We start from the raw sequence: 144,179 nt of genomic DNA on the forward strand, positions 1-144,179 counted from the left end.
GTTGGAAGGGACCTCCAGGGTCACCTAGTCCAACCCTCTGCACAATGCAGGAAACTCACAAATACCTCCCCCTAAATTCACAGGATCTTCATTGCTGTCAAATTGTAATCTGGCCTCTGTTTAAAAACCTCCAAGGAAGGAGAACCCACCACTTCATGAGGAAGCCTGTTCCACAGAGGAACTGCTCTAACAGTCAGGAAGTTCTTCCTAATGTTGAGCCGGAAACTCTTCTGATTTAATTTCAACCAATTGGTTCTGGTTTTACCTTCTGGGACTATAGAAAACAATTCCACTCCATCCTCTATATGACAGCCCTTCAAGTACTTAAAGATAGTGATCATATCACCTCTTAGCTGCCTCCTCTCCAGGCTAAACAGGTCCAGCTCCTTCAACCTTTCTTCATAGGACTTGGTCTTCAGACCCCTCACCATCTTCGTTGCCCTCCTCTGGACCCATTCCAGCTTGTCTATATCCTTCTTAAAATGTCATGTCCAAAACTGAACACAATACTCCAGGTGAGGTCTTACCAGAGCAAAGAGATACCATCACTTCACATGATCTGGACACTATAGTTCTGTTGATACAGCCCAAGATCGCATTTGCCTTTTTAGCCACATCACACTGTTGACTCATGTTTAGCGTATGGTCCACTAAGACCCCTAGATCCTTTTTGCACATACTACTGCTAAGAGAAGTCTCCCCCATCCTATAGCCATGCATTGTATTTTTCCTACCTAAATGCAGAACTTTACATTTATCCCTGTTAAAATTTATATATATATATATGAGATTGAGGCAGCATGGTCTGAGGACATAGGTATGCTGCGAAGTGAATCCCACTATAAAAATACTTGGTCCTTGCTACTTCGGGCTTGAAACATCTAGCTCCATGGGGGCTTCTTGGATGGGTCCAGGGGGTAGTTAATGCTTTCTTGGGGGATAAGGATAGTTTCAGTGCCTTGAAAGCAATTATGAGGCCCCCCCACCTAAAGAAGCCCTTAGTGTGGTAAACAACTGTCAGTGAATGGCTAGTGTTTGCTTCTTGGGCACACAATCTATAGAATACCCTCCCAAAGTTGTTCACACAGCATTTGATTTTGTCTTCATCTTCAAGCTTTTCTTTGGGTCCAAGTCTTTGATTAATTTTCTTACAGTGTTGCAAGCTGGCTTTTATTGTTAATACATATCTTATATAGCTTTATTGCATTGTGATTTTATGCATTTTATCTGGAAACTGCCTCAGAAATTGATGACTAAGAAATGGAATATGAACCTTTTAGACAGATGGACAGACAGACAGCATTAGATGTTAGGGTGTAGACAACTGAAAGTTTGTTGAAATTGGAAAAAGAGAATCTTCCAACAAAATACCAGAGCATCATATTTATGGGCACAATGGGAGGGCTTCTAGTATCCTGACCCCCCTAATAGACCTCCTGATGGTGCCTGGTTTTTTTGGCCACTGTGTAACACAGAGTGTTGGACTGGATGGACCGTTGGTTTGTCTTATGTTCTTATGCTTCACTAGGTAACTATTTCTATTGCTTCAGTGTTTATATAACCCATGCTATGAACATCAGCTAGATGCATGTGACAAATAGGACAAATCAGTTGCTCAGATGGTAACATGATGATCCAGTTATGCTAAATTGCTAGGCACCAAGCTGCTTTATTTCTTGTTTTTGACTTTTATAAAGCAAAGAGTTCAAAATTAGGCCTCTTGTAATCTCTCTTTTCAAGTACTTTCATGACTGTGCACCAAAAATTGATGGAACCAAATTGGCTAATATACTTTTGGATAATGCCTGCTCGAGCCTTTCTACATGCAGATCCCATTATTCCCTTTCTTTACTATCCAGAAATTTCTACAGCTGTGGTCATTTATTGGTAATGTGTCTGTTCCTGACATTGCCCAACTCTGTAGCACTGTAGAATTGCAGTCTGCAGAATTTTATAGGATGTGTTGTACTGGTTCAGCTATTACAGAAGCCCCTTGTACATAAGCAGCAGATTATAATATAAGATTGTGTTTCCTTTGTAAGAAAAAGTATAATATTTGTGCGCATACACATACACACACTGCAGATAGAAGAACCACACACCGTTTGGAGTACCTTCCTTACTACTTCTTTGGAACATTTAAAACAAAGCTGAAGTAAAAGGAATATATTACATCTGTAACATATGATAATCTGGTTCTCTGAGGTTGCTTGGGTTAATGAGCCACAGAGTCCCATTGTTACAAGAGCATAAAAAAATAGATCTTTCTTTTCCAGCAAGTGGAAGGTATGGATACTTACACTGAATTTGAAGATCAAGACATGGCTTACAAAATATATAAATAAGACAGACTCTATAAATAAGATTGGGGATAATGTGTATTTATTATATCAGTTCCAATATTAACATGTATTTTTTCACTGATTTTTTTTAAAAAACAAACTTTCCAGAGATCAGTGGGAAAAGCTCATAATTTAAAATCTTTCCTTGTACACAATAACATAAAACGTTTATACATATATTTTGTGTTGATTATATAATATATTATATGAGTTATGACAATATTTATACATAACATTTATATCTACATATATATTTATACATGTACACAGTGGTATCTTATAAAGACAAAAGGTTAATCATAACAATAAACTAATAATAGACATTATTCCTACAGTTCATCTAAAAAAACCCTCATCAGTCTTGACAAATCTAGAGCTCAAGACAGATAACCAGAAGTTCATAAAAATATGAACGTTGTTTATATGGCAGTTGTACTGACACAAGTCTATGTGGAAGGACACAGGATGTATCTGAATAATCAAGGATCGTAATATACTAGCAGATCTCCTATCTCCACATTCAAGCAATAAAATGAAGACATTTTTGAAAATTGGAACAAATTTTACTTTTTCCTTGGCACCTGGCTCAGACAGCTCTACTTGAATCCTGGGAAAGTATGGATGTGGTGGGGAAGAAGGACTGGATCCTGCCTCCCCAGCCCTGCACATTCATCCAAAGGTTGGATTAAGCTGCTACATGTGGTTCTGTATGTACAGCTTGAGGCAGGGGATGACAGCCCATTCCATGATGACTTTGCCATCTGTACATTTTAACTATGTCTAGAATGATGGAGGACTTGTGGCTTTTTACAGACCACCCTAATTTGGTGATAAATCCGTCAATCTCAAGGTTCAAAAATTGTGTCGTATTCTGACACTTGAACTGGATTTGCAAATGGATTTGTTTGAAACTACTCCCATATACAAACACCATAGGCCCCCCCCCCCATAATACCATCATGCATGATATTAAAATGTTTTCTGGCAATATATTATTATGAATCAGCTTTACCATTATTAAACTGTTAAGAGAAAAGGGAGATAATGTGACCAGACTTAGAGTAGAAATCTGCACACATTTACAAACAGTACACAACATTACACAAGCTACCCTTCGTTTCTGTGGAAGATGCATATGTTGTATCTGCAGACAGCCAACACAAAGGAAAAGAGCAACTGACAGTGCATTGAAGCTAGCTTCTAGAATGAACTAAAATATTTCACAATAGTAGACAGATGGATTAGTATAGTAAGTGGAAATCAGAATGCCAGATCACTCTCATAAAAATATCAAGGCTCTGAGCTCAGGAGTCTTTCTTCTACTTGGAATTTCTTTTTGTCTACAAACCATTTTGAGTCACACTACCATAAAGATTGTGATAATAAGTCACTAGAAAGGGCAATGGGAAGCAGATGGCAGTATATACTATATTAACGTGGTTAGCTGGAATCACATTTGAGTTCATGTTGGACAATATGGCAAGAAAGACCAAAGGAAACATAGTCACAGCAGAGATATTACAATATCAAAAGCTGAATAAATAACAACAAAAAAACAGCCAGTAAAAAAAAAGAATTAGTGTTGGGAACAGAGATACACTTTATAGCATGAGCAACAGCATCTAATTACTACCAGGGTGAGTTAGTGACAAGAAACAGTGTTCCACCCAGTTTGTTGTCCTCTTGTGCTTCTCTTGGCTTAGTTAGCATCATGCGTCACTTCCTTGAAGGCATGCAAGAAAAGTTTTGAGAAGTGAGGGATGGGGTTTGTGGAAATAATGGACACCAAGTTAAGTATATTCTTACATTGCTGTATTACAAACAATTGGAGCGGTGCTCAAAGTTCACTGCCTAAACCTAGTTAGTCCCCATTTCTCGCCAATCCAGGATAGTGTACACTTTTCATGAAAGTGAGAGTCCAGGTAGAAGGATTTATGAGGATCATGTCATATCACTTTTAAGCTGGAGAGGAGGCAGAGCTCCTAACAGCATGAAATATCTGACATGGGTGAGAGGTAAAAATAGGATATGGGGAGATTAAATGTACTCCAACACTACACCCTTCAGGTTTGGGGCTAGATGAGCAGCTTTCTCTTCCCCTAGTCCCAAACCTCAGCAATGAGCTAGAGACATAAATGAGATCTTGTTTGGCCAGGCCAGATGTGTCATAAAACATAATGCTAGGTAGCAGAGATATAAACTTAATAAAGGACACAATTAAAGATTTTTTTAAAAAAAAAATTAAAATAAAATATGCTTTAAAATTAGCACTCTTGCAGTATTTTGTTTATTTAACAGTTTCTGATAACTGACACCTCGTGCTCTGAATTATTGCATCAAAATCTGGAGACAATGTGCTGTAGCAATCTTGAGAATGCTGTTCACGTCTTGTTCAGATGTGTGTCTGTAAGTTGCAAACCTACTTTTGATTCACTGACATTCATTACATAAATCTCATGGTCAATGCTTTGAGCCTAAGACCCAGGGAAAACATGAAATGGCTGGGCATTGTGAGTTTCTGTACATAAGTTGCTTCATGTGCTGGTCAGCCAATGGAGAAAATAAAGCAAGCCTGGCAAAGCAAGCTGTGATGTAGAAGGAAGCAAGAGAGAGAGAGAGAAGGAAGCAGATGATAGTGAGTTGCTCGTGGGCCTAACAGGAGCCCTCTGGAGGCCTGATCCGGCCCTTGAGACCCACGTTTGATACCCCTGGCCTACAGGGTCTACCCTAACTGAAACCTGCCCCAGCATGAACTTGCTGCAAACATTTGTCTCATTCTCATTTATCACAGGCAATTATAAAATATATGCTAATATTTTGGGACCTGATATATATGCTGATATAGTGGGACCTGGTTCTGCATACTGTCTCTATGGTCACCTGCTGAAATTTGTTAAAATTCATCCATTGTGTATTGAATGACTAGGCTTGGCAAATTCTGCTGAAATTTATAATAATTCATCCATTGTGTATTGAATGATTATTCTTGGCAAATTCTACCCCATTTGCAACAATCTATTTATTTACTCCCCACAAGGATTATTTTGCAATCCTTTTATCAATAAGGTATAACTTAGAGTTGAAAATAAGTTTTCAAGGTTTACTTTCTCATCTAACCCAGACAGTATGTGCTTAGGATGAGCAAAGTACATGTCTTTTTTTGACCCAGAGCTCCCTTGCTGCCACATATCCAAGTGAAGACATCATTTGCACCTCTGGTAGAATTATAAATCTGCATGTTGACCCAAAAGGAAAATATATTTCCTTATAATAAATTTTGTTAATTAAGAGACCACAATCATTATGACCTTTAGCACTGTAAAGTCAGCTATGTGGGCTAAAGAGTTTTCGGCATTAGCACTAGGCAAATGGTGAATTGGAATATTAAATCTAAGTGTCAATATTTTGGGGAAAAAAATGAAGGGGCTTCCAGGGTTGGAACATGGTGAGCTGACCTGTCTCTCACAGAGGGGCAGTACGAGTTCTTTGTTTTGGACATAAAAGGCATTTTAATGTCTGCTGCCTACCTGTTTCCAGTAAAGGAACTTGTCTAGGACATGCTTGTTATCTCGAGGGGAGAGACTTTGGCTGATGAGAGACCCCAAGGGGGGGGGGGGGGTTCGGCTTTGAAGAACCCCCGATGAGAGATTGCATCCCATCGTCTACAAAGAATCTCTGGAGTCATTGAATTGACTTAAACTCATCAAGGTTCCAGCCTACTATAGACTATAATAACTTCTGAAGGAAAACTGGACGGTATGAGCAAGATTAGACGGCGCTAAGGTAAAAGATTCTTATCTATCACTCCGGGAGCAAATTAAGACTGTTTAAAGAAAAGTGCTAAGATCCAGAACTATTTGTCAAAGTAAGAAATTAAGAAGAAGTGAAAGGGGGTAAAGGTGGAATTTTTGGAGCTAAGAGAAAGCAGTAAAGTGCAGAAAAATACTTGCTGTTTGGAATTTTTGTGGCTTTGAAAAAAAAACCCAGCCATAACAAAGCTGCAGACTCTCGTGATGACTCCTTCAAGTATCGTGAGATTTACAATCATAGAGAACGGGACTTAATTGCCAGAGAGTCAGGAAGCAAGTGGTGAAAGAAGAGGAACCTCCAAACATCCGGGTATATTCCAGAACCAGGAACCATAGAGAATCATCAGAGGCCGTTATAGAAAGGTCAAAGTTTTATTAAAAATAAACTGGATTTGAACTATAAAAACGTTTAAAACCAACACAAATCATCCTCAAATTGCGAAACAGTTTGGACTATATATTTGGAAATAAAGACTAAGCCCTAGGGGGGAAAGAAAACTTTTTAAAACAGAGGCTTGAAAACATCGTGGCCACCATTTTGGGGAATTTAAGAACTTTAAAAATTAATATCTGGAGCTAGGAGGCTCCTAGGACAGCGATTTTGGCCTTGATGGAAAGGGCAGGCTCCAATCTATTGAATGCAACCATTGGATTGTGGATTGGTGAGACCAACTAAGATCCCATTATAAGCAATGGCCAGACAGTAATGTCTGATCAGAAGCTGGGATCTAGATTTACACGTTTAAGAGCAGCCTCAGTGGGAGAAGGGAAAATGTCTAAACAAGTCCAAGAACAATTGGACACTATGGAAACAAGATTATTAAAGGCAATGAAGGAATTAATAATGGGCAGTGAAAAGAAATTAACTAAAGAAATAACCAAAGAAATCAACTCTAGTGCTGAAGAAGTAAAGAAAGAATTTAAGAAGGAGATTGAGGAACTTAGAAAAGAGTCTCAAGCAACAGCAAAAAAACCTGAAGAGATTGAAGTTAAAATAAAAGACCAAGATGCTACTATCAAGAAATTGCAAGATAAAGCAATATTGCAAGACTGTAAGTTGATGGAGAATATGATTCGTCTAAGGGGAGTGCCAGAGGCTGACCAAGAGGATTTGAAGAAGTATATGACTACAATTTTGGCTGAATTTCTGGAAGAAGACCCAGTTGAGGTGGAACGTATGTGTGACTATATATATAGGGTCAACTCAGAATTTGCCAGAAAGCGCAAGGGACGTGGTAGTGAAATTTACTACAAGGGATGTGGTGGAAAGAATCTTAACCAAGCAGTTTAGTAGCCCAATGGTTGTGGAGGAAAGCAGAGTGAAAATCATGAAGAAATTGCCGAGAAAGGTCATCAGTGACAGAAAGCAATTCAAGAAACTGACTTGACAAGCTAAGAGAGAAGGGCATAAGATATAGATGGATTTTACCTGAAGGTCTCAGCTTTGAGTATAATAGACTGAGAAAAACAACAGTGGACACCCAAGGCATGAATGAATTTTTGGTGGACAATAAAGATTTCGAGGGTACAGAATAATTGTAAAAACCATTATGGATTACAAATTAATCTCTTGGAATGTAAATGGACTTAACTCACCTCAAAAAAGAAAGGCAATTTTTCATTGGATTAAAAAGCAGAAATGTAATATAATTTGTCTACAAGAAGTACATATTAAGCAGTTGGATTACAAATTTTTATGGAACAAAGCTTTGGGAGAAGAATAAAGCTGAATAATAAAGATAAAAGAGCTAAAGAAAAACAAATGAAGGACTTACAAATAGAAATAGGCAGAAAAGAAAATGACCTGAAGAAAAGACCGGGGAAGAAAAAAATATTGCGAGAGATTACAATTCTACAGAACCAACTGAGACACCTATTGAATAAGGAAGTGGAGTGGAACTTAAAAAGGTTGCAGCAGAAGTCTTTTGAAGGCGCTAACTAACCAGGGAAGTATCTGGCCCAGCAATTAAAGAAGAAAAGAGAGAAGAAATTTATAAATAAAATTATTTCAGATGGTAAAGAAATTTTAGATCAAGCCAGAATTAAAAGGAAATTCTACAAAATTTATGCCAACTTATTTAAAGGTCAACAAGTGAATAAAGAGAAAATTGAGGCCTATTTGCAAAGAATAAAAGTGAAACCTTTAAGTGAAAGCATGGAAAAAATTTTGAATGATTCAATTGAGAAAATGGAAATTGAAGCAGCAATTTGTTCAACGAAAGTAGGTAAAGCTCCGGGTCCTGACGGTTTCTCAGCAAAATTTTATAAAGTTCTGACAGAAGTATTAGTACCCAAACTTCAAAAATTGATTAACTGTATCAGGCAAGAGGGGAGGGTACCAAATACATGGAAAGAAGCTGTAATTTCACTTATACCGAAAGAGGAAAGATGTTCCACGAATGTTAAAAACTATAGACCGATTTCACTACTGAATAATGATTATAAAATATTTGCTAGAATTCTAGCAGAACGACTCAAACAGCATTTGAACATTTCTATTCAACAGGAACAAGCAGGATTTCTCCCCAGAAGGCAAATGAAAGATAATATTAGAACAGTAATAGACATTGTAGAGTACTATGAAAAACACCCAGAAAAAGAGGTGGCTTTATTTTTTGCAGATGCAGAAAAAGCCTTTGATAATCTTAATTGGGATTTTATGTTTGCAGCGATGGAAAAATGGAATTCGGAGCCCTTATAAGGATGATTAAAGCAATTTCTACAGAACAACAAGCCAAACTTTGTGTGAATGATGATTTGACTGAACAAATGATAATCAGCAAAGGTACAAGACAAGGCTGCCCTCTATCTCTGCTGTTGTTTATAATGACCCTAGAGGTCTTACTGACTCAAATTGATGACGATAATGAGATAGAGGGTCTGAAGTTGAAAGGTTTTTCCTACAAATATAGAGCATTTGCGGATGACATGATGTTTATCAATGAAAATCCATTACAAATAACATCTTTGTTGTTGAAAACAATTAAAGAGTTTAGTGAGCTAGCAGGCTTCTATATTAATAATGAAAAATCTAAAATCCTTAGTAAAAATTTGTCATCATGTAAACAGGAGGAATTACAAAATGCTACTGGTTGTGAAGTTGTGTCAAAAGTAAAGTATTTGGGTGTGGAGATTACGATGAGGAACATTGATCTATACAAGAACAATTATGAAAAGCTCTGGCATAAAATTGAAGGGGATATGCTAAAGTGGAATAAATTGAACTTATCCATGTTGGGGAGGATATCTGTAATTAAAATGAATGTTCTACCAAGAATTTTGTTTTTCTTTCAGGCTATTCCAATAGTGAAAGATAAGAAACAATTCCACCTCTGGCAAAGAAAGATTTCAGAATTTATTTGGGTGGGTAAAAAACCAAGAATTAAGATGGAAACTTCTGACAGATGCGAAAGAAAGAGGAGGCTTTCAGGTACCTGATTTATTGTTATACCATGATACAGTTTGTTTGGTTTGCATTAAGGACTGGATGACTTTGATGAACAAAAAGCTATTGGTATTAGAAGGCCATGTAAATGTTTTTGGTTGGCATGCGTATATGTACTATAGGAAGGAAAAGTTGGATGGTTTTTTTTCACACCATTATATAAGGAGGACTTTGTTGAATACCTGGAAAAATATAGTAAATATGGTGATGAGAGGAAACCACTTTGGATAGTGCCAACTGAAGTCATAAAGCTGTCTCAAAGTTCACAGGAAGAGAAATGGGTTACCTATGAGCAACTGCTAAAATTTCATGGAGGCAAAATAGAAATGAAGTCGGTGGAAGAGCTAAAAGATAAATTTGATTGGTTTCAATTTTTACAAATTAAAAGCTTGGTAGAGAAAGATATCAGGAGTACAGGTATAAGACATGAAAAAACAGAAATGGAGAAAGTGCTGTTGGGTGAAAATGAAAAATTGATTTCAAGGATCTATAAGCTATTACTGAAATGGTCTACAGAAGAGGAGGTGGTAAAACCTCAAATGATTAAGTGGGCAATAAATTTTAACAAAGAAATACAAATGGAGACATGGGAACACCTATGAAAGAACTCTATGAAAATATCAATGTGCTATAACATAAAAGAGAACTGTTTTAAAATGCTGTATAGATGGTACATGACACCTAAAAAACTAGCAAAAATGAACAATAACGTTTCAGATAGGTGTTGGAAGTGTAAAAAACAGAAAGGTTCTTTTTACCACATGTGGACTTGTGAGAAGGCAAAACAATTTTGGTCCATGATTCAACAAGAGATATCAAAAATCTTGGGTTATAATGTCAAGAGAGCACCGGATGTTTTTCTGGTGGGATTACAAATAAAAGAGAAAAAGGACTGTGATTACTGAGTAGTGTTTTAGTAGCGAAATATAAGTAGCTGAGTTTATATAGTAAGTTTATGTGAGTTAAGATAAGATTAAGATTTGAATAATTTTTAGTGATGATTTAAGGACTATGAAATATATGTTTAATGTTTATCAAGTAATAATTGAATTTTTAAAAGTGCAAAGAAGAATAGATGATGGTTATCTGATTAAATCTGTAATAGAGGATTAAGAAGTAAGTAATGAGTAAAAGAATAAGAATAGTAGTTATACTGGAGTTAAGATAAAGTTGTGAATAATAACTTTTAGTTAAGATTCTATATATGTGAATTTTTACTTTTAAAAGGTTTTTAATTTGTTTTGTATACTGGCGGAGGTCACAATTTGGAGGGTGGGAGGGGTAAGAAATTGTGTAATGTATTGCTGAACTATATTTAGATTTTGATAGTAGAATACTTTTCAATATATTGCAAAATAAAAAATTTTGTTCATAAAAAAAAATATTTTGGAAAAATGTTTTGAATAGAAACTGTACTAATGGAAGCCCCTGAATGGTGGCTTGTGTTTGAAAGGCTGTTATCAGTGAACAGAAGGCAATAAGACTAACCTATTCTATGCTACAGCTAAGGACAGACAATGTAAAATACCAGTTCTAATCGAGGAGGGCAGAAAAGTGTGGTAAATATTTAAACACCTGGCACTCTCTCAAGGACATCTGAAACACAAAAATCAGTTTCTAACAAATGCCATGAATACTAGGGACAAATAACAGACATTAATCTGCTGTCAAGTTAGGAAATATATTAATGTAGCAATGATGCTTTCTTAAAAATGGGTAATTTCTTCATGGGAACATTTCATTTTGCAAGTAAAGCGACCCTGATGGTTTGGGTCATTTGTTCGTATTATACCTTACATTTTTAAATAGATCCTTTAATTAGTCATACCTCTGTCTCTGTGCACTTTCTGGACAAAAACCAAACTTGCATTGGTTCTTTTTTACCCTTCATTGAAACAGGTCCTCTGTGTTCCAAGTGGAATTGTGGATCTGAATTTTCAGGAGTCATAAGACATCTGCAATTAAAGATAATTGTTCAGGGGCAGATATTATTAAACCATTAACCATTCTGCAAGTCACTATACTTTCAAGAGCAGCACCCTGTTCCTGAGGAAACTGCTGAATAATGACGACACCTCAAAATAAATAGCCTATCACAATTCACCAGAACATCTGAAAATGACTATCTTCTATTCCCGCAACAGAGATGAGCCTGAAAAGGGTAGAAGGATAACTCACAGACCCTTGATGAAATAAAACAATTCCATCTTTTTATTAACTGTGGTTTCTCTGGATTTGACACAGACTATTGTAGACCTCCACAAGCCTGATTATAACATCTATCCCATGTCCTACAGTTGTAGAAACAGAAACATTAATTTTACGCATTTATTATCTTCAGTTTCTAGCCCTTCCTCCCCATAAGTGGGCTCAAATCAAAACAAAACTGGGAAATTGCTAGGAAAAAAACCAAAATCCCTCAAGTCCATATGATTCCTGGATAAAAATTTCTTCCTGGTTTTGTTAACTGGTTGATTATGAGCCTATTCCCAAATCAAAGAACATTGGTGGGGGGAGCACAATATGGCACTGAGCAAAAGGCTCCAGATTAAGTCTTGTTTCATAGGAGAGGTATAATAAGAAAAGGAGTCTCCCCAACCAATGGCAAGCCGGCCAGGCAGCAGGGCAATGCTGCAAATGGCAATAGGGGTGCTGCAAGCAAGAGTCAGCCACCCAGCTTTCTCTCTGCCCTCCTACCCACATCAAATACAAAGGTTAATGATGTGTTTGGTAGAATAATTACTCATAATAATGTAGCTGGCTGATCACCTTGCAGCAAAACTCCCAAAATGAACTGCCTGCCAACTGAAGAAGCCCCTTGCTCTCACATATAATTTAGAAGCTGTTGCACAGAAATAGGTCATGTCAATTAGCACATCTCAGTCTGTCTTACCTGTAGGTATATTCAGAAACATTGATCTTCCCCTTTTCTCCAGTGGTTTCTGTCCGGCTTGTTAGGTTAACAGTGTTTCCAAAAAGGCAATAACGAGGCATCCTTTGGCCGATGACACCAGTAACTACTTCTCCTGTATGAATGCCTATTGTTATCTTTTTTTTTAACAATGGAAAAGAAAATAATACCAAGAGGCTTTAAGAGTAGGGAATATAGTACAAAAGTTCATAGTGTAGGATGTTATACCCATGTTAATAAATCCCAAATGTCTTCCAGACAGTTATCAGAACTCCTAACAAGTATCCCTAATCACTATTCAGGTTGTCAAAGTAAATTGGGTCACAAAAGTATAGATCTAGAATAAATGTAAAATGTTCTGCTTCAACTTTGAATTGAGTGACTGCTAAGATTATGATGGCAAATACTCTACCACAAACACTCATTTGAAAAAAAGACACTTTCTGATGATGCTAAGCAAGGGAAAGAAAGAAAGAAAGAAAGAAAGAAAGAAAGAAAGAAAGAAAGAAAGAAAGAAAGAAAGAAAGAAAGAAAGAAAGAAAGAAAGAAAGAAAGAAAGAAAGAAAGAAAGAAAGAAAGAAAGAAAGAAAGAAAGAAAGAAAGAAAGAAAGAAAGAAAGAAAGAAAGAAAGAAAGAAAGAAAGAAGTGCTGGAGCTCATTAGCATAACTCATTTGCATAACCCTAATCTGAGTGAAGAGCAGGGTATAAATCCAACTCTTCTTCTGAAACCTGTGGCCCTAATCCAACACTCTGACTGCGGTGACATTGGGTATTACACAACTGAAGAATTTTAGACTTACCTATCTGTCTAGGATGTATCTGGGAATCCTGGACTGTAAATATATTTATACAAAAACCTCAAGAGATAAAATATTGCTGATTACTAACCTGAACAGACTCTCCATCAACCTGAACCTGCCCAGCAATTTCCATCATATCCAGTGCTAAATGGCAGATTGAACGGGCATGATGAATGCATGGTTCTGGTAAACCACTTACTGTCATATACTTGTCTCCAACTGTTTCAACCTAACAAAAAAAAAAAGATAGTTATTCTACTTTGTTGGTTACAGAGACCTACAGGTATGGAGAATGATACACATTAGCATTATCACTTCTAACTCAGAAAACAAACTATCAACACTAGAAAATTATGTCTCCAGCAGTACTTAATCAAAACCATGTATCTTCAGGCTGGTACCCAAGGTGCAGGGTTAGGATAGCTAATGCAGAAAAAATAAAAGGAATGACAGCCCCAAATTCTGAAAGGGAAAAGCAAAACCACAACTACTTGGAAATAAAAATGTAATATGGCCAACACATTTCTAAGAAATCTTCTTTGAGATTATATGAATCTTGATCTATCTTCTGAAATAACAAGCTAAAACAGTTCACAGAGTGGTTGTAACACACTGTTACACAAACAGTGCACAACGAGGCTGGAAGTGGGAAAAAAGATGGGCATATGCTGTCCAGGATGTTACTGGCTTTACCTGGTTCCACAACAATGGGGATGCTTAATTCAACATTAGATCAGTTATGTATGGCATTATTCCTTATGGATGGGCCTGCCAGTCAAGTGTGGTTTACATGACTGAACAATGGATTCTGGAGAAATTAAAAAGTGAAAATTTGTACTTACCTTATAAACAAAGGGATTCTTTCGTGAATCAGTCAGAATATCAAATCTGGTGTAAATATCATTTAAAAGGTTGACAATTTTCATGGCTCCTTCTCCAGAGGCATGTTTGCTGCAAAAGGCATTGAATCCCACAATGCCACTAAAAAGTATGGTTACATTATCATAACGCTTTGCTGGCACAGGGCGCTTGTGTCTCAGTTCATTGGCCACAGATGGAGGAAGTACAGAATACAACAGCCTACATAATGTGAAAAAGTAACAGCAATGAATGGGGGGTGGAGAGGGAAGAGTGAAGAAAAAGGTGAATTTCTGTGTCAGTGCAATTGAATATGCAATGTGACTTTAAGAACTATTTGTTTATTTAATTCAGTTATACCCTGGCTTCTTCCCCAAGGGGGACTGAAAGCAGCTTACATCATTTTATTCTCATAGCAACCCTGTGGGGTAGATTAGGCTGAGGGAGTGTGACTGGCTTACGATCACACAGTGAGCTCCCATGGCATAAGTTGGGTTTCAAACTTCCAGATACTAATCCGACAATCTTAACCACCGCACCAGACTAGCTCTCAATATTGGGTTACAGCATTCGCTTATTCAGGATGTTAATGATGAACTTCATCACCCTTAAATAGCAGGCACTTGTTTGCATCAGAATGTTTCCTAGAGTAAATGAAGGTTTAAAGAAGTGTACCTACATTATCAAACACCTACGGCAAGATATTGAACGCTGAAATTTGCTTGATTACATTATGGCATTGCATGTGTGTTTAAATTTCCATTATGGAAGTGGATGGGACAAAATAACCCAATGTAGTTTGTACCACATCCTTTATCTTTCTCATCAAAAGCATTTCTTAAAGCACACATTCGTGGTTGATTTGAATTAGATATCCAACAGCTTGAGACAGACAACTGCTTTTAACGGAACTGAGGATGGCATCTTAAAGGGATTGTTACCTATGATATACATCATTTATTTTGAGTGTCTCACTGTGTCAAGTCTGTCTGTAACTCTGGCTCAAGCAAAGAGCATGCTGGGTAGAACCAAAGTATAACCAAATGCTGCTAGCTCATCCTCTCCTATTCCCCCCTCCCATCAGAGAACTGTTCCTGCTTTGAAATGGTAATGTGTGAAAACTCTTATCTGTGCCTTCTTAACTCAGGCTTGGGGGAGAGGAAGGAGCCTGGGAGTATCAAGACCAAATGGGCCTCTAATCAACATGAGAATGTATTTGTAACATCTATGTGTGAATGTCCCCTGCACAATCCTCCCTCCCCGTAGGAATCCCTTTGAATCCCTTATATGCAATGTATCTACTGTATGTACTTTAGTCTTTTCAAGACCTGGCTTAGGCCACAAGTATCAGTATCAATAAAATAGAGTCTTTGTATCTACACCGACTCATCATTGAATCTGCAGACTTGACACACTGATGCCAATTGAAGAGAAGCAACATTGGGAGGACCATACACTTCACAAAAATATATATACTTTAAAAAAGCCCTTCAGCACTCTAGAATGACAATTCTATTTTTTTAGCTCAGAATATACAGTATTTCAGTAAGATCTAGCTTTTAAAATTTATTACCCCCACCAATAGAGTGTACAGACAAAAGCCCTTTTCATATTACCACTCTAAACTAGATGTTAAACCACTGTTGGCCTGATTTCAAGTAAAACAATACAGGGACAGGGGTTTCATACAGCGAATTTCCATCCGTTAATGAGCCATCTCTGAAGCTCTATGGTAATTTCAAACAGTTCTGGGCAGATTTTTTCCTGTCCTTTTTTGCTGTGCAATCTTCCTCAGACTTTTTTTTTTTAATGTTCTGAGCACTATAGTGCTAAACTGATATAGCACTTCAGTCACTATACAGCACTGAGTCAATGCATCTCAGTGGTGCTACTACTGAAGTGCTAAATCGGTTAAGTGTACAGAGCTCAACTTAGAATGTTAAAAAAAATGTCTGTAAAAAAGGTTTGGGGGGAAATGACATTGTAGGAAGCACTATGGACATTTTAAGCAGCACACCACAGCAATTCAAGAGCACAACAAGGGATTGAAAATGGAAAAAAGTACGTAGTTTTGCTCAAAAGTGGCTCAGCTACACTTTGCTAACCAGATGCAAGCAGGTTTGTATGAACAGGTAAATAAATTCCACTAGCAGCCGTTTACTAAAATGGGTCTGTCTGAAATGATGGGAAAAATCCATTAGCAACCAGTTACTAAAATGGAATACAAAGGCAGTCTGAAAAAGGGCAGAATGTTGCATTCTAAAGATGAAACCTAAGATACTCCTAGATTCAAAGTTATAGATAGTCAGATTTTATTACAGATGTTCTGAACCAGCAACTTTCCTATATTTTTAATTATGGCCAAAAAGTATTTGCTAATTTTGATAATTAAGACAGAAAATTTTGCTACTTTAAAAGGCGAAATAATAACATAATAAATTGGGAAAGATCAATTATGTGCCATTAAATCAACATTAGCATCCAAGACCAAGCCATAAAAGTTAGATTGGGGGGGGGGGGGACAGAGAGATCAGAAATAGAGATAGTAATAAAAGTAGGAGGGAAATTCTTCAAAGAATAGTACATAAAGTCTTCCAGAATCCCTTGAGTGCATCAAAACACTTTACACAAACACTCAATGACATAATATATTTTGTAGATAATCAGATTATTTCCATTAACTCATTGTTCCCTCATTTTATAGGTCAAATCTGTAATCATATTCAAATCATACAAGACATTTAACCATTGTTCCTACAGGGATGCTACTGGAAATAGTGATCCCTGGCCTGCCTATAAAGTTTAGAACAGATCGCCTTTAGAACACAAAGGGTTGTATCTAATCAATTTCTCCATAGCTGAAAAAGAAGGAGGGTATCTCCATGGTACCCACATGGACAAAAGCCACCTGGAATTGAACCTGTAGTACAAATAGGGCTTGAGGAATTTCCACTACCACAATGAAACTTTATGCAACTGCTAGAATTTCTTGATGCTTCCTACTTATTTTCAGCAGCATTCCTGTGGCAAATGTAATCTAGGAGGATTTCACTTTTTATGCTGTACAAGAGGGGGATACATGACAATTCACGGGGTAAGAAAATCCCATTTTCCTTTTTTGGCACCCAGCTCTTTCCCTCTTGTAATGTTCATTGCCTGACCTTCCCTTGTCCCAGTCTCAGTGGGGCCAAATTCACAATCTCTCTCTTGAAAGGCCCAGTACTCAATGCCAAAATTTTCAGCAGAGAATTATTACACAATATGTTTCATAAATGTAGCTTTTCCAGTTACCAGAGAATGTGAAAAGATCTACAAACATGGATAACAGGTGTCCCCAGTCAGAATCAGTTCTTATTATAACATTTAAATAATCATATGCTATGTTTAGTTGAACACTATCCTATGAGTAGTTAGCTCTCTAGAACTCCTCAATGCTACCTACAGTCTAAGAGAGATAGGAGACCAACAGCTCACACATGCGTCCCTGCAACCCCTGCAATTCTCAGTTATAATGTCTGATCTGCTGAGGGTTCTTGTTAATGATGGTGGGTTTTACAGTGATTGATTGATTGGATTTCTATCCTACCCTCCCCACAAAGTGGGCTTGGGGAGAGTAACAACAAATCAAGAACATTAAAAACCAGTTAATATATAACCCTAAAAATAATTACACAGTTTAAAACAATTAAAAGATGGTGATTAGCAATCATGAGAGATATAGCCCCATAGCTGGAGTAGATGAAATGGAGTCAGATAAGATTGATATAACATTGGTACTCCACATGGGCTTTTTTAAAGTATATATATTTTTGTGAAGTGTATGGTCCTCCCAATGTTGCTTCTCTTCAATTGGCATCAGTGTGTCAAGTCTGCAGATTCAATGATGAGTCGGTGTAGATACAAAGACTCTATTTTATTGATACTGATACTTGTGGCCTAAGCCAGGTCTTGAAAAGACTAAAGTACATACAGTAGATACATTGCATATAAGGTATACTTCAAAGGGAGGCCAAGTGATTAAGTGACCACTGCTTCAACCGAAAGTCTGATGGAACAGCTGTTTTACAGATCCTGCAGAACTGCAGCAAGCTCTGACTGGCTGATTGGTTTATACTGATTGGCTTTCCAGTATAAAAATGAAGTGAATAAAAAAGACAGTGAAGACCTGTTAATGGCAGAATTGAAATACTAGCATTCAAAGCAAAATATCTGTATTATGCTATGTTCCCATAATTTTCAAATTAAAGTAATCATAACTCTGTCCTACTTGTATTCAGGGACCTTCCCAGGGTTTTTGAAGGAGATAGTGGTAGGACCATTCTTGAGAAAAACAACTTTAGATCCTATGGATCCAGCCAACTTGTGTCAAACCTTCTGTTCCTAGATAAAGTAGCTGAGAGAGAGGTAGTGGAGCAACTCCAGGCTTTCCTGCATTACTCCTATGTTTTGGGCACATTTCTGTGTAGCTTCCATCTGGGTTCTGCGGTGAAGACCGAGCTGGTCACCCTCACAGATGACTTCCAGAGACACCTGGATCGGGGTGGGTCACCGCTGCTGTCATTAGTTGACTTGACAGCAGTGTTTGACATGGTCGATTATGACCTTATGACCCAACACCCTGCCAACAGGATAAGAGGGACTGCCTTGCAATGGCTTGTCTCCTTTCTCCATAGTCAAGGACAGAGGGTGGCACTTGGGGAGAGGGTGTCACCACGTCCTCTTAGCCTTGGCCAGGGACTTTTCCGCCTTGGCTTGGGTCTGGTGGAACTCTCTACCAAGTGAGATCAGGGCCCTGTGGGACTTCCAGATAAGAGTCCACTGCTACACCAAACTAGGCAGAATCAGAGTTGTCCCACCAGACGTTTGGCTGAAGCAACAGGTGCCCAGTTACATCAGCCTCCCCAGCTCCATCTGCGCCCCCGCAGGAGGCTGGCTCCATGGTATACCTTGGAGCTACGTCAACTGAAACAAGGGCTCAGATGACTAGAGAGGCAGTGGCAGCATACTCGGGACGAATCAACGAGAACATCCTACAGAACGTTTATGAAGTCTTATGAAATGGCAGTCAAGGCCGCAAAGAAAGACTACTTTGCGGCCAGGATTGCATCTGCAAATTCGCGCCCAGCACAATTATTTAGTATAATTAGAGACCTTACCACATTGCCTCAAGGCAAACCAAACGTTAGAGAATTAGAGATAGGCTATGAGGCTTTTGCTAAACATTTTGCAGATAAAATCACATTGCTTCACCAAGACCTGCCTACCACATTTGAAACAGTACAGGAACTTGAGGCTCCGTGCCTGTCTTCATGTTTAGTGTTGGATCGGTTCGACCCACTTAGCCCGGACGAAGTCGACGGAATTCTCTCTGTTGCACGACCAACAACGTGTGATTTGGACCCTTGCCCCTCTTGGCTGATTAAATCTTGCCAGAGGGAGCTTAGATGTCCTTTAAGGGACATAATAAATAGATCCCTCTCAGAGGGGCGTTTTCCATCACCTCTGAAAGAGGCTTTGGTCCATCCCCTCCTGAAAAAATGTACAGCAGACCCGGCCGAATTGGCAAATTACCGACCGGTCTCTAATTTACCGTTTTTAGGTAAAATTATTGAGAGGGCAGTGGCGTTGCAACTGCAGAGGTTTCTGGATGACGCTTCTATCCTAGACCCTTGCCAGTTCGGCTTTCGCCCGGCCCATGGGACGGAGACAGTGCTGGTCGCCTTGGCAGATGACCTCCAACGGCAGCTGGATCGAGGCGGCGTGGCGGTGCTGATGTTGCTAGACCTGAAGGCTGCGTTCGACATGGTCGACCATCAGCTACTGACCCACCGACTCGCCGACATAGGGGTTAGGGGGCTGGCCCTACAATGGCTTTCCTCCTTCCTCAAAGGACGGGGACAAAGGGTGGCAATCGGGGGTGAGCTCTCTCGGAGGCGCACACTAGATTGTGGGGTGCCTCAGGGAGCGGTTCTCTCTCCGATGCTATTTAACCTCTATATGCGCCCCCTTGCCCAGATTGTCCGGAGGTTTGGGCTGGGTTGTCATCAGTATGCAGATGACACCCAGCTCTATCTGCTAATGGATGGCCGGCCTGACTGCGTCCCAGGGAATCTGGACCGGGCATTGAAGGCCGTGGCAACCTGGCTTAGGCTGAGTGGGCTGAAGCTGAATCCGATGAAGACAGAGGTCCTTCGTGTGGGCCGCGGTGCTCTGGGAGGGGAAATACCTCTCCCAGTTTTTGATGGTGCGCCGTTGAAAGTGGCGCGCCAGGTCAAGAGCCTGGGAGTCCTACTGGAGCCTTCACTATCAATGGAGGCCCAGGTAGCTGCCACTGCCAAGTCGGCATTTTTTCATCTGAAGCGGGCAAGGCAGTTGGCCCCTTTCCTGGAGCGCCGGGACCTAGCAACAGTGATCCACGCGACGGTCACCTCAAGATTGGATTACTGCAATGCCCTCTACATGGGGCTGCCTTTGTATCGAACCCGGAAGCTGCAGCTAGTGCAGAACGCAGCGGCCAGGCTGTTATTAGGACTCCCGAAATGGGAGCATATACAGCCAAGGCTGCGCGAACTGCACTGGCTGCCAGTTATATACCGGATTCGCTACAAAGTGCTGGTCATTACCTTTAAAGCCCTATATGGCCGAGGACCTGCCTACCTGAAGGACCGTCTCTCCCCATACGAGCCCCAAAGAGCACTGAGGTCAGCAGGGAAGAACAAGCTGACTGTCCCTGGGCCAAGGGAGGCAAAATTACAGAGCACACGGGCACGGGCTTTTTCCGTGGCAGCCCCGTGCCTGTGGAATCAACTCCCAGAGGAGGTGCAGGCCCTGCGGAGCTTAGACCAATTCCGCAGGGCCTGCAAGACCATCCTCTTTAGGCAGGCCTTTCCGGACTGCTGACAGAGGATGGCCGAATGGAGGATTCAACAAAGTGACTCCACAATGATTCTTGCCATCGTTTAAATATGTAAATGGATAAACAGCGCCCGGAACATCTCTGCTGCTGTTAAGTTATAGATTATATATGTTGGATTAGTTTTAAGATATGTATTAACTGTGTATAATTTTAATGTCGTTTTATAATTTTAATGCTGTTTTAACCATTGTATTCTGTATAATGTCTTATTGAATGTTGTTACCCGCCCTCAGCCTGCCTAGGCGGGGAGGGCGGGATACAAATAAAATTTAATAATAATAATTTCATCTTACTAATGTGTTGCCCCCTATTCCCAGATACCTGTTCCATTTGGGCATACACACAGTAACTCTGTAAAACCATTTTTGCCATCTTGTGTTGAATTATGGAGTTTTAACTGGATTATTGTGTAACTGCTTTTAAATGCTTTTATTTGATTAAATTTGTTGTGAACTGCACTGAACCTGCTTGTGGGGGAGGGTAAGATAAAAATATCATTAAATTAATTAATTAATTAATTTAAAAGAGACTTCCTGAATTAATGTAGCATCTCTCTCATTGAAATTTCTTACAATATCTTAGTAACTACGGGTGTGTGTTTGGCATAAACTGAACCAAATTCAGGTATTAATTCAGATCAAAGGATCTGATTTGCCTACTGATATAGCTGAGCCCAAATAAAAGACAATTATTTGAGTTAGCTATACCAAGGAGAGAATCAGCTGGGGTGGCAGGAGCTGAAGGCTTTGTGCCACTTCAGCCGGCGGGCTCCTCAAGCCAGGTCTGTGTGTGGCAGGGAGAGACCTCCCCACTGCATGCAGATCCTGGGGCCAGCTTCTCCAGGCAGGAAAGTCCCAGCCAGATCTGCTTGCCAAAACAAATTCAGCAATCCCAATTATTTCCCAAATCCCGATATCATACTGATACTGGGATTTGGGAATATCAGAAAATACCGATATTTTTCAGGTTCAGTATACCTGAACCCAAAAAATACTGGGGGAGGGGGGTTATGCACACCCCTATTATGAAATATCCTGTTGGTATTAATACACCAAATTCTGGGTAAATGTCTATATTGTTCATACTCTGTAAATGATTCTGCCTAGTTTGGTGTAGCAGTGGACTCTTATCTGGGAGAACCAGGTTTGATTCTCCACTTCTCCACATGCACCTGCTGATGTGACCTTGAGTCAGTCACGACTTCTCACAGAACTGTTCTGGGAGAGCAATTCTGGGAGAGCTCTCTCAGCTCTACCTATCTCACAGGGTGTCTGTTGTGGGGAGGGGAAGGAAAAGAAGATTGCAAACCGCTCTGAGACTCCTTCAGGTAATAAAGGGTGGGGTATAAATCAAATCTCTTCTTCTTCTAATGTAGATATCCTGGTATTATCCTCTTGAAACTTCAAATTTCAGAATGCAGACTATTCGTTTTTGGCTATACTTTTAGGTCTGCCAAGCTCAGAAGACCTAAAATAGTATGAAAACCATTCTAAATCTACTACATTCAGGTATGTTTCCCAAAGATACAAATCCCTTATAAAGGAGAGGGGAAAGAAATTGATACAGAGGTACACTGTACACTGATAACACTGGTATAGTTATTTGCCTGAATCCCACCTCTCTGCTCAGCAATGTCTGAAACCTTCCTCCAGTTTGTTTTTCCACTGGTGGAAGACCTGCTTAAGTATTCCTGGGCTACAGAAATACTTCAAAAGTTGCTGAACTGAGTGGTAGGCTATATGTCATTATGTATAAAGAAGAAAGTCACAGTGAAAGATCCTAAAATACATCACATTGAATGATCACTTTGGCTCCAACAATGAAATCTGAAATGGTGCCTCTTGTTATATTTTTATACGGGTGAGGAAACTGTTAGTTGACTGCAACTTACGTGTGCTTCAACAAGGAAAACAAGTCAAGACACTTCCTCCTAACCATTCTACACTAACTTTAAGAAGGCCACTCAAAATCCGAGAATGTTGGGAAGTTTCCCAGTAGAGGACAGCAAAACATTTCCATTGCTTTAAAATCCCAATTCCCAATTACAACTATTTTGTGAAATTGTTTGTTATTAGGAGGCTTACGTGTCTGTCTTTTTTTTCTCATCTTCCAGCGCTCTTAATGTATGCTGAAGCCTATCCGTTAGTATTTCTAACTCTTGGGTCAACTTGTATTCCTCTCTGAACTGCTCCCCCAGAAGTACTAAGTCACGAGTGGCATCATGCAATGGAATATCACTCAGGTATAGTCCTCTTCTGGTTAAGTCATCCAAATTCATCACACTGCAATACAGAGAAGTGCATCAAAGGCAAGATGAGAAAACAGTGGAATAAACTAGGTAGAGTTATCTTCAGCACACAAAAAAAATCCTGATTAACTGTAAGTATTTTTAAATTGGCAAATAATGTTTTTGGAACATGTACAGTACACAGTTGTCTGCTCTGCAGCCATAGGATATTATTATGTTGAATCCATACAGCTTCATCCAAAATAACAAAGGGTACTATAACACAATATGCTATCACTATGTTTTCCACTAACCAATGAAGGGAAAAGTGGAAGGAAGGAGGTGGAGTGAAATGATTTTGTGCAACATACTGTGCAGTATCCTACCACTTCATATGCAGATGGTGTAGTTCTCCTGCATTCCTCTTCATTGCTGCAGTTCTTTCTGACTCCTAGAGTGGCCAGTTTGGTAGTCACAGGACTCACAGCTGTGCAGGTTTAGAACTGGGAGCAAGGAGAGATAAAGAATTGAAATTGCTCCTCCTTCCTGCTCAGTATGCACAGCTCCACTGAGGGAAGGGGGCAATTTCATTCTCTCACTGCTGCCTGTTTACTCTCATCTCTGTGCCCCTGTGCAGATCTGGCAACCACAAGAGGAATTTTTCTGGGGATTGGAGGTTGCTGCAGCAAGGAAGGGGAACACAGGAAAACACTGTGCACCTTCTGTACATGACTAGGAGTATTATGTTGTAGGGGTGTGCATTTAACTCTATCCAAGCTGAAAAAATAGCTGGAAAATACCTTATCGGTCAAGTCATCCAAACTAAACATCCTTATCAGTATTTTCCAGCTATTCTTTCAATCAGATATAGATCTCAGTATTTTTTTTTTCAGCTATCTGAAACAGCTGAGTTCCAGATATCCCAAAAATAATCAGGATTTTCGGACTGCCAGATGGCTGAAGTTAAAAGGTGTTTAAAGGGATTGCAGCCCCTATAAACACCTCCTGGATGATCTTGTGGTTTAGACAGTGTGTTTCAAGAGATTAAAACCCTTTAAATTGCATTCCCTTTAAATGCCTTTCCTTCCTTCCACTGAAACCACAGGAGTGGGGGCATCTTCTTTGCGGGCCCATAGAAAAGTTTGCCTCTGCCTGAATAAACAGACCCCCTAGACCTCCAGATACCTCAGAATGATTCTCCATTATATCCTATGGGAACCACTGACCATAATGGTCCCCAAAAGGTATAATGGAGCCAAAAGATATTGAGATTTCCAAAAAATCTCAAATCTAAATACCATGCCAGTACTGGGATTTTTAACATTAAAACCATAGCGGTATTGGCAAAAAAGAGCTCTCCCATTGGTTGAAATCTGAGCTCCAACAACCTTTGGCCTATCACCTCTCACTCTGCACACTTATTGGCTCACTCCCCTGCCCCCCACCCACATCAGCCCTGGAACGTCGGAAACTGCCAAAACTCTCACACACGCTCTTATCTCTGACAGGCACACATCTCAGACACTTTGGTGGCTACTCTGCTTCAGAAGCCCTCACAAATGGCTCCTGCTGTCCTGCAACCACCCAAATTGCTTCCAAGCTCTCAACGCCTATGTGACTTTGCTGGCCAACTACAGTGCGCAGCCCTGCCCCCCTCACCAATAGCCTTGAGCTCTCAGAGTAGCTGCTGTCCTGTGCCCTCACAAACAGCCTGCAATCCAGCTTGTGCTTCCGTTGCCCCTAAACAGCCCACGCAGGCAGCCAACAACAGCGCTCAGCCCCTCTCTCACACACAAATGCCCTTAACAGACTTTGCACAGGGCCCTGCTGCTCTGTCGCACTCTCCACAATGTCATTGGGGCCTCCGCCACCAATACCACTCTGACTTCCCTGCAAGGTCCACAAAACAGCCCTCCAGGCTGTCTCTCTTCCTGGGCTGCCTCCCAAGTTCAAGCAGAACCAATCACCCTCTTCTGCCCTTCCAAGGCTGCACTCACAGCCTGGCTCCTGTGTGTCCATCTTCAACATGGCCTCAGAGCTGTCACTACAAAAGCCCTCTCCCAACCCCTTGATGGTACACAACACCTCCAAAAGGACTCTCCCAATGCATCCTGACAACTCCTCACTGGCCCAGCCTCTAATAAGGTACACAGCAACTTCTGGAGCCACTAATGCCTGTGTCAGCCAGGCTGGGGGAAGGAGGATCCCTACCATGCTGGATTGCCCAGTGAAGATTTTGTGCTGAGGAGGGAGAAAATTGGCCTTTGTTGAGAAATGCTTTACCTTGCATGACACAGGCAGGGGCTGTGTCTTGGGGATGGAGTCAGGCCATTGTGGGGTGGGGCTGCTTTTGACAATGCATTGCACAGCCAGACAGGCGGAAACACACAACATCACCAGTCCATTAATACCTCTAATTACCTTCGTCCTTTACAATTTCTCTCTTGCTATAGAAAGAAAATACCTTCACATTCTCTGCAACTGACACTGGCAGGTCATTACAAGTCCAAAGGGATGACAACAGCAGGGGCTGCGGCTTAGTGATATAGCATCTGCTTGCCATGCAGAACCTCATAAAATCAATCCCTGCCATGACCTTAAAAAAACCCTCTGTTTGACACTGACAGCCTGCTGCCCCTCTGGGCAAAACTTACCTTGCAGGAGCAGGGGTCTGCTCCTGACAAGGCAGAGGGGAGGAGACCTTTTCAAGGTCTACTTTGCCTTTTGAGGCAGAACTCCTTGGGCCCACTTCTGACTACAGCTACCAGCTCCAGGTTGGTGGGAAATTCCTGGAGATTTTGTTGTGAAGTCTAAGGAAGGCAGAGTTTGGGGAGGGGAGAGGTCTTGACTGAATATAATGCCATAGAGTCCACCCTCCAAAGCAGTTCTTTTCTCTAGGATGGGGACAGAGATCTGTTGACTGGAATTCAGTTGTGATCCCAGATCTTCAGATTCCACCTGAAGGATGGCTACCCTAGCCCTGGCAGCACCCTCTGGGTGACTTGATGCCACTTGACTGGCATGACTTAACTAGACCTGGCTGCTTGCTCCTGTTCAGCAGCAGCCACCCCCCCCCCCAATGACAGCCAGTGTGACTTCGCAGTTGCCAGCTCCAGGTTGGCAAATTCCTGGAGATTTGAGGAGTGGAGCCTGAAGGGGATGAGTCTGAGGAGGGGTGGGACCTCCGACAGGTACAATGCCATAGACTTCACCCCCAAATTAGCCATTTCCTCCTGGGAACTACTGTTGCCAATCTTCAAGTAAGGGCTGGAGATCACTCAGAATTGTAACTGCTGCAATTCTGGCAGAGATAAGCTCCTGCTGAGGTGGGAGGAAATGAATGCTTTCACTTGGGTGGGTGGGAAGACAGCAAAGGTGGGAGGGGCACTCGTATTTTTCTCCACAACAGGCCTTATTCCTAGTTCAGGAATATTGGAAAACACTGATGGGGAGGGTTCAATATACCCAAACACCCCAAATACTGATTTGTTTTTTTTACACCGCTATTATGTTGTAATATAAGGAAGAAGCAAAGAAACACAGGATGGTAATTCCATCTTTCTTGCAACTAGAAGTTCCTCCCTCACTGGACTTAAACTATTATGGCAACAAAATGTCTTTCAGGAAATGTTTTAGTCCAAGATCACAATATCCATTTTGGTAATGATGCAACTGTCACTTATTACTTACCTTGGAGAACAAAGAAAGAGAATGCTATCTGCTTCAGGTAAGTAGATCATTTGACCCTTAAGACGTAAGCAGCTAATTTCAGTACCAGTTAATTCATCTTCGCACTCCAGCTTTTCCACATCCAGCAGCCCTTCCTTGTAAAGAAAAAGGTCATAACTGCAACTTAATATGACATGTCTTCCTGTGCCCACAATCCACTTTATTATGATTCTATTATTATCTACAGTAAAATGTGTGTTTTATCTCTGTTTTTTCCTTCCTGGACCCAAACAGAAATACCTCAAGAATGTACTAAAGAAATAATTTCAGTGTCTTGTAACTCTATTGTTCATCCAAGAAAAGCATGAATACTAACTGAGAAAAAAATGCACGGACCATATTTAGATTATTACCTTGCTCCTCAATACAAAGACAGTATTGATGTGTGAGAGGATTCCATGGAAACTTATATCAATGTGAGGCCGAACCAAAGAAAATACTGACAGGAGATTGCAGTATCCCGGTTGGAGCTGAAACATAACGAACAGAGAAATTTCGCTTTAAAGAACTAAAATTATTTATCGTCAGTAATAGATGTTTTGATTATATTCTGCTTTTCTTATATTGCATGCAATAATACAATATTTAGGGGGCTCTTCCCCCTTTGCTATTGGATTCCATCTTTTTACAGCTGTGCACCATATTTTAAAAAGGGAAATTGGAACTCAAATTTAGTACTTTCATATTTATATTTTTAAAGAGTTTCCTGTTTTAAAATTGGCAGATTCTACAAGTCCCTCCTCAATGGTAATTGCTCCAGAGTACCATCTTGACATCCATCATTCACAGCATGGATTCCACTTACTGAACTGTATACCAGGGCAAACTATACATTATGGTGTCCATGGATTTGACCTAGGATTTTCAACCTCCAGTGGGCACCTGTTATTACAATTAATCCCCAGCTAACCAAGATCAGTTGCCTAGGAGAAACCTGCTGCTTTGGAGGGTGAACTCTATGATGTTATACCTTGCCCTCCCCAAATGCCACCCTTTCCAGGCTCCACTCCCTAAATCTCCCGGTATTTCCAGACCTAGCAACCCTAATCCAAACTTTGGATGCTATCACCATTTTACACCTGAAGTTGGGCAATTAAAAAAATGCTGCAAGGACTTAATCCTGATTGGGCCAGAAGCATGGCAAGATCAAGCACTCTTGTCCGCTCCCCCACCTTTTAAAATGCCAAAATAGGGGCTGTTTTGGCACTTGAAAAGGCATGTGAAGATGATACAAGATCCCCGGGTCCTGCCATGCTGCAGGCCCAATCACAGCATTTTAGATCAGTCATAAAGAAAAACCTAGTTTCTTCTGTCTTTACTCAGAGCGTGGGGGGAAAGGCTAGTAGAAGGGAAACTTTAAAATATTTACCAGAAACATATGTGAAATTATAGAAAAGGCATTCTCGTGAATTTTTGCAGACGATATACTACAACCAAAGTAAAAAAGTCACATTTGTGTAGAAGGAGGACAGGCAAATAAAAACTGCAACTCACCTGTGGAAGGACCCTATAAATTGCATTGCCACACTGGGTGACAACAAGATCTCTATCAAAAATAATATGAAAAGGGAAAGCCTTGCAAAAAGTATAGGGGCTGATACGAGACTCTTGGGTACCATTCTCTTCAAATCTGTCCAGGTCTTCATAAAAATCCTCTTCTTTAGATTCCTTCTCTTCAATTAAAAACTGAATGTGATCACATTCTTCATTTCTTTGTTGAACAACCTACACACAATAAAGAAAAGATGGTTAATGATTTTTAGCCTCCTTCATTTACATTACAGTAGCTATTTTATTTTAAGAAATAATGGTAGTCACAGTTACTTACACTTTTTGGTACTGGATTTGAAATGTAGGATCAAATTGAACTGAATATGAATTTCTTGTTCCCTATACACTGCAAGCCCAGCCCAAAAACCCCAGTGCTATGATGTCATTTTCTGTCTATTCCTTGCTTTCTTCTAAATAAGGTTCTAGTTCTCCTCTACTCCATGTTATCTTTATAATCATCCTACTAAGTAGGTTAGATTGAAAGAGTAAGGGTGAATGGGTATTGTTGTCTAGTAAGCTTCGTGGCTGAGTGGAAATTTGAATCCCATGTCAATCTGGTTCTCTAATTACTGCACTCCATGGGCTCTTTTATCCATCACTAGTCCTAATAATGCAATTCTTACCTCTTTGGGTCCTCTATGGTCATTTATTTTAGTGACCCCTTTTCAACATGTTGCCTTTCAACAAAGCTTCCACGGAGTTTTATGCAGCAGAACAAAGGTACGAGATTAAATGGTAACTCACCAATGGTGCCACTTTATCATGTACATAATAAAAAACAAGGGGAACAGTAAAGAAATACCACCAATATTCTCAATAAAATGCAATCTATGGGTTTAAATGAGATGGCGAAAAATGAATGTATTAGGAAATAAAAACAACTCTACAACGCACTGTTTTATTCAATCATCCACTTGTGTAAGAGGAAATACGTTGGCTTGCATTGATTTCCATCCTGGCTACAACTTACTATGCAACATCATCGTTGCATAGTCTCTCTGAAACAACTATTTTGTGGATTGCAAAGAACTGTAAACTGGGGCAGAAAAATGGTAGTTGCCACCATGCACAAGAAGTTTCTTCTCTTGTGCAAACAGATTATTTTGATCCCTATCGTTCTTATTGCTATGATAATGCAATGATACTGTTGCTGTAAATGCAAACAGTAGACTACGGCTCTTAGAAAGTAGCTAACAAAACTGTTCCAAAACTCACCAATGAAACAGTATTACCTATGATTCACTACTGTTTAATTGCGAGAATGATTTAAGTAATGTATGTTCATGGCATTCAGTACAACCATAAACACATCATTGGAAAGATACTTCTTATCTAGCAAGGATAATGAAAAGCATGCAAATGTTTCTAAAGTCCTTTTAATGCCTAAGATTTCCTTATAAGACTGTTTTATAATACTGATATTCATAAGGTACCTGACCTGATACTAAGTCAGAGAAAACTCCCCATGACAAGACTGCATCCCCGTCTTAATAGTCCATGAAAATCAAAAAAGTTGAAAATTTAACATGATTGGAAATGTTTTTGAACAGGTAACACATGTTGTGAGTGATTCAGAATCTCTTTCCATCCAAAGTCCTTCACTCAGGTAGCTATGACAAAATAATTCTGAAGCTGTAAAAAAATAGAAAAAACCTTGACTCCTCTAGAAACCTCTACATAAAAAACACAGCATCCCTCTGTCACTCAGCTCATGAAAAATCCAAAACATGACTTACTATTACAGCAAAGTCTTCCCCACTCGATAAACCTTGGCGCTATTCTGTTCAGAACTATGCTAGCCCCTAACCGCTACAGAATGAATACAAGTCAATAATGGCACAAAATTACAATTGCAACCTTACTTGACAGCCCTGACTTGTTATTAGCGTGAATATCAGACCCTGTACAGGAAGGAGAGTGTGATAAACCAGAAGAGCAAAAAAAAAAAAAAGTCAAAAACTGGGAAAGAAAGAGGCCCTTGAGCCAAAGCTCAGATAAAAACATTTCTACTCTGTTCAGTCTACTTTGAATCAGTACCAAAAAAAAAAATCTATATAGATGTAAAAAACCCTATTGCTGGCACAAAGAGGGCAACAGCATAAGTATCCTTGTTAGGATTGGATGGTACCAGAGAAACTAAAAAGTAAACTAAGTTCCTTCAAATTTCAGTCCCACTGCTGATGGCTGTGTAATGTCACGCTGTCAAGAGAGGCAAAGTAAGTTAAAGAATTCTCACTGAACTCAACTGCTCCCATCTCATAATTCACCTCTATGGAGCCAACTGAGCATAGGAGTCCACTTTACTCTGCAGCCAATTACAGCATGGAATCAATGAGCAGTATATAAGCCCCAGCAGGCCACTCCTATCTCAGATAGTACAGTATGCAAGTATTTGGCGGTATAATTCTGGCCTCATGTTGTGCATTCTTACAGCACCCACATGGGGACTTGGGTTGTGTGATGGGAATTCTGGAGAAAAGGCATTTTGTGAGAATAATTAAGGCTGGCAAAGAACACAGGAAGACCATATGGTCTGCTCAGAATGCTACAGAGATGCCATCTCAGGTACAATCACTAGAAAGAAACCTCTACTGTAGCTGGGGTTGCAAGGACAAAGTGATCTGTGAGCAGGGCTCTTTTTCCAGCAGGAACTCTTCTGCATATTAGGCCATGCCCCCCTGATGTAGCCAATCCTCCAAGAGCTTAGAGGGTCCTTAGTACAGGGCTTACTGTAAGCTGCAGGAGGATTAGCTACATTAGGGGGTGTGGCTTAATATGCAAAGGAGCTCCTGCTAGAAAAAGAGCCCTGTCTGTGAGGTAAGTGACATAAACACCTGCCTGGGGAGGCCATGTGTTTTCCCTGGAACCTTCCAACAGAGCTTTGGAAGCTGTGCCTTCAATGTACTCTGAATCAGTAAAAAAAAAGACTAGGTACATGTAAAATGCTGTAAGAAAGTAGTGATGCCTGGACTGTGTGTCTGTCCTTCCCCATGTGCCCTTCTGCCAAAGGACTTGCTATCAGCACTCTTGTGAGGCATAAGGTGGACTTGGGCTCCTGTCCACAAGGCCCTTCCTGGCTTCACCATAGTGTTTCACACAATGAAAAGCGCCTAGTTTGTGTCTCCCTTGCTACTGTTTGTTTGTGTGCTGGGGGCAAGGTGACATAGAGATAAGTCACGAATGAAGAGTATAGACTTGCTCCTTTGATGCATTGTTGGCCTGCCACTGCATGATTGATGGATGACTGCAATAACGCCATGGACTCCAGTGGTGTTGCTATGTTCTCTGTTCCTTAGAAAGCCTATTGCTTTTTTCCTCTGGGAGAGTCTAGGCTCTAAGCTATGCAAGCTTCATGGCTGCCGGCATGCAGCAGGACCACAGGATTAGTTTAGTAAATGAAAGAGCATCAGCAGAAGCAACACAGCTGGGAATAAAGTTGGATTATTATCCACCCCACCCCCGCTGTGGGCCTAGTGAGCAAGTGACGTCAACCTATCAAGTCAACGAACTCCTTCACCATGGTAACAGCAGTTAAAATCAAGACAAATCACCCTTCAGGTTTGAAACAGACTCCTAACTGATTCTCCCTCCTGTAATTTGAAGCAAGATGGGTTTTTTGCATTTGCTTCTGCCTGGCTAAAGGAAAGGTCACATCAATAAGAAAGGAAAGCCAATTTGGAAAATGGCTTTATGCTACATAGCAAGAAATCCAATTAAGGATTGTTTTTTTAAGCAAGGGTCCTTTTAACTTCCTTTCCTGCCAAATTCAAGCTATGAGGTCTATATGCCCCTGATTCCATCTTTTGCAAGGGTAACATGTAATCATTTGCCTTCAATGAACAGCAAACACGAAAAGTAGGTAAAAGTCTTTCATCCCACAGAATTCTGCAGCACAGAGTATGTGTGTGCCAGCTTTGAGGGGGAAAGGTCATCATACGTGAAATAGTGGCCCTAGTTAAGGCAGGCACAGGGATTTTATCAACTAAGAGTAAAGGAATACCAATTAAATCTGCAAAGGACTTTATGCCTCTGGCTGGTACAACTGGAACAAAGCTCTTAAGCTAAATTTAGCTCAGTATGCAATTACAGCAGTTTTGATCAATGGCAGTTTTTTTAAGACAGAAAACTAATGAAATGCTTCATAACAATGGATGTCCTTTGATGAAACAATACTACGCAGCACAGTAAAACTACTATGCCAATTTTGGTAACTCTAACATTTATGAGAAAGTTGAATTAGGATAACTAGGCACATCTTTTTTTTATTCATAAGAACATATTACCAACCCTGTTGGATCAGACCAGCAGTTCAAGTAGTCCAGCAACCAGTTTCACAAAGCCAACCAACCAGTTACCTTTGAGGGTCAGAATACAGAGCACAGAGCATTTTGGAATGGGTGAGATATAAATTGAAAGTAATCAATCTTTCTAAATAAGCTAGTTATTTGTGGCATGTGATAATTCAATGCAATCCTAGATTGTCTGCTGTGATACATGATCCTTCTATTATGAAAGGTTTGGATGTGGCAGATCCATCTAATTCCTCTGCTTTGGCATATCATGCCCTCCACTTGCCTTCTCTCATGTATGATACATTATGATTTAGCATGACCACAGACAGAGTTATCTTACTATTACTAATCTGTTAGGAATCACTTAACTGTTAGATATATGCTCCTTCTCTCAATACTTTCTGCACTAGCACATCATTTTATGAAGAAAAACATCAATAACAAATCTGTCATGGATACAAAAAAAGCCCAGCAGGAACTCATTTGCATATTAGGCCACACCCCCTGATATCACCATTGTTTCACACAGGGCTTTTTGTCGAAAAAGCCCAGCATTTGCATATTAGGCCACACCTCATGACACCAAGCCAGCTGGAACTGCTTTCCTATGAGTTCCTGCTCAAAAAAAGCCCTGGCATGAGGCAATAGGAGTCCCTATAAAGGAATGTGAGCTAAAAGTGTTGCAAATTCCTTTAAGTGAGTAGATAATAATAAAATGGCTGGTGAGAAGGAAAGGTTTAAAAGCATTTTATTTCAACTCTCTTTCTTCTTTTCAATAAATGTAACATATCTTATATTAACACGATCAGCACTTCTAGAGCAGAGAGGGGAGAGCAGATAGTAGGCATGGGCACTGATCAGGAAAGCCTGGTTTGGACTGGGGCCTACAACCTGCCTGAACTACAACATGCCCATCTGGCTCTGCCTGCAGCACACCCACATTATACAGAACTGATGGAAATATGTCAGCCCCCTGACATGCCTGCATCACTTCCAGGTGGCATTGGGCTCCACCCCTGGTGTGCCCATGTTACCTGAAAGTAACACAGGCATGCCAGGGTGTTTTCTGAGGTAGAGGCACCAGATATGCAGCATATCTGGTGTCTTTCTTCAAACCCCGACCTCCCCAAGTTTCAAAAAGATTGGACCAGGAAGTCCAAATCTACAAACACCATTGTTTACAATGGAGGAGGAAAAGGCATTTACAATGGAGGAGGAAAAGGCACTGTCCCTTTAAATGTCTTCTCCAAGCCATGAGTGAACTCCAAAGTAGTGAAACAAAGTTTGAATCCAGTGGCACCTTTGAGACCAACAAAGTTTTATTCAAGGTATAAGCTTTCATGTGCATGCAAGCTCTTGGGCTCACAAAATTGGACTCCATGGTCTAATCTTTTTAAAAATTGGTGGGTTTGGTGCATCTTCCAAAAAAAAAAAAAAAACAGCTCCCCCCAAGACCCAGATACTCCTGACTCGATTATCCATTATAGCTCATGGAAACCATTGACTATAACAGTCCCCCCATAAGGTGTAATGAAGCTGAAAAATTCTACAATCCCAAATATTTCCTGAGGAGGGTGGAAGACAGGAGGGCCTGGCGTGACTTTGTCCATGGGGTCACAAAGAGTCGGACTCGACTGTGGGACTGAACAACAAAAAACACCATACTGATATTAGGATTTGGGAATATCAGGAAATACCAATATTTTTTCGGTTCAATACCCAAAACCTGAAAAACACCACTTTTTTTGTGTGAGCACACCCCTAGTATTGATGGAGATACATCATAGTGCTCTTTTGTGACTAAGGAAAAACAACACCTTAAGGATGTCATGTTAAGACCACCTCCTGTTCAAGTCTCTTGTAGGGAAAATGGTATTAAAGTATTGTTACACATTTGATACATGTCACTTAGGTGAGGATACACTAAAACTTACCTTCATGTCAATTTCTGTGCCATGGATTTGTTGAGCAACTGTTTTGATGATTCCAATAACTATGTCTTGGAGGCCTTCTCGCTCTGAATAGTAATGCAGAATGAGTCCCTTCCCTTTTTCTGCATCAGTGCACCTAAAGGAAGGGGCACGCATACCTGGGTATATTGTAGCAAGATGATCATGCAGAGCATCAAGGTTCTGCAAGGAGATTATTAAGTCAAATGTTAGAATCTAACTTTCCAGTATTTCCATTACAGAATCTATATCTGTTTGAAGACATGCAAGGCATCTACTAATGTATGTTTAGTTTCCTTCAGTATGGATAGGTGCAGCCCAGCTACCTAATATTATTAAATCTGGATTTAGAAAACAGGAAACAAATTTTGACTGCCAATTCATTTTTTCACACACATCCACTCTACTTTTACTTGAGGAGGATAATGGCAATGTAATAGCCTGGGGAGAAAAAAAAATCATAGCAAATTCAACTTTTCATCAATTACTATATTTCTCCCCCCCCCCCTGTTTATCCTGCATTCTCTAATGCCACACTGTTATTTTTTCAGTCATTGTTTAGGTGTCACTTTAAAAACATACCAAGGAATGAAGATGTTTGGAATGTGCAAGCTATATCATGCCCCTTCACTTTGTATCTGCAGATCCTTAAAGTTTTGGAAACAATTTGAACTTTTGTCTCCTGTTAGTGATGAAAAACTTCAACAGCTGCCTCTTCTCTTGGGAGGTCTCCAAAAGAAATGAGTGCCTTGTAAATTAATTCCCTAGTATGTAGTCAGCCCACAGTGTTATCCATTGCTTGGTTGCTATTTATGTCTTCAACGCTTGATATCTATATTTTGATTGAGCTCACAATTATCAAAAGCCAACATGCTAACCCCTTGTACAACCCAGGGTATGTTTGGAAGACACATGATTCAGCAATCCAGTCTTGGTCTGGATGAGATCTACTGGGATCTTTTTTAAGCTGCTTGAATTCCCATAATGGGGAAAGATAGGATATAAATAATATTTTAAAAAGAGATTCTGACAAGTAAGGAGAACAGAGATTAGAGCCACAAAACGCTGAACTAGCAACAGAGATGTTAATATGGCTATAAGGCAAAATGCTTTGTGTATGACTCAGAAGATATGAATGTCATTAGCTATTTCAATGGTAGGGTGGACAGTAGAAAGAGATCACCACCACTGAGGGTTATTTATGGCAGCTGTTGCGGGAGTAACAACAGCAGAGGCAGATACATGGCAGATAAATGGCCCCTTTCCTTCAGATAGCTTTTTATAATTTATTTTTTTACAAAATTTATACCCCACTTTTTTGCCTTCATTAAGGCTACCAAGGCAGATAACAGATTAACTGTGAGGGTTCTGGGATGCATAAGATATACAGATGAACATCTGTTATCTAACAGGGCCCTTCAGTAGGTAAGTACAGCCAAAGGGAGTCTTGTTTCTTTGGGTGGTCTCCTGTTGCCTCCCAAGGAGGCCCTTTTACAGCCTCCTCTTGTCCAAAGCCCAAGTGGAACTCCTTCTCCTATGTTTTATCCTTTTATCCTTTTAGCTTTCCTCAAGCTTTCCTCTGGGCGTTTTCGCACTCACCTTCAAGTGGTGCGACCACCCTCCTCACGCCGGCGGATCTGCAGGGATTTCGCACCAGAAGCGCCGGCGCACCCAAAAGAGCCGGCGACTTCCGTCGCGAAACCAGCTCAAACGTTTTCCTGCTTCTTGGCGGTTTCCGTTTGAGCTGGTTTCGCGACGGAAGTCGCCGGCTCTTTTGGGTGCGCCGGCGCTTCTGGTGCGAAATCCCTGCAGATCCGCCGGCGTGAGGAGGGTGGTCGCACCACTTGAAGGTCAGTGCGAAAACGCCCTCTGTTTTTGCTGTTCTCTCACTCCTCTCTATCTCTTGAGCCCATCCTTTTGCCTCAGCCTCTGCTCCTTCTATACCCTCCTCAGCTTCCACTTCAGTTGTTATCCTAAATCAATTCCAAAACTGCCTCCATGCACTAGTTCAGGGTTTCTACAGCCTATCTAGGATTGGCCAGAGGAGCAAAATAGAACTGAATGTCATCCACATATTGGTGACAACCCAACCCAGAACTTCATAGGACCTCATGTAGATGATGAAAAGCATATGAGACAAGATAGAGGCTTGCAAGTCCCCACAGGCCAAGGGGCTCAGCAGCAGGACCCCAGCACCACCTTCTAAAACCTAGACTTCAGACAGGACAGGAACCATTGCAAAATGATGCTTCCTAATCCCACCCCAGAAAGGCAATCCAGAGAGTCATTATGATCATTGGTACTAAAAGCTGCTGAGAAGTCCAGGAGAATCATTAGAGTCACATTTCCTCTGTCTATCTCCTGTCACAGATCATCCATCAGGGAGACCAAGGCTGTTTCAGTTCCATAACCAGGCCTGAAACCAGACAGGAAAGGATCTAAACAACAATTTACTACCCCTCACCTCATATCCCACTTCACCACTTGCCATTGAGGTGGGGTAAAGCCCTTCAGGGCAGTTTCAGATATGCCCTCAAATAGCCAGATTAGTCAATCCTAAATCTTAACCATTGTCTTGCTTCCTAGATCTCCCACAACTATTTGAAGCTTAGCATCTACCTGAATGGAGAATCTGGTTGGAGAATAACAACCAATGCGTATTCCCCTTGGGAAGTAGGACAATATTCATTGCACGAACAAGGTTCACAGTAGCTTATAAAGCCAATGGAAGTAATACAAATGTTTTATTAGCTATTTTTTTAAAAAAGCTGGAAAAATACGTCCCTTCCCATACAAAAGAACAAAATTGGTTGTTGTAGATTTTCTGGGCTGTGTGGTCATGGTCTTGGCATTGTGAGACCTGACATTTCGCCAACAACTGTCACTGGCATCCTCAGAGGTGTAACCCAAAAAAACTGGAGTTCTCTCTGGGTAAATTTGACCCAGAGAGAACGCCAGTTTTCTGGTTTGCAGCTCTGAGGATGCCAGTCACAGTTGCTGGTGAAACGTCAGGTCTCACAATGCCAAGACCATGACCACAGAGTACGGAAATCTACAACAACCAAAACCAAAATCTCTCCAGTGAAAAAAATGCATCCAGGTAGAAACAGTTTTTCTGACGCTTTTACAGAACTACGGAGTTGCTCCCAAATCTGCAGGGAAAGATATTCTGAAGCTGTAAACTCTTTAAGATGTTCCAATTTATTTCCTTACTTGCTGAGTTTAAGCTGAGTATAGCTTTAATTCTTAAGGCTATGCTGCTTGGCATGTATATGGCCCTGTTCCATAGGAAACTATTTTAAGCACTATGAAATGCAAAAGAACATATACTGTGCTATTTTTAAAATATGAGTAAAGAATTAAATGACTCCCTAAAGTATCTTAGATTAACCACCACTTTGTGTTTGATTGATTTTCTTGTGGTAGTTTTCACATAAAAACGCCCTTGGGATTTCTACAATTGCATTTAGCTTCAAGCTGCCTTTCTTTCACATGCTCCTCTGTAGTGATACTCACAGTACTTTTATAGCTCCACATTATGTAGGAAAGGAGGATAACATCTTTTAATCTGATTAAACAAATTGGAACTTTTAAATCTTTTATATTTTCATATTGCCCAAGAACAGAGGAGTCCAGCCAGCTCAGAGCCCTGGAATGATTTCACATCATCATAAATAAATAAATTAGTAGCATGTATAAGGTATAAAATAATAAATTTGGGGATAAGTAGAGCACCAGTTTGGTTTTGTCTTTTGTTCAGTAATAATAAAAACAATAAAATGAACACAAAAAGCTAGCCTCAAAGTAAATCAGAAAACCTAGGCCAAAACTGTCTTCTTTGATTGGTAGCTGCTCTCCAGGTCCTATATGTGCCATATTTCAGACATCTGGGATCAAAACTGGAAACTTTTACACATGTATTGAGCTACTGAGTTACAATCTTATGGAGCTGCTTTATACTGAATCAGATCTAGGGTCCATCAAGGTCAGTATTGTCTACTGAAACTGGCAGTGGCTCTCCACGGTCTCAAGCAGAGGTCTTTGACATCATCTACTGCCTGGTCCTTTTATTTGGAGATGTCAGGGATTGAACCCAGGACCCTCTCAACTCAATCATAGATACAATATGAGCCTGCTTCGGTGGGGTAGGGCAGCATATAAATCAAATAAATAATAATAAATAATAAATAAATAATAATAATAAATAAAATGGAAAATGAAACTTGTTTAAATGGAATTCAACATGGAATACACCAATTATGTGTCCTTACTCCTGTGAAAGTCATAGGTTTAACACATGCTATTGCTCTCTAACAAGACATTTGTAATCCAGACATTTCTGCTTCTGGGTACAAGACCCAGAGGTTTCTTAAGAAACAACTCTTTGCATATTTAGGTGAGTGCAAGTCCCACTGGAATAAGCATGAACACATGAAGCTTCCTTATGTTGAGTCAGACCACTGGTCTATCAGGATCAGACCGGCAGCAGGACTCCTGGATATCAAGCAGTGGTCTTTCGCTTCCTCTGTTACCTGATCCTTTTTATCCTGGAGATACCAGTGACTGAATCTGGGACTTTCTGCATGCAAAGCAGATGCTCTACCACTGAGCCATGGCTCCTCCCAGTGCACTGGGCTGGTTTATTAGTCTTCCATATTAAAATTACAGTGCTTATTAAGATTTGCTGTAGATTACTCACCTGCAAGAATTCTCTGACATTTGAGCCCAAGACACGCAATATTGTGTCATAACCAGATTCTTGACAAAATACAAAAAACATCTTTCCAAACATCTGAAGGATTTCTCCAGCATTAAGGTCTATATAAAATGCAAAAACACAAAAAGTTATCCAAAAACATCCAGGCCTTTCTTCCCTACTGAGCCAGCAATCGACACTTGATACTTTCTAATAAGGCCAAGTCAGCACTGGAAATTTCGGGGGGGGGGGGATGACAAACAAGGCCTCAGGTTCACATACCCCATTATTTTGCTCAAGTTACCTCATGGAAGGGTGATTACAAGGAACACAGAAGGAATTTATTTCTTTAAAATGTTTCTAAGCTGTCTTTCAAACAAATGTGGACTCAAAATGGTTTATAATACACATAAAATAACAACAACAACCCAGAAAAAATCTCAAAATGACTACAAACAGTTTTAAGCGCCATATATGCCATGAGTTTTAGCAATACACAAACAGTTCCACAAATAGTTGAAAGCTTTTCAAAATAACACTGGCTTACATGCTCTTCTGAAAATGGATAAGAAGGAGATGGGTCAGACTTTCACTAATAGCCTATCAGAACAATCACTTAAAAAGCCCTGGAATTGGCCCTTATCATCCAGACTCTTTAAAATCTTTTAATTTTACAAAACAATTTAAACATTTAATACAATCAATATGTCAAAGAAAAATGCCTCATACATAGTATGTTCTCCTCCCACAATCTTCCAATTTAAAAGATCCTGCGCCAGATACCCAAATATTGCCCCCCCCCTTTGCCTGTAGGCATGCAATGTAACTGTTTTGGGTGTGCATTCTTTCATTGCTGGACCCTTCCATTGCTGGGCCCTTCCACCCACGCTTTCTCTGGAGCTGGCAGGAGAGAATTGAGGGCTGGGAAGGAAATTGCACTACATACCGACATCACATATGATTTTAAAAATATCTATAATATCAGAGAGTTTCGATAGTAGTGGATGATATGCTGGCATCATGTCTGGCTATTCAGATGGATTACAGGAGTTGCCAGCCTCCAGGTTGGTGGTTGGAGTTCTCCCTGTACAACAACTGATCTCCAGGTGACAGAGATAAGTTTAGAAGGCAGACTCTATGGCATTAGACTCTATGGCATTATACCCCATTATACCCTATCTGGATGTGATATCAACATATGGCACAGTATCATTTCCACCCCTTGCCCTGTCCCCAAAGCTGTCAAACTAGATATGAATATGTAAAATATTTAACCCCTATTATTAATTCTGAATAAACTATTCATGTCCATCCACCCAGTCCCATGCCTTTGTGCAAGAAAAATCACATATCCTCACTCTACAGAACAGGGGAATCAACTCATTTGTTATGAGAGGTAGATTTGACATAAATGAGATTTTGTCGGGCCAGGTCATGTGTGTCATAAAATGTAATACCAAAGATATAAACACAAAGATTTTTTTAAAACTTAAAATAAAACATGCTTAAAACATTAGCACACATTGGTCTTAAAGGTGCAATTCATGGAACTGAGCAAAAAAAGCTCTGGTTCTTTCCTTCTTTCTCCAGGGGACCAGGATGGGGAGGAGCCTCAGCCAATAGAATGCAGAGAGGCTTGGCTCTGTAGCTCTGCTATAGGATAAAGAGAACCTAGCAAAATAAGCTATCCCTCCCCCCTTCCTCCCCAAGGGAGGAGCCTCAGCCAATGAAGAAAACAACGACTTTGCTGTGTAGCTCCTGTGTGATTGAGCAAGCCTGGCAAAACAAGCTGTGACTCAGAAGGAAGCAAGAGAGGGAGAAGGAAGCTCATGACAGCCAGCTGCTCAGGGGCCTGATAGGAGCCCTCCAGGGGCCTGATTTGGCCCCTATGTCACATGTTTGACACCCCTGCTATAGAAGGTTATGCAATACTTTTTTATTGCCATGCAGTTCCCCTTTCCCTCCAGAGGTTCACATACAGCATCAGAGCCGACTGTCCAACTTCCAAGCTCCTGAAGCTTTATTTTTCATGTTACTGATGTATGTTTTACAACATTTGTGTGTGTGATCAAAGTTCTTGTATGTTGTTGCTCATAACATTGTTTTTTTTTAATTTAAACAGAAGCTTCTAGACATTTAGCACTTCAAAAACAAAGACCAACTCTGTAGCAGCTCTCCTCCCATCACTTGGTTCTCTAATAACCAAATTTTATAACAAGCTGTATAATAAACACTCCAGTCTTGTGCAGACATGCCTGAGAATAAACTACACTGAACAAAGTGGAACTTACTTCTAAGTATGCATGACTGCACTGCATAATAAACTTCATACTTGCTTTTTCTGCTTTCATAAGAATGAGAAAGCAGCTATATCCGTGACTAAGGCTAAACAATTCAAGTATGGGAAGTCCTCCAAAGCCCATCCCCATGCCATGCCTTCCAAGATTTTCTCATGTTTCTTTGCTTAATATGTGAAAAGGCTCCTATACATACAGCAGCAGCATTATTCACACATTTTAAAACCTATCTTTATTGCCTAAAGCCAATCCTTCCAAAAATGTGATTCTACATCCCAGTGATCTCAGCAGGAAAAAATCATGCTTAACTTTGGCTGGCCTTTCCAAAAGTGAAAATCAAGATTCCCAGGATTCTACCACAGAATGATAGCCACACCAGGAAACACTTAAATACCTGCCTTTTCCACATAAATGTGTTTCTTTCTACATCTGAATCCTCTAACCACAGTAAATCAAGAAAAGTAATGGTCTTTACTGACTGATCTTCAGTTTCTCAACAAGTGACTTTTACTGCTGAAGGAAAGAAACATTTACTTACTAAGGACTTTGCTTGCGGCAGCAACCAAATCATATGTTTTAGAATCATCATAAATTATTCTGACTAAGAACTGCCCTTCTTCATCCAGTTGTGCCTCCTTCCTGAAAAGAAAATACAAAACATAATAAACTGATACATAGAAATATAATATATAAATTTATAATATATATTTCATAATATATACTAATGTTTATTTAATGCATTCATATAATGCATTCCACTTTATATCCCCAATGCGTTTTGCAAGTGGATTTTTACCGTGTAAGAATAGCAAAAATCCTGCTGCAAAATGCATTTAGTGCAGTGTGAATGCACCCTATAAGTGCCAGGATTGCCACTGCTATTTTAAAGCCTAATGCTAGCCATTTAAAAACACTATAAGGGCCTGGTCTTGTAGAAATAAGGCACTTGTGTGTCCTCCCCCACCCCTCCACACACACACCTTTTCAAGCCCCAAAGAAACACAGGCAGCTTTTTGGGATTTGAAAAGTTGCAGGGGGGTTAAATGACTGCATTTCCAGGTTGGACCTGGGGAGGCCATCTCATCTTAGTTTGTCCCTCAGTGACAAAAGGTTGAGAATAACTACCATTGCAGCTGTCCTAACTGCTCCTCTTAACCAGGTTGTCCTCCATTATTAATCCAGTTGCTGAAAGAAACAGTTGCTGAAGAAAGCCACATGATCTGATAGATTTGGGATTTCTACTGATCTGTTAAAGTTGTCATTTCTTTATTAGCGCTCCTTCTTTTCTGAAGTCTAGCCAATATTGTCTTCAATCTTTGATCTGCATAATGACTTTCTCACTCTCTCTGTTTCCCATTTGCTGCCTCCTTCCGATACTGCTGCTGCTTCAACAAGAAAGAAGTCAACCCTCTTGCCCCACCATTTTAATCTCTCTAGCTATTTGCTTTCATTCAAACAAGTCTCCCTCCTCCCCAATACTGCCTTCCCTAGAGGTGTCTCCTCCTACACTCTTCATATTGACCTTTTCTCATCCAAATTCTGCCAGTTTCAGCCCTCATAAATTCCCCCTCAAATCCCCCTTACTCCTCTGCAGCGCTGCTCCCTATGGCATCTCCATGCTGCTGTCCTAGTACCTAATTATGTTTCTTTTTATGACTTCCTATCAATTTTCCAGTGAAAGAATTAAAATTCATTCCACTCGAGTGCAAAATAGATGAAATTTAAAAAGAGCACTTAAAAGGACATGGGAGAAAACTGAAATGGTTTTGACAATAATGAAAACTAGATTACAAGAAAGAAGTAGTTAAGGTGGTTAAGGTGACTGCTGGGGTTGTTGCAGTTAGAGTTTCTAGGTCCAAGCTGTATAATATTAGAAATAAACCTGTTGAGTTCCTTCACAAGTAGCTAGAATAAATACTTCAGGGAGAGTCCTCCTATAATGCCCCCTTTCTGCACTCTAAACTGGTACTATCTTCAAACAGTTTTTCTGCGATCTGACTTTGGTGCAGACTGGCTCTCATGTCTCAACCCTTAGCCTAGTGATTAAATGTTTCTCAGTTCAAGGAGTGTTTAACAATCTATTCATATGGATTGGGAAGCAAGAGTGTCACACATGACATGCTTCACAGAAACCCAAACAAAATGATACGAGGAACACTGTGTTCCAGGTACAGGACAACGTTGCCCTCAGAATCTTGCGAAAACAAAGCCCAAAGCTTTAGGCAGGTCTTAACTGGCTGGTACACCTGACATTAATTGTGCTTCTTTGCCATAAATTGGAAGGCATAGTCCTAAATGTTTCTTCATGTGTTTACATTTCTCTTACAAGAACGTCATCCTGAGGGTTTGTATTCTGAACTCTAATGCAACATCCAGATGTACAGTGGAGAAAATAAGGCCAAACAGCTTCTGTAACTATGGAGTTAAAAATAAACCTAGTTACTCGAAAAACTCATCCTGTTGAACACGTGCTTGGTGCTTTCCTCCCTTTAGAGAAAGTGCATCAAGAGGCTACTGCATATTTCCTTTGTTTGTTAGCAATTCTCAGACACTGGATGAGACAAAGACACATTTAAAAAACAACAACCCTGAAATGTTGGTTTTATGCCTTTCTGTAAAAGAATGTCTCTGGAGTATAATACAAGTTCATATGCCATATTAATGCAGGATATGTAGTAACTGTAGATTCTGAATCTCTATCCTTGTTTGATTTTTACCCCCCAATGGCCTAGATTTAACATTTTTGCATTTGGAAATAACAGTGTAATGCTAATATTGGGCACAATCTAGCTAGTCAAGATTGTGCTACCAATCTATTTACTTTGGTGGAAGATTTACATGCATGCTAGGGTGTCAGGCCTGCTCCTGGCATAGGGGGAGATTTGGGGGGTGGGGCAAGCAGAGGGAAAGAATTGTACAATGCAATGGTATCACTTCTGGATGAAGACTATAGGCAAATCCCATAGAGATTGGGGAATTTCTAGAGTTGCTCAAGGTGGCAGCTCCTCTTCCATTTCCCACCACCACTCCATTGAGTGAGCACGGTGAGAGAGCAGCATGGGTGGTCATCTGCCTGCTATCAGGTAACATTGGTAAGCCTAGTTTATGCCTAATTACATTCCATTAGCATCCAAAGGACTTTAGCAGTCCTATCCTGAGAGTAATCTTATCCTGTCCCACTGGACAGATGTGAGTAGGACTCTGAGCAGCCTTGCATAAGATTATTCTCCCAAAGTACTAACCTTGTCGCTCTTCTGATGAGGAAGTCTATCCCTCCTGTAGAGTTGCCAATCCCCAGTTGAGGGCAGAGGATCTCCTGGTTTGGAGACCCTCTTCCCACTTCAAGGTTATCAGAAAGTTGGGGAGGGGGCTGAATGTCAGCTGAGCACTCCATTATACCCTATGGAGACGGTCCCCATAGGGTTTAATGGAGAATCTGGGGGGGTGTTTTTTGAGGTACAGGCACCACATTTTCAGCATAGCATCTGGTACCTATCCTTAAAAAAACCCCAAGTTTCAAAAAGACTGGACCAGGGAGTCCAATTTCATGAGCCGAAAAAGAAAGTGCTCCCATTCCCATTATTTCCAATTAAGGGTTGCTAGATCTGACTCAAGAAATATCTGGGGACTTTGGGAGTGGACCCAGGAGCAAGGTTGCAACATTCACGATTGAACTCTAAAGGCAATTCTGCCCATCACATTTAAAGGGACTGCACTCCTTTTAAATGCATTCCTTCTACTGGAAGTAATGGAGAATAGAAGATGATGATATTGGATTTATATCCCGCCCTCCACTCCGAAGAGTCTCAGAGCGGCTCACAATCTCCTTTACCTTCCTCCCCTACACCAGACACCCTGTGAGGTGGGTGGGGCTGGAGAGGGCTCTCACAGCAGTTGCCCTTTCAAGGACAACCTCTGCCAGAGCTACAGCTGACCCAAGGCCATGCTAGCAGGTGCAAGTGGAGGAGTGGGGAATCAAACCCGGTTCTCCCAGATAAAAGTCCGCACACTTAACCACTACACCAAACTGGCTCTTCTTTGGGGGCTCATAGAATTAGACTCCCTAGTCCAATCTTTTTAAACTTGGAGGGTTTTTTGAGGAGAGGCACCAGATGCTATGCTGATACTTGGTGCCTCTACCTCAAAAAACAGCCCCTCCAGAGCCCCAGATACCTGTGGATTGATTCTCTATTATACCCTATAGACACTGGGCTCTATAGGAAATAATGGAGTGCCCAGCAGACACTTCCCTCCCCCCTGACTTTCTGATAACTCTGAAGCAAGGAGAGGGTCTCCAAAATGGGGGATCCCCTGTCCCCAACTGGGGATTGGCAACCCTACACACAGCAGAGCTGGTGGCTGCCTCCTATTCCTCCCTCCCATCTCACAAGATGGAGAAGGGAAGGCAGGCTGGGTGAGCCACAAGATACAAGAAAGTTGGAGGGAGGGAACAAGGCAGAGCTGGTGACTACCTGTTCTTCCTCCCTTTCTTCTTCACAGGAGGAGGACTGGAAAAGGCAGGCTGGGTGAGCAGCTGTGTCCCAAGCAATCTGGCCTCTTGTGAAGCCAGATGGGAGAGAGCAGTGCAGTGGATCTCATGACAGCCTGTGCTTTTTACTTTTCTTGTTTTGGGGTGGGGGCAAGTGAGTGGAGTGAGCAGGGCAACATGGGTGGAAGCACTGGGGTCACTCAGGACAGCCACTTGCTCCATCCTCTGGCATCCTAACAGGTGAACTATTCCTGCCCCATTCCTTTTTTGTTTCTTTACCATTTCCTTTTATATTCTTAATTTCTGCATTCTGTCTGGTCTTTGACAAGTTGTCTTTGCTTCCTATTGTGGAGAGATGCTCAAATCCCTTTGATTACAGCTTAACTTTAAAAGTTCAGGAAATGTCATGTGGTATAAAAGAAGATGTATCTGCATGGTGGCAAATCTGCATGCTGGTTCAACATTACATTATTATGTTGTTTCCCCCCATTTTCAAGAAACATTCTTTATGTAGCATCTTTGCAGCACTTTGAGTCAACAAGACAACAGACTTTGTTTGATTATAGCCATTTTGCTGCTTTATACAAAAACAAGGAGAAACTGGGCCAGAAACAGTGCAGTATTTTGTAATTTATTTGCACAGTCTAAATCTCCCCCAGATCTTTCTAATAGCTGTGAACATAAACAGTTCTTAGTTAACACAGAAGTGTCTTATCTTTGTTGTGCTGTTGTCACAATACAGCAGCTGAATAACATCTGAGTTGGTTTTCCTTTGCACACACAGGTATGTAAGTCCTGGGCATGCTGAGAAAGGCAACCACCAAAGGACTCTTGTCCTTCAGCTCTTAACCTGAGTATTGGCCCTGGGGCTGGGGAGATGATCAGCCAGCAGAGAGTGAATACCTGCTTTACCATGGAAGTCTCCCTTCCCTTCCTTTTGCTTTCTTTTTCTCCTGTATATTGTTAGCTGTGGCAGTTGCTAAAGCTTGCCAGAGTTCACCCAGCTCTTTCTCCTTCTTCTTGAAACACAGAGCAATATTTGCACATCCAGCATTGTTCTTGCCGCAATTCCTCTATGCTGAATGCCTTGGTGTGCTTCTCTGAAGCTTCCCCCACATGTGCTCAGTGAATCATCTTTCACATTCAGTGGGTAGGATCCATATACCCAAGTGGAAGATGACCCATACACTTTTTTAGGGAAAAAAAGTTTAAAATGGCATCTTCTTTTTGAGCAAATACAGTATGAAACAACATAAAATGCCCCGGAAAAAGAGACGCTAGAGAAGCAATCAAAAATTAGACTTGCATCTTAGGCAATCCTGAAATAATGAAAAGATTCTACATTAAGGGAGAAACTGAATTATATGTTCATAAACAAAAATGGCAACTAAAAATGCTATTAAGGGTTAAGCAGCCACAATGCTCAAAAAATCCTTAGAACACTTTTTAGGGGATGGAAGTAGTATTTATAGAATCATAGAGCTGGAAGGGACCTCCAGGGTCATCTAATCCAACCCCCTGCACAATGCAGGAAACTCACAAATACCTCCCCCTAAATTCACAGGATCTTCAATGCTGTCAGATGGCCATCTAGCCTCTGTTTAAAAACCTCCAAGGAAGGAGAGCCCACCACCTCCCGAGGAAGCCTGTATTGCCAGCCTGTTGTGTCCTAGGCTCAAATGGGAGAACTGTTACTTTTGGAGGGAACTGTTACTTTTGGAGGGAAGCCGAACAAGCCAGAGCTTGAACTCCACACCAGGGTTCCAGAGAAGGCCTAAGCGTGCCCAATCAGGGGAAGGATTGAAACATAAGTAGCCAATCAACATCCAGGCTCATACTGTACCCTGATAGGCCCTTAGGGCCCTGTAAATAGCCAATCCGTGTAGAAAGTTAAGGACCAATCAGAAGGGGGCAAGAATTGTATAAAGGAGCGGGAAGTTTGAACAGAGCTCAGTCTGTGTGTGTGTGTTCCTGAAGTAAAGCTTGCTGAAATCACTCTCCGACTCTGGTCTTTTACTCGCCGACCCCAGTACTTTACACTGGCGACGAGGATGGGATTCCAGTAAAAACCAGCAACAGAACCAGGAACACAGAAAGGCGGCTAAATCCAAGCCATCTGGGTCCGCACCTCCGCTCTGCGCACACCCAAGCTCGCAAGCCGCCCAGACGCGCTGCCAAGAATGGAGGTTCCAGCCAACCTCCTACAGCCCTTTAGCATCGATTGCCCCGAGCTGTGGGACTCGTGGGTCGAAGGCTTCCAGTCATACCTGACCTTCCGGAAGATTACAGAGACTACCATGCAGAGAGCTCTGCTTATCAGTACATGTGGCACGTGGACTTAGCCAGGGCTCTTCTCCAACCCAGGAAGCTCTCAGAGATGCCGGTGGACGACATCATCAGCGCTCTGGAGAAGTATTTCCAGCCCCAGCCAACCAAGCTCACCCGGCACTGGGACTTCTGACAAAGGACACAGAAGGCAGGCAAAACCACCATGGCGTTCTTAACAAGCCTGCGCCGGGTGGCAAGCCAATGCAATTTCGCAGACCTCAACGAAGCCCTTCTCGACCAGTTTGTATGGGGCTTGAGGGACGAAAAACTAGTGCAGAAACTCCTGTCCCTCTCCGATTGCGACCTAACAAAGGCAATCGACGTGGCCACCAGCTGGGAGAAGGGCAGATCAGCACAGCCATGGCCGACAAGACAGGCTGCGGCACACCAGATCAACCCTGAACCATCTACTGAGGACTCGGAGGAGGACAGAGCTCTACAAACCGGCTATCGTTCAGCAGGGAGGAAGACCACCCACGTCCCACAGGGCATGAGACACAAGACACCACCTGCATGTGCAAGTTGCAGGGGCCAGCACGAACGGAAGACCTGCCGATTCCGGAATGCCACCTGTCGACTCTGCAACAAGGAAGGCCACATCGCCTGCGCCTGCAGATCCAAATCCCGAGCACGCGTCCCGCAAAGATCTGCGCACTCCGAAGGCCAGCCAGACTTCAAAATCGACGCTCTCCACGCCCACCGATACCCGGTACAGTACCTACCCTCGCCAGTCAGGCCCTCCAAAATCTGGGTAAATGTAGGGATCGGGGGGGGGGGGGGTGCCCTGCCAAATGGAGGTGGACTCTGGGTCAGCATCATCTATTATAGCGGCAGAGATATTTTTTAAAATTCCCACCAGGCTTAGGCCTCATCTCAGGGACCCGGGGTTTACCTTAGTGGACTTCCAGAAGAATAAGGTGCCTATCTTGAGAGTGAGCCCGGTCCCAGTCCAATACAAGGGGTTCAAGGGCCAGCTACAAGTGCTAGTGGTCAAGAACCACCTTACAAACCTTTTGGGTCTCGACTGGTTCAAGCCCCTGGGACTAGAGATCAGGGGGGTCAATAAGACTGTCGGAGTGGACTTTAACAAGGTTTGCGAAGAGTTCCCGGCTGTTTTCGATGGCACCTTGGGCTGCTACACGGGTTTCCCGGTTACACTACACCTCGACCCCACAGTGTGGCCTATTAGGCTTAAAGCGCAGCGAGTTCCATTTGCGCTCAAGCCTAAAATTGAGGAGGAACTGGATAAACTGATTGCACAGGGAATACTAGAGCCTGTCACCCACACAACCTGGGAAACTCCCATCGTGACTCCAGTCAAGCCCAGTGGGGAGGTGCGGATTTGTGCAGACTATAAGTGCACCCTCAACAAGGCTCTTCAGGCCCACGCATACCCTGTGCCCATCGTCAGCCACGTTCTAGCCACCCTAGCCGGCGCAAAAATTTTCGGCAAGTTGGACTTGGCCCAAGCTTACCAACAGCTGCCGGTGGATGAGGCCACGGCCAACGCCCAAACAATTGTGACCCACCGGGGGGCCTTTAGAGTAAAGCGGTTGCAATTTGGCGTGAGTGTGGCTGTGGGGTTGTTCCAGGAACTAATGGACTCCCTTTTAAAAGGACTTCCCAGAGTCACTCCATTCTTCGATGATGTGCTGATTGCGGCAGCCTCGCCTGAAGAATTCGCCGCCCGCCTTAGAGGAGTCCTACAACGTTTTGAAACAGCCGGCCTCAAGGTCAAATGGGAGAAGTGCCTCCTGGGCGTGGATCGGGTGGAATTCCTGGGGTTCTCCATTGATGCCCAGGGGGTCCAGCCGTCCGACGCCAAGCTGCATGCCATCAGAGATGCTCCAGCGCCCACCAACAAGCAAGAACTCCAGGCCTTCCTCGGCCTCCTAAACTTTTATCATGCTTTTCTCCCCCACAAGGCAGCGGTGACCGAACCCCTGCACCGGCTTCTAGACAAGAACCAACCCTGGGCGTGGGGCCGCCAGCACGCTAAAGCCTTCTAGGATATCAAGGGCCTCCTGATGTCCAACTCCGTCCTTGCCCATTTCGACGAGACCCTGCCCTTGGTCCTTGCATGCGACGCATCCCCTTATGGCGTGGGGGCAGTTCTGGGCCACTGACTCCCTGATGGGACCGAAGTACCTATCACATACTACTCGCGGACCCTCTCGTCGGCAGAGCGGAACTACGCCCAAATCGACAAAGAAGGGTTGGCAGTCGTGGCCGGCGTCAAAAAATTTCATGATTACATCTACGGCTGGCCCTTTACTCTCTATACGGACCACAAACCCCTCTTGGGCCTCTTTGCATTGGACCGGCAGACCCCTCAGGTGTTGTCCCCACGGGTCCTCCGTTGGTCCATTTTTCTAGCCGGCTACACTTACACCCTAGTGCATCGCCCAGGCAAGGCAATGGGCCATGCTGACGCCCTGAGCCGCTTGCCCTTGCTTGATGTGGATCCCGATCCAGCCCCGGCTCATCAGATCCTACTGATGGACATGCTTCCGGACAGGCCATTGCTCGCCCGCGACGTTGCTGCCCGCTCCGCTCGTGATCCAGTCCTCTCCCGTGTCTTGGACTGGGTGGGGAGGGGGTGGCCCAAGGGCTCGACTGGGCCGGAATTTACTTCGTTTGCAGCCCGGAAAGACGAACTATCCACCCACAAAGGCTGCCTACTATGGGGCAACAGAGTCGTCATCCCCAAACCCTTGCAAGACCAAGTGCTGAGAGCCCTGCACGAGGCACACCCGGGCATAGTCCACATGAAGGCTCTCGCACGGAGCTATGTCTGGTGGCCCAGCCTTGATGCAGAAATTGAGGCTTGGGTTAAAAGGTGCCCGACGTGCCAGGAGTCAAGGCCTGACCCCCCAGTGCAATCATGGGAATCCACCAAAAACCTGGTCAAGACTGCATATGGACTTTGCTGGCCCCTTCCATGGGCGGACTCTACTCATACTAGTGGATTCATACTCCAAGTGGCTGGAGGTGGTCCAGGTGCCCTCGCCATCGTCGCAGGCGACCATCAGGGCTCTGAGGACCATCTTTGCAACCCACAGTTTGCCGGAGACCATCGTCACCAACAACGGCACAGCATTCACGTCCGCAGTGTTCCAGGACTTCTTGGCCAGGAACCTCACCAGGCACATTTGCTCTGCCCTGATTCATCCAGCCACCAACAGCCAGGCAGAGCGGATGGTGCGCACGGCAAAGGAGGCCTTGAACCGTCTGGGCCCCTCAGACTGGCCAAAAGACATGGCGTGTTTCCTAATGGCCTACCGGACCACACCCACCGCCTCCACAGGTCGCAGTCCAGCAGAACTCCTCATGGGCCGTCGCATCAGCACCCTGTTGGACAAGCTGCACCCTGACCGAGCCCCCAGAGGGTTCTACCCAAGTGAGACAGTGTGGGCATGGAACTATGCCACCACTGGCCCCGCCTGGCTCCCTGGAAAGGTGGACCACATCACCGGACTGGTCTCCTATGCAGTGACCTTGGAGGGTGGACATCTCCTGAGGTGACACATTGACCAACTCCGAGGTCGCCTGCCTGCCGGGGAGCCAAGGTCAGAGGCTCCAGATCCGGACAACGTAAGTCCCCGAGAGCCTGACACAGAACAGGGTTCCGTGGAGCCCGCTTCGGCCCAGCAGGAGGAGACCCCCGACCGCGCAGCTGAACCCAGGTCTCCCGGGGCCGCCGTCCCAGATGTCTCCAGCTCTGCAGCCGCGGAACCACCAACCGAGTCGGAACGCCCAGTCCCCTCGGAGCTCCGACGCTCGACACGAGACCACCGCCCTCCGGCATATCTCCAGGACTATGTCACCTGATAGCTGGAACTATGGGGGGAGGGGTGTTGTGTCCTAGGCTCAAATGGGAGAACTGTTACTTTTGGAGGGAACTGTTACTTTTGGAGGGAAGCCGAACAAGCCAGAGCTTGAACTCCACACCAGGGTTCCAGAGAAGGCCTAAGCGTGCCCAATCAGGGAAAGGATTGAAACATAAGTAGCCAATCAACATCCAGGCTCATACTGTACCCTAATAGGCCCTTAGGGCCCTGTAAATAGCCAATCCATGTAGATAGTTAAGGACCAATCAAAAGGAGGCAAGAATTGTATAAAGGAGCGGGAAGTTTGAACAGAGCTCAGTGTGTTGTGTGTGTGTTCCTGAAGGAGAGCTTGCTGAAATCACTCTCTGACTCTGGTCTCTTACTGCACCGACCCCAGTACATTACAGTATCCATCGAATCCATTGGCTAGAATGATCAACAAAGACTTCAACAAATATCTCCAAGACTGCTTCTGCACACCAGTTATTGTTTCAGTTGGGCTTTTTGCCACTATTGTTTTAAAGTAGCCCTGAGGTTCTCAATAGATACCAACATGAATCCATTTTGACTCAGATATGTGTGTTTTTTTGAAAATTCAGTCTGTTGCCATAACTCAAAATCTAGTTTTAAAAATTCAGAGACCAGCATTCAATTATCTGGCACTGACCAAGGCAAATTCCTCTAATTCCATTCAGTACACATCAAACAAGGAATATGAACAATTTTCCTCCTGCCAGGATACAAGACACTTAAAAAAACAATCAGAATTTTAGAAGTGCCTGAACCTGCAAGCATCTTAGAACCTGACAGAAGGAATCCTTAGCTTTCTGAACTCAGCTATTCAAACACAGAAAGGATTTTGCTGCCAACTCTATTTGAACACGGAACAAATTATTGGCATGTTTTTAATTATGAAAAAATGTATCTTACTCCCACCCTTAACATTTGTACCAAATCTCTATTTATACAATGGTAGTATAACACAATGGTTTGTGAAATGATGCTTTGGTCATAATTATTTGCTGAAAAGCAGGCCCTCAGATTGGGCCCTGATGTTCCCAAACCCTGGCATCAAGGAATTTAATTGATTTCATGACCTTCATTATATATGGTATCAGGTTCACCTTGATGGACAGATGAAGAGTAGACAATACTGATTTTCATGGCCAAGGGTCTGATTCTGAATACGGTGGCTTAAGGTGTTAATCTTTGCTACACCTTTGGAGCTACCTTCTAATATTCCAGTATTTCATGAGGATTATTTAAATACTTATGGAAATTCTAGCCTTTAACTACAGAAATATTAACACCAGGAAATGTAATATGATTTTCTTAATATGGTAATTGGAAACCAGCCTGGGGCAGCAATCTTTGAAATACTTTCATCTGCAGCTGCAGTTGGTTTTTCATAAAGTTGGTGACTGTACAAGAGAAAGTTTTTTTTCATATCTATATGTGGGAGGACATCTTTGAAAACTGGTTCCAAGTAAAATAGTACTAGAAAATGACGTGACCAATGCTGCCAGCTTCATGCTTTTATCAAAATAGGATGTGCTGACTAGATGAATGTATAAGAACTCAACAATCCTATATCATAGGGCACAGGACACTTATCTCTCTTTTAAAAATACACCGTTTCTTGCAGAGAATTTCATACAAGTTTGGGGGTTGCCAGAGGAGAATAAACATTTTGAAAATATCTCCCCCTTACCACAATTTACTCCTTTGTATTGTCTCAAGTGCTAGAACAGGCTAATTTCCCCATCTCCCTATGGCCTGTTTTTCTTTTAAGTGACTGCCAAATGCACTCAGCTTCCTTTGCATTTTAGAACACACTCATTTGGAAAGAACATTCTGAGTAATTTATACATTCATATTTTTCTGAATGCCTGGGGTAGTTCCTCGAATGTGGAGAAAACCCCTGCCTTGCCTGTGGTTAGCATTTTGCTACTGTATCATTGCCATGTCACTCAATTTACTATTTGATAAAATTACTATATAGGTCAAATTAACTACCTATCAAGCACCTGAAAATATGTTTTCTCCTGTGTCACTAGTGGTAAAAACAACTTAAACAATGGACAAATATATGGAAACTCTTTTCAAGTGATAAATTGTTTTGATATATATCACCAGAATATGAGAATGAAAAAAGGAACAGATCAATCCTATAACTGCCTTGTAGATTACAAAATAATTATTCCAAAATAGCAGGTATCAGCTACTGAAATAATACAGGCTAGACCCCAAGCTGGTAATCGCTGTATCAGATTTTTTAGGATTTTTAAAAAAATGTTATGTTGAGAATGAACTTTGGGATCTCAATAAATTTACTGAGGAGCTGAACTACCATTTCCAACTGATAAACCAAGTCAATTTGAGTTTCTGCTGCTTTGTTTATACTACCCTTTACACATACTGTTAGACATTAATATAATGTTAGTTATGACACTATTGAACTTTCCTGCTATTCAGCATCAATCACAGTCAAGAGAAGAGTTTCTAATATTGGAAGATGTTAAATCTTGTGATATATAACACTGAATCTGATCTGAATAATGTATTTCCTATTTTCTGTGACATCCTTTACAATAATTTTTTAATTTAAAGAGGAAGACTTCACTGATAAGAATGCTTTCAGGAGACCAATTGCAAAAGAGAATGGATACAATCTACATGCTACAAATCTTCAAAGACACAAATGTATTCAGGTGTCTTGGGGCATTCTGTGGACCATTCTGCCATGAACAATTAACTCTAGGCTAGAAGCTATATCCCCTTGCAATCCAATGTGTGTATTATGTGTACCACATTAATCATATAAACACATCCCATTAAAAATATCTCCAAGGCTGTTTCTGCACACCAGTTATTGTTTCAGTTGGGCTTTTTGCCACTATTGTTTTAAAGTAGCCCTGAGGTTCTCAATAGATACCAACATGAATACATTTTTACTCAGATATGTGTGTTTTTTTGAAAATTCAGTCTCTGTTGCCATAACTGAAAATCTAGTTGTAAAAATCTACAGGTTTTTCTTTCTCTTTTTTTTTGGGGGGGGGGTTGTTCTGAAAAACTTGTTCCATATAAGCAGTGTAAAATCTAGAATTTTTAAATTGCTTACACTGGATGAGAAATAAGCTATTTAAAGCCTTCAACTGTGCTAGTCAGGAATCATAAACGTTTAAACTTAAGATGAATTCTAAGAAATGTTTAGAATCTCAATTTTTATTCTATTTAGGTCTTAAATAATTGTTCTATCATTTGTATGTCTCTTGTTCATCTAAAACTGCCCATTTGTTTCATGTAGGCACAAGGATAGATAGGGAAAAAGTGTCCTAAATTATGAAGTAGCAAGAGTTCATCTATAGTCACACCTTCTCACTACATGATTGATGGCCCATTGCTGCCCTGATTCATTTGTAGCTCCTGCATAGAAAATCTGAGAAATATCAGTCGAAGACCATTCTATTTTATTCAGGAGCTGATGAGATGCAAAGTTTTTCATCTCACTATATCTGCATGATTCTACCCACCTTGGGGACCCAGTTATCTGGAAGAAAGGTGGGTTTATAAATAGTTTAGACAAATAATTAAACATGAATCTCACTGGGTTAAACAACTGACCACCACTGACATCCTTGGCACCAAGTGGCTCAGTCTCCACTGACAGGGATAAAGCAGAGCAGGGGAACACTATGTCCATATACTCATCATATTTCTCTGTAGGCCTTGCTGTATCCAATTTGTCTCCAGATTCCACCCTTCAGAATGTCAGGCTTATACTAGCAATTATAATTGAGAATTGGCCCAAATTCATCTCAACCCCTAGCAGCTGAACTGCCACTAAATTAAAGTGAACACACACATACACAAGAAGCAGTCAAAATAAACACAGTTAGCAAGTGCACACTTTTGTGATTTCTCTGGGACAATTTACTCACATTGCTGAATATAACCATCGCTGCATTTCAACCAACTTTTTCAGACTAATAGGAAAATGAAAGAACAGCCTAGGGGGTGGAGTTTTCCTCCAAACAGAGGGACTGAGAACAACATGGTTCTGTCTGCTCACCCCACCCCCTGCAGCTTTCCTCTTGGATATAGCAAGGCCTTAAAGGCACACACATTCACAAACACAAACAGTTGCAAGCTTCTTCTAAACCTGCTGAGGCACATGGTAGCTTGTTGGGGTGGGGTTTCTCCCCACTGGCCACTGGTGGGGAAGGGCCCAAAAAACCCAGGGATCCCCTGCCTGGAATGGGAACTGGCAAGCCTATGCAAGTCACACACAAAGCCATGGGCTGCTCTACACAACGAGTACACAGTGAAATGTCCAAGAGTCAAGGAGGAGAGGGCTCCTGTATCCAGGGCTATTTTGAGCAGAAATACAAAGGAATGCAGTTCCAACTGGCTTGGCCAGGGCTCCAGCTCAAAAATAGGCAGAGGGAAGACACTAGGCAGCCTCATGCTCCCAGACAGCACGCTCCACCCTCTCTGCTGCCTCCAGCCTCCAACAGGCTTGCAAAGAAAGCAAGAGACACAGAGCCACCTATGAGCACCCCCTCCTGGGAGAAGCTGGGCCTGCTGCTGCCTGCTCTGCTGCGCACGGTTCTCTCTCTCCAGCCAAGGGGGCTTTTTGGGGAGGGGGGGACAAGGTCTCTTATTGGGCTGTGTGAGAACACACATCCATGAAATGCAGCAATGGCACTATACTGTTCTGTGTGAATATGTGGCAAGAAACCTACTGAACAGGTGATATCACTTCTAGCGATGTCAGGGGTGTGTGGCCTAATATGCAAATGAATTCCTGCCTGTATCAGTAATAATGTGCAGCAGTGGGAAATGTTATGGACAACTTTTTATCACCCAGGCATAAGGTCCACTTGCCAAAATTATTTTGTTTGTATATTGTTTCAGTTTAAGTTCAAGTCAATTTCCATCAGCCAAAGGCAGTAAAGGTGGAGGAAAAGGAAGCAAAGCATTTGGCCAACTTTCATCATAACAAGCATAAAAATGATTGATGACAAGCAGAGGCTGTTTTATACAAAAATAGTGGCGGAGCTCATTAGCATATGCCGCCCCGGTCTCACCAGCCAAAAGCAACTTGATGCAAGAAAGGAGAACACCAGGCAAGTGAGGCCTGCTTCGGCTGGCTAGAGATCCAGCCAGCCCCCCCAGTCAAAAGGCCAGCAAGCCACCTGCCGGCCAAAATCACATAAGAAGTGAAGAAAGGGTGGTGTGGGCTTCTCCAGGAGTTAATTAGGGCTGCTGGGAGCATGGCAAAGCCCCTGGTGGGTGGCTGGCTGGCTGGCTGCTCTCCGAATCCAGGGATTGTTATGCAGCTGCACCTACTATTCAAAAGGTAAGCAGAGAGGAAGAGGGGGAACCGTCAGAAAGTTGTTAGCCGCCCTGAGCCTCCTTCAGCGGGGAGGGCGGGATATAAATACGAAAAATAAATAAATAAAATAAGTTTCAGGAGCTGTGCTCCTGTGAGCTCCTGCTGAATCTGAGGCCTCATGACACAGGGGCTGAACAAAAGCAGTATGGGATTTTGACAACACTAAAGCAAAGGCTACTAACTGAGATGTTACTTGCGATACCTATGAGTAAAAACCTTTGGAAGGTCAGACCAACTTTCTTTTGGCAGAGAAATTTATTCCAAACTGACATAAGAATAAGTCATTTTTTTAAAGGAAATGAAAAGAAACCAGGGAAAGAAATCTTCAATTTCTCCTGGATCACAGAACCAGAACTGGGCAGCATATAAGGTTTTAGTAAATCTGCCTTCCAAACAACAGCTGGCATCAAGTTAAGCCTTAGTAGAGGGAGGGGAAACTCTAGCTGAACTAACCAAGATGATCTTCTAGTCAAAGTTGGTATTTAAAGATAACATATCATGGAGCGGTGATATCTCTCTTCTTGAATATAATGCTCCTGCTTTGCTTATCTGATGTTCCACTGGTAGGTCAAATACAGGCCACATCTGCCTAACTGTTAAGCAGGGGGGTGTTGCTCATCCCATTTCAAAAGAGTCAGCAAACGCTGTAAACATTGGTTAGTGGGAAAAAACTACCATGATAACAAAATTAAGCAAAATGGGAATCTGTCCAGGGAACTGACTTTCTGTGTAAAGTAAATAGATCTATTTATAGAAGTTAGAATGCATGGCTATTTTTGCAGTTCTTTGGACTGTGGGCGAGTGTCTTCAAAAGGGTATAATCTTCTGAATCTACACTCAAGAGTATCATGTATGTAAATTGCGCATTAAGTTTTCCAAGTACACGGTTGTTCCTTATACAAGAAAAACCAGTTAAAAGAATGCTACTTGGAAAAGACACATATTTCTTTTGTAAAAAAGTAATACAGACATGGTACATTTTATCCAGGGGATCTCAATAAAATTTAAAAGTTGGGTAATATAATATAAACATGACATGTAGCAGTCACAGTTTCTTTGCAAAAATTACATTCTAACTAAAAAGTTTATACCTTTTAGTTAAGCAACATTAACCCCAAAGGTCTGCACAGACATGGTACTTGGGAAACAAGAGTCACAAACCATGCAGGTTAATACCATGTCATCACAATAACTATTGAATTAGTATGAAAAATAGTGAAGATTTCTTTGGTTCTTAGTCATCAGTAACATCCACTCAATGCTGTAAAGCTATTTCCCTCCAATATTTTATGTTTATATCATGAATTCCCTTTATGGGGCAGGCAAACAAGGAATTAAATATTCAGTAGGTTTGGTCCCAAGCCCTGTTTGTATGAATGAAAAGATGTTCTACTATTGCAGGGATGGGGAGATTCATTATTACAGCAGATCATCCCTCCCACTATATTTCCCATGCCATATCCCACCCCAAACCCTGAGATCAACTTTTCAAGGAGGATCTGAGAAAGCCAAATTGCATGAACAAAATATTTAACTAAAATCTACATTGATTTTCTGCTGTTGGCACTCTTGATAGTTGATAGGGACTTCTAGGACTACAGTGCGACCAGAGGAAGCCTGCTTTGAGCATACACAAATGAGACAATCCAAGAGGAATAGGAGAAGTCTCTGGGGCCAATCTCAGGAAACAGGAGGCTGATGTGGCATAAAGTATTCCTACAGTATGCTAAGCTCAGATGGTTCAGACATTTGGTAGGGATCTCAATATCCAAATGCAAACTGGCACCCTATGCAGCAAAGCCAGAACATCTCTGCAGCCAGCAATTATATGAAACTGCCTTATACTGAATCAGATCACTCAGTATTTTCTACTTAGGCTGTCAGCAGCTCTCCGGAGTTTCAGGTAGAAATTTTTCACATTGCCTACCATCTCATCCTTTTAGCTGGAGATGCTGAGGATTGAACCTGGGACCTTCTACATGCCAAGCAATATGACAGTCCTTCTCAGGAGCAATGTACCAATACTGCTGTCCACCTTTTGAACACTCTTAAGCTTAAAGCCATGTATAGGACTCAATGCAGTACTCAGTTAAGGTAACAGCCAAGACATGAATAGCTCTGCATAATCCTTGTCCTTACAATATCAACATGTAAGACACAACTGTTAAAAATAGCTGCTAGCTATAGCATTGACATGTGCATCAGGAAACATATCAAGGTCAATAAGAACCTTGTAATTGTGTACTCGATTCTTCTGGCCAAGCAGAACAAGCTCTCTACCATCAGAACAGACTCAAGAAGACTCTGGGTGCAATCAGACAAGCAGTTTGGTCCATCATAGCTACCCCTTTCCTCTGGATTAAATGGGTGCAATCACACATGCACATTTGGCTCTCATGCCCCACTCACCCTTACCTCACACCGACACTACTCCCATGCAGATTAAAGAACCACCAGCAAATTCAGGTGGCTTCCTGGTGAACCATTTCCATAGTGGGTTTCTGGTCATCTGACTGCCTGGGCACATCATGAAAACGCATGAGTTCTGTATTGTTCCGCTCTGTTTCTGGTGCATCCTTTTTTTTCCCCCAACTTCACTGACATGCATTTCAGCACCCCCACAGAACTGGCCAGGAGTATGTGCATGCTTGTCTGCTTCTATGCACTGCACAGTGGGCCTTAGAGGGGGAAAACACCTAACTCAGCCCTGGGTCTATGATTGCTGTGCATTAGCGATGTGGATGACCAATCACAGGCCCACTGCACTATGATGCTAGCTTAGGGGGGTTGTATGATGATATAAACCACCCCAAACTCACATGGCTTCTTTAAAACCAAGATAGTGCTGCAGCAACCTGCCAGTCTGATTGCACCCAGTGTCATCCAATTTCCATTCCTCACTGCAATCCTCAAAGTGTGTTTTATTATGTTTAAAAGTGTTCCTGAGTCCCAGCAGGTGATTCTTGTGGCATGCCAGGACTGCTGGGGGAAAATGAACATCCAACTCTGCAGGCTCCTTCTGATTCCATGGCATCCACCCCCCCACACACACACACACACAGCTGTAATAGGATGAACATGACTTCATAAATAGCTTTGTTACCTTGGTATGTTCTGGATGAAAATTATCCACCAATATAAGCTGTGCATGTCAGTGTGAGAGAAAATGATGCACAACAAAACTGTAAGCAAACTTTCTAGTCTCCATGACAACAGAAGCAAATTCTTGGGTACATTTATGCCAGCTAAACATGGCCTCTAGGCTTGGTTTTTGTTTCCCTTCCTGTTTGCAGGTATTTAAATCTAGGCATGGCCAGTGGCACAGGCCGTTCAATGCAAGCCCAAGTACTCTTCTGGCCTGTGGTCTTAAGGGAACCAGCTTAGTGAATCCAGGACCAGACCAGGATGTAATTAATTGTACTGTTTGTAACAATATTTCTTTAAGCTACTCTGGGAAGAAAAACAGAGTGAATCCTAAACAATTTTTTAACAATTGTATCCCAATACATGTAGATACATTATCCTTGAGAATGATAAACAGCAGCATTTACTTAGAATTCAGTTAAACCATAGCAAGAAGCAGCACAAACCATTATGACAATGCAAGATCCCAACAGCATATGAAAGCAAAAAATTATACACAAGAATTCCAACAATAATGAAGTACCAGTAATCAGAAGGCTCAGGCTAATGTTATTCTTTGCCTTTATCTTTGAATCTAATTTTCTACTGCTTTGCATCATACAAATTCATTTCCTCATAAAATATATGATGTACAACCTTCAAAACTAAATACAAGCCAACAAATAAATAAAAAGTAAAAAAAAATAAAAAGTTTTAAAAAGTCATCTCTCAAGTAGCTATGGAACTTTTTTTTTCAACTCTCTTTGGTATTTCATAATGTGTAAATAAATCACAAGATTAATTAAGAGGTCAGAGGTTATCCAGGATAACTAATCAGGTAAGCAGGATTTGGATGGAAAAATGTACCCGTTGGTGGACCAAGCTAAACAAGACTCTCCAATGTAAAACCAACTGCTGGGAAATGTTTCAAAGAAACATGAAAATGGAAATCCCAGCAGGTCTTTTCTGACAAAAGACTGGTTATCTCAAACTGTATGCTGGCATACTCATAGTCTGTCCTTAGCTTAGCTCTAGGACAGCTGTAATGCAAAAACGCATTTTAAAAACTACCACAGGCTGTAATTCTTCAAACTTACAGAATTTTAAAGGAATCTACTTAACGTTTCTCTCCATTTATAATGCTTTCTTTCTTTTGGGGAAAAAATCAAACCCAACATTTCCCCTGATTATTTGAGACATAAAGTAAATAAGGCATTTTCAAGTTTTCCCTTGTTTCTGCAGTCAGTTCAGAGCACCATTGTGTCAACTGCACACTGCTGAGGTTTGTAAGAAAGCACGATTTGTTGTGTTAGCGTATGTGGAGAAACACCATCTTAGAGTGTTGGTGCTTCATTGGCAGGGATCAGTAAATCCCTCAGCAGGCTTTGTAGCCTTCCTCTCACTCCCCCCCCTCCCTTCCAGAACCAAACCAACAACGCTAGGGGGAAAATCTCCTAGAGAGGCAGGAAGTGCTTTTGTTCTTGCCATGTGTTAGGCAGGAAGAGAGTTCAGTTCTCAGCTGCAGCTCGAAGGAAGAGGTTGCCAGTGGGAGAGCTCCTGCCTGTGCATGCGGCCTATTCAAAAGAGAATGAGGCCTCCAGGCAGTAAGACAAAGTAAGTAATTCACAAGACAGGGCAAGTTTAGATCAGGGCCAGCAGGACGCGTTTATAACACATTTTGTTTGTCAGGCTGTTTGCTGTGCGTGTGCTGTGCTGTGCTAACTTTTTAAATGCAACTGTTTTTGTTTTGTTTTTCTTTTCCTATCTGTTTCTCTTTTTAAATAAATATATTTTTACTGTTTAAATGCTGGCAGTCAATCTCTGTACCACATAGATCCCCAGACCGCTTTAGACCACGCTGTTTTTAGGAAGGGGGCCCCAGGGAAGGGGGAAGGCATGCAGTTGGATAAGGTGCCAATCCTCCAGGGGTGCCCCAAAGAAGTGCTGAGGTCTCTGTGAAACCCAAGTACAGGGTGGCAGAGGACCTGGAGGCCTAGCCTCACAGCTGGAGAGGGGGATTGGGAGTCCTGTTCCTCTCAATCTGAACCCCGGGACTGAGCAGGTGGTGGCAGCGAGCCCAAGGGGCAGGAGGAGAAATAGCTCCCTCCAGGAGTTGGCGACTCAATAGGGAGCTGACGGGACCGGGTCTGAAGGCAGAATCGGGCCGGTTCCGCCACAGCGTATCTTGGAAAAACCAAGTATTCAGCAAATGCAAAAGAAGAAAAGAAGTATTCATCAGCCAATGGAAAAAATAGAGGCTTTGCTCTGTAACATGATTGAGCAAGCCTGGCAAAGCAAGCTGTGATGCAGAAGAAAGCAAGGGTGGGATAAGGAAGCAGGCAACAGTGATAGGAGCCCTCCGCAGGCCTGATAGGAATCCCAGGGGCCCTACTATAGCTTTTGCTAGACACACCGAGTCCAAGCGGCAAGGTCACCCAAAAGTGAATGAACTGGCCACTTGGAGTTCACTCATGCCCGGCATGACTTGCAGACACCACTTAAAGGGGATGTGTAACTCGCTGCTTGGACTTCATTGCACACAAACCACCAACAGAAGCCAACAAAAGCCACACAAACCTCAGTGGAAACCATGCAGGTTCGTTGGAGATTTGTAGTGAGTGTGAACACACAACTCTCAGCTCACGAACCATGAAACAGGTGATGTTCATCTCAAAATTAGGTTCATTATAAGGTTCGTGCCCATCCCGAGTCACAGCATTTTATTTTTTATTTTTTTATTTTTTAACTTTTTATTACATTTAACAACAATAATAACAATATATATATATACACAAAACATAAACTTAGGGATGTAGACCACGGGATGCATTATATACTTATATCATTAGAATACAAATCCTTTGTTCTAACCTAAACCAAATCATACATTCTACAGTTAACTCCTTTTTACACTATATTCTTATTATCTTTCCCCCATAACCATTCATACAATTGGTTCCATTTCCCTTCTATTTGTTAATTTCTTCTCTTAATATCTCCATCAGAGTATCTACCTCAGCTCAGTCTAGAACCAACCAAAAATACTTTCTTTCTTCTACACTGTGATCCAAAAGAACATTTGGCATTTCAAGTCATCTTACTTTATTTATAAATTACACAGTATCAATTTAATTCCCTGCAACAACAACAACAACCCCCCCCCCCAGCAAGTTTGGACACTTTCATACAATAAGTTCTGTTTTCCTTCTATCTATTTGTTAATTTCTTCTCTTAGTATCTCCATCAGAGTATCTACCTCAGCTAAGTCTAGAACTAACAAAAAAAGAAAACTTTCTTCTACACTGTGGTTCAAAAAAGAAGAAAAAAAACATTGGCATTTCAAATCATCTTACTTTGTTTGTGAATTGCATGGTATCAATTTGTTTCCCTGCAACAAAGCAACCAGCAATTTCGAAATACACTTTCTTCAGTTTTATTGGTGTAATATGCCAACGATATAACTTTAATTATTTGTCTCTCATCGTCTGGCAGACCAATTCCTTCATTTTCCTCCCAATACACCTTATATAAACCTCTCTCAGCAGGCGGTGTTCCTTGAAATAAATAAGGCAAGCTCTATAGCCATTTTCTATATCTTTCTCCAATTCCTTTTTTCTTCATACCAAGAACTGGTGTCAAGATCTCTACTATCACCTCCTTTATATGGTCATACCTATCCTCTGGAATATTCTGCATTCCTGAAATATGCACTACCTGCACCGTTTCTATTCTCACTAATCTGTCCCCTTCATATTTTTGAACTTTTTCAATCTTTTCAGACTTTTCATTCACTACTTCCAACTTTCCGTTCACATATTTTGCAGATTGTGTCAAGCCATGAATCTCTTCCTTTACTTTCGTCAACTGCTTTTGCAGGCCATCTAATTTCTTATTTACTCCGTCTAATTGTTCTGTCAGATTTGCCTGCACCTGTCGAGTCACAGCATTTTAAAGACTAACAATATTTTATTGCAGCATAAGCTTTCATGAACTAGAAGTGGGATCTAGTTCATAAGCTTGTGACGAAATAAAGTGTTGCTAGTTGTTGATATTCCTGCTTACAAAATCATTTGTAAAATACTCTTCTGTTTTCCTAGAATAAAGGAGAAAGATGAGCATATAAATATTTTAAATAAAAATTGCTACACTACAATGATACAAAAAGACAGGATACCATTATACAAATCCCACTACAAATTGCTTCTTTGCTTGCTTTGGGAAAACAACAAATTTTCCTAGTCAATTTGTATTGCTATAAACCCTTCAATTAAACCAGATTCATTCATTGTGTTTTGAACTTTATTTCTCATCAGAAAGCAGCACAATTTTTAATCAATACAAAATCACAAAAATGATAAATTGAACTAGTGACAGGGACAGTTAGATTATATCTGCATAGATCATTTGTAAAATAACTTTCTATGGAAGTATTTTCCTGCCATTGGTAAAGGTGTTAATAGTAGAAAAGGACCACCTTGAGCCAGATAGCCCAGGCAAGCCCAGTCTCCTCAGATTTTAGAAGCTAAGTAGGGCCAACCCTGGCAAGTACTTGGATAGGAGACTGTTCTTGAAATATCAGGACTGGGAGGTAGAGTCAGACTGTATCAAGCCACTTCCCTGAATGTTCTCTATGCTTCAGTAGGGGTCACCAGAAGTTGCCATTGCTTCCAGATATGCAAGCACACATGCATGCACACACATGCACAAATACAAAAATACCCCCCTAAAAAGAGTAGTAAAGGACCTAGTAAATTATATAGGAAGCAGTTCTGTTCTCCTGTTGCTAATTTAATTATTCTAAATTAAAGTATTAGATATTCCATTTTCCCCTGTTTATTTCAATCCTTTTTAATCCATCCCATTCACTGATGTGGCAGATATCCTTAAAAAGAAGTGTTGGTTTTGTACCCCACTCTTCGCTACTTAAAAGAGTCTTGGGCAGCTTACCCTTCTTCCCTCAACAGACACTTTGTGAGGTAGGTGGGGTTAAGAGATTTCTGAGAGAACTATAACTGACTCAAGATCACCCAGCAGGCTTTCTGTGGAGAAGTGGGGAATCAAACCTGGTTCTATAGAGTCTTCTACTCTTAACCACTACACCAAAGCATGTAACTAAAACTTGTTCCCAGTTATTGGGAGATGAAATTTTTGCCAGTGCAATAGTGCATGCATCACTGAAGAAGAATATGGAACCAAATGAATCTGTAGGGGGTTTGGTGCTACAAACATGGTTACTATCACCCTAGTCAATTAGAACACTACTTCCAACTTCCCCTTTCAGCACATTTATTGGGAGAGAAACAATTCTGCCATTTCTAGGGTATCTGTGAACAAGGCTTTTGTCTTGCCATGGCACTTTTTGGGCATGGTCAATACATTCCACATAGAGCTAAATTGTACCCTACCGATTACTCCTTCGGCTAAATGAAGTTATTTCAATGTGAAATGAATTAAGATATACTAATTTTCCTTAACAACAGAACAATTTTATCTGTTATGGAAAAAGCTTTTGGGGGATAAATGAAAGATTAATCTCCTCAGAGTGAGTCATTTGTCCCTTACATATAGCCAAATCTCCCAGAAGAAATAATTACTTGATTAGGATAAAATGGCAAGTACAGTATTGAACATACAACTTGTTGGTAAGCAAAACAAAAGGAAGATATTTCAGTCATGTTCTTAATATATTTCAGGAAAATATGCTAAAACACCCTCAATCATCTTTAGAGATTTCACCATTTATGGAAATCAACATTCCACATCCATGCAGCCAGCCAAATTGCAGGAGTCCTGTTATTTAAATCATTTAAAAATAGTAGAAAGTCATATTATAATTTTAAAATCCAAACTATCTAGATAAAACCTAAACTATTATAAGATGAATATTTCTGATACACAACTGAATAACAATAGAACAATGCTTCAGAGTCAGTTACACCTCTCGCAATGATCAGCTATTCTTTTGAACCTCTGTCACTGCTGGCAGATAAAACCAACAGGAAAGACCTGGTGTCAGACAAGGATCTACGAGACCCATGTTCCAATTCGCCCTCTGCCATGAATGCTTGCTAGATAACTTTGACAGTCACTCTCAGTCAGCCTAATCCACCTTACAGGGTTGTTGTGAGGATAAAATGATATTGTAAACTGCACTTGGGGAAAAGTGAGATATAAATATCTAAATAAAATAAACAGCTGGTTGTATCTATAAAAGCATCATCTAGGGTTTTCTGGTGCCAGCCACCTTGACCTAGGAGCCCCATGGCACAGAGTGATAAGCTGCAGTATGGCTGTCCAAGCTCTGCTCATAACTAGAGTTCAATCCCAATGGAAGCTGGGTTCAAGTAGCTGGCTCAAGGTTGACTCAGCCTTTCATCCTTCCAAGGTTGGTAAAATGAGTACCCAGCTTGCTGGGGGTAAAGTGTAGATGACTGGTAAACCACCTCATAACAAAAAATCTGCCAAGAAAATGTTGTGATGTGACATCACCCCATAGGTCAATAACAACTCAGTGCTTGCACAGGGGGCTACCTTCACCTCAACTGTGACTGTGACCACCTCTGGGCATTCCTGAATAAAGCTGCTTTCTATTACAATTTGATTTCCACTCTAGCCATTGGTCAAAGATGGTCATAAGCTGTCCCAGTGTGGAGCATGTGCACACATTTGAGTTTATAGATTACTAAGAGAAACTGTTCAGAGTTCTGGCATGCAATGTTATCAGGATGCAAGTATTTTATTTTATTTTATTATTTTATTTTGTAGGCTTATATTCCGCCCTTTCCCATAAACAGGCTCAAGGCGGATCACAACATATAAAACCTACGGATCAAAGTTAAAACACCACATTAAATTAAACAGTAAAAACAATAATAAAATGCACCACCGGCACACAGGGCGCAGCATATCAAGTAACCAGTTATAGGCCCACATTAAACAATGGTATTAGCAATAGGATAGCATAATGTCACCACAAGGAAGGCCAAATGACGGAATAATAGGACCAAGCCTCAGATTCAGTGGGAGCTCCCAGGAGCACAGCTCCTGAGCCTTTCTGAGAGTTCCTCCTCCTTGTCCATTGAATAGTATTGCACCTGCATAACAATCCCTGGATGAGCTCCACCACCTATTTTTCTACTAAACAACCCTTGAATAGGACACCCAGTGCCTCAACCATAGGCCCGGCGGAACAGCTCCATCTTGCAGGCCCTACAAAATGGCAGTAGTTCAGGAAGGGCCCAGATCTCCACAGGGAGCTGATTCCACCAGGCAGGGGCCAGGGCTGAAAAGGCCCTAGTTGAGGCAAGATGGATGACCTTAGGGCCAGGGGTGGTCAGGAGGTGTTGCATAGCTGATCACAACAACCTCTGGAGCGTATATGGGGAAAGGCAGTCCCTCAGGTATGTTGGTCCCAGACCGCATAAGGCTCTAAATGTCATTTTTAAATTATATTTGCATTGCTTTCATTTTTTTTCTTTGTTAGCTGTTTGGAGAACTGAATTATCATCCAGATGTATTTTCAATAGTACCCAGTCAAAATTTATGCATTACAGATCTTAACCTGTGCTTAGGAAATGTGTTTGTGTGCATCACTGCGAACAATAAATTCCACCTCTTCAAATAAGGACTGCTACCTTCATGATGATTTGCCAGCAGCAAAGACACAAGTGTGCTTTCAGATTCTAGATTTCTTATGGATAACAAACAACAACGCCTTCAAAGCACAAAGACTATGTGACAGCAAACAGGAAACAAAGGGAAAATTCTTGAGAACATCTCTGTCAGTTGTGTAACATCTAGGATGAGTTTTGCTTCCCAGTTTGCAGGTGCTAAACTCTGGGCCTGATCAGAGGTCCTTTGAAAATGAGATGAAGGCCAAGAAGACCAGGCTAGCAGTCAGTGGCCACAAATGACTCAGTCCTATGGTTCTACAACCAGTCCAGAATGCTGCCTGTTGTACTTTAATATTTATTATTCTTATTGTACCTTTTACTGTAGTTTATCACACTTCATGTTGTTTATCTGTTCATTTTTTAAAACTGTGTTTTGTAAATTGTTTTGGATACCCAGTGGGAGGAAAGTGTGGTAAAAAAATGCCAAAACAAATGAAACTGCTAATTCAAGACCCTGAAATACCTTTTCAGACTTAAACGTAATGCTTTAACATATGAGTTAGGACATCAAATAGTGCAATAGACTGGGTGAATGAGTGAGAATATTATCTATTTTTGCATCATACTTTGGAAGAGAAAAATGAGTATTATATCAGAGGGAAGCACTGTCTAATGCTATTCATAATAACATGATGCTTTAGAATGTTTAGATTCTGGGCTTTCATGGCTTATTTCATTTGATGTAATACTGGTACCAACCATGTAAACAAATGGCCATAAACATGTAATATGTAAGGTTCATATGTATCAGCTCATTTATTAATACTAATTCAAATTATGAAATTTTAAATAGTACTGAAATTATTAGTTACAAAACACAGTAATTTAGCAGGAAGAAAGGAAAAACTAAGTTTCTGGCCTATGTCACACAAGAATATCTCCTGGATCATTTAAATCTGACTTGGACACTAAAGCAACAGGTCAGGTTGGACTAAGTGTAGGAAATTTTGCTCCAGAGAAATACAATCAGTTTAAGAAGTGGCCAGTCATGCTATATAACTTATTTTTGTATTTTTTAATGTTTGCATTATAAATGATACTCCCTGTTAATATCAATTTCCTGCAATACAGAAAAATATCCATTTGCATTCTTTAGCGAGTTTTCATATTTTCATGTTTTTACCAGTTAAGTAAATTCTCATGATGGAACTGGAATGGGGATAGGTTAGACGCCAAAGTGAGTTCTTTTGTCTAAATTACTTATAATTCAAATGTAACATCATGACTGGCATAGCTCAAATTTGATTAAGGAAATAAAAAAATATATTAGAGACATGTGAGTCTCTGGTAGATTAAAGCCATGATGCTACTTCATCACCATTATAATTCCCATGAGGTAAAAGCATGGATGCTAGAAATTCAACCTAGAAATCTACGTGCTGAAAAACCCAAATGCCTCTTCCATGGGGACTTTGTGCAAGATGTTTAATAAATGTATTCTACTAGCCAGACCATGTTCAAGGAAGCCTTGAACACATCTACATAGGAATCGTCCCCCTTTGGGCCAGTTAGGTCCCCCCCCCCCAGTTTTCCAGGCAGATTCTACATAATGTTCTGCTCATTCTGATCACAACACATTAAGCTCCTGTTCTTTCAGCTGCCTCAAAAGGAATAGGAAGCTTGCTATGCAAAGAACACTTGTGTGGAAGGTGGAGCTAAGCTCCACATTTCCCTCCCCCCACCCATCTTTATTTTTTGCAACTGAGCCATTTCTTTAAGCACTGCAGCTTATATGTGAAAGAGGTGTGGGGTTATCACCTAGCTAGCATGGAAGACCTGGCTTCAGTGTTAACTTTATTTCTCCCACTCCTACATTTTTTTCCTCACAGTAATGCTTGTTTTCCCCTTTTGTGCTTTTAAAGTGCTAAAACATGCCCCCCACATGCACAGATGCACACATACACATGACCTTTTCAGCACTTGAAAAGGCTTGGGGAGGAAACAAGATCACTGGATGCTGCCACAGCTCAGGCCTCATGACAGTTTTTAAACAGCTAAATTTTCCTCTAAAATGGTGTTGGCTGCTGTTAGGCCCGTGGCACCATATAGTTTAGCACACAGAGGTTTTGTAGTTGTGGGAAAGGCTGTGTGACTTATAGAGCGATATATATAATAACCACTTATATAGTGATGCTGAGAGGCTATAATAATGAGGTTGGGAATGTTGTGGACATGTTTTATATGGGAAAGAAAAGAGGATTATAGGACACACATTATATTGTTGATTTTAAAACTACACTGCCAAAAACATGTAAAGTGTGTAGTAATACGGCAGCACAGAGAACAGAAGTGTTAAAGAAGGCTAATGCAGAACAGCAGAAGCAAGAATGATGACTTACACATATGATGAAATTGTGTACTGGGGAGGAAAACGGGGTATAAATGAAGTATATAAATAAACAAATAAAATTGCTAAAGGTATTACCTAAGAACATTATCCTTCTTTAACTTAGATGGCTACATTAATAGGTTTATTTCCCCCATGGTTTTATGTGTACTTTTGGTTAATGCAGGAACTGTAATCTGTTGTTAAAGTTCTATGTAGAATAAACCAGGTCCTGTTGTTGAATTAATTAACACAGAGAGTACAAGTCTGTCATTTTACATATACGGTACAATGTGGATGAGAATACTTTCCTCATATAGTGCGTTGCAAGCCCACCTTCATGGCATTTCTGCCTTATGTTTTGTTAGGAGGAAGAACTTACATTGGCAAGCTCCCATTAAGAGTAGCTGTGTTACAGCAGAACCCTAAACAGCATTACACCTTTCTAAACCCCAATATAGAAAAGTGTTTCTCTGTTTAGGATCGCACTGTCATCCTGCTGCAGCTACAACAAACGAGCATCCTGTAGCACCTTAAATACCAACTGCACCTGAAGAAGTTAGAAGCCTGTGGGGAACTAAAAGGCTGGTAATCTAGCACCACAAAAACCTGCTTATTTATACACTTGACAAGAAAGGACATGTGATTAAAGTAAATTCTCTTTGAACCAGTTGGTGTAGTGGTTAAGTGTGAGGACTCTTATCTGGGAGAACTGGGTTTGATTCCCCACTCCTCCACTTGCAGCTGCTGGAATGGCCTTGGGTCAGCCATAGCTCTGGCAGAGGTTGTCCTTGAAAGGGCAGCTTCTGGGAGAGCTCTCTCAGCCCCACCCACCTCACAGGGTGTCTGTTGTGGGGGAGGAAGGGAAAGGAGATTGTGAGCCGCTCTGAGACTCTTCGGAGTGGAGGGCGGGATAGAAATCCAATATCATCATCATCATCTTTGGCTGGACTTTCCAGCCCCACACATTATTCCTCAATGTATAGCAAGCCGCTATGTGTGACCACACCTTCTGGGGAGTGGAGGCCTCGCAGTGCCTCTGGCCCAGGGCTCTCTTTCTCTCTCTGCGAAGCTCTCCATCCAGGAAGCAACCCTGAGAAGCGCTGCCACAGGTCTCCTCCCCGGGGATTTTCTTGTTTTCCACCCACCAGTAGCACAGCTGAAGCAGGGGCTGGAGCCGGCGGGCCTCCTCTCTTCCCACGAGCGGGGAAAGGCGCGCAGTCAGCTAGCTCGACCGGGCAGCGTGGTGGGAAAAGAGGTCTGGTCTGGCGCCTTTTGCTCCTGCGCCCTCTGGAGCGTGAGAACCAGCAGCGGCTGCGTCACACACGCAGCCCGAGAAAGAATCCCCCCCCCCCCGCCGCGGAAGGAGCCAGGGCAGCGGGCAAGAGCTGGGGCTCTGCAAGGCTGGGCTCCGACGGGCTACTTACTTGATGTCCTCCCAGACCTCGGGGCCGTAATTACGGATCACCAGCAGCTCCAGGGCGTGATTGACGAAGCCGTACTGTCAAGAGAAAAAGAGCGCGGAACTTACGACTGCAAAGCCGGACGGGGGTGGAGAACGAGACTGGAAAGGGAAGCAGCTGCGATGCCCGCCGGGTCACCTGCTCCAGGTGGGCCGTGCCGCCCAGTGGGGCCGGGCAGGGGCGCTTTTGTCGGATGTTGGGCGGATCTAACCTCTCCCGTGTGCCCTCCCGAGCTGAGCCGCCCTCCAAGCCCCTCGCCACCTTGTTGCGCATCCTTCCCTTCGGCATCTTCTCCCCACCCGCCAGCCATTGCTGCTCCCCCCAAACCCTTTCTCCCCAGCCAAAGCCGCGGCCGCCAGACACCCCCGCCGGGCCCGCCTCGGCGTCACCCTCGTACTCACCATCGCGCCTGCCTCTCTGCCCGCGCCGGGACCCCCTTTGCAGCGGCACCAGCGGCTCGCAGAGCAAGCTGCAGAAGGGCGCGCGGCTGCAGAATCTCGCGCCTGCCACCCCCGCGGTCCCCTCTGATTGTCACCGGCGCGCGGCCAATCCTAAAAGGCGCCGAGTGGGCGGCCGCCAATCAGAGGCAGAGGAGGGGATTCGGGTGCCCCGGCCGGGATGCTGCTGAGCGGGGGCGGAGCGGAGGGCTCCTCGGTGGGGACTGGACGGGGGGACGAGGCGCGGCAGGGAGGCCGCTGATCCACCAACGTGACCGGCCTGCTTGAAGTGGACGGGAGGAAGGAGGCGAAGCGACTGCGGCAGTCCGGGGCGGTGGGCTAGGTGCAGCTCCGGCAGGTGCCCAGATTGGGCGCTGTCTTACCTGTTTGCTGCCTTTTGGGGCGTGAGGAGGCTCACCTGGCCGAGCCTTGCAAGGGAATCACGAGCGTCATTTTCTGAAGGGGCAGTTAGGAAACGTTTGTTTGCTAGAACGGCTGGGCAAGCCTCATCTGCACAAAGGTTGATTCAAGGTTACCGAATGCTCCTCTCTGCCCATGCTTCACCATCAATGCAGCCCCCCACGGAATTACACCTTTCCAAATCCACTGATGTTAATGGGTTTAAAGGGTGCGACTCTATTTAGGATTGTACTCTATACTGCTTATCCTGCCGGTTAAAACTCACTGATGGTGAGCTTTTATTTGGAATAAAGAATGTGTAACCTTCATTTTGCTCTGCAAAGACTGCGCTTATTTCAGCCGAGAGAACCCTCTCCAGCCCCCCCCCCCATCTCTCCTATTAGCCATAATGACCTTGCCTCCTGGTTTTCTGCCCTCCTTGGCTCACTTCTGACCTCATCAGAGTCACTTTTAAACTCTTGCAGGAAATTAAAGAAAAGCAGCTGTATTAATTCCCATTTGAGCAGTCTTAGCTGTGGTATGCTTGTTGCCAAACATTGCTGCTGACTGAGGCTCACAACTTTGCTGCTGAGTGACTGAGGGTTACTTGAGTCACCAGTAACCCTGGCAAAAGTCCTCTGCTAGTGAAATGGAAAGTGGTGCCATTTTCAGATTTACTTGTTAATTAAAATGGTTTTAAAAATTAATTTGGAACCCAGGCATCTTCGAAAATGTCCTGGTTTTCGCTTTGGGTTTAAAAAAAAAAAGACTCGCAATCCTCTGCATAAAAAGTTTTTCTTTTGGGGACATGAAAAGCAGAATAACCATTAATCAAGATGATTTTTTAAGGCAAGGGATTAATTAATGTTTCCTTGCAATGCAAACTACAAGCCCCCAGAGGGGGCTTTTGAAAGTTCAAAATAAAATGTTTTAGGTAGCATGGGGAGAAAAGGTCAGGTGAAATCAGGTGTAGAATGTTATATGAGGTGAACAGATAATAAAACTGAGGTAACTTTCCATTCACACAAGCAGATCATTTATTGCCAACAAGTGTTTCTGCTATTCAACAAAGTTTTTAAAGAAAGAGGCTTTCTTTTCAGTTTCTGCTTAAGCACTCAAGCATAGGTTTATGAGTTCCTCCAATCTGTAAAGTTTAGAAGCAGGAACATGCAACCAAGTTCTCAAAGTCCTTCTTTATTCACAAACCAAGGCTCACTCCTCTTTTCTAGAAGTTTTCCCTTCTTAAGCTGGTGAGGGATCTTCTTCTCTTTACAAGAAGGTATTTCCGGTTTTTGGCTTGAATGAAGATCCCTCTTGATCCACTCACTCTCTTACCTCCTTCCCAGTTCATAGGCAGTGCTTAACTGTCTCTTCCTCAACAGTCAGTTCCCAACTGTCATTCCTTAACTGACTGACTCAGCAGTATTCCATTGGAACAACCTGTCACTCAAAGGTTCTGAGACTCTGTTAGGCATTAACCCTTGACATTCTCACAGCTGTCAAAACAACTACTGAGCACTGTGTGAAAATATCTGCAGATCTATAGATCATAGGATTTGTCATTATCTTTATATTTTATTTCCAATATTTCAAATAATCAGCATATTTATTTATAATTTTCCTTATGGTTCACCTTTCCTCATGGTTCAGTGCAGCTCAGAAATCAGAACTAAAACATCACAATTTAAAATAAACTAAATAAAACCTGAATAAACTCAGCCACCAAAAGATGGAAAAGATAATATTTTTATTGAAGTGTGACACCAAATCAGAATTGAATGGTGTGGAAAGGAACTCCTCCACGTTGGAAAAACTGCATCCATCTGGAGTTGAGCCAAACTCCCACTGGCTCATAATTAGCTTATCTGGGCACCAGCCATACCCAGAGAACCTACCTTTTAATTTTCTGGATTGCTAATGAAACAATGAAGACTCTAAGCATACCTTTTGAGTGTCACTGGGAATGCTCTCAACTTAAGTTTAGCCATCAACTGCTTTCCCTCCCATTGCTTTCCCTCCTACTCACTAGGTAAGTTTAGGAGAGCAACAGGGAAGATCCGGGATTCTGGAGGGATGGTGGGGCACTTCCCTGAATTAGAGGGCACTTCCCTGAATTGGAGGGATGGTGGGGCACTTCCCTGAATTAAAGAATTTGAAAATATGCTTAAATTGCATCCAAGAATACTCTGAAAATGCTCAGAAAAACAAAGCCTGTTCCAAATCAACATCTGAAAAGAAGTACTGGAGGGGGTTGTATGTGGTAATCCACCCTGAGCCCGTTTGAGGGGTAGGCAGAATATAAATTTACTCAAGGCTTTTTTTGTAGAAAAAACCCAGCAGAAACTCATTTGCATATTAGGCTACATCCCCCGATGCCAAGCCAGCCAGAACTGTGTTCCTGTGTGTTCCTGCTCAAAAAAAGCCCTGATTTACCAAATAAATTAATGAACCTAGTGAGTTAAAATCCCTTGGTTTTTCTGCTTTTGCCGAATTCAGAGCTGCTGAACTGGCTCCAAATGAGGGACAAGCAGATTTCCCAGGTTCCTTTTCTTTTAGTTTTCTGCAGCACATGTTCTCTGTACAAATTCTGGAGAGAAAACATGGAAAAATAACTAATGCATCCATTTATCTTTTCAAATATGTCACCAGAACATATGTATCCTTCCAAAATTCAGTGAATTTTGGAAGGATACATACTCTAACTCTTTCTGTTTTGCTGAATTGAAGGGTACCATATGCAAAATCGAAGAAGATATCCCTCTGTATCAATGGCCAATGCTTTCAAGGAACTGAATGGTATTTGCCCATTCACCATAATCAAGATGGCCAAACTTACCATGCTATATTGCAACAAAATATAAGCTGCACATCTAGAACAATCAGAGAAACTTACATTTTGAAGTTACTTTATAGCATTTGTGGAAAAGCAAAACAAATCATATTCCATTAGTTTCAATTTGTCATGGACTTCAGTGTTCTACAGAGTTAATTAAAAACAGCAAGTTCACTGTTGATAGAAGATAATGATAAATTCAAATGTTTATGTTATGCTCTCTGAATTTGCAGCTCATTAAAGAGTAAGCATTGCCTAGTGCAGGGGTGTCAACATGGCCCGGAAGCTGGAACCAGCCCATCCAGGGTTCTTATCTGGCCCATGAGCAACTGGTGTGAGAGAGGGAAGGCAAGAGACTGCTCAGGGGGACACACCGGTGAAGTGTGGGTGGTTGAAGCTATCAGGAAATGGCTAGGGAGTGGGTATGGTATCCTTTGGGAGGAAATCATTTTGCATATGATTAACTATATTCATAGAGCTTTTGTGGATTCCCCAGTAAACTGCTTTCACTCCTATTAATCAATTGCTTTTGCTTGTATTTTGAGTAAAACTTAGTATCATTAACTCAGTTTGCCAGTGTCATTTATAAAAGCATTACATTTTATGGCAGACATGGCCCAGCCCGAGAAAGGAACATTTATGTCAGATCCAGCCCTTGTAACAAATGAGCTTGACACTTCTGGTCTAGTGGTTAGAAAGGATCTGGAAAAGCCAGATTTGAATCCCAATTCTGCCACAGAAGCTCACTGATTAACCTTAGGCCAGTCACACCCTCTCAGTATAACTAGCCTCACAACGTTTTGTGAGGACAAAATGGAGGAGATAAGACCCTTGTGGTCAGCCATTGGGGAGAACAGTGGAATATAACTAACTAAATAAAACATATATAATCTTTACCAGTGGAATAAAGCATACAGAATGGGACTTCCTCACTTTCCTATGCTTAATGCAGCTTACCAAAATTCTGTTCCTTGGGGTTCAAAGAACTCTCAGGACCAGCATGGGAAGTAATGTTCAGCTGAGGTATTAATGAATTTCCTGCATTGTGCAGGAGGTTGGACTAGATGATCCCGAAAGTCCCTTCTAACTCTATGATTCTATGAAGGGGGAAATTGGCAGAAATCATTGCCTTTGCCAACAGAAGAACTGTTCCAGCAGCATAGCTTCTGTTATGCTGGGGGAACCACAACACTGGATGTTGAAGAAACAGCAACATTGGATCCAGCCCATAATGCCTGCAGGGTATCCAAAGTATCAGATGAGAAGCCAAAATGGTTACTGCAGAAATGCTTGAGAAAACACAGTTGCCAAGTCTCTTACTCATCTGACACAGACATCTTGACTTGGTGATGTGTACCGGATGGAAGATGAATTCATTCCAAATGAACTTCTATACAGAGAACATGCAGATGTTCAAAGCCATGGAATCAAACAAAGCTCAGGTTTTAAGGATGTTTGCAAGTGCGAGGGGCCTGCGGCTGCAAATGAACAAAGAACGCTTGGAACTGCAACTGGGAACAGGCTATGTGAAAGGTCAATGTACAATCGAGCCAGAGAGACGGAGAAGACTGCACTGAAAAAGCAGAGAAGACAGCAAAGACAGCACTGGGGAAAAAAAGGAGTGAAGGGGCTTTATACACAAGCACAAATGCCCTCATGAGCTACTTGAAGCCCCAGAAGGAAGTTTATCAGATGTTCAGCTGCTGTAGGAGGCTTTTGTTGTTGATGGCATATGTGTGCTTCTTCAAGGGTTGCATGTGGTGGAGAGGCAGAATTTCTTTTCTTATCAGTGAAACTGGGAGAGAGAAAGAATTAACCTATCTACAGTTTTATGGCCTTGATCCAGATCCTGTGCAGCCTTTACCCCTTTACAGAACTAAATTACATGTCTGCCATTCAAACTATGGAACCTAATACTCTGACTAGATGTTACAAACTGCAGAAGTTTGCAATGGGGATTTGCAACTATACTGTAGCTGCTCATTCCTGGCTGCAGCTCATGAAGAAACATGCAGCAGGGCCTAATCAGCTCGGGATCATAATGCAGAAAAAGGAGGGATTCCTGCCTTTTTCTCTGTGTTGTTTGCTTTGGGAGGACCCAATACATGCAAGCATTCATGCACATACAGGTTCCCAATGGAGCAAATAATGGTCTCCCTCCATGGCCCCCAGGATGTTTCAGCCAGTGAAAACAGCACAGAGAAGGTAGAATTTCTCCAACACTGTGGTCCCAATCCAACTTGGCCCCTGCTGTGCATTCACTCATGAGTTGCCACGAAGTGAGGTAGGCGGGGCTGAGAGAGCTCTGAGAGAACTGTGACTGACCACTGACCCAAAGTTACTCAGCTGGTTGCATGTGGAGGAGTGTGGGTTCTCCAGATTATAGTCTGCCACTTTTAACCACTACACCAAACTGGCTCTCACAGGATCTATGGATATGGGATCGAAGGTCTGTGACATATTATTTCAAAGAGTTAATTGGATAGAAAGAGAAGTTCAATAGGAGCCAACAGAAATAGCAAACTTAGGTCAGGGGTCCCAACCTTTTCAAGTCTGCAGGCACACTGGAAATTCTGAAATATTATGGTGGGCACAGCCGTGAAATGGCTGCCACAAAATGGTTACTGCAAGAGGTGGAGTTAGCCACAAAAGAATGACTGCAGCACCTTACCTTCAGTCACACACTGAAGATCATAGTGGTGTGGTGGCAGATGGTGCCAAAGAACCATTTTTAAAAAAAATCTGCACAGCTGACACCAGGGAAGGGATTTTAACAGAATAATACTCCACAGTATTTGTACCTGGAACTAATTCTCTTGAGCAAATTACTAAATCTTTGTATCCTTTTTCAAGAATATGTTACTACTCTAGTACTTACTGGACAGAAACTTTTGGTACATCTGATGCCACACTTATGGAAGGCTTTTGCCACATTTTCATGCCTCTGTCACTAGTAAGATTTTCTCTTGCTGGTTAACAGGACAATACTAGACAGATCTACTCAGAATTCTTCTGATATCTGCTTAATCTTGGAAAGTGCGGTAAGAATTGCACTGTAACTTAATACTGTAATCACACTGACTTCAATGGATTTTAGAACACAGAGTTGCACTTCCCTGTAACTATTGTTCATCAATGTCTTCTGTACAGGCACACATTGGGACTGCATTTGCACAGGCTAGCCATGGGCCTTTGCTTTTGTAGCTCAATATAAAACTCCAAAAGGGGGTGTGCTGCCTGTATAGAGCTGGCACATGTGCAGGTTTTTCCTGCGTCATGCATCATGTGCTCTTGGGCAGGTGCCCCAATTCTCTCAGTTAATCTATCACCACAAGTCTATAAGAATCTGTGAGAGCTCACAGCAGGGTAGGAGGGAGGAAATGTGTGTCTGCACAGAAGACATTGATGAACGATAGTTACAGGCAAGTGCAACTCTTCATCTTCTGTCTTCTATTGCAGCTTCACAATGGGACCATTCCAACGGTAGTGGAATGAAGCTATCACTGGAAAAAGGACTTAAAGGCAGCCTTGCCAACAGCTGCATCCCTCATCACCTGCCAGTCTAAGGCGTAATGTCTAACGGACGTGTCTTCTGTTACCTAGGTAGCTGCTTTGCCTATTTCTCTGTGGTGGAAAGCTGCTAACGCACCTTGTGCCCTGCTGGAATGCACCTTAGCATCAAGAGGACAATGCTGTCCTAAAACACTGTGAGAGGAACAAATGGCCTAGAGATGGACTGGGATGAAGCAGCCCTACCCTTCTTTGGGCCCCAGTAACAAACAAATAAAGCTTTATCCTTCCTAAAAAGGTCTGATTCTGTTAAGAAGTAACTGCTACCAGAAAGGCCACTTTCCCAGTGAAAAAAACTAAAGGGGCAGGAAGCCAGGGGTTTGAAGGGAGGCCTCATGAGGGTTGCCAACCCCAGAGGAAGTGACCACTAGGGAACAATCCAGTGAACATGGGGTAAAATGTTCAAGCAGGGGTGTGACCTGCAGCCTGGAACCAGCCCCCACAGAGCTCCTATCAGGCCCAGAGCAACTGTCTGCTTTGTTCTCTTTCTCTCTTGCTTCTTTCTGCATCACAACTTGCTCTGCCAGGTTCTCTCAATCACAAGGGAGCTACAGAGCAAAGCCTCTTTTTCCTCCATTGGCTGAAGCTTCTCTCCTGGGGAGGAGGATAGAGATGGAGAAAAAGAGCAAGAGATTGCTTTGCCAAGCTGTATCAGTTGCACAGCAGAGCTTCTGAGCTAGGACTCTCCTCTATTGGCTGAGGCTTCTCCCCCTCCTCATTCCTGGGGAGGAAGAGATGGGCAGGGAGGGAAAGAGAGAGAGCCTACTTTACCCAGTTCCCTCAATCACAGGGAAAAGATACAAAGCACCTTCAAAACCAATGAAGTTTCATTCAAGGTATGGACTTTTTGTCTTACTACAGAGAGAGTGAGATTTGTTGGGCTTTTTATGCCAGGGCTCTTCTGGGTGCAACTGGGTTCCCCTCCTCTTTTTCACTGTATTCATGCCCTCATGATCCAGTCTTTCCCAGTAGGAAAACAATGTGGACCATTTAGATGAAGAATAACAACAAGCCAGTGAGGTGGTTTAGGTTGAAAGTGTGTGTCCAGACCAAGTTCACTCAGCATATTTTTTTTGTAGACTGGAGATTTTGAACCTAGACTTCCCTGCTAGTAGGCTGATACTGACCACTGTACATTGCTGTCTCTATATTCTTGCACTACCTCATAGGAGCTGTAGTTATTTTTCTTCAGAAACCTATAGTTCTGTAGACAAACACATAGCCCTCAGTCTGCATCATGGTGCCTTCCCATGTTCTTGACCAGCACATAAAGCAACTTATGTACAAAAGCTTGCAATGGCCAGCCATTTCATTTCCCCCCCCCCTTAGGCTCAGAGCACTGAGTACTAATGTTTTAAGTTTTTTAAAAAACTTTTGTGTTTGTGTCCTTTATAAAGTTTATATCTCTGCTACTTGGCATTACATTTTATGACACACATGGCCAAGCTTAACAAGGTCTCATTTATGTCAGATCTGGCCCTCATAACAAATTAGTTTGACACTCCTGTGTTAGAGTGTCCCTTAAGGAAATGTTGCTTCAATTCATGCATGAATACAGTACTACCCTGAACTTCATCATGGATTGCTGCCAGGTGTGTTTTCACAGAAGAAACAGCCAAACCCGAGTGAGCTAGGTGTAACAGATATTCCAAAATGGTAGATAACAAGCAGGTAAAAGGACATTTCCCTCGCTGCTAGCAGAAATCCAGGAAAGAAAACGTATCCATCTCCTATTGCACACATACAAAGTAGAAGGTTTGTGTGCCTATAGCAGGACATCCAAAACTTCCTGAGACATAGAAGGGTTTACATAGAGAGTTTTTTCTTTTTGTTGTGGCTTAGTCTCTCCTTCATGGTCCTGTTTACATTGAGGCTTTTGATTAGGGAAAGCGACGGTTCACCTAGCCGGCACCCTCAATCCTCCCCCTCCCCCCAATATGACACCTATAGTCTAGAATTATAAAAATAGCAGGACATTATTGGGGGGTTGTAAAATGTTTTAACTATACTGTTTTAAGGTTTTTAACTTTGTAGTATGTTGTATTATTGATGTAAATTGCTACATCTAAAAACTACCATCCTGTTGACCTCTGAAGAAGTCCTCGGGTTCTCCACAAGGAAGAACAAGGACTGGTTTGACGAGAACAATCAAGAGATCCAAGAATTACTGGCAAAAAAGAGATCTGCCTACCAAGCACATCTTGCTCAGCCCTCCTGTCCCGGGAAAAAAGCAACCTTTCGCACTATATGTAGCAACCTCCAGCGCAAGCTTTGAGACATTCAGAACGAGTGGTGGACCAAGCTTGCAGAGAGAACCCAGCTGTGTGCAGACACTGGTGATTTAAGAGGGTTCTACAAATCCCTGAAGGCAGTATATGGTCCATCATATCAGGATCAGAGTCCCTTGCATAGTGCAGACGGCCAAGTGCTCCTCACAGACAAGGCATCCATACTGAACCGGTGGTCGGAGTATTTTCAGGTTCTCTTCAGTGCCAATCGCGTAGTTCAAGATTCAGCAATCCACCTCACCCCACTTCAACCAGTGAAAACAGAGTTGGATGAGATCCCCACCCTAGAAGAGACTGTTAAAGCCATCAAGCAACTGAAAAGTGGCAAGGCAGCGGGAGTTGATGGAATCCCACCAGAGATCTGGAAGCATGGGGGCATAGTACTACATAGCACACTTCACAAAGTACTTGTCACCTGCTGGGAACAAGGCAAACTACCACAGGACTTTCGCGATGCAATCATCATTACTCTACATAAGAACAAAGGGGAAAAGTCAGACTGCTCCAACTACAGGGGGATAACCCTGCTCTCCATTGCAGTCAAAATCCTTGCTAGAATATTCCTGAACAGACTGGTGCCCACCATTGCAGAAGAACTCCTCCCAGAGAGCCAGTGTGGCTTCAGAGCTAACAGGAGCACCACCGACATGGTATTTGTTCTCAGGCAGCTCCAAGAGAAATGCAGGGAACAGAACAAGGGTCTATGTGTGACTTTTGTCGACCTTACCAAAGCCTATGATACCGTTAGCAGGAACGGCCTGTGGCAAATCTTGGAATGTTTAGGATGTCCCCCAAGGTTCCTCAGTATGGTCATCCAGCTCCATGAAGACAAGCGAGGCCAAGTCAGACACTGCAACGATCTCTCGGAGCCCTTCCCAATAGGTACAGGTGTAAAGCAAGGCTGTGTTCTCGCGCCAACTCTCTTTACGATCTTCTTTAGCATGATGCTTCAAAGAGCCGCAGTAGATTTAGATGATGACGATGGTGTCTACATCCGTTATCGCACCGATGGCAGCCTGTTCAACCTGAGGCGACGAAAGGCCCACTCCAAGACAATGGAAAAACTTATCCGAGAGCTACTGTTTGCTGATGATGCTGCATTTGTCTCCCACTCGGTATCAGCTCTGCAGCATATGACGTCCTGCTTTGCAGAGGCTGCCAAGCTATTTGGCCTAGAAGTTAGTCTGAAGAAGACAGAAGTTCTCCACCAGCCTGCACCCCAGGAAGATTATCACCCTCCTTGCATCACTGTGGGTGAATCAGTTTTGAAGACAGTCCAGCAGTTCAGCTACCTGGGGTGCATCATCTCCTCAGATGCCAAGATCGACAAGGAGATAGACTGGCAATGGCAAACCGTGCATTTGGCCAACTGCATAAAAGAGTGTGGAGCAACAAGCATCTGAAAAAAGGCACAAAGATCAATGTTTACAAAGCGGTTGTGATGACAACCCTCATCTATGGCTCCAAATCGTGGGTATTATACCGTCATCACTTGCGACTCCTTGAGCGCTTTCATCAGCGCTGCCTTCGCACCATCCTCAACATCCATTGGAGTGACTTTGTGACCAACACTGAAGTCCTCAAGCGGGCGGAGGTTACAAGCATCGAGGCATTGTTGTTGAAGACGCAGCTGCGCTGGGCAGGGTGTATCTCCAGGATGGAAAACCACTGCCTTCCCAAGATTGCCCTGTATGGTGAACTTTCCACCGGCCATCGAAATAGAGGGGCACCAAAGAAGAGGTACAAGGACTCCTTGAAGAAATCCCTTGGTACCTGTTGCATTAACCATCACCAGTGGTCTGACCTAGCCTCAGATCGCAAAGCATGGAGGCACACCATCCACCAGGCTGTCTCTTCCTTTGAGAACGCACGCATAGCTGGTCTTGAGGACAAAAGGAGATTGAGGAAGAATCATACTACTACAGCACCAACCCCAAATCAGACTTTTCCCTGCAGCCATTGTGGCCGGACCTGCCTGTCCCGCATTGGTCTTGTCAGCCACTAGCGAGCCTGCAGCAGACATGGACTACTGCACCTTTCTTAAATCTTCGTTCGCAAAGTCAAGCCGAGAGAGAGAGATGTAAATTGCCCAGAGCCCAGCACTAGCCAGGATGGGGTGATCAATCTCATTTAATAAATAATAATAATCTGCCAGGATTTTCCATAACACCCTGCCTAAGATGGGGGGAAAGGACATAAAACTATATTCCTGACCAAACTATTTGGAATGCATCCCCTAAGGACAAGGGGTCACTACCTCCCAGGGAGCAGAACTCTGGAGCCTTTGTGGACTCTGCTGTCACAAACAGGTCCATTGTCAAGTAGCCCCAGCTGTCAAAGGTCAAAGTGAGGTGCACATCTCATAGGTTGTAGTTGGTCCCAAATATTCTGCTGAGATTGTCTGCATGAACATTTGCCACTCCAGCAATGTGGGTGGCTTCAAGGGATGATCCAGTGTTTATAGCTATCTCCCAAATGGCTATCACTTCTGAGCAGAGTCTGCTGGATTCCAAGCCTCCCTCTTTGAGATAGCGAACTGTTGCTGAATTGTCCAACTGAAGAAACACTATTTTGCCCCGGATATCTCTGAAAAGGCAGTAAGGGGATACATACTGCACATAGTTCAAGCACATTAATGTGAAGCGATGTCTGCATAAGGGGCCATTGTCCCTGTACTGAGAGACCCTGGCAATGAGTACCTCAAACCCTTAAGGAGCCATCTGCAGTGAGGGTAACCTCTGGTAGCCAAAGTAACCCCTGTAGGAGACCTCTGAAAAAAGGTTAATATTTAACCACCAAGTCAAGTACCTGATCACCATTCTGGGTATAGAGAAACAATATCCCAAGGGGTGCCTATCAGGGTTGTACCTTCACACCCACCGACCCCCCCCCCCTTTTACTTAATTAAGATTTAGAGTGAAGTGAAATTTTCTACTACAACCGCCATACACATAGTAAACACTCATGGTGCTATGGCCAACCCAAAACGGAGGGCAGCATATTGAAAATTTTGAGCCCTGTCTGAAACAAAGTATCCTATCATGTGATTGGTGAACAGAAATATGAAAATAAGCATCTTTCAAGTCAAGAACAGCAAACCACATACTAGGTGTGAGGAACTCAGAAACAGAAGAAAGGGAGACCATTCTGAACTTAGAAATTTTAATAAACTTATTCATCTTTTGAGGTCCAAGATGAGTCTCTGCCCACAATTTTTTTCTCTACCTGAAAAAATTCTGGAATGAAAGCATAGGGAGTTAAAGGCCTTCAGGGTACTACTTCTACTGCTCCCTTAGCAATGAGCTCTCCCAACTGAACTGTGAGCTTGATATATGGGTTGTCAACTGCCGTGGAGGCTGGTAAATATTTGATTTATATTCCCCCCCCCCCCCCGTCAAGGCAGGCTCAGGGCAGCTGAGGGTAAACAAGAGGGTATTGTCACGCCCCGCCCATGAAGAGCTCCATCAGTTCTGGACCTGTCATGTGGGGATGCTCTAGCATTTGGGTAAAAAACTCAATGAATTGAGTTGGAAGTGGGGACTGGGTTTTTTCACTTGAAAAAAAACTCCTGAGTGACATCATCGCACCATGTGCTCTCTGCACACACAAGGGAATCCCCCCACAGGCAGCCAGGTAAGACCTGGCAACCCTAATGGACTTGTGTGTATGAAGGAGAGGGACCTAGGGAAAGCTATCCTTCTCCTCCTCCTAACCAGATTTATTGCTATATTGTTTTAATTGTAGTTTGTCTGCATGAACACTACAGCTGAGAGACATACATAAATTTATATATTTATTATGAACAAATCTAATTAAACTTGAGTTTTTAATAATTGCCTCCTGGCTTTGCCTGCCTGGTGAAAAAATAGTATTGATGGAATATGTATGTACCTTATCTGTTCCAATTCACATGCATTATTTATTTTATTTAAAACATGTTTATGCTGCCTTTCCACTCAATCAAGTTCCCTGATATGGTGAATATGAAAAAATTAAAACATTTGAGCAACTGAAAACATTTAAAATAAATCATTCAATTAAAAACAAACAAACGTACAGTACTAGAACCAGGGAGGCTGCCAATAACTATTATAGAGGGATATGCCAAATGAAACAAAAGAAGTCTTCATGCACGGATGGAAGACACTGATAAAGGGAAACAAATAAATCACCATGAGGAGGGATTTCCGAAGTTCTGGTGCCATGACCAAGAAAGCCTTTTCTTGGAATACCACCTGTATAGTCTCAAACAAAAGGGCAACCAAAAACAAAGCCTCTGAAGATCATCAGAGTGAAGGGGTAGGTTCATAGAGGAGAAGCTGGTCCTTTAGGTATGTTGGTCCCAGACCATACAGGGCTTGAAGGTCCATAGGAAATGAAATGAAAGGAAAGGTCCCCTGTGCAAGCACCAGTCGTTTCCGACTCCGGGGGGGGGGGACGTTGCTTTCACAACGTTTTCATGGCAGACTTTTTACGGAGTGGTTTGCCATTGCCTTTCCCAGTCATCTACACTTTCCCCCCACTCATTTTACCGACCTCGGAAGGATGGTCCATAACAGCACCTTAAATTAAGCCTAGAAATAAATTGGAAGCCATTATAGAATGAACAAGACTAGAGTGATACAGTGCTTATGACCCATGCTAGTCAACACTCTGGCCACAGCATTCTGCACCAACTGTAGCTTCTAAACAGTCTTCAAGGGCTGCCCCACTTAAAGTGCATTTCAGTAATCTATATCTTAACTAGGTCATGAACCACAATGGCAAGATCTTTCCAGTCTGGGAAGGGCTGATGAAAGCACCCCTGGCCACCACTGCCACCTGTTTATGCAGCAGGAGGCCTGGGTCCAGGAGTCCCTCCCCCTCAAACTACCTCCCCCAACTGTTCCTTGAGTGCAACCCCATCCAGAACAGAAGATAACCCATTTCCTAGGTCAGACCTTCCCCTCACCAGTAGCACCTCCATTCTTTCAGGATCAATATGCCACAATTCAAACCTTTTGTTTATACAGCTCACAATTATTCATCTTGGCACCAGTGTTCACCACCAGAAAAAAGGAAATCTGTTGCTGCTCAGGAGTTTGGAAAACCCAGCCCCCACTTCCAACTAAATTCTTTGAGCAACAGTAATTGGAAACTGTTTCCCAGGCTTCCTGGAAGCAGCATATTTAGAAGATATCACCAACACCTTCACTTGAAAATGAGGTTTGAATGCTGTGGTAAACCCTTCACACCATCCTACACAATAACCATACCCCCCCCCTCACCCCCAGAACACACAAACGTATCTTTTTGCCAGAATAAATGTTGGGGAAGGGGGAATCACCAGGGATGAGTGAGCACCACTGAGCTTAGTCTTCTGAATTTTTGTGAATGGTTTCAAAGATCCTCAGGCTATCAGAAAATTCTGTGTGAAAGCTCAGGAAAAGTGAATTGATTGCAAGACAACCCTGAGAAAACTCACCATCATTTATCGATGATGCTGGAAACTTTGTAAAATGCCACAGGTCACTGAAAGGCAGAACAATAAGCTTTATTTGTGCAAGTGTTTATTTGTGCAAGTATAAATTATCTGAATAGGTCTGCTGCTCTAGGTGTCAGTTATCGACTTGTGTAGCTCACTTTTCTCCATGTACTCACTGATGGAACTCCCTGGGTCCTTCTGTAAAAGCTGAAATGTACAGAAGGAATACACACAGATTTTGAACTACCTACACATTTCCCTCTCAATGTAAAAGCTACTGATCTTTCCCCACCGCTCGTCCTCATGCAGAAGATGAAGCCTTACAATTTATTCCATGAGGCTATGGCCGTTTTCGCACTTAGCGTTTGCTCCCCTTTTTCCGCGGCGCAATTATGTCCAGAGCATTTTTCTCGTTTTCCCACTAGTGACTCTTTGCGGCGTCGCCTTCCCTGAAGCCCCGGCTCAAATCGTTTTCCCACTGGCATCGGCTTGAGTCCGATGCCCTGTCAATCATTTTTTTTTTAAGCGCAAGTCTGGTCGCGTAATGACGTACTAACGTACTAACGTAACATCGAGCTGCTGCCTCCCCTTCATTTCTTGGACAAACCGCATCACGTGTGCTGCTGCTGCTTATGGATTGGCTGCAGCTGTAGAATCCTCCACAGCCCTTTATGTATTAACGGAAGCATTCACAGTGGAGAATCCTAGCACTAGATTCCCCCCCCCCAAATTCTGAAGCACTAGATCCCCCCCCCCCAAATTTCCTCCGCTCTCTTTCCCCTCCCCGGCTGGCGCTTGCAACGGGGACCTGACTGATTCCTGCTGCCAGAGCTCCCCCCCCCCGCTCCATTCTCTCCTTCCCCTTCTGTGGCGCGTGTGAGGAGCTCGGTCGCGTCTACTTTCTAACCGAGCGGAATGTAGCCAGGGAGAAGAATGCAGGACTCCAACTTCCCATTTTATACATGGCGATTTTGTGCAGGTCCAGAAATCCTGGTGGCACAGCTGAGGGAGGCATTCCCTTCTTAAAACACACACACATGGACGCTGTGGCCCGCACCGGCACTACATTCCCCCCCCCCCCAGCAATGGTCGTTTTCGCATTATCGAGATAACGCAACAGCGGAATAACGCAACTAAAGTCAATAATAAAAAAAAATTCTAACGAAACCAATTGAAGTGCCAATTGAGGCTATTCCAGGAGGGTTTTTTTTTTTTCTATTTGTTAATTTCGAAATATCGCTATTACGCAAAACTGTGAAGTTTAAAAAAAAAAAATGGCCGTGCCGGCACTTTGGGGAAGCGCCGCGAAATGCTGATGATTGGCCAAGCGGGTGGATGGGGTGGGAGGACGGAAAGGGAGAGGGTGACGCCCCCAAAGCAGTCGATCCGGCGTGGATGGATTTCGCACAGGAAACTCCGCTGAGTGGATCCGGAGTGGATCCGGAGGTTTTCGGAAACTCCGGCAACTTGCTGAAAAACATACTCCGGCGTAAAATCCCTGAAGCGCCGGAGCAAAGCGCAGCGCCGGAGCAACATGTGTGAAATCCAAGAGAAGATCCGGAGGTAAATGGGGCGCTACGCCGGAGCAAACGCTAGTGGGAAAACGGCCTATGAGATATTTTCTAACCAAAGGATACTAATCCCTATGCATTTTTTAAAAAACCCATTGTGCATATGGCCTTTTGCCATAATGTACATTCACAGTATAAATTTGTGAAGACTGTTGAAATTAAGACTTTAGAAAAAGGAGGAGTTTATTTCCACTTGCTGGCATAAGCAGAAAAGCTGCTTTGCTCTCTGTACCAAGCCCTCTGAAGCCCCTGGGACATATATCTTTAGAGGACTGTTTATTTTATTCCAGATTCCTGCACAGTTTATTATTTCTTTGACTGGATGTCTAACCTCATGTTCCAACATAACTGCATATTTAACATTCAGATCCACCCTTTGTACTTGGGAGAAAATACATCTCAAACTGTTACATTTGGATACTGTGGGGGATTGAGATTGTCTGAGTGTACATGCTTCAGTGTCCTTACAAACTACTGGAAAAATTTTTTTAGTCTAGTGGCACCTTTAAAATCAACAAAGTTTACTTCTGGGTGTAAGCTATCTGAAGAAGTGTGCATGCGCATGAACGTTTATACCCAGAATTAAACTCTGTTGGTCTTAAAGGTGCCACTGGACTCAAACTTTGTTCTATTGCTTTCAGACTAACATGGCAATCCACCTGGATCTATCTTACAAACTACTGATAAAGTTACAGAGACCATAAACTTCTCTAATACAATACAAAGGAAACTCAGCTAGTGCAACTGAAAGGTTGGAAAAATGTTTATTTTTATTGTTATTGTTAAAGTTACTATTTAATTTTAATGTATGATGGCCAGCACAAGTATTATAATACACCATAAAAAATGAAATAGGCAGCAGAAGACATACAACAGTCAACGGTCATTCAACAATTTTTGCAATCCTCCATAATAATTTGTTGTGTCAGACCCCAGGGATCCATTCCATCAGAAGTTTGTATAGGGAGAAGCTTCTGTCACTGGATGAAAACAACTTTATTAGTGGAATGGATCTATAAAATCCAAATCCTGTATTTTGCTAGGTAGATCTTTCTAGACAAGTTCCATTTTATTCCTAATGTTTGGCTATTATGGAAGAGAATAAAGTGCAGGAAATAATTTTAGCCAACAATAAGGATTGTATGAACAATCCACCTTAAAGCCAGTTTGGTGTAGTGGTTAAGTGTGCGGACTCTTATCTGGGAGAACTGGGTTTGATCCCACTCCTCCACTTGCAGCTGCTGGAATGGCCTTGGGTCAGCTATAGCTCTTGCAGAGGTTGTCCTTGAAAGGACAGCTGCTGTAAGAGCTCTCTCAGCCCCACCTATCTCACAAGGTGTCTGTTGTGGGGTGGGGGGAAGGTAAAGGAGATTCTGACAGCTCTGAGACTCTAAGATTCAGAATATAGGGTGGGATATAAATCCAATATCCTCCTCCAATGACAGAAAATATGTTATATGCAAACTGGGTGCAGTATTCCATACTATACTCATGAAAGTGATCATATATCTCTTACATAGATACACATAATACCTTGAAAGATACAATACTACCGGACAAGGGAAGCCAAAAGGGACGCTTTCAAAAGGATATCTCTGTAGGTTATTGACAGTGAGAAATGTTGATTTTATAGCCTCAGTTTTGCTGCAATGCATAGAAGAAAGCTTGGGTCTGTAACTGTTTTAAAAGACTCAATATTTATCATTTCAATATAGAGCTGAATTCAAGTTCTTAAATTTTTCTAACTTCAAGATGAACTTCAGAAAGTATCCTGTCTACCCTTACTAGAACCCAGCAAAGTTTTGCCATTTTTGAAAAGTTTAATTTGAAGGCCATACTGTGCATATACAGAGACAGTGTGAACTGATGCAGAAATATGCTGTTGGATTGTGTATATATAATAGCATTTCTAGACAATAAAAGCCCTGCATCATAGCTATTCCCAAATTAGCATATTTATACACCAGATCTACTACTTTTTTCTACAAATCATACCAGACTGGCTTCAGAACATACCTGAATGTAGGATGGAACTGCCATGATAGAATGCCCATTAGGGCTTACTGCACCTATTTGGATTTGGTAAATACACCATGAGCTCAATTCCATATGTTTAGAAGGAAGCATTTATAGAATCCCTTCTTAAGAAGGCCATCCTGGACCCAAATCTTTTAAATAGCTACCACCAAGTAAAAAAAAAGCCTTCTTGGGCAAGGTGTAAGTACATGGTAGCCATTCATCTCCAGGCTTTCTTAGATGAGGTAGTTTTCTAGAGTTATTTTAGTCTGACTTCTGAACCAGTTTTAGGGCTGTAATTGACGTACAACCTTTGCAGAGAGACAAGCAGGGGAGTGAAATGCTATTGATTCTCTTGGACCTCTTGCCAGCTTTCAATACCATGGTATCCTGGCCCTCTGTCTGGGTACTGAAAGCACCACAATCCAGTGATTCCATTCCTATCTGGATGGTCAGGTCCTAGAGAATAACTGCTTGGCATTTGGGATTAAATGTGAGGTTCCCACATTAAAGATTTTTGACACATGTGCATGTGCACACTAGTCAATATCTACACGAACATACTGGGAAAGGTCACTCAGTTTTGGAATGAGGTGTAACCAAGACGTGGATAAAATCCAAGACTACTCATTCTCAAGTTAGTCAGTGGACATACTGAATTGGAATCAGAAGTATTAAAGGTAAAGGTAGTCCCCTGTGCAAGCACCAGTTGTTTCCGATTCTGGGGTGACATCACATCATGGCGTTTTCATGGCAGACTTTTTACAGGGTGGTTTGCCATTGCCTTCCCCAGTCATCTATACTTTACCCCCAGCCAGCTGAGTACTCATTTTACTGACCTTGGAAGGATGGAAGGCTGAGTCAACCTTGAGCTGGTTACCTGAACCCAGCTTCCACCTGGATCAAACTCAGGTCATGAGCAGGGCTTGGACTGCAATACTGCAGCTTACCACTCTTTGCCACAGGGCTCCTATCAGAAGTATTAGTGGTTGTTAATGAAGTGAGTAGAGGACTCAACCTGTTCAAGATGAACCAAACTTCCCCAAGGAGTGAACTCATAACTTGGGAGTACTATTAGATAGAGGCACATATCACCATTGTAGTAGTGCATATGCTGTAGTGCATAAAGCTGTTACCTTTTCCCAGTAATCCTTTTAAGTATAATTAGGCACCATTTTCAATACACTGGTTATATCCAGGTTCAACTTCTGCACTTTGCTGCATAATGAACTGCCTCTGAAGACTCTTAAAAAGGTCCAGCTGGTTCAAAACTACTTGCCAAGCTATAGGGAAACAGCAAAGAGAAGAGATTTTGTCCAAGTCCCCCCTCTTCGCTGCAGCTTCCTTTGGTGTGAATTTTGTTTACAAAGGTCTCAACACATTATTTTGAAGCCACAGCAGAGGGCAACTGCTGTGAGAAAGGAAGACAGGGAAAATCTGCTTCCACAAGCTCTGCCCACTGACATAAGTCAGAATCCAGCTCATTTTATTGGGAGAATAAAATATGTTTGTCTTAATGAAGAAATATTTCTATGGTGTCACAGCATGCATCACTTTGTTATGAGATGCCTATGTTTAGCACAGTCTCATCACTGAAGCCTCCACACCTTGGAATACACCAGAGCCTCTTTTCACAGGGTCAACAAAGTGCTAATAAACTATGGGTTGGAGTAAATTGTCTTGTACAACCTGGTAATCCTACTTTATTTACTACAACAAGACTTCTGTTCACATATGTTATTCAAAATATGCCATGCATCATTCTAGTACATTTCCTTTTATTGAAGTCATCATATATCAAAACACATTCACAGCATCTAAAGTTCCTATATAGTTTCATTTGAACTTATATTTCCTTGTACGTTTCTGTACCAAATTTTATGAAATATGCTTAGAAATGGTTGATACTGTGAAGCAGTTTACTTTACACTCTTTAATCTAGACACTTAAAATTAAATAGCAACTAAAAAGAAAACATTTATTGCTATAATACATTGTAGGTGAGATTTCTGCCCTATCTTGAAATAAAATTCATGATTTCAAGAATTAAAATGTTGATTACATTTGGTTATGCAATATATTTACACATTTATATATAATGTTTAATGTATACACAATGAAATTAGTCCAGGAAGCAGTAAGTGCCATATTCTGTATACTAGCACTGGAAACAGCCAGCAAATGTACTAATTGAAGAGTTTAGCCAATTAACACCTGTATTTGTCAGGGTACAGGAAACACTGGAGAGGACTATTTCTAAATGATGCAATGGTACAGGGATACAGCTTATCCCATTTTTTAGGAATGTTTAGGCTACTTTACTCCTTCCTGGTCTGGGTAGAACAATCTATATGACACTCTTTCTTGATCTAATGCCTTCAAACAGGGCTTATACCACTGACATATCACATAACGTAATAATTTCTCTTCCTGTCTAATTATTTTGATGCATAATAGCATGTATCATGGTTGCATTTCATATAGAAAAGTGGAAGAAGCAAAACATTGAAAGGTATTGGAAAACAGTGCTTTTTATATACAGGAATGGGGAACAATAATAGCAAGGAGTTATGCAGCTGGGAAGGAACACTTGTGTCCTTAAGAAGATTGGGGAGACAGCTTTTACTATATTCCCTGACTTGAACCCAGAGAGGAAAAAAGTTCCTGGACAGAACTTGATTAACTGACTCTAAACTAGTGGTCCCTATCCCTGTTGAGCCTGCAAACACTTTTGTTTTTTGAGGAAGGACAGTAGACACCACCTCAAAATGGCTGCCATGAGAAAAAATGTTGAAGTTCCAAATAAAGCTTCTTCCTATGGTGGGGCTAGCTATTTCTGAATGGCTAACTCAAAGCTGATGCATTCTGGGGTCTTACAAGAAGCATATCCTGCTGCAGTGAATTTGAAGATAGCCAATATTGACTCTAAAGTATAAGAGCACATATTTTCATGAATATGTCTTTTTCATACTGATCTTATTTCACATCCAAATCTCAACAGTGGGACACAGAATCCAGCAAGATTGCTCCTGTTCCTTTCCTTAGCAGCTACGAAGCTAAAAGGGAGAAAGTCAATGACAGTTTCTTCGCGATGTGACTAATTCCTCTTACCTCCAAGGTTTCTCTAGCTATGATGAGCAATCTTCCAAATTCTCAATATACAGTGCTTCCACATAGCAAGTGTAACATAAAGCCAGGCAATTTTTTAAACAACATGTGCCACCAATAATATCTGGCTGCTTTTTTGTTATAAAATCATAAATAGTAATCAACATTCAACTGGCTCATAGGACAGGGTGTACAGTACTTCTACATGAAGAGCCAAGCTACCTGTTATGCTACTCTTATGGCAACTGTTTGATTCTTCTTGTCTGGAATGCTAAAAGCTTCCTCTGGAAGCTGTCCCTGAAGGCAATGAAAAGCTGGAGAGGTACAAAAGATGCTCTCTGCACTTCTGGGAAGGAGGGAGCTCTTATCAAACTTGCTTGGCAATGTTGTGCTTTCATAGAAGGCAGACGTCATTTGTTGGCTGGTTTTTATTCATCCAAGAACCAAGCTACTTGCTCACAAACAGTGTAACTTATAACTTGCCTTAAAATCTAAATCATTATATGTTGGTGCACAGTACGGTCAATGTTTTAAACACTAAGAACAAAAAAAAAGTTATACAACATTTGCAAACAGGTATAGGGAATGGGGTGGGTGGGTTAAAAAGCATTTAAAACAAGATACATTGAAACAGTTCAGTGAATATATTTCTTACAAAAATAAAAAAAAATAAAGTTATGTGATGTGCTTTCTGAAATTTTAATACTGGCTTTCATGTGTTAAGCTAAAGTGCTGTCATGTTTCATTTTTTAAATTTTCAGTTTACACAGAACACAAAATATTAACTCATCTTTTTTTCCTGGAAGAGCAAGGATACACAACCTAATCTACACCTGTTGGTGTCCCCAAGAAATTTGTTTTTCCATCTTCAGCATCCTTCTTTTGAAAGCAGACCTTTGAATTCGTTCCTTGAAGATAAGCATCAAGAAAGTAACAGATCCCAGGAATATCACTTGGAAAATTGGGAGGAAGTTCCTCTCTTGAACGAGCAGTAAACATAAAACCTGGGTAATCCTTTAGCAATCTGCAACAAAATCAGTATCATTAAATATAAAATCACACATAAACTATAATCATTAAAGAGGAAAAAAAATCTGAAAGTGAAAAGGTCTTTGCTGTCTATAGTAGAAGTTAAATGGACTTTTGTACTAATCATTGCAGTGCAGTTTCAAAACTTATGAGGAGTTCCAAAGCATTTATTGAGCTCCATATACTTCAGCATATGAGGTTTGGTATATGACCTATATCTGCTATTGAAAAGAATATTTGTGGAATAATGAATATGCATCATAACTTTATCTATCTATCTCTCTATATACTCACATGCACATACAAAAATGGAAACCTACAAGGAATTTTATTTATTTATTTAGATTCATATCCCACCCGTCCCACAAATGGGCTCAGGGCAGGTTACAGCAATATGTTAAAACAATAAAAACAACTACAATAAATATCAATTAATAATACAGTTAAAACAATTTATATTTGTGGAGGGTATCTCATTTCCCCCTTCCCCCACTATATCCTCTTTCCCTTCCCTGAAACCTCCATTGCGTCTTCCCTTTCCTTTCATCTGCCTCTCCATGTTCTGTTCCCCACCCCCAGCAGCATCTATCTAGGAAAACTATAGTTCAGCTGCATCATAACAACTGCTGTTGTTATAACAACTGCGCAACTGCTGGCTTCACTTCGCCTCCCGTCCAATTGGAAGTGAAATGAAGTTAGCCAGCTGCTGCGCAACTGGGGCATTTGCCTAGGGCACTGGGAGGGGGGAGCCCCCAATTTATCACCCCTCTAGCCCAGTGCCCTAGGCAAATGCCTGTCCCCCACCCTTTCACTGACATAAATTTGTACTGAAGGCTAGCAATACTGTAGTGATTGCCTAACAGGAACAGAGGACGTCAATTTCTTAAAGCTACACACAGTGCTTTTAACATTTTGGAAAATTTTAACTTTTTAAAAAGATTTCTGATTTTTTTCTGAAAACCTGGGGCATTTTTCAGATCTGTAGAAAGATCTGTCTTATCTCTTCATGGTTCCAGTCTTTGGATTTAAATATCCACATATTTGGCCATGTTCAGAATTTTATATATACAACTGGGAACGTGATATACTCAAAATTGGATCCCTGTCCCCTTCATAGCTCAGTTCCCCCCCCCTCACTGCCAGGGCCACCATGGGTCCTGCTCATGTCCCTCACTATCTCCACAGCTGTTGCTGAGCCCATCACAGCTTCACCCCTGATCTATGCTGCAATCACCAGGGCAGCCATGGCTCCTGGCATCTCTCCACTGCTGCTGGGCCCAGCACAGCTCACGGCATCTGCCACAGGGCTCACCACAGCTTCTCTCCCCACCACCGGTTGCTGCTGCTTTCACTGCTGCAGATCTTGAAACTTCTCCCCCCTGTCACCACTACCAAAGCTGTGCCCAGCATATCTCCCTGTTGCTGGGCCTGCTGCAGTTTCTTCTGCACCTTGTCTCTGCTGGTTTAGGGAAGCCCAGCACAACTCCTGATCTCAGCTGCTTGGCCCTCTAACATTCTCTTCTCTCCCCCAAGATCACTGATGCCACCTAGGAAAAGAGGTAGGTGGTATTTTTAATCCCTTTTTTCAGATTTTTCTGCAAACCTGGAGAGTCCCCCAAGTCTGCAGGAGAATCTATTTTTAGTTAATGTGGCCCCAATCCAGTGATTTAGATACCCGCAGACTGGGCCACACGCTAGATTTATATATCACTCATAACAGTGGCCTAAATTCTTTTATTCCCTGAAAATTATATACAAAATGATTTGCTATATCTCTTATAGTTTCAAGCATTTTCATTTAATTAACTGGGAAGATGTTTGGGTAAAAATCAACATTATTTTAAGGTGAGAAAGCCTTAAAATAATGTTAAAATGATGTTCTTAAAATAATTATTTTAAGGCGAGAAAGCCTATATCTATATTTCAAAGAACTACACATGTAGAACATATGGAGCAGAAGTCCGTCAGTGGCTATTAGTCACAGTGTATTGTTGGAACTCTCTTTCTGGGGCAGCGATGCTCTGTATTCTTGGTGCTTTGGGGGAGGGGCTCAATGGGAGGGCTTGTAGTGTCCTGGCTCCACTGATGTACCCCCTAATGGCACCAGCAACAAAGATAATCTAAGATAGTACTTAAATTACATAATATCTAATAAACCTACAATCAAAATACACAATATACAATCAAAAATGAATGAGGGAATAAAAACCAATAGTAAACATTTGTAAATAATGTTTACGAAACAAAAAAGCTTTATTCACATTTAATATCAGCATTTCAAAAAAGGCATATTTGATTAGATGTCTAAAAGATTAAATAAGAACATAAGAGAAGCCATGTTAGCTCAGGCCAATGGCCCATCCAGTCCAACACTGTGCCACACAGTGAAAATTTTTTATATATATATATATATATACACACACACACACACACACAGTGGCTAATAGCCACTGATGGACCTCTGCACAATATTTTTATCTAAACCCCTCTTGAAGGTGGCTATGTTGTGGCCGCCACCACCTCCTGTGGCAGTGAATTCCACATGTTAATCACCCTTTGGGTGAAGAAGTACTTCCTTTTTTCCGTTTTAACCTGTCTGCTCAGCAATTTCATAAAATGCCCACGAGTTCTTGTATTGTGAGAAAGGGAGAAAAGTACTTCTTTCTCTACTTTCTCCATCCCATGCATTATCTTGTAAACCTCTATCATGTCACCCCGCAGTCGACGTTTCTCCAAGCTAAAGAGTCCCAAGCGTTTCAACCTTTCTTCATAGGGAAAGTGTTCCAGCCCTTTAATCATTCTAGTTGCCCTTTTCTGGACTTTCTCCAATGCTATAATATCCTTTTTGAGGTGCGGCGACCAGAACTGCACACAGTACTCCAAATGAGACTGCACCATCCATTTATACAGGGGCATTATGATACTGGCTGATTTGTTTTCAATTTCCTTCCTAATAATTCCCAGCATGGCGTTGGCCTTTTTTATTGCAAACGCACACTGTCTTGACATTTTCAGTGAATTATCTACCACTACCCCAAGATCTCTCTCTTGGTCAGTCTCTGCCAGTTCACACCCCATCAACTTGTATTTGTAGCTGGGATTCTGGGCCCCAATGTGCATTACTTTGCACTTGGCCACATTGAATTGCATCTGCCACGTTGACGCCCACTCATCCAGCCTCAACAGATCCCTTTGGAGTTCCTCACAATCCTCTCTGGTTCTCACCACCCTGAACAATTTAGTGTCATCCGCAAACTTGGCCACTTCACTGCTCACTCCCAACTCTAAATCATTTATGAACAAGTTAAAGAGCATGGGACCCAGTACCGAGCCCTGCGGCACCCCACTGCTTACTGTCCTCCACTGCGAAGACTGCCCATTTATACTCACTCTCTGCTTCCTATTACTCAGCCAGTTTTTGATCCACAAGAGGACCTGTCCTTTTACTCCATGACTCTCAAGCTTTCTAAGGAGCCTTTGATGAGGAACTTTATCAAAAGCTTTCTGGAAGTCAAGGTAAACAACATCTATCGGGTCTCCTTTGTCCACTTGTTTGTTCACCCCCTCAAAGAAATGTAACAGGTTACTGAGGCAAGATCTTCCCTTACAGAACCCATGCTGAGTCTAATCTCAATATCCCGTGTCCATCAATGTGCCTACTCATTCTGTCCTTGATAATGGTTTCTACCAACTTTCCCGGTATTGAAGTCAGACTGACTGGCCTGTAATTTCCCGGATCTCCTCTGGAACCCTTTTTAAAGATGGGAGTGACATTTGCTACCTTCCAGTCCTCAGGAACGGAGGCAGATTTCAATGAAAGATTACAGATTTTTGCTAGAAGATCCAACTTTGTTAGAAGAACTCAACTTTGAGTTCTTTCAGAACTCTCGGATGTATGCCATCCGGACCCGGTGACTTGTTAGTTTTTAATTTGTCTATCAGTTGTAGGACCTCCTCTTTTGTCACCTCAATCTGACTCAAGTCTTTCAACACCCCTTCCAAAATTAGTGGTTCTGGGGCGGGCAAAAAGTTCTCATCTTCCACAGTGAAGGCAGAGGCAAAAAATTAATTCAGCTTCTCAGCCATTTCCCTATCCTCCTTCAGTAATCCTTTTACCCTCATGGTCATCCCAGGGCCCCACTTCCTACCTGGCTGGTTTCCTACTTCTAATATATCTGAAGAAATTTTTATTGCTGGTCTTTATGTTTTTTGCAATATGCTCATCATAGTCCCTTTTTGCCTGCCTGATTACAGTCTTGCATTTGATTTGCCACAGCCTGTGTTCTCTTTTACTAATTTCACTTGGACTGGTTTTCCACCGCTTAAAGGAGTCCTTCTTACCTTTTACAGCTTCCATTACTTTGTTTGTTAACCACACAGGCCTTTTCTTATTCCTGTTTGTGCCTTTCCTAACTTGTGGTATGTATTTTATCTGAGCTTCTAGGATTATAGTTTTAAACAGTCTCCAAGCTTCCCCGAGGGGTTTGACCATATTTACCTTTCCTTTCAGTTTCCTCCTCACATGCCTCCTCATCTTAGTGAATTTACCTCTTTTAAAGTTAAACGAGGTTGTGGCGGTCTTTTTGGGCAACTCCCTATTTATACAAACAGTGAAATCAATAACATTATGGTCACTGCTCCCAAGTGGCGCAATCATTTTTACATCTCTCACCAAGTCTTGGGCATTACTTAGGACCAAATCCAGGATCGCCCCACCCCTGGTAGGTTCTGAGACCATCTGCTCCACAGCACAGTCACTGAGAGCATCAAGAAACACAATCTCTTTCTCTCGACCAGAACTCAGTCTCTTTCTCTTGACCAAATGGGTAGGTATGTGCATTCAGATATATCTGAGCCAATATTATATCCAAAATTAGCTGTTTTGGGTCAGCTCAGGGACACTTGAAATGATACAAAATATTCCCAACATTTCTGGATTAATGAAAACATGATTAGACCAGTGTGTGTGTGTTGGGGAATAAATAACTTATTTCAGCTTCCACTCTCAATTAAAAGGAGAGGGATTGTTCCTTCACTACCTCTCAATGAATTTAGGATTAGAATTTTTAGCCTCTGAGGCTAAAATGGATATCCTAAGGACTAAGCATTTTGGGGGAGAAAATGAATGCACATAAATATAAGAACATAAGAACATTGCATAAGATGAATGTTGTACACTGTAAATTACTGTACCTGTAGGTAGTCGGGCTGACATTTATTTTTCTAGCAACACTGCAAGACTCAAATTTGTTGGCAAGTGTTACGTTGTTTCCAAATAGACAATACCGTGGCATTTTAACACCAACAACACCAGCAAAGACGGATCCAGAATGCAGGCCTATCCGCATCTTATAGAAATAAAACAAAATATATAAAAATTGTTGTACTGCTAGATTCAAAACTGATGTTTCAAAGATAAACAATTTTATTAGTTTCTCTTTAATCATTATGAATCGTGATCATGAGCAAATAGTGGAACCTGTTAGTGACTTGGTCAGATAACTGGGATCAGAGCCAGTCCTGCCACGAGGCAAACTAGGCAGTGGTGAACTGTGCACCCCCCCATGACTCGGTGATGTTATCACTGCAGGGGGAGGGCTGTCAGACGTTAGCCTTGCCTAGGGTGCCAAACAGTCTAGGGCTGGTCCTAACTGGGATATTGCTTAGAAGACATAGAAGGTTGTTCTGCTCTTGAATAATTTATTTTTATAAAAATCATGCATTTATAGTGCCAAGTTGCCAACTCAAGTAAAGGTAAAGTAGCTCTCTGTGCAAACACCAGTTGTTTCCAACTCTGGGGTGACGTCAAATCTCCTCAGAATTGTACTCAAGTCTATTAAATGGGGCTTACTTTCAAAAAAGTATTCTCTTAGGATCCCATTGTTATTTATCCAGTTCATACCTCCATGATTCTAGAATAGTTCACCTGGAGAAACTATCCTATAGACTACAAAAATCAACAGCCAAAAAGTAGGCAAAGATAGACATAAAGATATAATAATGGCTTTCACTTGCCATAAATCCTGCATTGAAAGAGCAGAAAATATCTTTCTTGAACTTAAGAGCTATAATTTTATCTTCTTTTTTGGATGAGGTGCTTTTAAAAGAGGTAGCTCACCAGTACATTACATTATTTTCCAAATGTGTTGTAAGGACACACAAGCAAACGACCCCTTTTTGTAAACTCAGCTTTTAAAAGTGTTAAATTTATGCACTAAACACTTTTCAGCAGATCTTCATGAAATCTAAAACAACCACCACCTACATAGTAGGATCAACAGATGACTTAAATCTGGCATTAATTCAGCATTCTAGGTTAGAATTAAAACAAGATCAAAGCATCCTGTCTATAAATTTCAAAGAGAAAAAATAAAATGTATTGCAGTATTTCTATTAGATACTCAAAAATGACAACAAAAAGACAACTTAAAGAAGAAAAAACATATTTGGTATATTAGACAAAATTATCCTCTCTCAAGTTATAATATACTCAGAAATTCAATTTGCAAATTCCATTTTGTAACTATATTTAAATAATAAATGCAGTTTGCTTATTCTCCCATATCCAGCAAAATACTTAGCAACACACTTGCCTGTTTCCTCTCAAAAATACTAGTTATTTATATCATACCCACAAAACCAGACACCTTTCTGGTTACATACACAAGTCGTATCTTCTGAAATATCTCCCTGAGATATTTGCATAAACAAAGGCATAATGCATAGCTAAAATTATGTTCAGAAAATAGTCACTGATGAAACTCAGGAAATTTCCAACATATTTCATGGGATTATAGACCAATATATAGGGCTAACCCAAAGGGTTTTGGTGCCCTAGGGAAACTTTGAGGCCCTCATCCAATAGAATTGTATCTGGTCCAGAAAAGACAGCATAAAGCCCAGGCCCTACTCACAGTGGAAGGGCTTGGTAGTGGAATCAATGGGAGGGTAATGTTGGATGCATTGGTTATGTTACTTCTGGGGAAAATCCATATGGTAATACTATAGAGTTTCTGGTGATTTCTAGAGCTACCCTGTACTATGTTTGGGTTTTTACAGGAAGTGGCCCAATGCTGCTCACCTTGCCACCTTATTCAGGGAGGAAGTTGGAGCTGAAAACCCAGCTGTCTTATTTCCTCATTTCACAGCAACAGTGGCTAAAGAAAAAACAACAGCAACTACTGTTGCTGCAGAGAAGAAAGTCAGGCAATTGCTTAAGGAAAAAGAGACAGAAGGGATTTTGAGCAAATATGAGCTAATAATCAAACTCTTTAGCCAAATTATCCAGAAGAAGATGATCAGAAGGGTTTCAACCAAAGAAAACAGAGCCATCCAACTTCAAGCATATTCTAATGGGGTCTGAACTTGCTGACACTGAGAGGGAAAGAGAACTTGGGGTTGTAGTGGATAGCTCAATGACAGCAGCATTGCTGCAGGAGTGATAAGGCTGGTGATTATTAGGAAAGCAATTTAAAATAAAATGGACTACATTATAATGCATCATAGCTTCATTTGAAATACTGTGTGCAGTTCTCATCACTATATCTCGAAAAGGACACCGAAGAGCTGGAAAAAGTACAGAAGAGGGCAAGCAAGATGATTAAAGGGTTGGAGCACCTCTTCTATGAGGAAAGGCAGGAAAGTCTGGGACTGTTCAGTTTAGAAAAGGAGACAATGGGGGGACACGATAGAGGTTTATAAAATTACATACAGAGTAAAAGGAGTGAAGAGAAGTTAACTTTTTCTCCCTCTCCCATATACAAGAACTCAAGTGCATCCTATGAAGTTGATGGTGAGTAGATTCAGGACAGACAATATGTGTCAATGTGTGTTCTGGTCGAGAGAAAGAGAATGAGTTTCTTGATGCTCTCAATGACTGTGCAATGGAGCAGATGGTCTCAGAACCTACCAGGGGTGGGGCAATCCTGGATTTGGTCCTAAGTAATGCCCAAGACTTGGTGAGAGATGTAAAAGTGATTGCGCCACTTGGGAGCAGTGACCATAATGTTATTGATTTCACCGTTTATATAAATAGGGAGTTGCCCAAAAAGACCGCCACAACCACGTTTAACTTTAAAAGGGGTAAATACACTGAGATGAGGAGGCATGTGAGGAGGAAACTGAAAGGAAAGGTAAATAAGGTCAAAACCCTCGGGGAAGCTTGGAGACTATTTAAAACTATAATCCTAGAAGCTCAGATAAAATACATACCACAAGTTAGGAAAGGCACAAACAGGAATAAGAAAAGGCCTGCGTGGTTAACAAACAAAGTAATGGAAGCTGTAAAAGGTAAGAAGGACTCCTTTAAGCGGTGGAAAACCAGTCCAAGTGAAATTAGTAAAAGGGAACACAGGCTGTGGCAAATCAAATGCAAGACTGTGATAAGGCAAGCAAAAAGGGACTATGAGGAGCATATTGCAAAAAACATAAAGACCAACCATAAAAATTTCTTCAAATATATTAGAAGTAGGAAACAAGCCAGGTAGGCAGTGGGGCCCTGGGATGACCATGGGGTAAAAGGATTACTGAAGGAGGATAGGGAAATGGCTGAGAAGCTGAATTAATTTTTTGCCTCGCAGTGGAGGACGGTAAGCAGTGGGGTGCCGCAGGGCTCGGTACTGGGTCCCATGCTCTTTAACTTGTTCATACATGATTTAGAGTTGGGAATTTAGAGGCTTCACTGTGGAAGATGAGAACTTTTTGCCTGCCCCAGAACCACTAATTTTGGAAGGGGTGTTGAAAGACCTGAGTCAGATTGAGGTGACAAAAGAGGAGGTCCTATAACTGATAGACAAATTAAAAACTAATAAGTCACCGGGTCCGGATGGCATACATCCGAGAGTTCTGAAAGAACTCAAAGTTGAACTTGTGGATCTTCTAACAAAAATCTGTAATCTTTCATTGAAATCTGCCTCCGTTCCTGAGGACTGGAAGGTAGCAAATGTCACCCCCGTCTTTAAAAAGGGTTCCAGAGGAGATCCGGGAAATTACAAGCCAGTCAGTCTGACTTCAATACCGGGAAAGTTGGTAGAAAGCATTATCAAGGACAGAATGAGTAGGCACATTGATGAACACGGATTATTGAGGAAGACTCAGCATGGGTTCTGTAAGGGAAGATCTTGCCTCACTAACCTGTTACATTTCTTTGAGGGGGTGAACAAACATGTGGACAAAGGAGACCCAATAGATGTTGTTTACCTTGACTTCCAGAAAGCTTTTGATAAAGTTCCTCATCAAAGGCTTCTTAGAAAGCTTGAGAGTCATGGAGTAAAAGGACAGGTCCTCTTGTGGATCAAAAACTGGCTGAGTAATAGGAAGCAGAGAGTGAGTATAAATGGGCAGTCTTCGGTACTGGGTCCCATGCTCTTTAGCTTGTTCATAAATGATTTAGAGTTGGGAATGAGCAGTGAAGTGGCCAAGTTTGTGGATGACACTAAATTGTTCAGGGTGGTGAGAACCAGAGAGGATTGTGAGGAACTCCAAAGGGATCTTTTGAGGCTGGGTGAGTGGGCGTCAACGTGGCATATGCGGTTCCATGTGGCCAAGTGCAAAGTAATGCACATTGGGGCCAAGAATCCCAGCTATAAGTACAAGTTGATGGGGTGTGAACTGACAGAGACTGACCAAGAGAGAGATCTTGGGGTAGTGGTAGATAACTCACTGAAAATGTCAAGACAGTGTGCGTTTGCAATAAAAAAGGCCAACGCCATGCTGGGAATTATTAGGAAGGGAATTGAAAACAAATCAGCCAGTATCATAATGCCCCTGTATAAATCGATGGTGTGGTCTCATTTGGAGTACTGTGTGCAGTTCTGGTCGCCGCACCTCAAAAAGGATATTATAGCATTGGAGAAAGTCCAGAAAAGGGCAACTAGAATGATTAAAGGGCTGGAACACTTCCCCTATGAAGAAAGGTTGAAACACTTGGGACTCTTTAGCTTGGAGAAACGTCGACTGTGGGGTGACATGATAGAGGTTTACAAGATAATGCATAGGATGGAGAAAGCAGAGAAAGAAGTACTTTTCTCCCTTTCTCACAATACAAGAACTCGTGGGCATTCGATGAAATTGCTGAGCAGACAGGTTAAAACGGCTAAAAGGAAGTACTTCTTCACCCAAAGGGTGATTAACATGTGGAATTCACTGCCATAGGAGGTGGTGGCGGCCACAAGCATAGCCACCTTCAAGAGGGGTTTAGATAAAAATATGGTGCAGAGGTCCATCAGTGGCTATTAGCCACAGTGTGTGTGTGTGTGTGTGTGTGTGTGTGTGTATGTGTGTGTGTATATATATATATATATATATATATAAATTTGCTACTATGTGACACAGTGTGTTGGACTGGATGGGCCATTGGCCTGATCTAACATGGCTTCTCTTATGTTCTTAAAAGAAAACTGTTTACTCAAACCAGTGATTAAAATATGGAATTTGCTGCCAGAGGATATAGTGATGGCCCCAAGTATAGAAAATATTAAAAGGGGATTAGAGATTCATGGAGGATAGATTTACCAGTGGAGAGCCAGTTTGGTGTAGTGGTTAAGTGTGCGGACTCTTATCTGGGAGAACCGGGTTTGATTCCCCACTCCTCCACTTGCACCTGCTAGCATGGCCTTGAGTCAGCCATAGCTCTGGCAGAGGTTGTCCTTGAAAGGGCAGCTGCTATGAGAACCCTTTCCAGCCCCACCCACCTCACAGGGTGTCTGTTGTGGGAAAGGAAGGTAAAGGAGATTGTGAGCCGCTCTGAGATTCTTCGGAGTGGAGGGCGGGATATAAATCCAATATCTTCTTCTTCTTCTACTAGCCATAGTGACTAAAAGGAACCTCTACCTTCAGTGGCAGCTAACTTATGACTACCAGTATGAGGAGGCAACATCAGGAGAAGGCCTTGACCTCTGTGTCCCATTGTTGACCCCAAAGAGTAACCAGCTGGCCACAGGATGATACAGGAAACTGGAACAGGTAGACCACTAGCCTGATCCAGCAGGACTCTTCTTATGTTGTTTTGTTCTTATTCTCTTTCTCAGTTCATCCTCTACTCTTCATCTTTCCTTTATAGTAAAATGCTAAGCAGTTATACCTAAGTCCAGTAATGTTAATGGGCTCAGAAAGGTGCAACCCTTTTTAGGATTGCACTCTTATGGATTCTCCATCCCAGTCCTCAGATAATCTCTATGTGAAGTTTTGATTCCAGTCAAACTGAACATTTTCCCTTCCCTCACAAAAGATAGAAAATAAACTGTTTTGATGCTTGAGCAACTGAACTTTTAGAGTCACCACCACACTTAGCTCAGTCAATTAAAAAAGATTCTGTACTATTAATACAATAAAAGTGTAGGAATCTTGCGCTTCCTTCAGAAATAGTAGAAAAATAAAACCAAGCAAATCTCAGATACCTCGTGATTCAGCGTTCAATGCTTGGTCTAGCAGAAGGATGGCCAAACTGTGGCTCAGGAGCCACACATATTGTGTGGCTCCTGGAGGTCAAGGAGGAACTTAATGCAGGCTTACTCTCGAGTATACATGCTTAGAATTGGGACAGTCCGTGTCTGAGCACTGGCCCATAGGTAGGTGATTATTTCCGCCATATTTGAAGTAGGTAAGGAGGGGGTAACAGACAGGCTCGCAAGCCCTTCTCCACCACAGAGGTCTCCCAGAGACCTAGAATGGGGAAAGAGAGTGCAAGAGCCAAGGGCGCCACTGGAGGAAGAGATGGAATTAAAGAAGGATGTGCAGGGTTCCCCCATAGTTTCATAGTTCTTGTAGGAGCTATATTTACTAACCTTGGTGTCAAGGCAAAGAGAGATGCATAATGATACGAATGATTGTCAGTGATTTATATGGTACATGTGTGTTTCCTTCTCCCACTGGTGCCAAAAAGAATTCCCTAATCTTTCCCTATGCTTGTCTTATGGGAACTGTTATTCCTAGCTTCTGTTTTTTAAAAAGTCTCCTTCTAGCGTGGCTGTGTTGTAAAGTGCATGCATATGTATTTTATTTTTCTGTGCAAAGAAAGTATTGAGAGTTTTAATAAATACATGTGTGTAATATCTGTTCATGTCTTGCAGCTCTCAAACATCTGATGTTTATTCTATGTGGCTCTTATGTTAAGCAAGTTTGGCCACCCCTGATCTAGCATATCTAACTGAAGAGCCAGCATAATGCTTTTCTCAGCACTCACATAGTTTTTGATTTGTGATGTTCAGTGTCTCTTTTATGTAGTTTTTGTTTAACTACCCATGTGATTTTATCCTTTTGCAACAAGTTTTATGCCTATTTAGATGACAGTTTCACACTACCCCAGCTATATATAATTAACTGAAAGGACAAAACTGTCCTTCAAGTACCCTTTCCCTTGGGAACATTGCTTGTGCTCACTGGGGAAAAAAAATTGTACAGATTGCACCGCGAATGAAATGGCAGAGGTACAATGTAAAGCAAACAGTCAAGCTACAGGCTTGGAAGCAATTGTGAAGCAATACAACCACCTGCCAAAATAACATTTGAATGCAGGACTGGCTGGCTATATATTCATTTTTATACATTCTTTTTTATATGTATTCTTGTAAAAGCTCATTTGCATTTCAAATGAAGTAAATGAAACAATGGAACCAAAAGGCATATGTATTTCATTGAGCAACAAAACTAAGGACATCCCCCCTCCACAAATCAATATTGCAAACATCTTCCTTACTTTGATAGGTTCTCCATGTGGAGACATCACTTCGTCTGACAGCTCCATCATCTTCAGTGCCATTAATGCTATCTGAACAGCATGGGTGTCACTTTCTTTGTGCAAGCCACCCGCAACACAATAAGCATCCCCAATGGTTTCTACCTGTATATGAAAGTTCATTTTATAAGAAATTATTATTTTTAAAAGGCATAATTGAAAGTGCTTTCATTAACCCTCCCCCCCCCCCCCTCCACAGTGAATATTCACCAACTTCTGACTGTTCCTGTTGGATAAAATAGCTGATTCCATATCCTATTCAGACTCACACTTAGGCTTCTCCAATTTATCTGCTTCCATTTTTAGAATATACTGCAGGCAATATTAACTTTGCTAAGTTTCAATATAATGATGTTCTTGCAATTCTATATTTGTTGATATGGATTTTCTTAAGTCTGATTAATTGTTGTTAAATTGTGAATTGTTTTCTCCTTTGCTACATATTATATGATATGCTCAGATACACTTGTTTTATTACTTGACAGAATGTTATGGGATTCTGTTTATATTTATCTTATTTATATTCTGGCTATATTTTTAAATAAATTCTAATGAAAATGGGAACAAATAAAAAAACACTTCTGATTGTTACTCAAGGTAAATGTGAACTGAAGCTATGTCATACTATTTGAGTAATAACATTTCCCACCTACTTTGATGATGAAAGTATTATTATAGCAAAACGTTTACCTTTTGTCCACCCACCTGTGATTTTCTAGTAGCTATTCCCAAGCCACTTACTCACACATAGTACCACAACCAGCTTCATACTATTATATGCTAAGGATGGCCCTAGATACATAATTTACTGAATTAGTTATTTCAGCATTACAACATTCATTTTTATATATATTCTTGTAAAAGCTCATTTACACTTCAAATGAAGTAAATGAAACAATAGAACAAAAGGCATATGTATTTTACTGAACAACAAAACTAAGGACATCCCCTCCCCCATAAATCAATATTGGCCATTGGCCATGCTGGCTGGGGCTGATGGGAGTTGTAGGCAAAAAAACATCTGGAGAGCTACCGTTGGCCACCCCTGTTCTAGGTTATATTGCATCTCCACATGATTGCATATGCAACTCACTTTGCAGACAACTTGTGTTTCATTCTTTTATTGACTAGACTTAATCCCCTTATAGCCTGTGTAAAAACAACTTTGCATTCCCATACAGGCTTGTTCTCCCTTTCCAGGACACCAATCTACCAGCGAAATAAATTCTCTACCTTGTAGACATCCAGCTCTCCACACTGATAATCAAAGCGAGTGTAAAGCTCGTTAAGCATCGTGATAACCTGCATAGGTGAGCACTGGGAACAGATTGCAGTGAACCCTACGATGTCAGAGAAAAGCATTGTGACATTATTAAATTTCTTGGCTTGCACAACTTGTCCCTGCCACAGCTGTTGTGCAACCTCCTCAGGAAAAATAGAACACAAAAGATCTACTGTTTTCTTTTTCTCTTCTTCAAGAGCTTGGTGTGCCTGTTCAAGGGTAGCTTTGAGCTTCCCTAGTCTTTTTTTCAGTCCATCTTGAGCTCTGGCCTGTTCTCCTATTAAAACAACATCCCTTAATGCATTATGAATTGGAATATCTGAAAGATATAAGCCACGTCCTGTAAAATCTTCTAGTCTGTCAACACATGGAGATCCCAAAAACAAGATAGCACAGGACTCAAATAGGTAGATCATTTGTCCTCTAAGGTCCATAACCTGCAACAATGAAAAAGATGAGATGGTGTAAGATTTCTGAGGAATGATAGTGTACAAAGGCAATGATAAGCAAGTTGTTTTTCATTTGGAACAAGCCTTCCCAAGCCAAACTGGGAGCAGCCAATGGTTATACCACTCCCCTTGACCCTGTACAGCTAGACTGAAGTGCCTGGAAGGTTTCCCTCCCACATCAGGAAATATAAAATGGAAGGAACACCCATCCAATAAGTCTTGCATGCCAAAGTGGCATGAGGAGGGGTGGTCAGAAGACATTCCATTTGATCAAGCATTGAAGGTGTCAGAATGTTTGCAGCCAATTTCTATGACAGAAAGGACAGGCATATATTTTCCCTCTCTTGAGGTGCAGTCCTTGAGGCTGGAAAGCACAGATCTGAGGGGAAAATGGGCAATGGGCACACAAAAAACCAATGAACCAAGAATAAAATATGACTACAACAATACACAATGTATCTATGCCCATCTTGAAGAAGGTAGTTAAAAATAAACAGGAAATAAGGGCATCTGCGGGGAGGAATGAATAGGTATGGGAAAACTTAAACATGCCCAACAATTTTTTTGCTATATATCCACCCTGCATTCTGGTTGAAAGGCAAACTGAGAAGTGTGTTTTTTCTTTCATAACATGTAGTGTGTAGACATTTCTTTAGACCATTATTCAACCAAGCAGCCCTCACCAGCACAATCCCACATTTGAATATATATATCAGATAACCTTTTTCAGCTATTGCTTGTATCTCTATTGAAAATTTGGCTGTGTTATCAGTATGAATTTGGAACAGACTGAGTTCAGAATAACTAATATAGATTGAGCCCTTAGATTAGTAATAGCTAAAGTAGAAGCAATAATATAGCCAAACTCTTTATCTGTGTTCACCGCTTAACTGCAAGCATTATTGTGATAATTCAAGACAGACAGAACTGCAAAAGAAAATAGCATCTTTAAAACAGATGATCTGACATATTTGTACTACAATGGAAGATACAACCCCCCCCCACTATTATAGGTCTCTGACTTATCTGTTTTAACTTCAGCTATCTGTATGTGCATGTGCATGTGCATGTTTAAATGTTGTTTGTAAGGTAAAAAAAAAATTCCTTACATTCATAATGAAGGAAAAGTTGTAGCCTACAGATCTCCCTAAGATGCTATTTTTCAATATGCGACAATTTCTGTCCAAGGTTATGCAGTCCAAAAACAGTATTAATATGAGTTTAATTGGGCCAGGTCTCCAGATGTTATTTGAAGGATAAAAAATGAACGCATGAACATGTCATACTTCTGCCTTTTGCAATTCTACTATAATAACTGAACAGGACCTTATATAGGAAGACATAAACAAATTTCAAATTACAGCTTGCACTTCTCTCCCACCTCCTATTCAAATATTAAAGCAACACACACACAAAACAGGAGGGAGCAGGAGGCACTGTTGTTGTCTCCACTTGTTGGAGCATCTACAGATGTTCAAAGTGGCTCTCATATATGTGTACTCCACTTAGAGGTGGCAGAATAGAAAACATATAGGCAATGAACTAGTTCTTACTCCAGTTGACTTTTTAAGAATGTTGTCCCCTCTTCTCACTCTTATAGTAAACTGCATGTTCAGCATTGTCATGATCCCACTAAAGGTGCAGTTTATTTTGGGGGTCAGGATTTCAAAGCACTCCTCAAAGTGTGGCTTTGTTTGAAATTCCTTCCTGTTTAACAGCCTTCTTATACCATTGCCAACTTGTAGAATTGCCATGTCCTTGTCAAACATGCAGTGAAATGGGAAAGTCTTGCAGAACATAGAAGCAGGAATCACAAGAGATGACTGAGGTTTACAAGGTGATATGGATGGTTTTGCACTCTTGACTTGTACTGAATACAACAAATAGGGTTGATTGATGAACTCAGTGCTGTCTTTGCAGAAGCAGGGGGGCATTAGCATCACTTCCACTTCTGTTTCATATAAAACATGAGCTGCTGCTTTAATAATGCCAGTGAGGATGAGACTAGTTGTTTTCTTAGGGAAGAAATAGTAGACATTTAAGAAATCTGGGTCTTTTTCCAAGCACAGTATGGAGACCTCCTCCAGTCTCTCTTTTTTTTCTGCTTCTTGGCAATGGCCACTCTGCTTTAGAAGAGTACTGAAGCTGTTCAGAAAGTCTTTGAGGGTCCCCCCCACAACTTCTAGAATGTGTTCATCTTCTTCATAACATATTTTGAAAAGTTCTTCACCAAGAGATTCCTTTATAATGCTTACTGGAACTCCTGTAAGCACAAAATGTTTCAGTTAGGGGTGTTCCTCTGAGAATATTGCCCTCCCCCCCAAATTTCAAGCCTTTGAATTTCAGCATTTCTTCTTTTTCCCACCAATCCCTCATTTTTCCAAAGCTAAATATCTCCAATTTAACAAACTAATTTCAGCCTAGTTTCTGAAAGCTCAGTTTATACTCTCAAAACAAAAATCTGGAAATAATTTATTACAGATAGCAATAAAGGCCTTTCTAGAAAGCCAAATCAAAACCAATTACTTTAATTCTAAACACAAACAATGCAATTAAACCTAAACAGAGTTCCATTGACTTTAATAGACTTAGAAATGTGTGACTTTGTTTAGGACAGCGCTGTAAAAGTCAAGGTAAGGAAAGGTTACTATTTTTTTCCTGTAACAAAAACACAAGCTTTGTATGTATAATCTCCAGGGGGAAAGCAGCATGCAAGGAACTGCTTAACCCCTTAAGCCAGCCAGTTTTCCTCTGCAACCTACAGCTGTAACATGAAAGGGAAAAGTGGTGGGGAGGAAATGCATTAAGCAGTCCTCCACCTGCTGCTTCTTCACTGCAAATCATTTCTGCTGCTTTGCCCCAAGGAACTGCCAAGTTTTCCAAGCTGGCACAGCAGCAAATAGATTCCAAAGAATGTGTTTAAAGGAATGAAAAAGAAACACAGATGGAGTTGGCAGTGGCTGGCTACAAGCAACATCCCACATACCACTCACTATCACAATAAATTGTGCTTGCTTGTAACAAAAACAACACTCGCTATTTCAATAAAGGGCAAAAGATCAGATTTTCTCAGCAACAAAATATTATGTTTTGAATGTTAGAGGAGTACAATTTTGCTGCAATGCAACTACCTGTTTTCCCAAAGGTTTTCATATCCTATTAAGAAATAAGCAACTGTTTTCCATTCATTGCACTAGAAAACATCTGCTTATATTTCCAGCTTCTCATACAAGTTAAACAAAACAAGTTAAAATCATCCAATATGTGAGGACCACACAGTTAACAGTGAAGATAATGTATCTACTATTGTGTTCTCTAAACTGTGAGTGCTTGTTCAGTTGTATCCTTTTCTCTTGGACAGGGACCACATACTTTCAGCTACCAATGGAGAAGCTAATCCATTTTTAGTGCTTAAGAAGAAAAAACCTGTAGCAGTTGATGTTCACAGATATAACATTACCTGATGCGTTTGAATAAATAGTGATCAGCTTTTCAAAATCTTCTCCTTCCCCAGAATTCCTACAAGCAATGCAAAACAACTTTGAAATGACCAAGTCTGTACTAAAACTAATTAAAGGGATACAAATAATCAAATTAGTAATTCAAATTAGCTGAAGAAGTGAGCAGTGACTCATGAAAGCTCATACTGTACCACTAATTTTAAGATGCTACTGGACTCTTACTCTTTTCTACTGCTACAGACAAACACAGCTACCCATCTTGATTTAATCAAATAAAGAAACTATAAAATTTACAATGTTATTAACCTGAAATAATTTTACATCTTTTTAAACTCAGAAATTATGGCCGTTGTTCTTATCAGCCACTAGAATTTTATCAAAATGTGCTTGAGTAAACATATGTCTTCACAGGTATCTCTTCTCCCCATGGCCAGTCCACCAATGGTAACTAGCCAACTTACATCTATATATCTTATATCCCTTAACACAATTTAAAGTACATCTTAGAATAGCCTGGGACTGAATTAAATAGCTACCAGGAACTTTCTGATAGCAGATCTCTAAAAAGCATGCAGGACACATTTCCTGGCTGTCTGAACAGCCAGGGTGCACGATGCACCCACGCCACACACAAAGGAGCAATCTGAATACTCCTCTTGCACATGTGAATACTGTGCCTCCTCCAGCAGCAGAGTGGTGGCTGTGTGATTGCTGCAGCATGCATAAAAGAGCACCAGCTTTTTCAAAGCCGGGATACTGCCATGCCAAAATCCCAGTGTGATTCCACCCAAAGTGTTTGCATAGTGAGGATCCACCACTCATTGCATCTGAAAAAAATAGGTTCTAGTCCATGCCAATCTATGCTGGAACAACATCTGTTAGCCTTTAAGATGTTTATCACTCCTGTTTATCTTTATTGAACAGAATAATATGCACACTAGCCTAGACTAAATGACAAAATAATTTATCTAATAAAACTGCCACAAAATCCTAAGAATATTTTCATGGGAGTAAGACCCATTGATAGATCTCAGCAGGATGGCCCAGGCAAGCCTGATCTTGTCAGTCTCAGAAACTAAGGTGGGTTGCCCCTGGTTAGTACGTGGGAGACCAGCAAGGAAGTCCAAAGGCAATGACAATCCTTCTCTGAATGTCACTTGCCTTGAAAACCCTATAAGTTGGTTGCGACTTCACAGCACTTTCCACCACCAGGATTCTTAGCAGACCTGCTTAGGATATCACTTTCAGCATCCTGGAAATTGGTTCTTAAACATTGTTAAATTCAATCATAAATATTCAACGGCACAAAATACATGAGCAGAGATTCAGTGTCAGGTGTGCTCTATTCTAGTTCTTAACTAAATACGTGATGCTTGTTGCATTTATTTGGTGCTAATACCATACGTTTACTTCACTAACCTGATTTCTTGTATTTTATGTTTTGATAGTGTTCTCTGCAGCGCAAGGTACAACCTTTCATACTGGAATAAGAAAAGACATGTTAATGAAAATGGCAGTTTTAAAAACTAAGAACTGGAATAGACATATTAGCTCTCAAAAAAGACCTCAATAGATCATTAGACATTTGAAAAATATTACTTTTAGATAATGGATGGAAGAAATCCAAACACAATCAAGTCTCTGTTTCTCTCTTGTGGCAGATGTTTCTATACATTAAATCTATACCACATATTAATTAGAAAGAAGTATGCAAAATGCACAGGCCCCAATCCCAAGAAACATGTGTGTGTTACAAATGCTATATTTCAGCAGACAACCAGGTTTCCTATAGCTAGGGTGAAGGTTAGGTACCAGCTTTTAAATCTTCTCCAACTGTGTGATCAGTACTGTAAAGAATTATGTTACGTCAGTTTCAGACTATCCAAACTCAGAAAGCTCACATCAACAGAGAGGTTACCAGGTCTCTTGCTATAGTATGAGACCTCTTGGTGGCAGCCCCTGATCCCTGCTGATGCACTGTAGGATCAGCAAAGACAAAAATTGTTGTCACATCCAGAGCTCTTTTTGAGCAGGAATGCAGCTCCAGCTGGCTTGGCATTAGGGGGTGTGATCTAATATGCAAATATGTTCCTGCTGGACTTTTTCTACAAAAAGGCCCTGTGTGAAACAATGGTGACATCAGGGGGTGTGGCCTGATATGCAAATGAGTTCCTACTGGGCTTTTTCTACAAAAAGAAAAAGCCCTAATCACATCAATAGCATGATATCATTTTGAAGGTGAGACTGTTACATCAATAGAGCGATGTGACTTACAGGTTCACCCTAGAAATAACGTTATGCTGTCAATGTGACCACACCACATCCTGTCCCCTGCCAGATGTCACCCATAGTTGGCAACCCTAAAACTATTCTGCACATTTCCTACAACCCCTTCTATAAGATTTTCTATCAATCATTCTTTAAGTTCAAACAGAATTTTAACAAAAGCGTTATGTCCTTGCTCAGCAACACCACTAATAATTGTAGGCACGCAGCAGTATTTTACTACATGATCCACTCTTCTAATGTGGCTGCAAGTAAGCCACATCACCAACTGCAACAGCAACATCACCAATTCAAACTAACAGTCTGAACTTAACTGAATAAAATGTGAATAAGATTTATTCACGTCAGTGTGTGGAAATGAATATGCACTGTGCTTGAATCACCCACTCAATTATTCAAACTCAGTAATTAATAAATGGCATGAGAACTCCAACAAGGGTAGAAAGCTTATTCATTTCAAGGAAGGAAGCCAATACGTCCATAGGAACCACAGGAAGAACACAAGGAAACCTAAAGTTGGATATCTTGCATGTAAAATTGCAATAGCCTTTGCACAATCACTAATGGCTTAGAATTCCTTATCCCAAGGTGTCATTTTAATTTTGTGCTTTTTGGTTACAGCAAGAAATTCAACTTGCAATTTTAAACCATTGTGTGGAGGAAGGGACACAGAGCAGGAGGCTCTGGGCAATTGTGCCTACCATAGTTTCAGCCAGGCAGCTGTTGTGCTTGCATTCTGCAGCCTGCTCCCATTTTGGCCAGCTAGATGGCATGGCTGGGTCGGGGGAGGGGAGGAAGGAACCACACACCTGGTAGCTTGTAGCCTCAATGTGGTTTGCATTGCCTGTTTTGAAAGAAGGGGGCCTGGAGGCAAGCTGGGAATTCAGAGCCATCTTTAGGAAGCTTCAAATTAGTATGGCTTGCTCATGATCATCTCAATTTCCTTTCACACTCCATTTCGTTTTCATTTGCTCTCAAGTCAAATTTGGTCAAATTTCTCATGATGTGTATATATCACAATACTAAAACGCTAAATATCCAACAGTATTTTAGGAGAACAGGCATTCTAGAAACACTGATTTCAATTATTTTTTAATACCCGGTTTGGACATTTGGTTAGTTTTACTGTAAATTACACAGAAATTTGAGGACAGCTGTTTAATGAAAGGAAGATTATGGCCTCAAGAAAAATGCATTCTTCAAGAAGGTTGTGTTTTACATTTAAAAATAAAAAGAACAACTGAACAAGCGTTCAACATTATTAAAGCAAGATTTTATTAATATTCATATCTAAATAGAAACATGCACAGGGCTTCCCAGCTCCACTTTCAACTCTATAACCCCTTTAAAAATGAATAAACAAGCAAACAAAAATCCACGTGTATTTACTGGTATCTAGAATCTCATCAAATGCTATTCTGGGCCACACTATATTCTCCCTTGATCCTTCCACATAACATTTTATTGACGTCAGTGGAAGCAACATGTGCTGATCTGGGACACGATAGTGACCCTCTCAGATTTGGAGTTTTCCATGTGGAAAATGGGTAACATAAACTGGGTGACAAACTGCCAAGCAGGCAATGGTTCGAGTTATAAGGTTTTAAACAAATCCAAGACCATATAAGGAAATGGATGCAAAGTGCCAATTTTTCATGAACAACAACATCAGTGCTCATGATAACGATCTAGTGCCATTGAGACAATTGTTCAACTAGCATAACATAGGTGGGTGGGGCTTGTAGTTCTCCCAGAATTACAACTGGCTTCCAATCTACAAAGTTCAGTTTCCCTGGAGGAAATGGCAAATTTGGAGAATGGCAAATGCTACAGTACATCACAGAGCCCAGGAGAAGTCCTTTCCTAGGGACCACTGCCATGTTTTCCAAGCAAAGACCTACTAGGGTTGCCAGCCTCCAGGTGGGTCTTGGAGATCTCCTGGAATTACAACTGATTTTTAGACTACACAGATGAGTTCTCCTATGCAAAATGGCTACTCTGGAGGGTGACCTCTATGGCATTACACCCTGCTGAGGTCCCTCCCCTCCCTAAACCCCATTCTAGCCAGGCCCTGTCCTCAGATCTCTAGGAGTTTCTGAATCCAAAACTCGCAACTCTAAGATATACTAAAGTCAATAAAATATTTTAATTAACAAATATAGCATCTGCATGTTGAAGGCCTCATGACATCTTTTCTGGGTTTTCCCCAGGAGTGACAAAATACCACAGTGCCAAAAGTGGGTTTTTAATTTATTTTTCTCCTACCAGTGGGCAGCAGAGGTTGCTGGTGGGAGACCTGGCAACCCTACCTCTCCCTGACAACCACAGAAATACAATTAGCAGAAATCCCCTCACTTGTTACGTTTTTAATCTGGCAGTCCGCAAAGGACCTAAGGTGGCACACATGGTTCTCCACTCCTCAATTAACAATATCCCACTGAGACTCTGACTGGGCCAAGGTCACCCAGTGAATTTCTAGCTCCCACTAAATGGGCCTAAGGACACTATGGGTCTCAATTCATCATTTCAGTCCATATTGATTGGCACAACTTTGTAAACTCAACAAAATTATACCAATTTATATGAGAGTTACTTGCTCTCATATATTTAATGTCAATAAACGCATGACTGCAATCAAATTTCAGAACTTGCGTCTCCTGTGTTGTGCTAGCATCAAGAGAATCACAGAGGAGCAAACGGGTGAGTAAATTGCACTAAACTAAGAATAAACCCCACCTAACAAAGTATAAGGCTATAATATGGCACAACATGGAAAGCAAACACACTTATTTGGTACAGGACTGAAGACAACTCATCCACATTTGAGTCACAGAACCACCATATCTAAAAGTTAACTTGTTGAGAAGGATTGTGACTGAAGACTCTCATACATTCATTTATTTGAAAAATGCATATGCTCCCTCTCCACAGACCTGTGTGAAGTAGCTTACTAAGTAAAAATATTTTGTAAGGGATGCCCATGGGCTCTTCTTATAACACCAAAATTTGGAACCATGTGCATGAAGCCAATTGCCTATTTTTTCCTTTTTTTCTTTCCCACCAAGTGATAAACAGGTGGGAAGGACCTATGTGACTGTCCTACCTCACACAGCAATGTTACTACAATTACCTTGGAAGCAGATCCAGCACCACTGCCATAATATAAAAACGGCCTCATTGATACAGCACAACTGATTGTCCTTGTTACATTAATTTGATTTGTTTATACCCAGTCATTCTCCTCTTCTCCATTTTGTCCTCACAACAACCCTGTGATGTAAGTTAGGCTGAGAGTGTGATCAGCCCAAGGTCACCAAGCAAGCTTCCATGACAGAGTGGGTCTCCCAATGTATCACTCTAGCCACTATACCAGAGTGGCTGCCTCAATGTTTATGATGGCTGTCATCAGGGCTTTTTTTGAACAGGAACACAGAGAAACACAGTTCCGACTGGCTTGACATCTGGGGGTGTGGACTAATATACAAATGAGTTCCTGATGGGCCTTTTCTACAGAAAAAGCCTGGGCTGTCATAATGCTGCTGTGATCTCAATGGCACAATGTATTCAACGTTAGTAGGGCTTTTTTTTTCTACTAGAGGCCACAGGAGCAGAGCTCCACCTAGGCTGGTCAGGGTTCTGGCTAGCCAGCCCCAATATTCAATGGGGCTCCTGATGGGCTTTTTCTACAAAAAAAACACTGCCTATTAAAGATACTAATATCGTGAGTTGCCAGTATCTGGAAAGTTAATGCAAACTAAATTAAGTAAAAACATTGTACTTGGCTACCTTTGTCATCCTTAACTTCCTTTCTCTGAACATAGAAATACTAATGAAATAAATACAGATGACTGCAACAATGGAATTAGACAGAACTGGAAAAGACAGACAGAAAGAGGGGGTGGGGTGGGAAGGAAGGAATTGCAAGGAGATACAAGAAGCACTAGCTGAAGCAGACATAGGACGTTTTCGCACTGACCTTAATCGGCAGTGACGCCCCTCTTCAGCGCGCAGGATCAGCCCGGATTTTGCACCAATTGCCGCGGAGCACCCGGAAGAGCCGGAAAGTCCCGCGGCTTTTGCGGCGCAAATGGAAACTGGATTTTGGTGGTTCCCATTTGCGCCACAAAAGCCGCGGGACTTTCCGGCTCTTCCGTGTGCTCCGCGGCAATTGGTGCGAAATCCGGGCAGATCCTGCGCGCTGAAGAAGGGCGTCGCTACCGATTAAGGTCAGTGCGAAAACACCCATAGTCTTAGTATCTAAATGACTGTTTAAAAGGCATTATTTAAAAAAAATATTACCCAGTGATTATCTCAGTTACTTTTATCAAAACATAAAAAGAACACTCACCTCAGGAAAGATAAGTTTGCAGATGCTCTCAGCTAAAGTGTGCAGATAAACTTTGCTCCTGCTGGTTTTTCTCTGTGGAGGGTTCCCATGAGTATCTTTTTCTCTGCAGATTGGCAAAGTAGCTTTGGAGCTATTTGGCACCTCCACACAGTCCTCTTCATGTTCATCAGAAACGCCACTTTGGGCCAGTAAAGAAAAAGGACACTCACCAGTGATCTTCAGGTCTTTTAATTTAGTGCAGAACATATTGCACAAGTCCTTTTGCAGTGAAATTGTGAGAGTTTTACTGTGTGTTGAACATGTCTGTTCTGCTAACCAAAAGGCAGACAGCAGCTAATAGCAGCAGTTGCTGTGGCAAAATTATCTGTAGAAGTAAAATCAACTTCAGGAACACCTGTAGATTTTTACCCCTGCAACAGAAGTGAAAAAGAAAATTGAAAAACAGAAATCACTTTACTGCGTGATTTAATTGAAGTCAAGATTTATTAAATTTCAAAAAAGGAAGCATTCTTAATAAACTAGTTACTAGGGTCTAATCTCTGAAGCACACATAACTTTACAGCTGATCTACTTATCAAGAATTCTATGAGCTGTATGTTTTAAAAATACAGCGTAGAGCTGCAGTAAAATGTCATCCTTTAAAGTTATACAGATGCCAACACTTTGATAGGTTAACTTGCACAAGATAACTCACAAAAAGCACACCTGCCTCAGTTTTATGCTTCAGGCTGAGAAAGAACGCTAGAACAGTATCCATTAAAATATTACTGCTGACATGCCCTCAGCTTCTCTGAGCCTCCATGGTCACTGCCCTGGGCCCAGAGCGGGTCCTGAGCTTCATAACAGCCACCACAGGCTTAGAGCAAATAACTGACTCTGATGAATGACACAGGAGGTAGGGTGCATTCTCTGCATTTGGGAGTGGATTTAAACCCCGACATACTTAAGTTTTCAGATTTTCTGCAAACCTGCAAGAAAGTCTGCAGGAAAATCTGCTTTTTGCCAGTTTGCCCCCAATCCACAGATTTAAATCTCCACAAACTGGGCCACCCTTGACTACTAGACGATAAGATCATATTGACTTATCACTGTATTCTCTAACCTCCACTGCTGAATGTATCGTACTCTAAGAGAAAACCCCTGGAGGTTAGCCAGTGAGATTTTTATTCCCTTGCAGTCATTGGCACAATGCTAATTGACTTTCAAAAACTGTAAACAGATTTCCATTTGAGCTTCTCAGAAACTGTAGTATGTGAGTGACAGTATGCAAACCTCACAGGGACTGTGCCAGTCTCTATGCTGATTACTACTTATCACAATGGACTAGCAGGATCAGCAGAACTGTCATAAGCATGATGGTCAGAAACCATAAGCAGCAGCACTGAATTGCTTGCTAAAAAGTACATCTAACCTATCCCTGTTTCACTTAGGAAGAGCACAAGAGGATATTATTTTATTCACTGGAATTAAAGAACGCTACTCGTTGATCTTAAAATTATTTTGGAAATCCACAACAAAAATAGTTCTCATTTTCAGCTATATAACTAATATTTAGTGGTCTAGATTTTTCCTAGTTTTTTTCTCATATGATGGTTTATATTCTGAAACAAATGTGTTGCACAGAGGCTATGCGCTAGTAGCTGTACATAAGTGTACATTTATGGTCACCCTTGCAATCAACTCGCTATATCAAACTTTGTGTCATGAGTTAACCAGGGCTCAGCAATAGCAAAGACTTCTCAGGAGAAGAGGAGCCCCATGTAGCCAGCCTTGAGTTAACAGAAGCTGACTAGCAGGAAAATGAGCTGGAGGTTTGTCAGGATTCAAAGTCAACAGCTGGCGCAGACCCACCAACACTGTGCAGTTCTGATTCAGCAGGTGAACCTCAGTTGTTCATTCCCAGCCAATCAGTATCACCTACTCTTAGAACACCCAGATGAAGGCTGAGTACAGAGCTATAAATAGGATGGCAAAGGGCATACCTCCTGGCCTGACACTAGCTGCTTGCTAATAACAAACATGAGTACTTGCAGGATCACTTCTGAGTAACTGGTTGCAAGCATGACCCTTAGATATGGGGCTATAATGCCAGTCAAGAGAGGCTGTTAAGCATGAAAACAACCTGCATGATAGATCCTAAGCCACTGACTCTGAATTGCCTGACTTCTGGTTCTCTTACCTTGGACTGAATGACTGCTCTGCCTGAAACATTGACTACAAATATAAGGATTAGGCAATCCACAAACATAACAGTATAGAATAATAGTGATTTAAATACTCATGATGCAACATGAAGACTTCAAGAGTGAATTCTTGCTTGACTATATAAATTACAGCTTATTTCAATTAGGATCCATTTGGGAATCCAGGATTGAGTTAACAAATGATCAATAAATCCTGATTCCAGAGCTTTTGTTCTCTCTGTGTTGCTTGTGGTACCCTACTGAGGGAAAGCATCAATGTAACAACTTTCTATTATCCAGCAGTATTGCACAGCCATAATTTCACATCTCCTTTTCCTGACAATAAACTTTTATTTATACAAATCAGAAGACTTTCTGATTAAACCAAACTCTGCAGGTACACACACACAACTTCCAAGGGTCCCAACAGAAATCCCTTCCCCCCCACACATCCCTTTTATCCTACTCTTAGCAACCTTTTCCACTCCTTCTGACACTAAAGTTTGCTTTTCACACAGATAGCAACAAGGACTGTCTGGAAGTCAACACACCTCCAAGACCCTGTCAACAATGGCCCAGGTTACAGCAAACAGGTGCACACTTTCCAGACCTGTGCCTATATTACTACAGAGGCTTGGACACCACTGAAAGGCAGGGAAGGCTTAAGGCATTTTCGTTCGGGGTTTTTTTTTTTGTTTAAATTTATATGTGCATACATGTGTGTGCATGCACCTGGAAATCATGGTGACCTCTGGTGACTAACCCCTTCCGAGAACCTGACCCACTGCAATGCTACTTTGGGTGGTGAAGTCAGCTGACACTCTTTAATTGTTATATATAAGGATAGGGCATGTTGGCATTCCTACAGCTTTAAGAGCAAAAAGACTCAATCATGGGCAAGGAGAACAGATTTCATATAGACAGTACAAACAAAGTGGTTCTAATTATGCACAGCTCTTGTCTGTCATCCCTGTAGCAGGGGCTGGCATCAAGTGCTGATGCAAAACAAGCCAGGATTAAGCCAGGATTATGACTATGGTCATAAATAATGTGGAATCCTATAGCTATAAAAGACCTTTCCTCTTGGCAAAATGGAGTTCTCCCATTGGTTGGGAGTGTGCTGCATCAACCTTTGGTCCATCAAACCATCAGTCAAGAGTACTTGCCTACAATTAGTTGAGTACATTCTCCCACCCAAGTGGCTGCTGCTAACCAGCCAAGCTAATTTGGTCAGTAAAAGACAACCAACTGTCACAGTGCTTCCCAGAGGAAAGAAAAAAATGCCTTTCCTCAATTGGCTGAGGGAGGAGGAGGGAAAGAGCCAGAGAAAGCCTTCTCTTTACTGGCTGAGGGCTCCTCCCTCTACTCCTTTGGAAAGGAAACAGCCAGAGACAAGGGGGAAAGTGGCATTCTGAGGCAGCAGACCAGATACAAAGAGAGGGAGGGAGGAAAAGCAAGACACAGAGAGAGATTGAAGTCCTGTGCTTATGATCAACAATGTTATCAGAGAGAGACTGCTGGTCTGAAAGGTATAACTAAAGGCATCTGAGGGAGAACTCATTGGTTCCAGTCATGACAAGGGCTGCCAGTTCCAAGTTGGTGGGAAATTCCTGGATATTCCATGGTGGAGGACATAGGAATTAGGGCTTCAGAGCAGGGTCTGCCAGACTCAGGTTCTTCACATGGAAGCTGACTGGGTGATTTCAGACCAGTCACAGGCTTTCAGCCTAACCTACCTCACAGGGTTGTTGTGCAGATCAAAAGGGGAAGAGGAGAATGATGTAAGCTGCTCTGATCCCTCCACTGTGGAGAAAGACTGCCCTTTTCCTAGGTAGAGACTGCAGGGAGGGGGGATGCAATGAAAAGCTAAAGTCAGAGGGGCAAATAAGGGGAAAGAGATAGGGTTGCCAACTGCAAGTTAGAAAATTCCTGGAGATATAAGGGGTGAAGCTATAGCGGTGGATCGATAAGAACAAGAATCAATACCAATACCTAATCAATATGTATGGCTTGGCGATGCTAGACTTAAATAACAGTGCTTTTAGAAAATAATCTTTTGGAGCAGTTTAAGCAAGGGAGTGTTAGTTGGCTGAGAAAAAGGGAACTACAAAAGGTCATTGCCCTTTCGGAGTGGAAAGCACAGAAGCGCCAGTAGAAAGCGTAAAAGGGAACTTCATTAGGCGCTAGCAAAAAGCAGTGTAGCAATAGGAATGTGTGTGTGCAATGGTTCCGTGTGTGGAAACAGGGGACAAACAGAAGCCCTAAAAGGGGCGCCAGGAGCTGGTAAACTGGCACGAGAGGGGCTCCAAGAAGGGCCCAGAAAGCTGAAAAACAACCCGGAGTGTGGCAAAAGTATGACATGGGCGTCCTCCCAGGGAACTGGAAAACATGGGTGTTTTAAGGTAGTGAGTGGGCGGAGGCCCCCTATAAGGGATGGCAGGTAACTGTGATCATTGCTCAGACCCTCGGGTCTGGAGCCCGTGTATAGAGCACTTATGCACGTAAAATAAAGAAGCTGTTTTCCTGACCTTGCCTCAGACCTCGTTTGTGAGTATGATTTACTATTAATTGGACAACGCAGGACTTTCCCTGCTACAAAGCCTGGAGATGGTGGGGTTTGAAGAAGGGTGGGACCTCAGACAGGTACAATGCCATATGTTCCACCCTCCAAAAAAGCCATTTTCTCCTGGGGAACCACTGTTGCCAATCTCCAGGTGAGGGCTGGAGAACACTCAGAATTACAACTGCTCTCCAGATGGCAGAGATCAGCTTCCCTTGAGGCAGTGGGGAGTGAATGTCTTCACTTGGGTGGGTGGGAAGACAGCTAAGATGAGGAGCACTCACCCAGAGCCTCTTTCTAGACCCCATTGTATTTTTCCTCACAATGGGCCTTATTCTTAGTCATGGACAAAGCTAATGTACCAACTTCATATCCTGGCTTTTGATCCTAGTTTGATAGACCCTCACTAATCACTAACAACACAAACCAAAACCATGTAATACATTTTATTAGGATCAGCCAAAATGACAAAAAATGTGCTAATATAGCGGCTCGCATTCAGACAATCATTTACTGTGGTTAGCATAATTAAACCATGGTTTCCTGTTATGTCTGACTAACCCAATAACTGGATGCATTATTCTATTATCTTAATCAGTTGTATTCACTCTATGACTTTTTTCAGCTGCTGAAACACTGTTTTTCTGTAATTAATTGCAAGTGGAATAGAACCAGTGCTTCCATACATCACATAATACGGCACTATATTAAACACTGGCAATACACTCCAAGATCCTACTTTTACATTTATTTTGAAGTAAGTCCCATTCAGCAAAGGCTCTGCTACCTGGCAATTATTCCTTCTAAATGTGTTGCTTTCCAGCTAAATATCCTGCCCATTGTGAATTAATTACTTCCTTTCACTAATAGTGCTAATTTGTATTAATGTTTGCTTTATAATTTTATGAATGAGCCATTAAAATAATAAATTAGTGAGCAATGGCTTTTGCAGAAAAGGAAGTCTTCTCTCCCATCCAGGGAAAAGGGACATTAAGGATCCATTCAGGAATTGCCAGAGCAAATGCTTTAGGAATTCTGCATGGAGTAGCAAAAGCTGCTCCAACATAGCCAAGGCAAGGAGGAATTTAAAAGATAGGAACATGGAGAAGTCTCAGTATTGCAATGTGCGGCACTGCAGATGTATTTTTGTTTTGGTGTGGGGATTGCCATTTAATCCCTTCTGGTTAAAAAAGAAAAAGAAAAACACAACACTGGGGGGGGGGGGACATCATCTACAATATCTATTAAAAATGAGTGAACAACTGCCATTTATTCAGGACTAAGCAGTCAACATTAAAGCAATCTAACATAGTCCACACATCATTTCCTGGGGCACTTAACTCAAATTTACCATTTCCTACAATATGAAAGAAATTTCAAGCATAAGGACATTTATGCAAAGCACAGTAAAACCATACAGTTACTGATACATGTAAAGTGACCTTCTGTAAAACTGGGCTTTTGAGATGGCACAAATCTAAGGTCTTAAAAGGGGGGGGGGGGTTAAACACAGCAAATCAATAATTGTATAATTTTTTAAAATCTGGTTCTAACATTAACAGAACAAAGAACAGCCAAGCTTCTTGGTGAAACAAATTTTTCTACTTGAGATGCATTTAAGAAGACAAAATCACACAAGGCACTCGATAAACACAAACTGACACCTATTTATATTATACAAACAAGCTTGCCTAACTTTACATGCCAACAGAGAACAGAAAGTATGCTTTTCTATGTGATGTCATTATCACACAACACACAGAGTAGGAGAAAGATGAAAGGGAAGAAAGGATACTATTTGTGAGTTAAATTAAAATCACAATTCAGCAAATGAAAGCAAAATATGTATCCAGTACATCTATATTTTATCAACTTATCCCTCACTTAAAAAAAATCATTTGTACTAATTCTCAACATTAACTGCTCGTAAACTTAAAGAAACAACCCAGAAGGAATGAAGGAAAATGGATCTCAATTTAGAATAAATTGTGACAAATCACAGGGCAGAATCCAACCTGTTTTGCTGGTAGTGAGAAAGGGAGGGAGGGTCCCCTTTGACCACAAAAAGGTTATGCTGGAGGTCACAGGACTTGCATGGACAAAAGCCAAGTGGGTCAGGGGCTCTAGTAAGAAAGGCAATTGGCTGAGGTTTACTAAAAAAGCTGGTTGGATCCACCCCATATAACTTTAAAAGAATATGGCCCAACTGCTTCCATTAAAGCAGGATGCAGTCTTTCCAACTTGCAAGAGAGATTATTATTATTTTTATTTGGTTCAATTATATTCCGCCCTTTCCCAGACGGGCTCAGGGCAGATCACAGGCAGATAAAAACCAGTCACATAAAATCAATAAAAAACAATAAATAAAATTTAAAACAACAACATTACATCGACATTAAGTAGCAGAGGCAGGCAGCACATAGTGCAACTTTAGGTGTAATAATTCAGTGGCCTGAATATAAAAGTTCAGATAATAGATCACTGTGGGGGGGGGGGGGCAGCCAGAGTAAGGTATGCTACAAAGATAGAGTACAGCATACAAGAAGCAAGTGAAGAAGGATCTGTCACCTCAATGCTCAGGAATGAGTCCTGCCTAGATGAAAATGAAATCAATCTTGACTACCACGTTACTTTGCCATTTGGCTCCCACCAGACCCAACTTGCATTGCTTACGCACTACAGAGATATACCTGCCCTTTGGCTGAGAAAAATGAGTTAACAGAGAAAACTAAGATAGAACACCATGACTACTGCCCCAAAGAGTTACTCAGTAGCCAGATAACTTGGAGACATTCTTCTGACGAGGCAGAATCAAATTAGTTGAATATATCTGGTCAATAAACATTATGAAAATAGTGTATGAAAAAGGTTTTCCAGCCTCTCTTTGTATCAAATAATGTTGAGTGGACTCAAATAGAAGATGTGCTATTGACTTAAACTAGATAGGGGTTACTCCCTACAGTAAAAAAAACAAACCCAAAAGTTAAAATAGGAATCTCTGGGGAGATTGTCACATTGTCTCCATTGGGGTTCTACTTTAGATGTATGTGTATGCCTGTATTCACTGTTTTTAATATCTTTTTAATGGTTTGCTGCCTTGAAGGCCTTAATTGTGCAAAAAAGCAGGAAAGAAACACTTAAAATAAATTTGTAAAATAATTTCAAAGCTGCTTGCTATTTCTCTGCATGTAGATGTCAATACAAACAGGCATTCTACACAGTGTCAGAATATAAATGCGCTCCTAACTAAAATGTAATCATAAACAACTATGTGTAAGAAAAGTGACAGGGATTCTTAAATGGCACTGCATGTACATGTGTCAAACTGCAGCACCACCAGAAGCACAGACTTGCCAAAGGGTTTATGGAAAAAACTTCTATTTTTCAAGGGTGCTGTCTAAGCTGCAAATCAAGTTCAATTAGCACTCAGTCCTGGTCCTGGTTAAGCAGTCAGTTTGCTCGATGTGATTTCACCGAACATTATACAATTTCAGATTCAATGTGATTAAGAGCAACTTATATAAGTGGCAAGAACCTTGCCTGGCTAAGCAACTGCTTCCTTTGGAATTTTACCTCTTCCCTAACTCACACTGGGTTGAATTCAAGCAGTCTTTACACTGGTGAAAAAAGGGAGAAGGCAGCTTTGTTGGGCATTGTGGGATCTGGAAATTAGAAAGCTATGTAGACAGGAGCTGTACTAAAAAAGAAAATGGAGTGAGACTGAGTGAAAAAGCTGGCTGCATCCAACCCAATATGTTTTCTAGTTCTGGATCTTCTGATCTTTAGTTGCTTCTTGAAGAACTTGGATCACTGTCTGTGTTGGACTTCACTATTCACATCTTGCCTTTTTAGATAGTGAGCACTCCTTATATACCAATAAACTGGATTTAGTAGGTATCAATACCACTTTCATCCACAGTGTGATAGGCACAGTTTTCCTCTGTAATGCAAATGCTCTCACTAGGTAGATTTTCTTTGTCAACTTTATTTAATCATTTTTATTTTAATACTACAAACCCCTCCCCCTCCCCTTCTCAACCTGCATGTCTAATATTTCTGAGTATGTGTGAACATGCATGCAGATGGGAATATGCTGTTTCTTACAGAGGAACTGCATCTCAGACAGTGTAGCAGAATGCGTTTTCTCAGTGATGCAGCAATGACAACGACAGATTTGAAATATGCCTTTGAACACTCTTCTGTTAGTGACCAATTGTCCAGTTCTTTATTTTGTTAGGTAAGGGAGGTCTTACTGTGAGTTCTGATTTAGTGCATTTTGAGCCTAAAAGATGATGATGATGATGATGATGATGATGATGATGATGATGATGATGATGATAATAATAATAATAATAATAATAATAATAAATAAGAAGAAGAAGAAGAAGAAGAAGACATTGGATTTATATTCCGCCCTCCACTCAAGAGTCTAAGAGCAGCTCACAATCTCCTTTATCTCCCTCCCCCACAACAGACACCCTGTTAGGTGGGTGGGGCTGAGAGGACTCTCACAGCAGCTGCCCTTTCAAGGACAACCTCTGCCAGAGCTATGGCTGACCCAAGGCCATTCCAGCGGTTGCAAGACTGAGAAGTTACATCACACTGCTCAAGAATTCATTGGAAACTCCTATGTCATGCTAACATGAAGGTTTTCCCTCCTTCATTTTTACCCCACTGGTGTACAAAGCTGGGGCATTACCCTGCAGGTCTTCTGCTACAGCAGGAGATCAACTATCCAACTGCCACCTTCAGGCTGTTCTCATACTTAGGAGTGGTATTCCTTGCATTGGCCAGAGCCTTGGCTTTTCCATCATTGCCCTCATTTTCTGGAATGTGCTCCCTAAAGAGGTGAGGAGGAGGGCTCCATCATTGGAGATCTTTAGGAGGTGCCACAAGTCCTGTTTGTCTGCCAGATTATGAACAACAGACATTTGGAGGGGGAGATATTTGGAACTTGTTATTTTATTTTGATTTTAACATGGGATATTTTAATTATTATTCTAAGCTGCATTGAGCTAAGAGAAAAAGTGGGGTACAGGATTTTAATAAATACAAAAAAGGAATGTTATATCAATACATATCCTTTTGCTGTACACATGTTTAGCTCAGTAAAAATCCAATCCTCCAACCTCTTCCTCTGTTCACCCAAGAGTACCTGAATGGTGCTAAGAAAGGGAGGAAAGGATTGAGAAAAGGAAGGAGAGAGAGAAGGCTTGGAATTCCCCCTTCCCTCATCTTATGCTGCCACCTTTCAGGCTCTGCCTTTTCTCTCAGTACCTGTGACATAAGGAACAGAGAGACTCCACAGTTGTGCATTTCTGCTACTCCAAATTCCCTACTTCTTGTCCTGCAAACTGTCTGTAGCCCAATCAAGAGTTTCCAGTCTATGCATGGACAGGCACCTTATGTGAGATCTTTGACAGCAGTCTTTAGAAGGAAAAACATTGTTATTTACTAAAATACAATCTTGATTCACTAAAGCACAAGAGTGCTGGAAATAGGATATTAAAACACTAAGAAATTTGTACAATCAGTGGTGTTTTCTTGAGATTTCCTTCTGTGAAACGGACAAAATTCCACAAGCTTTGAAGCAGAAGCTGGTGAAGGCAGACTTCTCTTCATTTCTCCTTCCAATCCTCAGTTCTCAGCTCGCATGACTTCTTATTGTGTGCCAGAACTTTTAGTCCTTTTCCCAACGGGGCTTCACTTTGACTTACCCTGAAATTGCAATAAGGTCACTATGTATGCTGTCTTGCTCTCTCCAATCAAATTAAGGCTTACATCCCCAATCTTTTATGACCCAACTCAGGATATCCAAATAACCATCTATCTTTCTCCTTCCTGTCAGGTGGGCAAATGGTCATCTTGATCCTATTTGTCTCCATAAAGGAAAACTTATCTCCTCTCAGTTTGAAATCTGAGGTGTTTTTTCTCCATTTCTGGGAAATAATGTTTTTTTGAGCTCTCACCTACTTCAGTAATTTATGCACATGACTTTTCAGACTTCATAATCGTCAAATGCAAGGCTTTTCCATAATGCTAAAATTCACATATATAGCCTTCCCCGAAGGTAATAAATATTATGTTTAGGTTTTTAAAAATAAAATATATTAGGCAAGTTACAGGTCAACTTATTAAATTATATACTAGGAAGAAAATTAATTTCCAGAAAACTGGGGTCTGGGATAATATCATTACAAATGTCTGGTGATGACTATTTGGAGACAAGACTAAAAGAATTATGAGAAGAAACTTCCAAATCTAGTTTTTACAATGACTGTAAAGTACAAGAAAACAGGGAAGACTCTGGTGGGACAGGAGCACTCACTGGCAGACAAAAGGCATTGCCAGTGGATGTTGGAAATAATAGTTTAGAAGAAACAGGCAGCTGATTCTAGAGCTGTCATGCCAGAAAGAACTGTTTCATTTAAGCAATTATTTTTGTATCTTACATATGTATCTGGGTGCTTTCAGCTCTTGTTTCTTTGGGCAATCTCAGCAGATACTTGGTTAGTAAATGCTGTAAACTAAAATCGATTACTCCCCAGGGCCACCAACTACTCCTGAAACATTCTTGATGTGGCAATGTAAGCCAGCAAAGGCCAAAACAAATTTTGTGCCAGCCGTCTAGTGAATCTGTAAGTTATCAAATCACAATGCTTACCTGAACAAGGGACATTCCACTTCATCAGCCTTCTTCTCTGCAGGCTGATCAGCACTGTCAAAGCACAGGAAAGACTGCATCAACTGACTGCTTTAGTAACTTTTTTAAAGATGCATTTCTGCCTGTACAAACCCTGATCAGTCAGTATCAGGATGGAACAACATGTCTTGTAATGGAATGTTTAGTAATTCTGGCTTTTGAACTTCCTGAGCAAGAGCACAAACTGGAGATGAGAAGGAGAAGGGGGGAGATAAGTGATATTCCCACACTGATAGACCCTGTCTGAATATTGATGTTTATTTTTTAGTTTGAGCCAGAACAAAAGGGATTTTAAAAACTTATTTTCTATGAGGGAGAGTTCTTCTGAAATAAAACATCCAGTTTTCCAAGAATGTCCTCAGACAATGGAGAAGTCAGTGCTTAACAAAAATAACATTACTACAAACTGTTTAAGGCGTTAGCCCACTCCCCACTTCAGAGAAGGCACAGAATTCTTAAACCCTTTTTTTAGCAGAGAATTAAATCCTATGTAGTTAGGAATGCATCAAACCGACAGAAGAAGCAAATTCCAAACAAGGAAAGGAAAGGTCCCCGTGCAAGCACCAGTCGTTTCCGACTCTGGGGTAACACTGCTTTCATGTTTTCACGGCAGACTTTTTACGGGGTGGTTTGCCATTGCCTTCCCCAGTCTTTTACACTTCCCCCCCAGCAAGCTGGGTGCTCATTTTACTGACCTCGGAAGGATGGAAGGCTGAGTCAACCTTGGGCCGGCTACCTGAATTCAGCTTCCACCAGAATCGAACTCAGGTCGTGAGCAGAGAGTTCAGACCACAGTACTGCAGTACTGCTGCTTTATCACTCTGCGCCAAACAAACAACATGCTAAAAAAGACACTCCTTGAGAGCTGCTAAACCCTCAAAACATTTTTATAAATGCAGATATTATATCTCTTGTGAGGAACTGGATGCTTGAGAAGCAGAAAGATTTAGACCAGAAAAATTGCTCTCTCAGCATCATGTTATGAGCTGCATTCAAAGAAACATTGATACTGCAGATAAAATTCTAACAGTGCCTGCTGAGGACCAGCGGAACCTCACTCTAACCCTGAGCCAGAACCCCTCAGTAGATAAGATCCTGAACAGAGTCTACTGATCCTGAAGCCCATATGACATCACTTGAACACATCCCACCAAACATCTGTAACTTCTACTTCTGAGTGGTTGAAATAATTATGTGACTATTGCGTAATGAATAAAATCACTTCCATCATCCGTGAGTCTGAAACGGGCAATTTTACCTCTAACTTTGAGGCCTTATGGTTTCCTTTTATAAACTATATTTCTAACCAAGGCAATATACCATGGTTATGTGATGTAGCAATAACCATACTTATTTTTGCTTGATTAGTAGTATTGCAGCTCAACAATTCTATAACATCACTATTGCAGTAGAAAATACATTATTGCTATTGTTCTTCATCAGTATTTTCTCCATGTGTCGATCTATATCATATGTTCATTACCGATTATATTGAACTTGTTGTCCTATATATTCTGTGATTTTTTCCTCACATGGGCCTATGTATCAATAACCCAAATGTTATTGTTGAAATTGCTATAATTTGAAGTGTTTCTACCAATAAAAATGGGGAAAAAATTAAAAAGAAGAGAACAGTTGCTAAGCTTGAACAAAAAAATCACCTCCTGTGATACCTCCCTTCTGCCAACAGTTCAGCTCCCCTGGCTGCATCCAGTTTTTATAACAGTCCTTTATGCCAGAAACGGCCATGTAGTTCTGATCCAAACTCCCAGGAACCTCATGTATGGTTTTGCATAAAAATCAAACTCAACCAGACATCCCCCAAATAACACATAGGTTGGTTCTGATCTGTATAAGCAGAGGTCATTTAGTAGAAAAAGAGGTGCCAGTGCTTATTAGTATAACTCATTTGCATATGCCACATACCCCTGACATCACTGGATGTGCATCAGAAAGCCAGGTAGCAGAGATACAAACTTCATAAAGGGCACAAAGAAACAATGATTTTTTTAAAAAAAGATTTTTTAAAACGTAAAAGAAAACATGCTTAAAACATTAACACACTTGCAATATTTTGTCTAGCAATCTCTGATAACTGACACCTTGTGCTCTGAATTATTACATCAAAATCTGGAGACAATTGTGCTCTGACAATCCTGATTATGCTGTTCTGGTGTTGTTCAGGTATGTATCTTTCAACCCTACTTTTGATTTATTGACATTCATTACAGAAATCTCATGTTCAGTGCTCAGTGCCCTAGGACCCTGGGGAAAACATTAAATGTCTGGGCACTGCAAGTTTTTGTACAAAAACTGCATCATGTGCTGATCAAGAACATGGGAACAAACCATGACATAGACTGAGGGCTATGTGTTTGTCTACAAAACTATAGTCTTCCCCAGAGAAATTACAACCACTCCTATGAAGCAATGCAAGAATACAGAGACAGCCATGTATATTGTTCAGTATCAGTCTACTATCTGAGAAGTCTAAGTTCAAACTCCCCAATCGATCAAAGGAAAATGTGAAAGAAAAACAAAAGGAAATGTGCTGGGTGAACATGGTCTGGACACACACTCTCAGCCTAATCCTGACTTGTTGTTATCCTTCCTCTGGATAATGAAGGCATGGATCATGAAGGCATTAATACAGTGAAAAGTGGAAGGCAAATCCAGTTGCACCCAGGAAAGCCCAGGCATAACAAGCCAATAAAACACATGCTTCTCTCTGTGTATAGCATAGCAAAAAAAAAAGTTCATACCTTCAATAAAACATTGCTGGTCTTAAAAGTGTTTTCTTTGTATCTCTCTCATGCAGTCAATAGAGGGACCTAGACAAAGGGGACGAGGAGGGGGAGAAGCCTCAGAAAACGGAAGGAAAGTGGCTTGGCTCAGTAGCTCTGCAGTGTGATTGAGAATTCCTCATGGCAAACTCAATAATACAGCAGAGCTATAGCGCCAAGCTCCTCCACTGCCTAAGGTGCCTCCTCCCTTTAGGAAGAGGGAGGAAGAAGAGTAAAACAGCAAGAGGCTGCTTTGCTTTGCTGCCTCATCACAGGGGAGAGAAAAAAATGGCAACCGAAGCAGGCAAGGGAGAAGGAAGCAGATGAGGACCATTAACCTGGGGGCCTGATTAGAGCTTCTGGAGCTGTGTATTAGAGCTTCAGGTAGGCCTGTGTATGAGAATAATTATACTGCAATATAGCTAGGTTTGTAAATAACAGCTAACAGTGAGATTACAGGTCTAGAAACTCTTAAAATATGGAGTATTTATATGTATTTGCAATGCATAAGCAGTTTTTATATCTAATAGCCATTTTCACTCATCATTTACCAGAATTTTGGCTGAAGTCAGTATTGGGAGCATAAGAAAATTACAGGAGCTTGACTTGTTCCCAATAAGCATCTACACTCAATTCAAGGGTATGATTTTTACCTTATTTCACATCATGGACTTCGTTTTGTGTTCTAAATTATAATTACTTATTGATTGTTTTTGATATTGTTTAATTGATGTCACCTACCCTGAGGGACCTTGTGGTCTTAGAAAACAGTACTCATTGAATGAATTATATGAATTCCTTTGTTTTGCTTAAAATTGTGTTGATGAGATTTAAAAGTTTGTATCTAAATCTATTTCTCTTCAGAAACATCCATCTATAATCCAGTCCTTCTTGAGGTTTCACTATGAAGATTTACAATTACTTGATCCTATTTATTTAAATAGTTTAAACTGTTTGAAGCCTTCTGGACTCCTGCTTTCTGCTCCCCGCTGCTCAACTGCATTTTATGGACTGTGGAAAGCAAGGGTTAAAATGGCTTAGAGCCATTTAGGCCCCACTTTCTGTTCTTCCTGAACTGCCTTAAAATTTGTGAACGCTTATGGCAGTTCTCTAATTGCAAACATTGTTTCACAAGCCACGATTTGTCACCAACTTTCATTCATGAGCTGGTTCGTGCCCATCCCTACTAGTGTCTGAAGGCCACTGTAGTGAATACATGAGCACATGAAGCTGTCTTGTGCTGGGTCAGACCCTTGGTTCATCGGGGTCAGTGCTGTCTGCCTGGATTGGCAGCACCTCTCCGGGGTCCCAGACAGAGAGAGCTCTTTCACATCTGCTATTGTCTGGCCCTTTTTAAACTGGAGATGCTGGGGACTGAACCAGGGACCTTCTGTATGCAGAGCAAGTACCCTATCACCCTATCACTTAGCCACAGCCACTGTAGTGGTTATAGTGGCAGACAAGGAAAATTCTGGTTCAACTCCCTGCTCAGCTTTGGCAGCTGGCTAGATGGCCTTGGGCCAGTCACTCTCACTCACCCTAAACCTACCCCACAAGGTTGTGGCCTAGGCTGCGGGAACTGCACTGGCTGCCAATTGTGTACTGGGTTCGTTACAAGGTGCTGGTTATCACCTATAAAGCCCTATATGGCCAGGGCCTGACTACCTTAGGGACCGCCTCTCTCCATATGTTCCCCAGAGGGCACTGCGTTCCAGTTCACAAAATCTTTTGGAAATCCCTGGGCCTAAGGAGGCCAAACTTAAAACAACTAGGAAGCTGGCCTTCTCCATAAAAGCGCCCCAATGGTGGAATCAGTTACCGGAGGAGGTGCGGGCCTGCGGGACCTCAACCAGTTCCGCAGGGCCTGCAAAACCGTCCTCTTCCAAGAAGCCTTCAAGACGTGACCAGACTGAATATTACGCTGCCTGTATAAATAGAGACTGCAGCACCACCATATAGTTTTTAGCTTTTTAACATTAATTTATATTTGTATCTGTATATGTATTTATATTTGTATTTATATTGTGTATTGATTTTACCTGTATTGTCATATCATGATACTACATCATGATAGATTGTAAGCCGCCCTGAGCCTGCCATGGCGGGGAGGGCGGGGTATAAATAAAACTTATTATTATTATTGTTGTTGTTGTTGGGAGGGTAAAATGAAGAGAGGGAGAATGTGGTGAGCTGGATCTTAAACTTATAAGCTTATACCTTATTATTTAGCTTCTACTTGTACCTGCTAAAATCTGTGTCCAGAACTCCCTGCCATGAAGACTTAGTGCAAGTTGGGTGGAGGGGCTGCTGGTTGTCACAAGGGGTATTGGGAACAGCAAAGTGTGTATTGTCAAGGGGTGTACTAAAATGAATGACAGGAATGGCCACTGGGAACAACGGGATTTAAAGGAATGTTCATTGTATATAATGGAAACCCAGAATGACAATTCACCTGCTTGTCCTCCAATGAGGCCCTGACAAGGCCCCATGATCTATGGCCTGCCTCTTGCCACCCCTCAGCTGTGATAAGTGCAGAGCTGGGTCCTGCTGCCCCATGATTGGTTCTGCCTGCTTTGTCCATCACAGCCCTGTCATCATACCTTTTGACCTGTATTGGATGTGATGACATGGTTGCTGGGGATGCTGATGTGGTTGCAGACTCTGTGACCCCACTTCTTGATATTTTGCCTGCCTCCTGGTCTCTGCCAAAACCCTTTAGGGCAAACATAAGCAACCAGGAGAGTCACACGGAATGCAAGACTGGAGAGCAAGCACAGGGCTCTATGTATATACTGGCCCTTAGCAGTAGTAAGGTTATATTCTCCAATAAACCAAACTTGTTTCCAAATGTTTTAATATATTTCCTGTGGGCATTAAGCCTCAAGAGGGTGTAGGAATACTCAATTTTTAGGTCCGGAGTGAATTTCCAACAACAGTTTTACACTTTCAATTTATACCAGCTGTAAATAGAACATACAACAGCAGATGTAGCACCCACAGCACCTGATAAAAGTACACATCCCCAGAGGTCAGCACTAGTTGGCATGTATTAGCTCTAGAATTACCAGTTATTCAAGGAAATGGTGGGAGTGACCAAAGGAACCATAACTGATTTAATGAGCCATTCGCAATTTCACTGTCAGCCCCATGTGGCATACATGGCTTAGGGATCAGACTAGTGGCTCAATGATTAGAGTGGCTCCCAGCCACTAAGGAATGGGTGGCCCTTAGAATTGCACTGTTAATGTATCCAAACATCAACAGTATTTGTTAGAAGATACTATCCTTGTGACGCTAATCTTTGCAGTTATATGTTTCCTCTTACCCATAAACATTTGTCTGGAACAGCTGACAAGCCTAAAACAGACATTAGTATGCTTGATAGAATAAAGTCTGATGGGATAAGGCTGTTTTTCTACCGTTATTTTGAGGGCTATTAGAGATACAGAAATTACACAGGCATAACTTTAGCTTGTTAGTGTTTGCATCAGTACATCAAAGCAGATTTACAGGGTCAATATAAATTTCTCTTCTATCTGAACAATGGCTATATCTTTTCTAAAAAATAAGCAAACCAACAAAAACCATGCACATTCATTTTCTAATGCATATTAAATGTGTATTTTTTGCTTCTCCGACATGACAAAGCTCTATTGCCTTTTTTCATCTCTTTATTGTGTGCAATTTGCTTTACAATGACCCCATCATTAATCTAGTCCTTCAATTTATATTCTGTTAACATATTCAAAGATAAGCAAAATAGGCAGGATACTCTGACTTAAATGTACATTGGAGTGTTCCTAATGAACACTTAAATCATTCCCTCCCCCTCACCACTTTTCTCCCTACATGCACAATGCTAAAGTAATTCCTTCAGACAGTAGAGGCTCCAGATAGTATATGTAGAAACAGAAAACTATTGCTGAAATCTTGTTTCTCTTCTTTGGGTACATAATTAGATTATTTAGCCTTACAAAGTATTTTCAGGCTTGTGGGGAAAGAAACCTTATCAAATTGGTCACCACTGTATTCAATCAACTAATGCTAAAAGAAGCACACTTTTGCAGCAATTTCTTTCTTTCCTAAAGTAAATAATATTAACTATATGAATCTTCTCTAGTCAATTGAAGCCTGTGGCTTGGAAAGAAATTATTTAATTACTATTTGTTTTGTCTGGGCCTCCAGGCAATCAACATGTTTTTGGTTCAGTGCATGCATTAACTCTTTTATAGCTGTTCCTGAAGCCCAAATGCCTGTTTATTGCATTCAAATGCCAATCATTTTTTCAGCAGTTCTCTCTGTGATGTGGTGCATCAATCATATATTGTCATTTAGACCACTGTCTGACATTAGTTCTTTTTCAGAAAAGCACATTATTTACCAGAACTGCCATAGTTATTGAAATGTTCCCAGAGAGAACATCACCTTACTAAGCATGCATGCGTATGTCAATATATAAAAGCCAATCACACAGTCAGAATAAACATGTGACACAGCACCTTGAAGGCGCCAGTCTGCACTAATCTGCACAGCATAAACCAGAATGGTAGACAACAAATATGAAAGAATTAGCCCAATTTGACAGAAGTTGAGACACAGAAGATAAGGGGACAAGAGTCAAGTCCAGTAGCACCTTAAAGACCAACAAGATTTCTAGGGTATAAGCTTACAAGAGTCAAGATTTAAGGCCCTTTATGGCCAGAAGACAACATATCTCCAGGACTGCCTCTTCCCATAGGAGCCTCCCTCCCCCCCAGCTGGGTCTTGAGGTCTGCTGCACAACATCTTTTTGTGATCCCTGGTCCCAAGGATGCCCTCAACAAGGGTCTGGACCTTTTCAGTCTGGGCCCCTACCTGGAGGAATGAAGTCCCACTGGAGATCCAGGCCCTGCGGGACTTATCAAGGTTTTGCAGGGCTTGCAAAACAGAGCTCTTCTACCAGGCTTTTAACTGACCCAGAGGGCCTTCCTCCAAGAAGCTTAGAGTCGCATACACAGGCGGGCAGTTTAAGCTGCCCCGGGGATGGCAGGCAGGTGGATCAAAAAAGGGCATACACACACACACACATCTGCCTGCGATCCCTGTCCTGATTTGAACCAACATATCCCAGATCCTAAACCCAGATCCTTCTACCATTACTTTAAGAAATAAAGATAAACAGTAAGAACACTAGAAATTCCACAGAGATCTTAACTGCCATCTTTAGCTAGCTGTCTTACAGTAACAGGTAGATAATCCTATTGTTTATAAAGACAGGCCAAATACTAGTATTTTTTTCTAGCTCTGTCAATCCAAAGACATCTTCCTGATAGCAGACCCATTGCCAGCAGTACAGACAGGCTATCTCCAATGTGAGATCCAGCTATAGTTTTCTGTGAATATTTCACTGTAGCCTCTCACCCCTAAATGAAACAGTTAAGCAGAGCATTGGAGCAAGATTAACAATTATTTCATGAAACTACAGCATACTGCTTCAGCTAATTTTACGCCTGCACAGTAGTGTTCCTGCTAGAAAGACTGGGTTCAACATTTTAACATTTTCTTAACATTCAAGATATGCCTTTTCATTCATTGCCAACCTCAGAAACAGCCTTTTGAATCTTGCTATTCTAACAGGCTGGTGACATTAAGGAGTCAAAAAAACACTACACTGCACCAAGACCTCAGGACACATCAAGGTCATCCCAGGTACCACCAGAACAGCAAAATAATAACTTCTTGTAAGAATGGTGACTGCTTACAGCATATCTGAAATCTGCTCTTAGAAGGAAGTGGCTGTGGTTCAGTGGTGGAACATCTGCTTTGCATGCAGAAGGTCCCAAATAAATTCCTAGGGTCTCCAGCTAAAAGGATCAGGCAGATGATGTGAAAGACCTTTACCTAAGACTATGGAGAGGCACTGCTAATTATAAATAATACCAATGTGACAGGTTTAATATAACACAGCTTCATGTGTTCAGTTGTACAGAGAACCTCTAAAATACAGACAATTATACATTCATTAGTACATGAGGATGTTTGGCATACTGTGCCAAGGAGTAAGAAAACTAAGGAGGGAGGCTATGATAGATGTAGATCCCCGGTCTTTTTTCATTTTTGTTGCTTTTCTATCTCAATACTCATAAAACATGAGAAATCTTAAAAGATTTTAAGGACAAATACATTTTAAGAGCCAGATTTCAAGATCCTAATAGGATGAGACAGATGGGCGATTGTGTTTGCACACACTTAGTAGTTGCAAGCAAGTGTTGAATACATCTCTGTGGAGCGAATGGTGGTTGGCTGGGGCTTTTTTACTGCATTGGGGTTTTTTAATTATAAGTTTGCTGCATGACAATATAAACAGCATGTCTAACTGGAAAACTTGGTAGTGATTTAACAAATTTTAATCAGCTTTTCTCTAGGATTTTCCCCTTTATGTGTAGAACATTTCTGCATCTGATGTGGACGGAAATGAACTTTCCAAAAATAGAAACCATCAGTTTTCATCCTCAAATACTTTGCAGAAAGCCAAGACTAGAAGGGAAAAAGCTAAAAAAAGGCTCAGTTACTTAAGAGTTTATCACTTCAAGCAAATAAAAATGTTCTTTACTAATCTAGTGTAGGAGTCAAGCAGACTACAAAATAAATCAAATAAATAAATAAATAAATACACTTGGGTGTTTCGTTGAGTATGACATCAGCTACAAAAACCCCAATAATTAGTTATTTCCCTTTGGCAGTTCAGGAATAGAACAGGAAAGACACCAGGATGAAAGTGTAAGAAAACCAGGATATAATTTTATCAGTTTAGTTCTATTCCATATGCTCAACTCACCTGCTCATTCAATGGAAGTAATGACACAGCTCCATCAAGGTATACACTGTAATTTAAAAGCAATTACATGGGAACAGGCATGAAACATTAAAAAGGCAACAGGAGCTTGTTAGGGTTGAGGAATACAAGGATTACAGTGTTGCAGAAAACTGAAAGCAAAGTTTTATCATTTCCCTCCACTTTCCAGAGTCAGTTTAATCACCTTTTCTCTTAGGGTTTTTAAGTAGTGTCTGTGTAGTCCTGAATTCTCAGCAAAATGGGCCTTCAGTGTCATCCATATTACATTGCTAACTACCTTTACTGCAATTCTTTTCTACCCTAACGTTTTAAAAAACAGAACAATCATATAATAAATATCTGATAACTACTCTCATAAAAATTTCCACTTTGTTTTTAGCAATGGAGGAAGGAGCAGAGCAAAGGTGCTTTTTTGGCTTGATAATTGCAGGGGAAGGTATTAGAAACATGACTGATTATTGAGACTTGCTCATAGTGAGACTTTTTTTAAAAAAAAATCACTATTTCAAGTTAGCCTTTTGATTTTATGTTTTACAATGCAAATCAAGTCTGACTATGAGAGATATTTCTGCAACTACTGGGGACAACGACATGACCGATTTCAGCAAGGTATGAGTCCAGTAGTACCTTTAAGTATAACAAACACACAAAAACCTACACCGTGAATAAAACTTTGTTGGTCTTAATGGTGCCACTGGACTCAAACTTTGTTCTTCTGCTTGAGACCAGCATGGCTACCCCATCAAAATGTTACCAAAACATTTATATACTTCTTGTGCTGAATATTTCTCATTGTTTGATTGGTGAAGGCAGCTAGTTTACATTAGTTCAAGTTTCAATGTGTAATTAATGAAATATAAGGAAACTTATTAATGGTTCAATATATTCACTAAATGATTTGAACTTCAAAGAACTTATTTTTAGAACAGCATCATTTCCTAATAGTAGCAGGATATCTTGCTGCCCTTCAAGGTACTGTGTCTTACCAAGAAGCCTCAAATCTCAAAACTGTTTATCTCTTTTCCCCATTAAAAATTATCTGTTCCCTTTCTTGGTATACACATCCAAAGGAGAACATTGGTTTGGTACTTCCCACTGACAGCTAGGTATGACTTGCATTCCAGACATCTAGAATTGTCCAAGTCTATTTTAATAAATGTTCTTGTTTACTGTAGATGTTTGAGTCAAATGGGACATATACTTTGTACAAGACAGCATGTCTATTACAATGCTATTAACCTCCTTAAACTCATGGGGCAGATAATATAGACAAACACAGCTAATCTCTTCATGAACTTTATTTCAGAACACTTGGGAAATATTGTGTAAATCTTTTTATAATTAAATGGGAAAACAGAAATGTTCAACTCAATTTCAGTGAAATAAATTGTTCTTTGGAGTTGCATAATGATATATGCAAACAATTTCTATCATTCAGCGTGTATGTAGGCCTCAAGATACCTAACAACTGTTACTTTGTCCTAGTTTATAAATACATGTACACCCACATAAACAAATTGAAATTACCTTTAAGCTCCTCCACTGTAAAGCAGATCTATTCACAGTATGGTCTGTACTCTACTTAATGGATGAAACAGACAAAGTAATATAAAAAGGTGCAAAACAGCTTTAAATTATGTGTCCTAACTTTCCCCAAACTGATCCTATCCTCAGGAAATATAATACTATTCCATGGAATTCCATGCTGTAGGTATCAGGCCCCTTCCCTTTGGTGTTCTAAAAACCTGTGTAATCATTGTATTGTAGAAGACATTTGTGATTTTTGTTCTCTAAGGAAATCTGTAGATTCTATTGTTTGAATGCTAATTTTCAAAGTGTTATTGTGGTTTTTATGATTGAACTTATTCCTCTGCTTTGGATTTGTTAAAATCAGATTTATGATTTTATACCATTTTAATCGTATTGTGAAAGTTGCCTTGGATGCATAGTAGAAAAGAAGAACCTACATTTTCTAAATAATTATTATTATCTCATTCTTTCATGTCCATCTTCAAGCTGTTCTGTAACAGTCCTGTCTCTAACACACATGCACAGATAAACACAAAAAATGATTGGCTTATACAAAGGTCTTGTTCATCTAAAACCAGTTCAGAACAACCAGAATAAACAGAGTATATAATGAAGCATTACTCTATTCATCCTCACAAAAAAGTATGATCTTCCATGGCCATTACATATGTTACTTAGTAGAGCATCCCATGCCCCACCCCCACAAGAAGGGAAGGGAGACTTAACACACTATAACTAGTTTTCTTCTACTGTCAAGTGCTTATGTCACACAAATATGTTTAACTGTAAACACCCTGCTTAACACAAGGAATACTTGCAACTACAATTTCAGACAATGTGGTCTCTGCCAATGTGGTCTCTGCCATAATTTATTTCTCTTTATATAGGAGTCTCTCTATATACATGAAATCTTTTGGGGGGGGGTTTTGCAGAACAATTTATTAAGCTGATGCAACTTGCATTCATCTACTGTAAACTTAGTGCCTAAACATACATACTTGAAAGGAAAAAAATTCTTCATTTATATCACTACAAAAAGGAATTGTTGATGTTGAGAATGAGACGTGAGCTTCCACTCTCCCTCAACATGTGGTGTCATATATAATCTGGACTACATGCATACAAACATGAACACATGCTGTATGCCAAATTATATGTTCATGTCGGCAAGATACATGCCCTGTGTCATATCTAATGGTCTACATATTTTAGGTGGTGGAGACCAGCATGCACAACCTCAAGGCTCACTGCCGCCATGTGTATATTCCACATATAATTATGAACTGGCCCTCTGATTGCTACAAGACAGGTTTGGCACTGGGATGCAGGCATGTTCATCTTAATTTTTCGATATTATATCCCACCCTTTCTCTAAGGAGCTTAGGGCATCTTCCATTTGACCCTCACAACAATACTGCATAGAAAGTCAGGCTGAGAGAATGACAGGCCTATAGTCACCCAATGAGTTTCATAGCAAGCAATATTTCAAACCCATGATTCCTAGCCCAATATATTTTTTTTACTACATCGCATTGGGTTGGTTTCCAAACTGTTTTGCAGCTTTTCCAAGCACAAGTAGTGCAAGGGCATGGTACATATGCACAGCAACAACAGCTGAGATTGTATCAAATGTGGATCATATGAAAGACAATCAACCATAAGCAAAGAAGACTATCTATAGCTATCAGCGTAATAAAGGTTTGGTAGACAAAATGCATGAATGTCATATTGTTTCAATTAATATCTCCCCTTCCCTCACTTTGATACATGATTGATTTGATGAATAACCCCAGTTTGTAAACAAGCAGACAGAATATTATCAAATGATGCACATATCACAACTACTTTATTGCATTTT

General features: G+C 41.4%; 2 protein-coding genes across 2 annotated transcripts; both read right to left on the bottom strand.

The window, feature by feature from the left end:
- Positions 1 to 2,356: 2,356 nt before the first annotated feature.
- On the bottom strand, positions 2,357 to 72,948 carry GUCY1B1 (guanylate cyclase 1 soluble subunit beta 1). The gene is made up of 14 exons (XM_060246608.1): positions 72,855 to 72,948; positions 72,418 to 72,491; positions 42,362 to 42,462; positions 39,530 to 39,648; positions 34,816 to 35,013; positions 28,533 to 28,763; positions 27,392 to 27,508; positions 27,000 to 27,133; positions 23,167 to 23,364; positions 14,151 to 14,388; positions 13,397 to 13,537; positions 12,490 to 12,644; positions 11,425 to 11,551; positions 2,357 to 4,065 (listed from the first exon to the last, which is right to left on the bottom strand). Exons 1-14 carry the CDS (start codon positions 72,855 to 72,857, stop codon positions 4,042 to 4,044), a joined length of 1,860 nt encoding a protein of 619 aa, XP_060102591.1. The 5' UTR covers positions 72,858 to 72,948; the 3' UTR covers positions 2,357 to 4,041.
- Positions 72,949 to 94,754: 21,806 nt separating this feature from the next.
- Positions 94,755 to 120,134, bottom strand: GUCY1A1 (guanylate cyclase 1 soluble subunit alpha 1). The gene is made up of 8 exons (XM_060246609.1): positions 119,728 to 120,134; positions 114,513 to 114,574; positions 113,093 to 113,151; positions 111,186 to 111,895; positions 109,135 to 109,620; positions 107,863 to 108,006; positions 100,362 to 100,516; positions 94,755 to 95,163 (listed from the first exon to the last, which is right to left on the bottom strand). The coding sequence occupies exons 1-8, from the start codon at positions 119,971 to 119,973 to the stop codon at positions 94,962 to 94,964; spliced, it is 2,064 nt and encodes a 687-aa protein (XP_060102592.1). The 5' UTR covers positions 119,974 to 120,134; the 3' UTR covers positions 94,755 to 94,961.
- Between the last annotated feature and the right edge of the window lie 24,045 nt (positions 120,135 to 144,179).

The sequence above is a fragment of the Heteronotia binoei genome, chromosome 9 (assembly GCF_032191835.1).
Source record: "Heteronotia binoei isolate CCM8104 ecotype False Entrance Well chromosome 9, APGP_CSIRO_Hbin_v1, whole genome shotgun sequence".
NCBI classification, from domain to species: domain Eukaryota; kingdom Metazoa; phylum Chordata; class Lepidosauria; order Squamata; family Gekkonidae; genus Heteronotia; species Heteronotia binoei.

Bases quoted from the DNA above. Each gene is read 5' to 3' on its own strand.
- GUCY1A1 (XM_060246609.1), bottom strand. From the start codon at position 119,973: ATGTTCTGCACTAAATTAAAAGACCTGAAGATCACTGGTGAGTGTCCT. The intron at 114,575-119,727 runs GTGAGTGTTCTT...TTCTTATTCCAG, and splicing joins GCAAACTTATCTTTCCTGAG to TATGAAAGGTTGTACCTTGC. The intron at 95,164-100,361 runs GTACAGTAATTT...ATTTTGTTGCAG, and splicing joins GTCAGCCCGACTACCTACAG to ATTGCTAAAGGATTACCCAG.
- GUCY1B1 (XM_060246608.1), bottom strand. The intron at 39,649-42,361 runs GTAAGTAAATGT...CATTTTATATAG, and splicing joins TGCCGCAAGCAAAGTCCTTA to ACCTTAATGCTGGAGAAATC. The intron at 27,509-28,532 runs GTGAGTTGCAGT...GTTATGTTTCAG, and splicing joins TTTATAGGGTCCTTCCACAG to CTCCAACCGGGATACTGCAA.